The sequence below is a fragment of the Perna viridis genome, chromosome 9, assembly GCF_037379345.1.
Source record: "Perna viridis isolate PV_CMFRI_1.1 ecotype Kerala chromosome 9, ASM3737934v1, whole genome shotgun sequence".
Classification (NCBI taxonomy): domain Eukaryota; kingdom Metazoa; phylum Mollusca; class Bivalvia; order Mytilida; family Mytilidae; genus Perna; species Perna viridis.
In genome coordinates this window covers 41460692-41601372 of record NC_142453.1, presented here as the reverse complement: position 1 = coordinate 41601372, position 140681 = coordinate 41460692, and the positions used below count along the sequence as shown (strand labels likewise).

At 33.6% G+C, this 140681-nt stretch overlaps 5 protein-coding genes and 1 pseudogene across 14 annotated transcripts; 4 read left to right on the top strand and 2 right to left on the bottom strand.

Moving 5' to 3' along the window:
- Positions 1–2628: 2628 nt before the first annotated feature.
- LOC148608567 (uncharacterized) lies at positions 2629–8027 on the bottom strand. Its single transcript, XM_088543891.1, has 2 exons — positions 7765–8027; positions 2629–7468 (listed from the first exon to the last, which is right to left on the bottom strand). Exon 2 carries the CDS (start codon positions 7461–7463, stop codon positions 4863–4865), a length of 2601 nt encoding a protein of 866 aa, XP_088400017.1. The 5' UTR covers positions 7464–7468; positions 7765–8027; the 3' UTR covers positions 2629–4862.
- A 2638-nt stretch (positions 8028–10665) lies between these two features.
- LOC148608566 (proline-serine-threonine phosphatase-interacting protein 1-like) lies at positions 10666–35694 on the top strand. 2 transcript variants are annotated; one of them, XM_088547231.1, is made up of 11 exons: positions 10666–10819; positions 20655–20755; positions 22866–22937; positions 24791–24947; positions 25549–25611; positions 25807–25914; positions 26668–26713; positions 28876–28955; positions 30506–30604; positions 32874–32970; positions 33754–34237. In XM_088547231.1, the coding sequence occupies exons 1-11, from the start codon at positions 10784–10786 to the stop codon at positions 33879–33881; spliced, it is 987 nt and encodes a 328-aa protein (XP_088403357.1). In that variant the 5' UTR covers positions 10666–10783; the 3' UTR covers positions 33882–34237. The 2 variants fall into 2 exon arrangements, with proteins under 2 accessions (XP_088403357.1, XP_088403358.1); XM_088547232.1 differs by having other exon boundaries at positions 10667–10819; positions 24806–24947; positions 33754–35694.
- Positions 35695–40664: 4970 nt separating this feature from the next.
- LOC148608565 (uncharacterized) lies at positions 40665–50403 on the top strand. Of its 3 annotated transcripts, none has more exons than XM_088545704.1 (9): positions 40665–40760; positions 41206–41310; positions 41741–42289; positions 42672–44684; positions 45270–45428; positions 45829–46181; positions 47039–47129; positions 49417–49499; positions 50222–50403. In XM_088545704.1, the coding sequence occupies exons 2-9, from the start codon at positions 41265–41267 to the stop codon at positions 50273–50275; spliced, it is 3348 nt and encodes a 1115-aa protein (XP_088401830.1). In that variant the 5' UTR covers positions 40665–40760; positions 41206–41264; the 3' UTR covers positions 50276–50403. The 3 variants fall into 3 exon arrangements, with proteins under 3 accessions (XP_088401830.1, XP_088401828.1, XP_088401827.1); XM_088545702.1 differs by having other exon boundaries at positions 40677–40760; positions 41203–41310; XM_088545701.1 differs by lacking the exon at positions 40665–40760 and having other exon boundaries at positions 41203–42289.
- Positions 50404–55275: 4872 nt separating this feature from the next.
- Positions 55276–77123, bottom strand: LOC148608564 (uncharacterized). 5 transcript variants are annotated; one of them, XM_088545706.1, is made up of 14 exons: positions 77001–77123; positions 74826–75036; positions 74167–74346; positions 68076–68183; positions 65442–65501; positions 64537–64623; positions 63219–63320; positions 62251–62313; positions 60833–60895; positions 60458–60598; positions 59676–59877; positions 58686–58778; positions 57614–57709; positions 55276–56536 (listed from the first exon to the last, which is right to left on the bottom strand). In XM_088545706.1, exons 1-14 carry the CDS (start codon positions 77005–77007, stop codon positions 55829–55831), a joined length of 2121 nt encoding a protein of 706 aa, XP_088401832.1. In that variant the 5' UTR covers positions 77008–77123; the 3' UTR covers positions 55276–55828. The 5 variants fall into 5 exon arrangements, with proteins under 5 accessions (XP_088401832.1, XP_088401831.1, XP_088401833.1 ...); XM_088545705.1 differs by lacking the exon at positions 77001–77123 and adding an exon at positions 76305–76471; XM_088545707.1 differs by lacking the exons at positions 64537–64623; positions 77001–77123 and adding an exon at positions 76305–76472.
- A 1428-nt stretch (positions 77124–78551) lies between these two features.
- LOC148608563 (E3 ubiquitin-protein ligase CHFR-like) lies at positions 78552–110448 on the top strand. 2 transcript variants are annotated; one of them, XM_088545710.1, is made up of 21 exons: positions 78552–78717; positions 82186–82282; positions 83161–83209; positions 83866–83929; positions 85210–85323; positions 85659–85723; positions 86674–86933; positions 87809–87884; positions 88340–88418; positions 89178–89242; positions 89596–89702; positions 90738–90839; positions 91360–91439; positions 91981–92118; positions 94479–94634; positions 96225–96308; positions 98795–98865; positions 104340–104427; positions 105893–106009; positions 106796–106871; positions 110222–110448. In XM_088545710.1, exons 1-21 carry the CDS (start codon positions 78615–78617, stop codon positions 110259–110261), a joined length of 2031 nt encoding a protein of 676 aa, XP_088401836.1. In that variant the 5' UTR covers positions 78552–78614; the 3' UTR covers positions 110262–110448. The 2 variants fall into 2 exon arrangements, with proteins under 2 accessions (XP_088401836.1, XP_088401837.1); XM_088545711.1 differs by lacking the exon at positions 78552–78717 and adding an exon at positions 78727–78889 and having other exon boundaries at positions 83849–83929.
- Positions 110449–116992: 6544 nt separating this feature from the next.
- Positions 116993–140138, top strand: LOC148608562 (matrilin-1-like; annotated as a pseudogene). Its single transcript, XR_015914871.1, has 13 exons — positions 116993–117131; positions 117453–117468; positions 117821–118471; positions 119304–119351; positions 120667–120684; positions 121161–121601; positions 121975–122118; positions 129082–129534; positions 135890–135991; positions 137737–137754; positions 138167–138590; positions 139030–139173; positions 140012–140138. The product of XR_015914871.1 is annotated as a matrilin-1-like (transcript).
- The last annotated feature ends 543 nt before the right edge of the window (positions 140139–140681 follow it).

The following is a 140681-nucleotide window of genomic DNA, read 5'->3' as shown; positions in this document are numbered from 1 at the left end:
GTCATTTCTCTTTTGTTACATTTATCATCCTCTGCACGGCGAATATCAGTGGCATCATTTTTTACACGCTCGGGGACTTCAGGAGCGCCACGAAAGCAGCGGGTTGGCATTGCTTTTACAACCTTATCAAAATTTTCGAAATGTAAGAGATGATCCGTGCTTGAACACTCGGTTGATTTTATTTGTCCTTTCTGTGATGACGTTGACTTCTTTTTCAATCTATCAACTGTTTTAGATGTATCAGACTTAGAGGCTTGATTATTTACCACTCGAGTAGATCCAACACTCAAGTTAGCTTTGTTTCGTGCCCACTTATTATAATGGTCATTTTTCACCCCTACTTTAACATCAAGTTTAAATTTCCCAGTATGTTTCACCGGTTCAGAGCCCGAGTCGCATTGTTTATTCATTATGTCTCTGCGAGTGAAAGATTCTTTTCTCTTCAATGAGCTCGAAAATAGCCTTCTTTCTTTATCTCTGTCATAGTATGAAGGAATTCTAAATCCACTCTTTAAAGAAATGTCACTTTTGGATCGTCTGAGAGGAACCCGGTTCTCCTGTGATACAATAAGTTCTTGTACACTGCGGCATGTCCGACTTCCCTCTGTATCCCAAGTCCTACCGACACATGTTCTCTTTGTGTTACGCTTTGTCAATGTTGTAGAATTACATGCATCCTCCCGACACCTTGGCACAAGAAAGCTCATCGTGTGAAGTCTGTATTTCAGCTTCGTTTGATTAAGTGAACCCGACAATGAAGCCCCTTTTACATATAGCAATGAAGCCCTGTCCTCATCAACATTAACATCCATCTCTTTGAGCACCACAACTATCAACACAAATATGAATGATTTCAAACTCCGGACTCCGAAATTCAGTACTACATAATTCGTCTAATCGTGTGAACGGAATCTTTGGTTACAATGTATGTGTGACAAATTAATTATTTTAATTATTCATTATTTTTCACGAGTAACTAGCTCTTGTTCCAAAACTACAGTAAAATCAATAGTACCTACTTATTTCTGATCAGTTTTTACAGCCTTTTAATGTCATTTTGTGATAAGATATGATAAAACTGTCTTAGATCACCAGAGCAAGAAAAACACGCAATTTGTTTAATTAAATGTTCACTTCCACTAAAACGACATACGAAGTAACTAGAGTGTACACTTGGTTTGAGAACAAAGTTAACATAATTACATGTTAACAGAAAGATATGCAACAGTCTCTCTTCATTTCGAGATCCATCTAGATATGCAATTTCTATGGGCTAATCTTTGACCTTCTCGTTTTAAACAGGAAAAAAAACAACAATTAAATCCACCAAAACTAAATACAAACAAAACAAAACGGAGCGAGGAAAAATCAAAGAGTTTTATTTTTTTTATAATCGGTATGGTTCATGCATATTAGTGATAGTTTTTGCTAGAATCAGACAAATGGAAAAAAAATCAGAAACATGTAGGTCAAAAACCCACCTATCTGACAATTTAATTTCACTACAGGATGCTTTCACTATTTGAAAAGGCCATTATATGATCTATGCATCACTGGATTTGCTCACAAACTGTTGTATAGATTGTTAGAAAAAAAAAGGATTTTGACAGAGTCATCTGTACTTGATGTGTTCATTTTCAGTGCATTTCAATTAGATTATAACTCAATGTACCAAAAATGATATGGATAATCTTGTCCTTTTTCTTCGACCTGATTGTGCAAATAGTCCAATGGTGTTTTATACTACATTTCACCCACTGACTGATTCTTGCAGCGACTGACACTTAATATATAAAGGTTTCGATATAATTAACTGTAATAGTGAGTCAACCATTAAAGGTGCGTTTTTTTTTGTTTTTGTTTTTTTGTTGTTACATGTAAGTTAAAAGGAAATGATTATTTCTATCCCATGGAAACATCTATTAAGTGTTTAAATGTCACAAAATTATGACGATAAATTGGCTACATACACCCATGTCAACAATAATGTATTTTGAATAATTAATTGAACAGTTTCGGTGTTTGATCTAACAACATAGTGGCATTGTATAAATTCCTTATGAAACACCTGTCCATGTCTGTATTAACGTAACACACCTACCAACACTGAGAATAGATAAATATATTAACCGTAAACATTAATAAAGAATTAAAACGTTCAGTAAATATGGAACGAAAACAGTGATATTATAGACGATTTCAAACAAGTAAGATATTACACTAATGTACAATTAAATGTATCAGGGAGTACATACTGGCGAAATCTGTTTCACATGCCGTATCATTCTGATACTTCAACATTACCCCAAAGGCCACCGGCCCGCGGGGTGATAATTATCTCTAGGACCACATGTGATAAAGATTTTGACATGCCGTGTTCATCATATTAAATATTTTTACTATACATCAAGTTCGAGTAGGGGTGCGATATAGGTCTATGAATGTGATATAAGTCTATGTACATGTATGCGAAATATGGTAAACGATATAGGCCTTAAACGACCACTTATACAAAATGCGTATATTTTTATCAAAATATTTGATACAACTCTCTGTCACAGGTCAGATCTTCAGTCCGAGTTATATTAAATTAAACCGGGGGAAAAATGATTAATAACATCTTAAAGCTTATAATGAATGTTTATTAAGGAATGAATATCGACTTCAATATGTCAGTTCTATAACATTTATTTTATATATCTATTTTAAACTGTGACTGGTACGATAACACCGATGTATGGCAACAGTATAGCTAGGCAGAACATTACTTCAAATAGCCTAGGTAGAACATACTACATGTACTACGTGTATACTAGGCAGAGCAGTTCTACATGTAGCCTAAGTAGACCAGTACTACTTGTAGCCTAGGTAGAACAGTACTACATGTAGCCTAGGCAGATTAGTACTAAGTGTACCCTGGTTAGAACAGGACTACATGTAGCCTAGGTAGAACAGTACTACATGTAGCATAAGTAGAACAATATTACATGTAGTCTAGGTAGAACAGTTCTACATATAGCCCAGGCAGAACAGACCTACATGTAGCCTAGGTAGAACAGTACTACATATAAAGAGTATTGCATGTAGGCTAGGTAGAACAGTTCTACATATAGCCCAGGCAGAACAGACCTGCACGTAGCATAGGTAGAACAGTACTACATGTACATTGTACATATATATAGCCATGGTAAAAAAGTATTTTGCTAGGCATAGCAGACTTACATCTATCCCTGGTAGAATGGGACTTCGTGAAGTATAGGTAGAATAGTACTACATGTAGCTTTGGTAGAACAGTTCTACATATAGCATGGGTAGAACAGTACTACGCGTACCTTAAGTAAAAAATACTACATGTAGCATAAGTAGAACAGTACTACATATAAAGAGTATTGCATGTAGGCTAGGTAGAATAGTACTACATGTAGCATAGGTAGAACAGGACTACATACAAAGAGTATTGCATGTAGGCTAGGTAGAATAGTACTACATGTAGCATAGGTAGAACAGGACTACATACAAAGAGTATTGCATGTAGGCTAGGTAGAATAGTACTACATGTAGCATAGGTAGAACAGGACTACATGTATCCTAATTGAACAGTTCTATATGTACATGTTGACTAGGTAGATACAGCTACCTGTAGCATAGGTGGAATAGTTTTATCATGTATTATAATTTGTATAAAAAATGTATTTTGACTTTGCACAAAGTACAATCTGTCCAAAAGACGCTTGGACAAATTATAATTTTGCACCAAAATTGGCCGACAATCACTTTCAACTTGTACATAATTTTAGTCTAATATTAAATATATGTAATTAATTAATTGACTTTAGGATACAAGTAATTCACACTTTTCTCATTCCTTTAACTGTTTTTAGTATTTTTCTTGGTGAACATGAATTTCATTCTGAAATTTATTATAATTGAGAATTTTGGTTTTGCTTGGTCTGATATTGAGAATGCCATACAAAGCCCTGTTTGAAGCAAAAACTCGTTCTGACGACAACTAGTCTTATGAAAGAATTGCTTCCAAATCTTGAAACTGAGGAAGATCTGGAAAGAGTATTGACTTATCATTATGAAGCCATTGAAACCGATCATAAAAAACCTAATACTTATGATTATACGACGATGATGTTGTCACTGACGACTCAATTGAAACATCGGATCAGAAAAACGCATAAGATGAGGAACAGAAAAATAATACTACATGCACTATCATTGAAATTGCCCCCCCCCCCAATGAAGATACATGTACTCCTGTTCAGCGTGCAAGAAAACGGGCACTTTCAGGTCAATGTACTCATGCTGAAAAAACTGACAAGAAACACTTAACATAAATTGAATAAACTTTCTGTTGGATTACCACGGAGGGAACGATCAAAAATGTACATCGCAAATTTAACAGTTCTTACATCGTTGGGAATTTTTCAGTCCTTTCTGCACGTTTACATTATCTCCCCTGTATCAATTTGATCCGATGGAACAGTGCAACTAATAGAGTTGTCACATTCTGAGAAGTTTGTCTGAACAAAATACGGATCAAAGGAAAGGCATACCGGATGTACTTGGAAAAATAATTTTGTGTTGAGAATTCGAAACTGTATGGAATCTTTTTTTCATTCACAAATTCTACCACTGAAAAGCTCCATTTCTTCCGGTCTTTAATTTTATTTACACCATCCCTTTCCTGAAATTCTGGATTCGCAGAAACGGAACACATTTTCTGATTGTCCAATGAACTATATTGTATAACCAGCTCTGTGTCTACAATAAGTATATTAATATGTTATGTATAAAATGTCATGTATGTGCACGGTGCAAATGTATATCGTTGATAACTAGTAAATAAATAACCATTATTCAGACAATTTCGAGTCGGTATCGATGAAGTTGTCTCGCCAATCTTGCTGCAATTTGAACATTTTCACCGTATTTTTCTCCACTGGTATCAACGTTACAGCATGCTGAGTAACTAACATGGTATCGCCACTTGCGTTCAAACACACTTTGTGGGGAGATGTTAACGTTTGTTTTACGACTTCCCCTAAGACTTCACCCGCGGTTGACATCAAAAGCACATTATGTGACCTACTTCCTGCTATATACAAACGCGTACCATTGACGGTTAAGCCACGAGGAGCTTTAAGTGCTTGAGGTTTAGCTTCCCATTGTTTTTCTCCACGAACTGTCACGGCAATCACAGACTTTTTGTACCGGTCTGTAACATATAAAGTTTCGCCGATGTTATCGAATGCAACGTATTCCGGGAAAAAGAACAGCTGGTGGCCAAACTGATCGACATTGATAGACTTTATCTCTCTCCCGTCACGTGTCATTAGTTTGACGCTAGGTGGAGCCGTATAACACGAAACAGCAATAGTTCCCTGCGAGGAACTTATACCCCAGCACTTTGCTCCGGTCTGGAAGCTTGTTGAGATACTGATCTCTGGATCTCGGACGTACATCATGATTACACGCTTTTCTTTGGGGATTGTTACCGCTAACTCCGATGGAGCGATTTCCGTAATATCATATGGCCGTGCAGACAGCACTTTTTCCGACACAAAACGTTGTATTTCGTCGTAAAGTTTAATTTTTCGGTGCACCTGATCAACGATGACCAATTTCCCGTCAGATAAGAATGATGCACTAGTCAAACAACAGTTATCACGATCATTTGGAGTTCGTGCTAAGAAAGTAGTGTCCGGAAGTGCTCGCTTTACGGTCACTTTTTGAACACCTGGCAATTTTTTCCCGGGAGACAAAGGCGTGTAGTTAACTCTAGCAGAAATATCACCACTTATTCTCGTATTTCCGCTGATACGATATGCGGAGGGTTGCGGAGAGTATGTACTTTCTGAAGACGTTTCGTTGCTTTCTTCTTCTTTTATTCGCGAAGAGGGAATCGGCAGAAGCTGCGATGAGTAAAGCTTACTTTTCTTTAAGTTTCCTCTTGCAGAAGCCGAATAGATGGAACCTTTTGAGGAATGACCTTGTCCTCTTATATTCAAGTTGAATGAATTTCTACGCCGAGAATTTGATGAATTCTTTCCCGAGTTTTTTCCATTGAAAAGGTCTTTGTTCGTTGCTCGAGAGAACTTCGACCCTTTACTACGAACAGATCCACGATTAACTGATGAATGATTTGTCGATGCATCAACGATCTTCTCGTCGTCGTTTTCACCCTCATCTTCATCTTGTGTGATGAATATCGTGTCAGCACGTACATGGTAGGACGGGGGAATATTAACTTCCTGGTGTGAAATGGAAAAGTGACCAACTTCCTCTCCGAGCTGAGTAAGCATGTCGTTTATAGAGTCGTCCTCGCGGAACTCTAGCTGAACTGTTGTCAGTGATCTACAAAGATCACGTACTTCTTTTTCGTGTTTTCTTGTTGCAGTTTTGATTTTTGCCATACAAGACAGAACATCTGTGTCTGACCCATGCCTTAATGAGTTTTTTAAAAGCGCATTAGCATTTCTCGTAACACTGATGATTTCGTTACAACGATTCTTCTCTTTTTCAAACTTTTCGGCCTCTTCAAGCTCACGTTGTTTGAGTTCAGCAACCATTTTTTTCTCTTGTACATCAAGAATAGAGTTGACTCTATTCCTGATGCTCTTAATTTGGTCCCTAATCCTCTCGGCAGCATCTTGGATTTCTTTAAGACACTGTTTCCGGTTTTCCATCACGCGGACAGACCATTCAGTTATTTTACCAAGGTTGTCTAGCACGCTCTTCCCATCATCCTTCAGACAGGCAGCGGCCTCGTGTACAAACTGAACACGTGTACAGTCTCTATGCGCGTCTGCCACACAAGACGTACACAATACTTCGCCATGATCAGAACAGTAGTAATCCATAAACTTCCCTTCATGTTTTGAGCACTGTACTTTGAGCTGAGTTGTTTTTACTGGAGATTGTTTAACTTCGTTGATATCATTAGTTTCATGACCTGTAGAATATTTCATACTGTCGTGCAGCTCCGTACATGAACTGCACATGGCTTCCCCGCACTGATTACACCATACCGTGGCTGGTACGGTCTTGCTCATTTTCTGACATGGATCGCATTTCCTATCTCCGGTTCGCAACTGAATTGCATCAATCAGACCAAAAATGAAATTATTGACCGGAAGTTGGTTAACCCACGTCTGAACTGGTCTCGCGGGGTTATGGACTTGTACTTCTGCCTGACAGACAGGACAGTGGAATGAGTTAGCAGACTTTGAATCTTTATTGTTCTCAACGATAAAGTCCGAAATACAATGACTGCAGAACGAATGCAAGCAAGGAAGCATGCGCGGTTCTGTGAACTCTTCAGTGCAGATAGGGCATGTCAGAAACTCTTCTGAAATGTCAGAGAGACTAATCCTGCTTTCCCGGGTGCTACCGATGTATGTGGCTGATCCACTTGTCGCAGATATACCGGTTCCTTCTTTGTTGGTTTCTTCCATTTTTTCTAAAAGGTATAAACAATGACATGTAAGATATAAAACGGAATAGTTTGGATGAATGACACTTTAAGATATCTTCAAGTTTGAAAGTGAATATTAAGGAAGTTGTCAGTTCAGGGGTAAAAATAGACTGGCTGTTTTCAGTTTCGAAAAAAAAAAACCATTTTCTCGATTTAGAAGTTATTTGCTTATGGAATTAACAAAAGCTAAAAAAAAAGGAAAAAAAAAACAAACAGACAAACAAAAACAAACAAATTTGTTTAAAACAAAACCAAACAAAAAACTTATTCCATTAACTTACAATGATTCAGCTGACGATAGAAGACCATGAAAACAACGAGAAAACTAATTTTCTCGCATATTCATTTACGCCATATACAAATTATCGAAGTCACTACGGTGACCCAAGGTTTAGGAGGGTCTCAATAATAGTACAATTTAATAATCTGGAAAGCAAAAAAAAAAAGTTTATCAAGGAAAATACATGCATGTGTAGCTACATTAAGAAATGCCTACTTAATAGATGAAATAAAGTTGTACACAATATCTAATCATATTGTGAGGTAATGAAATCAAACGATGTACCTGTATGGGCCCCAAAATGGTAAATAGATTGGACAATTAATATTCAAAAACAAAATGTCATTAAATGTGTATCGCCACAAAGAGTACCAGTGAAACGGAACGAAAACGTAAATCTATTTGAAACGTTTGTATGAATTAAATGAAGGCTACAAATTCCGAAACCCGATATCGCATACTTAATTTCAACTGTTAAGTATGTGAGATAAGTAAGTGACAACAAGATGTCAGAAATGGTCTTCACACTCATTTTTTGTTGGTATTTTTAGTATTTTGTACTAGATTAAGTGACAAGTAGGGGCAGATATATGCCATCATCTAAATGCATTTTTAACATAGCCATCGTGTAAATTAAAGAAACTGTTTCATACGATTAACTTGTAAAGTCATTTCATTTCCGTTAAGTTATATAGTGTTCCAGACGATACACGTATTTGGACCGTAAGATACATGTACATAAGTTCAGTATGAACCGCATGTTAACATGTATGATCTGATCAATCGTCGAAAGCAGTTTTATTTCTTCCAAATTTAACACTGTTATAGTTATATACGTTTTGTTGAAAATAGGTGTCAAAATGCAGGAAATTAGGAGTTCCACTTTATATAGTGTCAGATAGGGGGGGGGTAGCTACTTTAAAGAGTAATCAAGGAAACCAAGGTTATAGCGGTAATCAAAATAATGTAATTCAGGGACAAAGACCAGACATGGAAAACCGACATTCATAACAAAGAACATAAAGTAACTAAAATCATACAAAGTAATAAAAGCAAATGAGCTACTCGGACTCCACTAAACCTGGGAGTATGGCCCAGGTGCACCGGTAGGGTAAGCGTCCCCTGCTTTTCTAGAAACACCAGCCGAGTTGCTCATAAAAAGTCAAGTCTGGGGTAGAGGAAAGGGGAAAGGAAAATCATGGCACGTTGAACAAATCAGTTTTCATGGCGCAGATGGATACACCGTAACGATCCACGAGTTCATGATGACGACCATAAAACTTTTGTAGTGATGCCTTTAAACCTTGTAGCAACATAACCCTGCTCCAGAATCAATTCTCATTGTATATTAACCATATCCATCCTCATTACATATTCACCATATTCATTTTCTGTATAAACTAATCATATTCATTCTAGATATATATATTTATCTTATCCATTCTCATTGTATATTCACCACATTCATTCTCATTATATATTCACCATATCCATCCTCGCTAAATAGTTACCATATCCATTCTCATTTTATATTCACAATATCCATTTTCATTATATATTCACCATATCCATTTTCGTTATATATTCACCTTATCCATTCTCATTGTATATTCACCACATCCATTCTCGTTAAGTATTTACCATATCCATTCTCATTGTATATTTACTATATCCATTCTCATTGCATATTCACCATATTAATTTTCTGCATATACGTACAATTTTCATTCTCGATATATATTCATCATATCGATTTTCATTACATAATCACAATACCCATTTTCGTCATTTATTCACCATATCCATTCTCATTGTATATTCACCATATCCATTCTCGTTATATATTCACCATATCCATTCTAGTTATATATTCACCATATCCATTATCATTGTATATTCACCATATCCATTCTCGTTATATATTCACCATATCCATTCTAGTTATATATTCACCATATCCATTATCATTTTATACTCACCATATAAATGCTCGTTATATATATTCACCATATCCATTCTCGTTATATACTCAACATATCCATAATGATTCGTATTATATATTAACCATATCCATTCTCGTAATATATTCACAATATTTATTTTCGTTACATATGCAACATTTCCATTCTTTTTGTATTTTTTTTTGTCTTCACATGTTATTTAAAAATACAAGAATCAAATTTCTTTTAAAAAGTCATTGAAACATTAGCCTTTTGTTTTAATGTGAAAATGGAATACTAGTAGTATGCGATTTTCGATCAAGTTTAATCTAACTTTAATTCCAATGTGCTAAATAGATATAGTATCATCAAAACTGGGGTTTCTGACCAAATCAGTTGTTACTTTATCATACATTTTATTTGAACTGTAAAGCATGGGAAGATAGCTCTGATAAAATGCAAAATAAATTTAACGGACCTTAATTTCTTCAAAAAGATGGAGACTACACAACAATCTGTACTATTACACTGACCAATATATGTGAACCATAATGGTGGAACATGCATGGTTCATATTTAATGTACACTTTACCTGCTTTTTGTGAGAAGACTAGTAAAACTATTATTTGGAGTCTACCTGTATTATTGCATTTCAGATATTTGTGAACTTTGCAAATTTGAACCTTTGAATGTAACTATTACAATGTACATTCCAATATGTGTGTAAAGGACGGACAGTGGCCATCATAAAACCTGAGCGGGTCTACAAATTTGATATTTTATATTTTTTAATCGTTCCAGTCTCCCTTTTCTATAGTGTAGGTACATGTACATGTACGTATCTTACTCCATCAATACAAATATATCTTCAAAGGCAACTTGCATTGGTATTCCAAGAACATCGATCTAATACATGTACTAGTTTGACATCCGTACTGGGAACTCACAATATTTAGAGCGGTTTTGTGGTTGTCACATTTCCGAAGAAACGTAATGTAAATATGCGTACGTACTTGACAACTGTCGTTTCAGTAGAAGGATCTGAAGCGTTTCACTTCCTTGTTTGAACATTCATTGATAATGGGACGACATAAACGATTCGTTGACAATTTTTGGGTAGGAAATTTTAAATATATTTTTTCATTAGATAATAGAAATATTAATCATGCAATTATTGCAGAATTGCTGTCAGCATATAAAGACATTATACACATGTACATGATGATGTGTCAATTCGTTTTACGTCTGTATTTAAATACCTTTAATACCGATGTGAAGACTATTCTATTTTTTACCTGTATCTGATTAGAGTAGAACAGTATTTGTGGGTATTGTAAAACAAATTAAAACTGTATATTCGACTTTAAATCTGTCCACTTATACATAAATGGGTACATACTTAAATCTGATCTTGTTTTACTTTATGTTCAATATGTCTTTCAAGTTCATAACATTTGATGAAAGTTACACAATTAACGAAAATCGTGACTTACGTACAATTATAAGGATAAGAAAAAAAGGGTGTGTGGGTGTTATTGAAAATGTTATATTTATATAGTATTCTTATAATCTTTTTAGTCATGTAACTTCATGGATAAAGAGATGCTTTATGGTTTAAAATTTCGACAGAGAACGATCTCAAAGAAACTGACCTTGAGTTTTACATCTGAAGTATATACACTTGTATAATAAAACATGATAAAATCTCTTGAGTTAAAATACAACAACATTTAAATCGTGCACCATCGTTTTTAAACGATTCATTGAATAAATTGAGGCTACGTAACGTTCGGAGACATTAATAATTATTAAGTTTCAGATAACTTATCATACGTGTTCGTATCATATAGGTATCAAGGAAATATCTGACATATTGATGTTACCATCTGTATCACTCTCTAACGTACACTTCTCACGTTTATGATGTAAACTGTTGTAAATATTGAACATTGTATTGTACGTGACGTTATGGTTTGCACATGCGGTTTGTTGTTTCTGGATTTGACGAATCGTCTTCACCTTCATAAAAAATGTATTTGTAAAAACACTGTAGTTCATAGTTAGTCACAATATTTATCGTTTGGTTGAAGAAGTCTTACCATAGGGTCTTGTATATAAAGAGATAATTGGGATATCGATGGGGAAAAGCTATAACGATTTACAAGGGGTATTGCCCATTGCCCATCTATCTTCAAATTACATCTCTGCACAGTAGCCTGTGTTGCCTGTGTTTGAACGTCCGAATTATAGATGTTGGTTTTGAAACTGCCAATTTGGCCCTTTTTCGTATTGACAATAAGATACGACTATGATACTCCCCCCTCCGGTCACAGATCAGAACTGTGTAATAGCAGTATGTTATTATAGTTCGTCATTGCAACAAAGCAAAATCTAGAAATCTTTAGAGTATTTTGGTTTCTTTTCTTTACTGTCGCAATCATCCGAAATGGAATTGTTGAAAAATCCTATTAGGTCTGTCTTGCATATTTGCTCATTGTACTGGTAGTATTTTATCAAAACGCAGATATAAGGATACGGACGGAAAGACAAATCAAGATAACAAAGACAATTTGGTTTTCTTGGTAAGAGGAAGACATCAATACTTTTGAAAGTATATTTACAATGTAGTACAAAGCGATATTAGACCAACAGTTTGCTATGCCTAAAGCTAAATATGTAACGTAATTTAATCGTGACAGGACATTGATACCGTGTCTGTAATGGGCACTTTCTTCTCTCTCTCTTTCTGTTTCGTATTTATTGTGTTCGTATTGTTAATACATTGTTAAATAACACTTTAACAATGCAGTTGGAAATGATAGCATTTCCGTATATCTGTTACATCCTTCATTTCGTGAACTATAAAGCTAGAACAACGTTGCTTCAAGAAGATAATTCGACTGCCTTTGTGGATATAAACCACTAAAATCCCAAAATATCTTTCGTAACACAGGGTTAGTCAATCATTTGCACAATATGTGACGCTGACAATCTGCTGACTGTTCCTATACTTGGGTTAATTTTTGTTTTCGTATGTGCTAACATATATATATATTGATAGACCCAGTTTGCACTCATATGTGTTACATGATGGACTGAGGTGTTTCTTGATGTCCTTAGCTATCGTTTGGGGTCTCTCATGTCAAAGCGTGTACAGAGTCCCCGAGCATAGTCAAACCCGTGAATGTGGGTTATTGTGTATTCGGGGAAATTACAATAGTTGTCATGTGACCACGTTCATTCGTTAAAATTAATGCATTATGACGTGATTTAATTAACCTTAATTTTCATACTTGAAGCCTAGAGCACCGTCCCTTGGTGTCCTTTGTCTTGAAGCAACTCAAAAGACTTGCTTCTCTGCACTGGGCACAAGGAAGCTTCTAGTGAGTATTATGTCCACTGCACTTATTTATTTATTTTTTCTTTTCTTTCTTTCTTTTTTTTAATGCATTATTATCACTATTGCAAATAGATATACCCTTAAGTGAATATACATTTACATTCTTTATTCATATAATAATTAGATGATCATAATTATAATCTCCATTATCATAATCCAATTTTGTAAATGAAACTGAGGTGTGCCAGTATGATAACTAAATACTATGTGTTGATTACTATGATGTATTACTCATAATGCAAGTAAAAGCTCAAAAAAACGTGACAATTATTTAGTTTGTAAATTAACTGTTGATATTATATGTTATTATATATGTTCAATCAAAACTGTTGTATGTAAAAAAACAAATTGTATTGTAATCATGCCCTTTATGGGCCCTTAATTGGTGAACAAACAGTTCTTCTTGTAGATCGGTGACCTAGTGATTCAATTTATAATATGCACGCTTTATGCAGCGTTGTGTAGCCTACAGCAGTATTTACTGAACCTTCGACCCAGCAAAATACTTTTTGAGATAAAATCAATACTTTCCAGTGCATGTAAGACAGATATTAATTGGTGCATGCCAGTCAATTGATGATAAATTTCCAAGACCGAAAAAAGTAGTGTTATGTTTCCGTGCACTATTCTAAAATTTTGTAGGGTCGGTAGGTAGGGATTTTTATTTTCATTTGGTAAAAACAAACAAAAAATATCTCAAGTGCCGAATTCAAAAGGGGATAATCCACGACCAAAAGCACACTCATGACGTGTGTTTTCAATTTACTTCTTTTTTTTCTGCAAGACAATCGGCAGAATTTTTACGTAATTTCTTTTTCTTAAAAATTTCAAATAAAAACTTATCAGTAGGGGATCTGAAAGAGGGTCAGAAGGATGACCGGGAACATTGTTTAGGCCTAAAATGGTCCATTTATTACTCCATTTGTGCTAGAGATTGTCTGGAAAACTTTTTTCTGACTTGGCTTGGGGTATGAAAGAACGCAATTCCAATCTCTTACATCAGTTGTCTATAATATATATAGATATCAAGATGGCTGCCGTCAACAGGACATGGTAGGTTGAAATATATCCGTCGGAATTTTCGGGATTTAAGCTGGAAAACATGAATGCTACATAAAGAAACTTTCTGTAACATTAATACTAATGTAGATGTACATTACAATTGATATTCAGCTGATTTAGTGATTGTTTGATACACTAACTTTTTGAAGTGAACTCGATAGTGAGCTCGGACTCACAAACAACAACAACAATAACAAAAACATAAACAAACATGGACGCCCCCATACATGATTCGCCTTTCATTACACAGTCACAGCCCAACCCAACTTCGACTACTGGTTTCGATTCTCTTGATTCTACTGACCCTACAAATAACAAACGGCCTAGTCCAGAAAGTCCCAAAGGTTTGCCTGCAACAGAAAAGCAGACACAGCGACAAATCCGGAGACGCAACTCCTTTGGTGATATGACAGAGCTGAAACCACTTACAAAGAAGCAATTAGCCGCTCAGAAAAACCTCGCTGACAAAGTCCTAGAGATATTATCTAGTCCCGAGGTGCTTGACTCTATCATCCCTGTGTTAGCCAGTAAAATCGGCCAGTCATTATCAACCATGATTGAGCAACAAGTAAATGAACGGGTACAAGCAGAAACAAAATCACTGCGAGAAGAACTAGCGAAACAAAGCGCGGATATTAAACACAATGAGACTAAAATTTGCAAGCAGTTTATAGAAATCTCCCATCTTGAAAGGGTCACAAGGGAGAGTATTACTGCTGTCAAGGAGCGCGAAAGGGACATGGATGCTTTGTATCAGAAAATAGCTGACTTGGAATATAGATTGGAAAACCAAGAACAGTATTCCCGTAGAACAAGCCTCCGATTTCACAATGTACCCGTGCCCATTGGTGATGACGGAAAAATCGCACATCCAGTAAATACCGACCAACTCATATTAGATATATGCAACCAGAAAATGAAGGTGAACATCCAACTTCAGGACATAGGTCGGACACACGTCATCGGTAAAGTGCGCAATGGTAAATCGCAGGTGATTGTCAGATTCATATCCTATAGGACTAGGCATCTGGTGTACTCCAATAAAAAAGCACTGAAAAATGACTCTAACGGTACATTCATTTCTGAAAATTTGACGCAGTTCAGAACAAGTCTAGTCAAGAGGATTGCCAAGCTTAAAAATGACAATCAGATAGAGGCCTACTGGACCTTCGATGGCAGAATATTTGTCAAGCGTACAGAAGATAGTACAAAGCTTATTATAAACTGTCATGACGATATCTCCAACCTAGAGCGAAGGATCCGGGAGCAACCACCGTCATAAAGTGTCTGGAATGATGACCAGAATAGCAATGATGGTGTAGAATAACTTAGTTATTATAAACAAAAAATTTGTAGAAACTTAATAAACTTTTGCCAAATTAACAATTCATAACTGTCAACCAAATACTTTCTTTGTCTGTGTACTCTTTATGTTATAATATTAGAACTGTGTATTGGGTTCAAAAATATCCACGTCAAAGTGAAACATGTGATCTTTCATTGTTATTGTTACCTGGTTATTGATACTCACCTGTTCCACCATAGGGTTTTTCCTGTTGCTAAATTTAGAATAGACCACTTACCTTGACTAGAAAATTTCACATGTGTGATTAAAAGATGTTCATTTTCTCATTGTTTTTCCTCGACAACTTCATAAATTCTCTGGACTTTATGATTAATTATAAAAACGATTTCAAGAGTTAATTCTTTTCCGGCGAATCAAAAAGTAGTTGATTTCGTTTTGGAATAATTTCATTAACCAGGTTTTATAATCTTAATACCAATATCTTGCTTGTAGACACTGTTAAAAAAACAGTAGTTATTTAATATATTGTATATAATAAGTACCAAGTGTATATCATTCATTTCTGCTATTTAAAATCAAAACAAATGCTGCTTGATGTGTATGAATGAAATATAATGTCATTTGAATTCAAAATATCATGGTATTGCATTCAAAATTACTCATGATACCCGAATAATTCATTTTGTTTGTGTTTTGTAGTTACTGTAGTCCGTGTTCAGAATTATTCTAAAATATATTTTTATATTGTAGTTTATGTATTTTCCATCGTAATGTATTTTGTACTTTGTTTTGATTTTGGATTGCTGCTAGGCCTGAAGAACTGTAACACATGTCCTAGACCTCTGCTGTTGCAGTTCTGCGGATCTGTCAATCCTGACAAAACCATCCAATGGGTACGATGCGCATTGTGATGGATATATCTCTGCAATTATTTAGAATGATGTTTTATATCTAAATTTACTAAATACAAGTACATGTAGTTATGCAATTTTTCAGCTTTTATGATTTACCATATTTTAATGCATTTCTGTGTTCGTGAAAATCTCTCAAAATGATCCCTAAATTCCCCAATGAAATGATATTTGTCTTTTACCTGTATATGTCTCCATATCTTGTGTTTTATATTGTTTCTCTTTGTACATTTTTATATCTGTTTATCTTTTCTCTTGGTGATGATGATTTGATACGGGTTACACTTTATAACCATGGCTGTACTGTGGTAACTTACCTTATATCTGTCCCTGTATTAGATGATGGGTAGTGACCTTAGTACTTACAGGGCAGCCATTGGTATATTCAACAACAGAAGATTTGTCAAATCTGGGCCACTAAAACCGTCAAAATCCACGTTCTTTGAATTGTTGTGTATTAATCTAAAATGTACATTTCTCGTCGTCAATCTGTCCATCCTGCAGTCAGTTAATCATAATATTGACATTGTTTTTCTGCTTTTTGTACTCCATTTTATTTTGATCATCGGTAACATAGAGATGAACCCTGGTCCAGGATCATCTACTAGGTCATCGGTCACCGACAACTCACTATCGATATGTAACATCAATATCCGAAGTATCAGAAACAAACTTAATTTCTTAAACTTGTTTTGTGAAGATTTTGATATTATTGCCATCACAGAAACACACTTAGATCCAAACATTAAGGACGAAGAAATCCATTTAGAATCATTTTCTAAATCCATTCATCGAAAAGATAGAAATGCTTTCGGTGGCGGTATCTTGATATTAACCAAGGAAAATATCCATGTAAAACGAATGAATATGTTGGAAAATGATGTTGATGAAACTATCTGGGTCGAAATTAGTGCAAAGGGTAAAAAATTTCTATTATGTAATGTTTATCGTCCACCAGGTACAGATTCGGAATTTTACACGCGCTTGAACCACTCGATAGGTACAAGTTACCTATACAGTCACGGTTTAGTGATCTGTGGAGATTTAAATACGGATTTACTTGTCAGAGAAAATAATAGACTTCTCGACACAATGAATTTGTTTAATCTCACTAATGTGATCAAGAAAGCAACAAGAGTAACTGACCAACGTAGATCTTTATTAGACCCTATACTTATTAGTGATACATTGTCGTACAGCTTTTCTGATGTTTTTGATGTTCCGAGATCAATATCGGACCACGATGCAGCTGTAGTATACCTACTGTGCCCACATAAAGAATCCGTAGCCTTTAAAAGACATATTTGGTTGTATGATAAAACGAATAAAGAAAAGTTTTCAGCTGATTTACAGGCTCTGGATTGGAATGCCCTCCTTCCCGACGGTACAAATGTAGATCAAATGACTGATATATTTACAGAAACATTTCTGGCCGTCGCGGGGAGGTCCATTCCAACTAGGGAAGTTACCATCAGACGAAATGACAAATCGTGGTTTAATAACGAATTAAGAAGGGAAATAAGAAAACGTGACCGTTTACGGAAAAGGGCATTAAAATCAAAAACCAACGATGACATTCTTAAGTACAAGAGGCAGAGAAATAGAGTTAATAATCTTAAAAAATCAGCAAAAGAAAAATTCGAAAGTAATTTGGACAATTTCATTTTAGAAAATGTTAACAACCCCAAAGCGTACTGGAAAGTAATGAAAATGTTGATAAAGTCAAACAAAGGTTCCAACTCTATACCCCCACTTCAGAATATTATAAACGATCAGGATTTAAATGATATAGCATATGCAGATGACGAGAAGTGTGCATTACTAAATAAATATTTCTGTTCAATCACTAAATTGGATGAAGAAAATCATCAAGTCCCGGAATTTCAAAACCGAACAAATCATAAATTATCGGACGTACATATAGAAGAGTCTGAAATTATTGATATTATTAAGGTTCTAAAACCAAATAAAGCATCTGGACCCGATGTTATCAGTCATAAAATGCTTCAGCTGTGTCCTGATAAAATCGCTCTCCCATTGCAGAAAATTTTTAATAAATCTATTCAGCAATGCAAATTTCCTACTAGTTGGAAATTGGCAAATGTGACTGCTCTCTTCAAGAAGGGTGATACATCTTTACCATCCAATTATAGACCCATATCATTAATAAGTTGTGTTGGAAAAGTAATGGAAAGAATAATTTTCAAATATGTGTACAACCATCTTCACAGCAACAATCTCATCTACAAATATCAATCTGGTTTTCTTCCAAAACATTCGACTGTCCACCAACTACTTGAAATTTATTGTAACATCCTAAAGTCACTTGAGAAAAAAGAAATTAACTGTTTTGTTTTTTGCGATTTTTCCAAAGCTTTTGATAAAGTCTGGCATAAAGGTCTTATGTGTAAGCTAGATTCGTATGGTATATCAGGAAATCTTGTTAACTGGTTTAAAAGTTATTTATTAGGTAGAGGTCAAAAGGTGATTCTAAACACATCATTCTCTAACCGCTGCTCTCTGTCGGCTGGAGTTCCTCAAGGCTCGGTCCTCGGTCCTCTCCTTTTTATAATATACATAAACGATATTGCAGGGAATTTGACATCTCTGTGCAGACTGTATGCAGATGACACTTCTTTCAGTTACTCTGACTCTGATAGAGAGCAGATATTTTCTGTTATCAGTCATAATTTGGTGGAACTGGACAAATGGTCAAACAAATGGCTTATGTCATTTAATCCGGACAAAACTGAGATTATGGTATTTTCAAACATCGAAAAGCCTGATTTTAATTTCTCCTTAAACGGTACAAGCGTTCCAATCACATATTGTCACAAACATCTTGGTGTTACATTTAGTAGCAATGCTAAATGGAACGATCACATTGAAAACGTTGTAACTAGTGTTAAAAAACACTTGAATATCTTGCGAAAGTTAAAATACCAACTTAACCGTAATACATTAGAGAAATTATACTTAGTTTACATTAGACCCATACTAGAATATGCTCCTGAAGTCTGGGATAATTGTGGGGTTTGTCTTTCGTCTAAATTAGAAAGACTTCAATTGGAAGCTGCTAGAATAGTGACAGGTTTACCTATCTTCACCAACTCAGAAAAACTCTACGGAGAAACTGGTTGGGAAAAATTAGAAGTGAGACGTAATAGGAGAAAGTTAAACATGATGTATAATATCGAACATAAAAATGCACCTGCATACCTATGCGATCTAATTCCACCTAAAATCCAGTCACTTACAAATTACCCACTTAGAAATGGAAATGACATTATGCAGCCTTTTTGTAGACTATCTGTGACAAGCGAGTCGTTTTTTCCTTCTACAATTAAAGAATAGAATAAACTCGATATCTGCACGAGAGAACTAGATTCAATTTCTAAATTCAAGCCCGCTTTTAAAAGTAATACAAATATCTTGCAAGTTCCAAAGCATTTTTCTTTTGGTCCACGGAAACTAAATATTATTCTGACCCAGCTAAGACATTCTGTATCTTCCTTAAAGCATGACTTGCACAGAATGAATATAGTGGATGCACCTTTTTGTAGATGCGGAAGAATGGAAGATGTTAATCAATTCTTTTTTCATTGTCCGTTATATGATGAAATAAGAGCACGCCTTTTAAACCACATTAACTGGATTCCTGATACTTTAACAATAGATGTTGAACTTCTTACACGTGGTAGTTTGGAATTAACATATGATCAAAACATAAGTTTATTGAAGCACGTTCTAGCCTTTATCAAAGATTCTGAGAGATTTTCTGTTGTCTAATAACTTGTAAGATATTACTTTGTGTACCCACTCTCCTACCACCATCATCACCATCATCATCACCACTACTTTTCTGTCAATTTTTTTTTTTTTTTTTTTTTTTAAATTCTTTTCCATTTCTTTCTCTTTATTTTCTGTCTTTAAATTTAACTGATTATTATAAGTATACACAGTTGATGCATGCTCAATATCATTTTGTTACTGTATATTATATTGTATTTAGGAGAGAACCTCGTAAGTGTGATTCACTTTTGTTCAATCCCTTTTGTTTATATGCAAATAAAATATGTTTAAACTAAACAATTGTCTAAAGATTCTAAAGAAAAGTTAAATGACAGTGTTGTGAAGTGCTGAATGTACATTGTACATGTATGTACACGTTATGTTGGTTCTGAAACCAAATGATTCTGGCAGTGCCTCTTGTTTTTATACAAAAATATAACAAAGTAAACAGGAAACCATTTTATGAAGTAAAAATTTCAGGTTGAAGATATAAATAGTACCTCAGCCTTCGATACCTTGAGTCAGCGGATGAGAGAGGGAAGAAAACTATGTAAAGATATAGAGGAATATCTTCGACAGAGGTATAATGTATTTTATAGCATTGTACATGTATGCCTTTGAGTAATTCTATATGGACCCCGGAGAAAAACAAAACAAAACAAAACAAGACTAATTGTAATTAAAAAAAAAGAAACAACACGAAACAAACTAAGTAAACTGTGAGCAAAGCTTGATACCCCCTCCAAATTTAATAACTTGCAATTTTCAACCTCCATATTGATTTGGATGAAACATATCTAAAATAGTAGGTGCACTATGGGAATGTGTTATAAATTCTGTGAAAGTAGGAGATGCACAATGGGAATGTGTTGTAGATTCTGTGAAAGTAGGAGGTGCACAATGAGAATGTGTTATATAGATTCTGTGAAAGTAGGATGTGCACCATGGGAATGTGTTATAGATTCTGTCAAAGTAGGAGGTGCACAATGAGAATGTGTTATATACATGTAGATTCTGTGAAAGTAGGAGGTGCACAATGAGAATGTGGTATAGATTCTGTGAAAGTAGGAGGTGCACAATGAGAATGTGTTATTTAGATTCTGTTAAAGTAGGAGGTGCACTATGGGAATGTGTTACAGATTCTGTCAAGGTAGGAGGTGCACAATGAGAATGTGGTATAGATTCTGTTAAAGTAGGAGGTGCACAGTGAGAATGTGGTATAGATTTTTTGAAAGTAGGAGGTGCACAATGAGAATGTGTTATATAGATTCTGTGAAAGTAGGTGGTGCACTATGGGATGTGTTATATACATGTAGATTCTGTGAAAGTATGAGGTGCACAATGAGAATTTGTTATATAGATTCTGTGAAAGTAAGAGGTGCACAATGAGAATGTGTTATGTAGATTCTGTGAAAGTAGGAGTTGCACTATGGGAATGTGTTATAGATTCTGTGAAAGTAGGAGGTTTATTATGAGAATGTGTTATATAGATTCTGTGAAAGTAGGTGGTGCACTATGGGAATGTGTTATATACATGTAGATTCTGTGAAAGTATGAGGTGCGCAATGAGAATTTGTTATATAGATTCTGTGAACGTAGGAGGTGCACAATGAGAATGTGTTATATAGATTATGTGAGAGATTTACTCAGTTCCATTCAGTGGTATAGTAGGAGTAAGGAATATGACATACCCCAATGTCCCTATATTCTCAAAATCTAAAACAGGAGGTGCACAATGGGAACATGTTTACAATAAAGATTCTGAAAAGTTTCATTCAATTCCATTCAGTGGTATAGGTTATTCAGTTCAATTCAATGGTATAGTAGGAATAAGGGAAAGACATACACCCATGTTCCTACATTCTCAAATGACAAAGTCCATTTTCAAAATCTAAAATATCAGTGCAAAATAGGAATATGCTTATAATAAAGATTCTGAAGTTTCATTCATTCCCATTCAGTGGTATAGGAGGAGTATAAGAGATGGGCAACGTGTCCCTATATTCTCAAATGACTAAGTCCATGATTATCTATCATGTCTATGTGAAACCTCCAAATTTATTTTGATAAAAATATGAAATAGGAGGTGCACAATGGGAATATATAATAAAACTTCTGTGAAAGTTTCATTCAGTTCCATTCAGTGGTGTAGGAGGAGTAAGAGATAAGAAATGGCTCCCCATTCAGCGGAAGGAGGAATGAACGAACACCCCTATCACTATATACCCCGGTATAATAAAAGCAAACCAAATTAAAAAAAAAATGAAATAAAATATAAAAAAGTAACAGCGTATATACACGTATATTGTGTTTTATTATAGGAAAATTCTATTTAATCTTAGCATCTCAATATGGTCGTAATTTTCGCTATACATGTACTCTCTATTTGAAATGTAAACCCCCTTGCATGTAAGCTGGAAAACGTTTGGTTAATTATATAGACAAAACAAAAAACAAAAACAAAACAAACAAGGTGTAAATTGTCCACCCCTTTGTTCAGTTAACTACTACCCTCGTTTTATATTGTTAAAAATCATAATTATTAGTATTATTTTTCGTAAATTTTTGTCCATGGCGAAAACAGCGAAAATAAGAACACAACAATAAATGAATACATTTTATAAACAGTATTGTTGTCCTTCAGTAAAGCTCTGAATCTGCAACATTTATATCACATTCTTTTACTTTAAGATCCAAAATAGAATCAACTTACGTGAAAGAATTACAGAAACTCAACAAACCAGACCACAAAGAAGAATTGGGGTAAGTAGATACAACATAAAAGATACGTTGAGAATAGTCAGAAATACTGAAAGTACAAAGACGAATTGGGGTAAGTAGATACAACATGAAAGATACGTTGAGAATAGTCAGCAATACTGAAGGAGGGGGTCTGCAGACAAAACAAAGCCTCGAATACTGGTACATAAATGATAGCAGAAGATGATAAACTATACATATGTTATATAATATATGTACAAAGGACTTAAATTACACACAGGAAAACTGAAAAGAATGAACTCTAATACAGAGTGAGCAGATTTTGTATCTAACATGATACCCACCATGTTGCTCATTGAAAGGAAAATACAATGGAAAAGGAGAAATTTTTATGCGTAAACTATTTATACATTTCGTACCGATCACTAAATGAATTAACCGGATATATGATAATGCAAACACATTCAACTTGTAAATAATTTCATATAAATGACGGCCAATTTCACCAAAAATGGCTTATATGACCTTGAGCTATTTCTGTAAGTATCATGTTACAAAAGCAGGTTTAAAAACCTACCCAATTTTACGACCGCCTAAAACATAACGGTCGTATAATGATATCTTGCTAAACAATTGCTTCAGTTTATTTAGTGTATAGATCTCCATGAAATTGAAACACAAGATGTCAGACTTAAGTTGATTTTTGGGGTTGTAGCTGGAGATTTTAAGGAATTACAAGTACGACCCCATAAGGGTAAAAATTGTAATTTTCCGGATGTCCGGATAGTAAATGATGAATGTCTTTGAAATTGTATCACAATGTGCCATACCAGCAAATGACGGGTGAATTGATAACCTTGAGTCTTTTATGAATTAAGTACCACAAAGGGACCACTTTGATTATATTGTATTCTTATCATGTGTCAAACAAAGTTCAGAGCTGTATCAAGCTTGAATGGTGTACGTATCCATACTTGGCTAAACGGTTCTTGGTTCGATCTTTACGGTCGTATCGTGCTGCGCCCTCAGATGTCGTTCATAGCCCTCAGGGAAATAACCCTAGTTTGGGTGGAAAATTTTGGATATTCACCGTAATTGTTTTATTATATCGAACAAACAAAGGACTAACAAAAAATGCATGGTTTTAAATGTGCTAGGCTATCCTTAAAAATATTAATGGGTTATTCACCTGCTCTTGTATTTTTGATGTGTTATTCACCGGTGAATAATAAGGTTATTCAATGATGGCATGAATTTTGGGGGTTACTCAACCTTTCTCGCGATTAAAACATAAAGATATCCAAATTAATCTATGTCACGTGATTATATTTCATTCAATAGGATTAATACTTCATTATGTAAGGTATATACATAACATACCATTTTCTAAATGTTGCGTCTTGAGTATATTACCTGGGGATTTTTATCCCTTGACAAACATGGCCGTTGGTACCTAACATAGACAATATGAAATAAACAGCAGTAAATTGCGTGGCTCCGTCGTCGTTTTCTGTCACACTTGGTTTTCGTGCAATAACTTGGGTGTTAGATAGTTGATCCTTATAAAACTTTACAATATGGTTCTTAACCACGAAAAGAATAGAGAGTTGGTATTTATTTTGGTAAGTATCACCGTTGTGGAATTAGAGACCAAACTTTGCAAAACCAAAACAAATCAAAACAAAACAAAAAATAAAACAAGCGACATAAGTGGTTGAGGCTACCGGGGCCTCTAGATTAAAGTTATGTGGTGTTAGGTTAATTAAGGCCCCGTTAAAAAAAACCCTCATTTTTAATCAATTGCAAAGTACTATCACCCATTTTTTTATATAACCAAATGTTTCACAGTTTTATAAATATTCAGTTACATGTAAATTAAGAATTACTGTCTGTAGGTTTGAATGTTGTAGCGTTCTTGAACATTCATGGCGAGAATTGAAACAGCAGACGGAAAATATAGCTCATATGCACGACATAGCAGCTAAACAGTTTCAGACTCTGTCAAACGAAATTTCATCCTTCAACACAGAACAGAAGAAAATTACAAAAGAGGTAAACATCTGTACTTCTGTGTTTCTGTTAACCAGATTTTAAAACATTGATATATAGAACAAATGTAGTTGTTTGGTTATTGCACCAGTACATGTAGGTACTCATGGACACTAGCCGGAAACTAGGGAGCTCTGCCCACAAAGCCAATGGGTTGTGTGCCCCAGTTGGTTGAATGGGGTACCCCCGGCCCATACATCCTGGGGTCGTCAGGCCATAATACAGAAAACCTGACCACAAACCATAGTGGTGCATCGTGTTAGGAAAAATGCCGTGTTCTCCGCACGTTAAAGAACCCTGCTGTGGTATTCGACAAGAGAAGGCGCGTTTGCTTCGCCGAAGGAGGCTACATTGCCCAACCCTACCCACCTGTTCCTATTTCCAATGACAATGAAAACTCGTCTATCTTATAATCCTTATGCCCCATCCCATTTTTCATTTCATTATCATTCATGTTCATTTTATCATTCATTCCATATTCCTTGCCCGGATAAACCTGAAATATTGCTGCTTGGGTGTTTAACACTAACATATATTTATTCATACACAATTTTTAAGTGATGGAAGATGCTTCTGCTATTTACAGAATATGTATTGTTTTCAGTGGGAGGATAGAGTATCGAAACTACACAGTGCTGCTAAAAGTACCTATAGCAAAGTTAATAACGTGAGTGTACTTATTTATAACAAAAATAATACAACAAAAACAAACAAAACACAGGTAAACAGGAGAAGAAGATCTAAACTGACTTACGATTTAAAGTATGCGAAATTTTAAGAAAACAATGAAGTACGACTTTTACATGAAAATAATTAAAACTCATTATATAATTTTACCTTTTTCAATGATGTAACATTTTAGCAACAGAAGATGTACAAAAATAAATATGAAGAGAGTACGAACGCAGACAGCACACTGAAATACAACGAGAAACACCATAATGCAATTACACCGAAAGAAATGGAGAAGGTATCGTACCCGATAGTAACGTCGTCGTCTGTCGTCTCATTAACAATGCCTAGAAATAACGTAAAATTTCTGAAAAGCCTTTTTCATAGGAATGATCTATGTTAGTTTTTTTAAATTGATACATTGGAGTAAACTATAACTAGCATGCTTTTTTATTAATTTCATTTTATTCTGCATTGTTTTTTTTTACCTTTTCGTATTTCATTTAATAGACTTAGTGCTTAACGTCTTACCAATAAGATATAGAAACAAAGTTATTTTGTCAAGAAGCTAGAGTCAACTTCAAAAAGTTTTACGGTCGACATAGATTGTTATAGCATTGTCACCTTCCTATCTTCGTTGTAACCCGGTCTTGTCATAATTTGAACAACGAGGATGTTTCTAGAAAACATGATTTGGTCACTGATCGGTATACCTAGTTCATCATCATAGTTTGATTGTAGTTTGGGCTGCTCATTTATTCTATAGTTTCTGTGCTTTTTTAAAAATTTTAGTCAGTTATGGTGTTTGGAATGTTTTATGGGTTTAGTTTTTGTTCCGGATTATCGATATCTTGTTTATCAGACGTTAACTGTCACCTATTAGATACTACGCAGTCTATTTAGTGTGAACCACATGATTGAGGTTATTTCTTCATAGACAAAAAAAAAAATTAAGAGTCATTCCTTAATAATTCGAATACTTATCATCCTGTTATGCATGTATTTTTTAAATAAAAGAAATAACTCTGTTTGAATGTATGTGCTTTTTTAGTTAAGAACAAAGGCAGATAAATCGAGAGAAGACCTGTTGAAAGCAGGTAAAACAATTATTTTTCATTTAAATTTACTTCACCTTAAACAGCACTTGTATCCACACTGGTACAACAACTACTACTGACACTCGTCCAAGTACAACAACTACTACTGACACTCGTCCAATACAACAACTACTACTGACACTCGTATAACGACAACAGCTACTACTGACACTCGTCCAAGCACAACAACTTCTACTGACAATTGTCCAGGTACAACAACTATTACTGCACTGCTTGTAAACACAACTATTACTGGCACTCGTCAAAGTACAACAGTTACTACTGACACTTGTTTGTACACCTAACTACTACTGACACTCCTCCAAGTACAACTATTACTGACACTTGCTTGTAAACACAACTACTACTGACACTCGTCGAAGTACAACAACTACTACTGACACTTGTTTGTAAACATTACTACTACTGACACTCATCCAAGCACAAGTACTACTACTGACAATCGTCCAGGTACAACAATTATTACTGACACCTGCTTGTAAGCACAACTACTACTGACACTCGTCCAAGTACAACAACTTCTACTGACACTTGTTCGTAAACATAACTACTACTGACACTCGTCCAAGTACAACAACTATTACTGACACTTGCTTGTAAACATTACTACTTCTGACACTCGTCCAAGTACAACAACTACTACTGACACTCGTCCAAGTACAAAAACTACTACTGACACTTGTTTGTAAACATCACTACTACTGACATTCTTCCAAGTACAACAACTATTACTGACACTTGCTTGTAAACACAACTACTACTGACACTCGTCCAAGTACAACAAGTACTACTGACACTCGTCTATGTACAACAACTACTACTGACAATGTTTGTAAACATAGCTACTACTGACACTCGTTCACGTACAACTATAAATGACACATGTTTGAGTACATTACAACTACTGGCACTCATCCATAACTACTACCGACATTTGTTTGCATACATAAGCTAATACTGACACTCGAATTGTCAACTTCTACCGACAATCGTCCGCATACAACTACTTCTGGCACTTGTTCTCATGCATATCTACTTCTGACACTCGTTCACGTACATTTTTTGTATACATAACTATTACTGTCACTTATCCACGTATAACTACTTCTAATACTTGTACGCGTACATAATTAGTACTGGCATTCGTTAACGCACAACTACTTCTTACACTTGTTTGCGTATATACTTACAACTTGCGCTCGTCATTGGACAACTACTACTGTCACTCATCCACAACAACTACTGACACATGTTTGTATACACAAACTACTACTGACAATCGTCCACGTACAACTACTACTGACATTTGTTTGCATACAAAACTACTTCTTACACTGCATTGTCAACATATATTTTTGTAAACATAAGTACTACTGTCACCTATCCACGTACAACTACTTCTGACACTTGTACGCGTACATAACTAGAAATGGCACTCGTCCACGTACAACTACTGACACTTGTTCGCGTACATAACTAGTACTGGCACTCATCCACGTACAACTACTTCTGACATTAGTTCGCGTACATAACTAGTACTGGCACTCGTCCTCGTACAACTACTTCTGATATTTGTTTGCTTAAATGACTACAGCTGAAATTCGACTACATACATCTAATACTGATACTGGTTTGCGTGCAAAAATACTTCTGACACTGGTCCTCGTACACGTTTTGTATACATAACTACAACCGACACTCATGTACGTGTATTTTTGTATTTTTGACAACTACTGCTGTCACTTTCCCAAGTTCAACTATATTTCAAACTCCTGTTCGCTTAGATAACTTTTATTGGCACCCGTCAACGCACAACTACTACTGACACTTGTTTGTGTACTAAACTACTACTGACATTCGTCCAAGTACAAGAACTACTACTGACACTTGTTTACGTTACTCGTTCACGTACACCTAATACCTTCAATGGACATGTACACCTGTTACCGTCACTTAATTGTTCACGTGCCCCTGTCACGATGTATTTTCATTATAGCGTTTCAGGTATACAATTTTGAATGGTCGAACATCAAATTTATTTCACAAGGCTTCATACACGAAATTTGCATGCTCATAGCATGTGTAACAGTTACAAGATTATATACATATAATGTACTAGATATTTCGATTCATATTTTCAGATGATTTGTATAAAAGTTTAGTTGAACAAGTCCAGCAAGAAATGTGGAACTGGGAAAGAGATATGACTAGCCTTTGTAACGTAAGTACTGTTGATTTAGAAGAAATCCTTGGATTTCACAAGTAGGTGTTGTTAACTTTTCCTGTTTTGAAGACGCAACAATAAACAACATATGACATATTGTAGAGGAAACTTAATTTTCCGGGTAAGATATGACAACGCAAAAATATATTTTTAACTGACATTGTCAACAATCAATTGTTATTTACGTAACTTTAAATTTAAGGCTGAGTTCAATTAGGAGTGAAAGAGTAATCAAGGGAACCAAGGTTATAGCGGTAATCAAAGAGTAGTCAAGGGAACCAAGGTTATAGCGGTAATCAAAGAGTAATCAAGGGAACCAAGGTTATAGCGGTAATCAAAGAGTAATCAAGGGAACCAAGGTTATAGCGGCAATCAAACAAATGTAATCCAGGGACAAAGACCAGACATGGAAAACAGACATACATAACAAAGAACATAGAGTAACTAAAATCATACAAAGTAACAAAAGTAAATGAGCAACTCGGACTCCACTAAAAACTGGGAGCATGGACCAGGTGCACCGGTAGGGTAAGCGTCCTCTGCTTTTCTAGAAACACCCGCCGAGTTGCTCATAAAAAGTCAAGTCCGGGGTAGACAAACGAGGAAAGGCAAACTATGACCCGTTGAATAAATCAGTTTTCATGGTGCTGATGGATACACCATAACGATCCACGAGTTCATGATGACGACCATAAAACTTCTGTAGTGATGACTTCAATCTTGTAGCAACATAACCCTGTTCCAGAAGCTATTTGTTAGACTTCTAGCGCGATACAAAAGTCTGCGTAGTTTCGGCAAGCTCTGGCATAACGTATGAGTTGTGATATGAACACTCCATACGCATGAGCCGAAGGGATGTTGCCACAGATGAAAGAAAAGTTGACAATTTTGAATGAAAAGTCATCACGTTTGTCGTAAAGTTTGGTCAATAGTTTTCCTTTACCATCGATTTCCAAGTGTAGGTCAAGATAAAACTAGTAGTAGTGTGTCAAAATGTATCGAAACATAAATATATAGATAAAATATCATAAAAATAAAAATAGTTAGAAATAGGTTCGTTGACTGCTTCAGTTGATACTGGAAAGATTGTTGGTTGTCCGTTTGGCACTTTGCATCATTCCACTTTCTTCTTTATAAACGATAAACCGTTCTTTGTATTTGTTTATAATTTGCAAACACGTGGATGTCGATCTATAGACGACTTTCACGCATACGCCCACCCTTTACGCCGAGTTTGGAGGAGACAAGCTAGTAGACGAAAGAAGGATTTTTAATTTGGAAACTTTTTATTTGACAATAAACCTCCGAATACAAAACAAAATGCTTCTATGATGAATACATAGTAATCAGTTAAAGTTTCCGTCCTCTTGTCTCTCGTTGCGAAGTTGACCACTAAATGTGGAAGCCCTTAATTATACGTAAATACTTACAGCTTTTTACGTTTCGGACAAGTAATTGTTTAGTATAGTAGGAAGGCTGATTGGTAATAGTTGGGCCATGACGTTGATTTATTTACCTGTATTTAATATGTGCAGATAACATTTCAGAACTTCCAAGATTTAGAAGAGAAAAGAATCGACCATTTAAGGGACTACCTATGGAAATGTACTAATATAGATTCCCAATGCAATGTCGATTGTGACCAGGTAATTTTTTATTCACCGAATAAACGTAAAAACCGAAGAAAGCTACAAATCATACATATAAAAAGGTATATACACTTGATACGGTACACTGAAAATTTTAGCCTTTTACATCGATTATTGTATGAAATAATAAACAATTGGATGAATAAGACTTACTTTCGGAACACACTGATACTAAAAAGCGCCCAAAAGCGCCTTTGTAGTTTATAATGCCCCTGGGAATACATATATTGAAAAAAAAAGACATGTTATAGTTGGAAATGTAACATCCTGGCTTCAATTTAGGAAGAATATATTACATGGTTAATGCATGAAACAATATAATCATGTACTGCCTGTCATGTAAAGTCATAGTTAACAGGTTGGTAAAAGGGTGTCATGTCACCTTATGAAGAAATAGAAAAAAATATAATGAAACAGAGAAGTTCCAGCTCAACGGAGGTTACAGGGGGTGGACCACCTTCTTTTGGTCGAAAAAATTGTCATTACAAATATGATGCCCCAGTATACACTGTACTCCATGACAATGTAATATATTTTCAATTCTTACCCTAGTAGTGACCTGTCCTATTACTTTTATTGCATAGTTTAAATACGCTTCCGATTTCGAGTTCCAGAAATATCTGGATGCGTGCTCCATTGCCAGTGATGGGAAGGAATTGTAACCCTAACAGGACACAGGGTTACGTTATCGTAAATACAACATTACTTCAGCTCAAGTATCAATGTTAGTCCTGTGAATAATGTAGTGTTCTAAAGTTTTCCACTTTTTAGAAGAAGAAATGTGTTGCAAGAATGAACTATTTGAACTTTATTGGTACATGTATGTAGGGTTAAAGGTAACTACATATGTGGCAGATATTTCCACAGATCTATTAATATTGATAGTATTTATTAATGTTAGTCAATCACCATACCCTTTCTAAATATAGCTGACAAAATGAGGGGAAGGAAACGAAAATCAAATTTGACATCTTTTCCTAATTATAAGTTATGCTTAGCTAAGATGATATTCTATTGTAACAACTTTTGTAAAAGCTATGTGGTGCCACCCAGGAAATCATATATAGTGCCACCCAGGAGGTCATATATAGTGCCATCCAGGAACAGGAGATAATATGTGGTGCTACCCAGGAGATCATAAGTGGAGTCACCCAGGAGATTATGTTGTGCCACCCAGGATATCATATGTAGTGCTATCCAAGAGATCATATGTAGTGCCACCCAGGATATCATAAGTGGTGCCACCCAGAAGATCGTATGTTGTACCGTCCAGAAGATCATACGTTGTGCCGTCCAGGAGATCATATGTAGTACCACCCAGGAAATCATATTACATGCAAGTCAACCAGGAGATCATATTCGGTGCCTCCCAGGAGATCATAAGTGGTGTTACCCAGGAGATCATATCTGGTGCCACTCAGGAAAGCATATGTGGTGTCACCCAGGAGTTCATATGTAGTGCCATCAGGGAGATCATATGTAGTGCCATCATGGAGATAATATGTTGTGCCACCCAGGAGATCATACATGTATGTAGTGCCACCCAGGAAATCATTTGTGGTGCAACCTAGGTGATCATATGTGGTGCCACTCAGTGAAGCATGTGTGGTGTCACTAATGGGAGCATAGGCGCACTAGAAAATCATTTGTGGTGTCACCTAGTTGAGCATATGTGGTGCCACTCAGTTATGCATATGTGGTGCAACTCAGTAGAACATATGTGATACCACTCAGTAAAACATATGTGGTACCACCAAGGAGATAATATGAGATCATATGTGGTGTCACCTAAGGGAACATATGTGGTGCCACCTAGGAGATCATACTAGATCATATTTGGTGTCACCCAGGGGACCACGTGTCAGTGGTGTCACCCACGGTGTAATAATATCATGTGGTGCCAAATGGGAGATCATGACAAAAATTCGTGGTCTACTTTAATATTTGCATAATAATAAAATCAGACATACATCATATTTATATAAGATGTAAATTTTCATATAGTGTACTACACATGTATATATCTTTCTAAGATATCATACTAAGTAACGTAACATGCAATACCCATATAGTTGATTGTCGTCACCATGAATTATATTATATAATTGTTTGTATGAAAGATGACCTCCATAGTGTTGCTGCACTTTGATACCTATCCCCTTGCTCGCGCTTTTGGGCAAATGAAAACATTTAAACTAAAAACAAGTATTCCAAGTATAAATATGATAGGAAGGTAATTTAAGTTGACATTCCGTTTTATTTTAAGTGTTGTGAACGTGTTCGTGGTGTGCTGGAGAAGTGTGATATTGATGACGATATTGACGTCTTCATAACAAAATGTGGGACGGGGAACAGACATCCGGGTAAGATCTTACATACTTAGCATTACACTAAGATAAAAAAAAAACACCCGGTTAGCATGACGTGGAAAGTATGACAATAAGAAAAAAAAAACATCCGGGAAAGGTCATACTTAGCATGACACTATGACTGGACATCAGGGTAGAGTCATTCCTCGCATGACATTGTAAGTAAACATCCGGGTGAGGTAGTACATAGAAAGAAACCAAGAATATACATTTAGGTAAAGTCATAGTTAGTTTGACACTATAAAAAGACATCCTGGTAAAGTCCTAACTAGCATGACACTTTGAACATACATCCGGGTAGGCTGATAAATAGCATGATATTTTGAACAGACATCGTGGTAAGGTCATTACAAGCACGACACTTTGAACAGACGTTCTGGTACTGTTATAACTACATGTAGCATGACACTATGAACAAACTTCCTGGTAATGTCATTATAGCTAGCATGACACTTTGAACAGACATCTGGGTAGGATCATAAATTACACAACACTATGAACAGACATCCGAGTAAGGTCATACCTATGGCATGGCAGTACGGACAGGTCTACGTCAGTGTAAAATAAAACCATTTATTTTTCAACAACTTATAAGAAATATGTTAGTGTTGTCTTTTGTAGTCATAAGGTAACATCACAAAAGAAAAAAAAACAGTCATCAAAGTAATTGGAATGCCATGGAAAACAAATCCAGCTCTTGAAATATAACTGAAAAGGACATTTGATTTTAAAATGGTCTTGATTTTATATGAACATGATACACATTATACTTTATAGCAAGAGTTGAATACAGGGGTTACGGTAAAGGATCACCGAAGACAAAAGACAGAGGACGACTCCCATCCCTCCCACCAGGGCAAAAAGCACCTACAGGAGGATATCATATATATACAGACATTAACTAAAGTAGCCCAGTTCTGCATTTGGTGTATTCTTTGATTTGTTTAAAATTTATTATGAATAAAGCAACAGTTAGGAATTAGATATATTGAATGAAAAGGAAAGTATTTTACCCTTTTTAATATTAAGAAATGACACAATTTAAAGAATAATAATACATCACTTGGTTTATAGAAAGTCTGGCTTAATATGATAGAAACAATTAACATTTTGACTGTGAAGAAGTGTATTGAAGCAAGTGGACATATATTCACTATATCTACAGCATGAAATGACATGGAATATTAGTATTATTTTGCTAAGCTATGCAAGACGACAAGTAGTTGGTAGTCGTACAAAAATAAAACGTCAGCGAGTTGTATATGCCATATTTAGCATAATATAACCCCCCCCCCCCCCGCCAAAAAAAATAAAAAAATACCATCTTGTAGCCCTAAACTTAGACGAAGGAGTTTCGGAAAGGCATTAATTAAAGATACGCTATCGTTGATATTATATTTGTGACATAAATCAAATTTACTGTCTTTTTGATTGGTTATTGATTGACACGTTTTGCATTGTTCCATTTTAGAATGTAATATGAACTATATATTAATGTATTCAGTACTAATTCAATTTAGTACTTATTCATCACCTGTCAAAAAATATTTAAAATTAATTTGACCTACATATTAACAATAGCACATGTTTACTAATTGCATTCATAAAAATTGATACAATTCATTTTGATATTAATTTCATTTCGGATAGAATAGTGCTACGTGTAACTGAAACTCTCTGTTGATTCCTTAGTTGAAAATAAAAAAAGAAAGTTGTATTGTTTGAATTAAAACATTTAAAGATATTAAGACATCAACCAAATTCCATAGATAATCACAAAGTTATACTTAGTTGCATAAATAATCGAGCATTTCTATTATATAGTATTTTAGAATGTAAGTCATGCTGTTCTATAATTTGTTGTAATAGATATAATAAATATTAAGTACTTACGGTATGTTTTGATGTACAAATCTCCGAAATCACCACTGGTTTAAATAGCAATGAATGATCTTTGAATATTTGTAATCAAAGAAAATTATTCCTCAGAGGCATGCGGGTAATTGGTTAATGAATGAATTTTTAAAAAAATATCCCTATGTGTGCTTTATGTGTATCGTGGCATTCTATTTTTTCTCTCAGAAAAATCACAAGGCAGATTTGCTTTGAATTGGGCAAACACAATCATTAATGTTACTTTAACAAACATCTATATTCATAGAAAACAGGGGTTAAACCACTTATTTCAAGTTACATATCTAACACTATATATAGACTTAGAGAAAAATAACGACACTTTGAAAAAGGAGGGGAGGGGTGCCAACCGGGTTCCACTGAGAAAAAGGAGGGTGCCAACCGGGTTCCACTGAGAAAAAGGAGTGCTTGGACATTATTTATCATTTTTTGTCGATTTGACAATTTTTTCAACAAAAAGAAGAGGTTACAACCCCCTGCACCGTTGCCATGTAATCATATGGGCTTATTTTGACACACTCAATTACTTGCATGTGTACATGTAATTTGTTATGACGGTTGTCTGTGTACATTTATTTTCTGAAATAATAAATTATGCTTATTTAATGACAAATAGCCATTTTTGTGCATTTCCTTATTATGTAGATTGACACAGTATTACATTAGAGGTTTCACAGTTTTTGTATTATACATCACGAAATTACGTCAGTGCTCTATTTATGTTTAGTTGCAATGTTTATTTTTTTAAAATAAAATACAATGTAGTTGTTAAACAGTTTGAAATAAACGTATTCTCCCAGTCAATCGCATAGTTGACTTGTCATGACATTTAGCTGATGATAATCAACATGGAAACTTGGTTACATGTACAAATACCGCTTTCACTTTCACGCAATAGACGTAGTTTTGTTGTTGGTACACGTGAATAAATGTTCATTATTGTGTCCTCTTGTGTACATATTCGAAATGCTTATTGTGTACAAATGTCTTGTCCACATGTTTGAATATATTTTTGTTCGATGGTTATTTTAGTTAAAAGCTGTTTTTTAATGTGTGTAGTTTCCAATTTATTTGTTGGTAACACATGTAAGTCTCTATTTTTTCGAATCCTGATTCCCGTAGTTTCCTCTTCATTGTAGGTTTCTGCTTATATGCGTTGTAAAAAGAAATTCCCTTCTATGAAATTTTTGTAAATTTACACTTTTTTGCTAGTTTGTAGGCACCCCACTTTTTATGTGAAAATTTGTTAGTTTCATTGGTAAGATTGCTGAAAATGGCAATAATAATGTCCTATTACCCCTTTTTCTGAGGAACCCCGGCAACCCTCCTTTTCAAACTGTCTGAATCCGCCGCTGTAATCAGTGATGCTTACGTAGACAATTTCATAAGACCGGTAACATATTGTTAGAAAGGAAAATAGATATGGCGACTATATGTATACGGGACAACAACCCAATCATACAGTTAAAAACAAAACAGATATATAGGCAACCTTTTGGCCTTCAACGGACGGTGAGAAATTTCCAACACCTGGAGTCTAGCTGGTCTTTAAATCAACATATGTAGTAATAACGGTGAGATAGGTAAGTATACTACACCCAAAACATACATAATACAAACATTAAAAATCAGTTTATGTCGGAGCTTTCCGAAACTACGCAGACTTTTTGTATAGCAATAGAACTCTAACAAATAGGCTTCTGGAACAGGGTTATGTTGCTACAAAATTGAAGTCATCACTTTATGGTCGATGGTGTATCCATCTACACCATGAAAACTGATTTATTCAACGGGTCAGTTTTCCTTTCCTCGTTTGTCTACCCTGGAATTGACTTTTTATGAGCAACTCGGCGCGTGTTTCTAGAAAAGCAGAGGACGCTTAACCTACCGGTGCACCTGGTCCATGCTCCCACCTATTAGTGGAGTCCGAGTTGCTCATTTTCTTTTTTTACTTTGTATGTATGATTTTAGTTACTTCATGTTCTTTGTTGTGTATGTCTATTTTCCATGTCTGGTCTTTGTCCCTGGATTACATTCTTCTGATTACCGCTATATATAACCTTGGTTCCCTTGATTACTCTTCAACAATAGCTACAGATTGAACTTGTCTTATGGGCCTCCTCACATGCCTCTAACGCATGAAATCACTATTTGTCAACGTAAATATTACAACATACTGTATAAAGACACTTGTGAACAATGCATAGCAAAACTTTCCATTTCTGCCCATAAGTATGCAGGACCCAATTGATAACACAGCCATTTACACTCCCTCTAGAGGGTATAAGTTGACACGAATAAAATATTAGATATTGATTTATATGTAGTCAAGACATTCCACAGCCCATGTCTAATATTTACCCATGGTAATCTTCCTCCTTTATGTATGGAGATTTATTACTGGTACTTAAGTCAGTTTTATAGAATATAAATATGTTACATGGTCATTACTTTATTACTTTATTATTTACAAATACAACTCAGTAGGCGTTGAGAGATATTTAGTGAAGACCTAAAGGCGTTTTTTTCTTTGGTGTTTGTTTTGGCTTTCTGTATGTTGTTTTTAACTTTCCTTGTCAATATTCTTGAGTCTATTTTCTTTCGAATTTAGATTTATTCTCAATATTAATTTATTTCGCTTAGTTTTAGCTTTTTTATTATTAAACGTTCATTGATATGAACACTTTAAAAGAGGGAGATTCAGATGTGCCAATCCACGATTTCTTTAAAAAATCTGTGATAGAGAAAGTCCATTGGAAATATTGCAAACTTTTGATGAAAACATCTACACCAGATTTCATGGTTAACGGTGAAGATATCCACTTGATATATGTATAAAATTTAGGGTCATCAAATACTGGGCAAAATTGGTTACTGGTAAAGAGGGACAATTACATTATACAGCCTGTCACATAAGAAATATAAAAATACCACTTGGCCTAGATGTGTAAAGTAGATTTAGGATAATGTGGTAAATCCTTTGTGTGAACTATCAAGAATTTCCAACTATATCCTGGTTATGTAGTTCAGTTAAGATAATATTTATAGACCATTTAACAATGGTTGTCAAAGCTATATTATTCAACAAAAGCTTTTATTTATAGACTTTTAAGGAAAATTTAGAGTTACAAAATTATTGTGGAATTTTGGATGATAAGAACTATATATTTTCATGCGGATTAAGAAGCCTTAATCATGAGTTGTCTATAGAATCTGGTATATGGCATAAAACTCCCCTAGAAAATAGGAAATATATTCTATGACAGTCCGAAGATACATGTATTAACAATATTAACAATATAACGGCGAAAGCCAATAAAACCTTAGGCTTTTTGCGTAGAAATATGAAACACTGTACACGTAAGGTTTAATGCCTTACGTATACACTACTTGTGCTTCCGATCGTAGAGTACTCCTCGCCGGTTTGGGATCCGCATAAACAAAACCTAATTGCCAAACTTGAGCAGATTCAGAGAAAAGCCGCAAGGTATGTCTGCAATGATTGATTGATTGATTGTGGAGTTTAACGTCCGAGCAGCAATATTTCAGCTATATTCAGACGATGAACATGGAATGGATGATAAAATGAAGATGAAATGATGATGAAATGAAAAAAAGGGATGGGACAGAAGGATAATAGGGTCGACAAATTTTGATTGCACTAGAAAAAGGGAGGGATGGGTAAGGTCGGGCAATTTAGCCTCCTGTGGCGGAAAGCAAAGGCTCCTACTCCTATCGAATACCACAGCAGGATTCTTCAACGTACAAGGAACGTGGCATCTTTCCCAACACTATGGTTTGCGGTCTTTTTTTTCCGTATTATAGCCTGACAACCGCAGCATGTAACACACCAGGGGTATCCCATTCCACCACCTGGGTCACACATCCCAGTTGCTCTAAGGGCAGAGCGCCTAGCCCCCGGCTAGGTTTCTGAGCACTATTTAGTCGCCTTTTACGACAAGCTTAGTGCTGCTGCAGGTCTATTCTTTTAACATCCGGACCTGCACGGGGCTGTCTTCAATGACTACACAAATAAAACACCAGGTGCAGTGACTGGCATGATCAACACCCTTAATTGGCAGAGTCTTCAATCTCGCAGAATAAAAGCAAGGCTTGTTTTACTTTATAAGATAGATAGGGGGTTAGTGGAAGTTACAAATGATATGCTCACACAATCAGATAGGCGCACTAGAGGCCAACATAAATGTAGGCAAGTTTATACAAACAAAGAATTCTATAAGTATTCCTTCTACCCAAACACTCTAACAGACTGTAACAATCCCCAAGAATCTATCTGTATGTTACCTTCCCTAGACTCCTTCAAAAGTGGTATCTTCACGTTAACATTGGAAGGACGTTATCTAGCAAAATAATAAAATGAAAAAAAAACCCAACCACTTGTGCATAATGTAAATATGTTTAACTTTTATGTCATAATTTTAACATAAATTGTAGTGAATTGCGAACTTATCTTTTAACGTTAAATTTCCGACCCCATTTTCATGTATATAGGCTAAAAACCACTAATTCCACTTTCCATAGGCTTCTATGCTAATTTCACAATATTCAATGGCTTCTCTGGACTTTACCTTAACTTTAACCTGCAGAGGACTATATATCAGCATGATTCTACATATGTCAGCTCACAATCCTCAGAATGGCATGTGGGGTTAGCAGACTTGCAGTGCAGTACTGGTCACCGGAAGTGAAGGGTCTATAAATAGCATGGGAAATCCCAGTGTTTTCACAAGATGGGGTATATTTAAAAATCATTATGGAGATTAGGCTTCACATCACAAGAAGCAAAATGCACCTATAAAATGTACAGAAATGTTTTTCCTTTCAGAAACTGTTTAAATTTTTTAAATAAGATGAGAACTTTTTTCACAGCACTATGAGGAACAGGGGTAATTTCTGCGTAGGACTATTTTTGCGTACGTTCCAAATGCTCATTGGTTGAATTGGTGGTCTGTAACCTATATAGCACGGCAAGTTCCGCGACGTTCCACGCTCCTTGCGGAGTCTACTTTCGTATCGGAAGATGATGATGTATTGGCGATGAATATCACTATTAAGACCGACCGTATACCATAAAATGTAATAAACCAATGAACAGCCAATGTCTACCTGATCTTACATTGTAACAGCGTATGCAAATTACATTGTAATACGTTGCGTCTACACAAAATTAAAATCCCTAGGGTAGTCAACCTTAACATTTGTACATTACATACATTTTCATGCTTAATTATTTTGTCCATGTATGTTTCTCTGTATCTAATGTGGTTTTTGGTGAATAAAGATATATACAAGTATATCTATTGTTTGTACATTGTTTTATATACAAGTATACCCATTAATGAATAAAATTTCGTTCAGATGAATGTTTATCTCACAATGTCCTCTATTTAATTTCCGTAATTAATATAATCATTTGCCAAATGGAAGTACTATTTTTGTAATAATTTTCTTCAACTGTCTTATTTTTATTATTGATGCAGTCTTTCGTTATGTTTTTATATTAATTGTAGTTTTATGCATCTTTTGAAAATGTTATCTTTGAACTTATCTTTCTATATTGTTTAACAAAGACTTTGATGGTAATAACGCGGACAATTCATTGTGTTAACAATATATTGACTATAGCGAGTTATGTGAAGTGTCAACTGAAACAATGTACACCTGACATCTACACACGAATAATTAACATGTTTATTATTGTCGTTGAAATAATTAAAAACTACATGAAAATTAAAATTATGCTAATTAGGACACGATCTGTTTTGCTCATGTACTTTGTATTGATATGGTAGTAAGTTAGGAAAGAAGTTGTGTTGGTTGGGAAAGTCATAATGCGTTCTTTTTCTGTTGTAAGTATTTTCTTTTGTTAAGTTTATAAATATATTTAAAATGTTTGCATATGAACGATTAGATCATAAGTACAAAGTGAAATGAGCATGAGATTCTGCTGATTGAGAGAGAGAGAGAGAAATAAAAAGAAAAAAAAAAGAAAAAAAAACAGTGTCCCAGTACAAAAGCAAATAAGAACTTAATTTCTAATTTCTTCCACAGATGAAAATTGTAAAAAAAACCAGATCAAATTAAACAAACAAAAAAGGAACAAAACAAAACAAACACAAAACTGAACAAATAAAAATGAAAGGGAAAAGAAATAAAACATACATATCATTTTATACAAATAAGATCTCAATTTTTAACAAAGTTATGATTTATGCTAGTAAATGAAAATCTTAGTTACAGTTTAGTGTTGAAAGGAAAATCTTGTATTATATAGATATTTATAAATTTTAGCAGTGTATTTTAATCGAAAAGTCTGATAACTTCTGGATTGATCAAAGATGAGCTGACCAAATATGATTGGACTCTTTATATTTTGTTTGATGTGGTTAGGAGGTGACAGTAAGTAGAAGATGTTTTCTGTGCATTAAAAAACACAACGTATAAACATCATATTACCAAGGAACGTTTATTTTTGTGATATTATAGGGTTATTGCATCTATATTAGGGATAATTGTTCCTAGCATATATTACATTGCGCAAGGTCGTTGTTGACCACTATCCATAACAGCACCGCAAGGAAAAAAACAAAACAAAACAAAACAAAAAAAAAAAAAAAAAACAAAAAAAAAAAAACAAAAAAAAAACCCCATTTCATTGCTGTAAGAAAGCTTGACTGATCATTTATTATTGTTATTAGTTCCGCGAACCAATCAGTCATTAACACAGTACTTCCCAGCTTTAAGTATTGTAATATACGATGTACTGCGTCTTTAATGGCTCTTATCTTGAATTTTAAAGTAAAATATGTGTTAATATCTTCCATGACAGCTTGTAAAGAACCTCTTGATCTTCTATTCTTAATTGATGGCTCATCTGGAGTGCCATCCTCAGATTTTATGCAGCAAAAATCCTTCATCTCGTCCCAGCCTATGGAATACTTAGTATCTCCCAATGGTGTTAGAATTGGTGCAATTGTTTACTCTGATATTGCTTGGGAGAAAGTAGATTTTAAAGTTTCAGAAAACGAAATAGAATTCATCAGTCATATTTCACGGGTTACTCAACCAAATGGAGAACGTGTAATAAACAGTGCTCTCAGAGCAGCTCATGAGCTGTTTTTGAATGATGCAAGACCTGATTCTAAACGTATTGTAGTGCTTATAACAGCAGGACGTTCTAGGACGTTATGGGAATCATTTCGACAAGCTAGAGAAATGAGAAAGGACCATATATCTGTTTATGCCATTGGTGTTGGTAATAAGATATCACACAGTGAATTAATGGGAATTACAAGTGACAGAGAGAGCGTGTTATCTGCTGACACATTTCAGGATCTGTTTTCATTGTCAGCCAAGCTACATGAATTAATTTGTCCAGGTAATGTAAAATAATTATTCATAACATTCAAAGTTTACAGGTCAGCGTAACATAAAAATAGATCACACATTTTAGCTATGTTTTGTTGCTTGTAACTTCACTTCGTTCGTTAAAAGTTACCTATCTTCAAATGCCTGACGCAGTTATTACAACACCTGCATATTAAGTAAATGAATGATACGATTAAGGCCTTTATGGCTTTAACAACGTTAGATCTAACAGTTTAACTATTCTTTCCGTAGGTTTTCTTTTTGAACCATCTAGTGAAACCAGAGCAGGTAATTTTCTGTTTAAGCTCAGGGTAAATGTACATGTAATGAAAGACATTTTTGAACGATTTTTTTTCATTTGTAAAAAATGTGTATATAATTCCATATTTCAGCATATAATACACATCATCAAATTATACCACAAGACTCATCATTGTTTAAAGCAGAAGTAGAACTCTCGATCATAACAAACTCTAAGAATAAAGGGGAATCCCCTCTTCTACCTCAAAGAATTCATCTTATTGACAATTATTCTGTGGAAACCTACACAACAACACCAGTGAGTATAACTATGACAACACGAAGTTCTACAAAGAAGCCAAATGTATTATCTCGGCGTTATAAATCTAAAGGAGAATCTAAAGATGTTCAGGAAAATAAAAAAACTCGTACAAAACTGCCGTTTCACAGCGCATTGAACGATCAACGTCAAACGTTTACTTCTGAAAAACTAAATATAAAACAATATAGGCCTTCATCACAGAGCAATCACAGGACAATTCCATTTGGGTTCGTAGATGAAACAATTACAGACCTGAAGCAAATATCAGCTTTTATTGACAACGCTATTTCAAAACCAGCAAGAAAAAATCATTTAGCAAATGATAAATCGAAATTCAATGACAGGAAAGAGAATATTGATAGATTCAAACGTAAGAAAAAGGAAGACAATAAAAGAACAAATCGAAGAGATTTCAAGTCACAAAGTTCTGTCGATGTATCAAACACAAAGAAACGAATACTCTATGATGGTAAGACTAATAATCCAAGAGGACCACCTTCAATTCAGAATACAGTCAAATCAATGATAAAACATTCTGCAGAAAAAAACCTACCATCAGCAAAACCGTCTCCGATATCTATTCCGGCTTTCGAACAACCATTGATCCTAATCAATGAGAAATCTATTTGGGATACACTAATTGGTGACATTCAACCAATTATCAAATACAAGTATCAGAAACCTTCGAAATCTGAACACAACAAAACTAAGGCAATTTCCAAAAATGGAAATGCGAAGGACAGAAGAGATGGAAAAGAGAATTTTCCTAAAATTCAACAAATGCCTCCTCATATAAAGTCTACTGACAATGTCGAAGATGTTCAAAGAAAAACACACAAAGTAAGTGATGATACACCAGGTATATTATTCAAAGCACATCCAGTAAAATTTAAGCAAACAAGTGTAGCAAATAACATTGAGTCAAAGGGGGAAATGGATAAAAAAGGTGTTTTATTCAAAGCAAACACGGTTCACGGGGTTCGATTTTCAGATCCTACGCCAACAAAAACCAGTGGAAACGACCGTTATACAAGTACTATCAGTATTCAAAAGAAATCAGCCCAGAACGCAAGTTTAAACAAAAAAATGACTATAAGTAAAAAGCAGTTAAACTTACATAAATCGTTAAAGGTCAAACATTACAACGAAAATAAGGATTCATCTCCAGCAACGACGACTTCGTTTGCTGCACTAGCTCCTAAACCAAACCCTACTGTCCCTGTATTCTTGCAACAAAAGAAGAAAGTGGCAGCCAATTTAAAAAATGCAAGACGGAATGTTCTTAATCTTCGCGATCAGTCATTTCAGAAAGAAATATCTAAACCCATACCAAATAAAACTTCTGTACAGAATACAAATAAGATAACGAGAAAAGATAGAACAAAGCAAACATCAAAACCTTCAAGAAAATTACCTGATTCAGCGCTGTCTAGGAAAGGACGTCCCATTAATACAGGATCGTTATCCTTAACAAAGGACCTTAAACAAGAAGTCGCAATGTTGTTGGAGATTTTAATGTTAGAACATGATAGAATGATCAAAGGAAAAAAGAAAAAGAAACAGAAGAAAACTAAAAAGAAATTGAAGACGGATACGAAAATTCCATCGACAACACCTACCACTTTATGGAAATCAGTCAAACGCGAGAACAAAATAAAACTTCCTTCAAAAGATAAATTGCTTAGTCCTCAAAGAATAAGGAATAGTCTTAAACCGAGAAATGGCGAGGAACAAAATAGCTGGAACTTCCGGCGACCAGCAAGTTTCCGCCCAGGAAGTGAAATTAAGAGACAATATCTTTCACAAAAAGATAAGCAAACAACAGATGAAGAAAGCAAGCCAGGTAATGTGTGTATATATGCTTTAGTCGACCTAACAATGAACAAAGATAGACTTCATTTTAAAAATACAAACCATTAAAAAAACTAGATACGTGTGCTAAATGATCCAAAATGGATTGCAATGTAGGTAAGAAAATCAAAGATTAACTTAAGCACGTATGTAACTTTAAAGGAACACCTTTTTCTTTAATTTTGATAAGGTACCATTATCATACTTTGCTAGTTGAACAAATCCCTCATAGGTATATTGTTACTAGACAAAAATTGAAATTTCTCTATGACTTGACGAGCAAGATGCAATAATGCATAGAAGTACATTTACCAGTATATTTATGACTACGTTATCAGTTATAATTTAGTTTTCCTATTGAGACTGTATAATGAAATTACAGTAATAAGAATATACCAGAAAGTAATTTAGCGTATAGAATTAAAACCAATGTTACAAGAAACAACAAAAAGGCCATTTTTTTATAAAGTCATGTAGTAACTCTGTAAATGTAAACTATGTTTTATTTCTCGTCCGATTAAAATTTTATACATGACTTTTTTCTGTACAAATTTCTAACATATACATTTACATGTAGATAATGATAACTGCCAACTTAAACCATACGACAAAGACTCTAGCTTCTACATTGAGAAAACGGAAAATAGAACCGTATTGCGACCTTGTCCAGGTGGAACGGCGTTTGATATACGATCATGTGCTTGTACCATCATGACAGTAACACGTAGCATTTCAGGTATTACTTGGTGTATTGCTGGCAATGCATGAAACCACTTAGACACGCTTCAATTTAAACATTTTGTTAAAAGAGAAACATTGTGAAGCTACGGTTTTCACCGAATCAAAATCTCAAACTTTCGAATGATAAGAAAGTTTTGCAAAAAAAAAAAAAAAAAAATACAATGCATGCCCATAGACATACACATATAACTTTTATTTATAATCGGACACAAGTTCTATGTCTATGGCCATTTAAACGTATACAATGTTACATTATTACATATTAAGCCATTCATTTCAAAGGTAAAGAAAAAGTACCGCTTTCTAATATCACTTATTTGTAGTTTATTAAAACAAGAATACACGTGCTATTGTAATACAAGAAAAACCTAAATGAATTCAGCTGCGATTTTTAGATTGCGAACCAGAAATATTACTAGATTTTAATAACAACATGAAGGATAAATCCGGAAAGAACATACACGTTGGTGCAGATCACATAGAAATCCACAATGGCTCCGCCCTTTTCCTGGAGAATGGAGACATTACAATATGGCGATTTACTGGTTCCCATATCGGACGACAATTGATGATCCAAGCTAGATTCAAAGCAACAAAGGATCCCGAGACAAGGCAATACGTCATTAGCAACTGTAACTATGGAACAGATATATCGTATGGAATTGAAATCGACAGAGTTGATGAGGTCGTTATATTCACGCTCGATACAGAACCACGTGATCAGAAAGAAATTAAAATTCCATTTGAGGTAAATCAACAAAATATTTCACAATAAATTCACCAAAAAGGGACGAATGACCCAGTTCCATATTTATTCTTTCCTCCCCGCATATGCTATTTATTCGTATACATATATCAAATATTATTACCTAATTATAAGTTTTTATCTTGTTTATTAAATATACACATATTTTTTCTCTATTTTCAAAATTTATTCAGGACAGGGCGATCTATTGCACTGTCGATGTACTATTGCACGGTGCCATAGTCTCCTTGAGGAGTCTATTGCACTGACTCCATAATGACCTTTATCTAAGCCTTTTGATTGGTTGAACTTTTTTTAAGCGCTTCATTGAATTGGAATTTACACACAAAAAACTCGTGTGTAAAAACGTAGTTGTGACTCTCGTCTGCCAATTCGTAAACATGGAGCGGTCAATTTCCTATTCCTGGTTGTCTCTTTGACGCATTCCCCATTTCCATTCTTTATTATATCTCTATTATATAGACAAATTAGGTAATAAAACAGTTATTAAATGGGTTGGATGCAATAGACCAGAACATTTGTCCTTTGGTACTGAGAATGATCAAGTGTTCTATTGCACTCGGCCAATAGAACACTTGATCATTCTCAGTACCTCAGGACAAATATTCTGGTCTATTGCATCCAACCCATTTAATAACTGTATATTATTAATTGTGAACCAAATGGAGTCTACGGTGGTCAGAGTAGTTGATTAATGCAAAATTCACATTGTTACAATTTAATAAGAACATTCGGTTTAAATATAACATGATTTGTTCATGGGGCATATGTTTCGCTGGCTCATATGAACACACTATATTTTCGCATGTACTCAGGACAGAGGTTTACGTTTCTTTCAGCTTGACAAATGGACAAGTGTATCCCTTATCTATGACGGTCTTCGTTTCTCCTGTGAAGTAAATGGAAAGAAGAAATCCATGCCATTGGCAGGTAATGCAACACAATTTGTTTTTAAGGGTCGGGATAGTCCTATTATAGCCATGCATATTCTATATAATAATAAACAAAGGAACCAAGGTTATAACGGTAATCAAAAACATAATCTAGGGACAAAGACCAGACATCGAAATCAGACATACACAACAAAGAACATAAAGTAACTAAAATCATACATACAAAGTACACTGTAACAAAAGCAACTCAGACTCCACTAAAAACTGGGAGTATGGACCAGGTGCACCGGTAGGATTAGCGTCTTGTGCCTTTCTAGAAACACCCGCCGAAATCTCACAAAAAGTCAAGTCCGGGGTAGACAAACGAGAAAAGGAAAACTATGAGACGTTGAATAAATCTGTTTTCATGGCGCAGATGGATACACCATAACGATCCACGAGTTCATGTTGACGACCATAAAACTTCTGTAGTGGTGACTTCAATCTTGTAGCAATATAACCAAGTTCTATAAGCCTATTTGTTAGAATTCTAGCGCGATACAAAACGTCTGCGTATTTTCGGCAAGCTCTAGCATAACGTATAAGTTGTGATATAAACATTCCATACGCAGGTGTTGAAGGGATATTACCACAGATGAAAGGAAAACAGGCATTTATGAAAGACTCGAACACAAGATGCAGCGCTTTAAAATAAAAAGAAAAGGATGTAAAATTGGCACATGACCTTTTTACTTTCCATTTATTACAAACAGACTCCCCTTTAAGAATTGATTTAAACCAATAACAATTTAAAAGTTACTACATAAATGCATTCAACAGTTAAGTTGTATCAGTAAAATAGTAACCAAGTTTGGTTCTCAAATAAACATCAAACAACAATGCTAAAATTAAAAGTACACTATAACAAAGAAGCAAATGTTCTCACTAAAATATAGTACACATTTTAGAAAATGTTGATTTATGGTAGTAGACCTTGGATAAGGGAGGTAATCCAAATTGACAGGATTTAAGTCACTAGAGCATTTGAATGTCTCCTAATATACAAGTTTCAAAGTGATACTGATGTCAGAGGGAAATAAGTCCAAGAAAGGGTTCAAATTCTAGAACAAATATGTCAGCCTCAGTAACTCAGCTCTTTTAAAGTATTGATTAAATATTTCAAATGGGTAGGTTGAGCAATATATTTTTTAAAAGTGGGAAACATTGAAATGATGCTTTCTACTGCAAACCCTTAGATGAAATATTCAAACTAAAGTATGAAAATAATCTCTGTCATGAGACAGTACGGCTAAAGAATAACCGTGTCTGTTTTATAACTCCTTTACCTTTTACAGATAAAACAAATATACTTTTTTTTATAATTTCGTATAAGACTTCATGTTATCATTTTGTTGCTTTGTCCAGCATATGACTCTGTCCAGCATTGATCTATGTTACCATAGAAGTGCGTCCCTTCGTGCAGAAGTATGAATATTTGTGTGACATTAATTTGCAACAGTAGTTGACCCAAACTGTGCCCGGCAATGCTCTTTCATCAATATAAGTCTCCATAATTTGATATTTGGTAAACTTATTGTATATTAACATGATTATAGCCATAATGATTAATTATTTAAAAACAAAAATATTTCAATGCCTTAACCTACAATCATTAAAACAATAAAAAAACTACACAATGAGCTTTTTTGAAAATTTGTTTATTGATTTGCAAAGATATATTGATCATATAATATAAGTTTTGTACGAAAATTAAATTATTGATTTTGTTTTGCAAAATAGAGGTTTCTATATAAGCAAATAGCTGAGAATGATCCCCCTTTTTGTTATTTTGGAAAATTAAAAGCCTTTTATCTCTTCTACAAAATGGATAGTGAAAAAATCTGAAATATTAATCTCTTTGAAGTGAATTTGACTTAATATTCAGTTATTTATTTAAATATATTGTCAGAATGACCCTAAAATATCAGATATGGTTCAGTTTGGCCAATGATTCAGATTTCTAAAATAGAAATATTTTAGTCTTCATTGTTAAAAAAATCTGCATGGTAAATTTTGTTAAAACATTGACAAATGATGCGCCGCATTTAGTGTAATATCATGTACAAATTTAAAGAAAATTGATTTAAGGGAAAATTTTGGGGTACCCCAGGTTTACTATCGTAATTTATCGCGTACTGGTGTGAAACAGCTTGATTGTAGTATCGTATAACATTTGAAGAAAAATAAATGCTCTTTAACATTGGTTTAAAGCCGGGTTCTGGTATCCATTTTCACCATTTTGTGTTTTAGTTTAAGCAAATTACATATACATATCGTCCTTGCAGGTAATGTCGAAACAAGATCTAGTCCTTTAAGAATTGGCGGATGTGGAGTAAAACAGAACAGGTTTTCTGGCTATATTGATGAGGTATCATAAACAATATATTGCATATTTGTTTGTAGTTTTCACATTTCTTTACAAACATAAAGTGGTTCCCTTGATTACTCTTCCATAAGTTTTTGAATTAATGAATAATGAAGTATTCAGTAACCAAATTAAGAAAAAAAGTAAGAAAGGATATGAAAGTTTATTTCCTATTCTTTAAATTAAGGACATATTGATTGATTGGTTTTTGGTTTTACGTTCTATGGCAGATGCTCGTGCAATTTGGGACAAGAATATTTGATCAATAAAATACACTTTTCATTTCTCCGATACTTTGAGCCGAATATTTTTTGCTTGTTCACAGAAGCTATAGACAAAGGTATGTGTTGGATATATTGATCTGACTCCAAGCCAACCATTCATCATCATATCTGTCATGTGTGTTGTGCCGGACGGAGAAGTAGTAAATACAAATTCATAAGACTTGTGCCTCGAACTCACGACCTCTTGCACCCGAGTTAAACATGCTAATGAGATCACAGATGTAATGAATTCAGAACTTAAAAAAATAAAGTTAGGTTTGTACACGGAAAAAATACGATACGTTAATTTTTGACCATATGTTGACCAAACATACATGTATATAGACAAGACATAAATCATATAGTTGTTTCGTTTTATTTCATTTAACTTTACAGTACAATTTTGAAATAATTCATTAAGGCTAAAATATCTATAATCGTACATAGATGTTTTTATTTCAGGTTTCGATGTCGTTTTGTATCCCAAAAAAGAGAAAAGGCTTACTGTCTGGCTGATTGTCTAAGATATATGTTGTCATTTATATGTAAATATTTGTACTCTTATATTGTTTCTAAGGTTTTTGAAAACCTATTTCATTTGTACAGAATTGAATAAACTTACATATTTCCTAAGTTACAATCTATAGATGCTATTGTTTCTTATCATTGTATAAATATTTTGTTTTACACATATAAGTTGATTCAAACGCAAATGATATATTAATAAACTTTTATACTTAGTCATTATCCATCTGGTCTGTTGAAATAAACGTTCCTCAATTGTTGTTATAGATCAAACAATATTCCTCAACATTATCAAAATATGAAATATGAACTTGGGAATTTGTACCTATAAATTTCATATTTGTTCGGTCATAATATCAGCGACTGTTTTTATTAATTACAAGTAGTTATAATGCGATCGTATTTAACATCTAAAGGTCAATTGCCATTGAAAGCAATATAAAAAAAAACGTTTTGAAATGGAGCCGTATAACGAAAGTATAAGACAAATACATGTAGTTACACATTAAACAACCTATGTTTTTGTTAAGTTATATTCAGAATTTCATGGTCGAAAAATCTGAAATAATTAAAGTAACATTTACACGTAATAAACTGTAGTTTGGTTCAGCGTCAATCTCAAAAAAAAAAAAAACGAACACTACAACTTGGTTTTAGCGTTTAGCTCGTGTTTTAATTATTCTTGTAATTTTCTTTTTTTAGATTCTTTTTTTTTGCGAGTCAATAGATTCATTATAAGTGTTGGCTTCATCGTCATCATGTCCCGTTGACGTGCTTGATTAGTTTCTCTTGATCCTGTCATAACCTTTCTTTTGTTCTTCCTATCAGAAGTTTGCTGTGTATTATTGTCCTCCTTTGTTCCCTTTCGTTCAAGGTTTATTTGTAGAAATTCATGATTATTTTTATTGACGTCCTTCATGTCAATGATCTCATATAGCCTTTGTATTTTGTTCTACGTCATTTTGTGTTATTCCTTTTTCTGCTTCAGACCCCCCTTTTGTCCCACTTGATTTCTTCTTTCCATGTGCAATGCTCTCACTCATTATAGGACCACCTTAGCATTAGTATATAATAGGCCATTCAAGATAGCCTTTGTTAAAAGGGTCATCATTTTTGAAAGAGAAATCCAAGACAATATTTGCTCATTTAGCAACAAACACTTTTGCAGATGGACTTATGTTTGCAATAAGTTTGGTAGTTTTTCCTTGATTCTTTACAACCTGAAAACGAAGAAATGAAATCGACGTTGAGGTCAGATTGCAAAGAAAGGTGTGATAAAACCACACAAAAATACTTGACCTAAATATTAGTTTCATTTATGCAAGATTATGACATAAAAATGTTTGAAAAAAAGTTTTATCCATGATCAACTTTCTTTCAAAACATAGTTTTTAAGTCGCTTCCTAGCTAAGAATCTTGCAAAATGTTATACATGGCTGGAAAGAGTAATCAAGGGAACCAAGGTTATAGCGGTAATCAAAAGAATGTAATCCAGGGATGAAGACCAGACATGGAAAACAGACATTCACAACAAGGAACATAAAGTAACTAAAATCATACATACAAAATAACAAAAGTAAATGAGCATTCGGACTCCACTAAAACTGGGAGCATGGACCAGGTACACCTCTGCTTTTCTAGAAACATCCTCCGAGTTGCTCAAAAAAGTCAAGTCCGGGATAGACAAACGAGGAAAGGAAAAATGTGACCCGTTGAATACATCAGTTTTCATGGTGCTGATGGATACACCATAACGATCCACGAATTCATATTGACGACCATTAAACTTCTGTAGTGATGACTTCAATCTTGTAGCAACATAACCCTGTTCCAGAAGCCTATTTGTTAGAGTTCTAGCGCGATACAAAAAGTCTGCTTAATTTCGGCAAGCTCTGGCATAACGTATGAGTTGTGATATGAACACTTCATACGCAGGATCCGAAGGGATGTTGCCACAGATGAAAGGAAAGTTAACAATTCTGAATGAAACGTCATCACGTTTGTCGTAAGGTTTAGTCAGTAGTTTTCCTTTACCATCGATTTCTAAGTGTAGGTCAAGATATGAGGCTGACTTCACAGTGTCTGTAGTATCCTTTATCTCAAGTTCTTTTGGGTAGATGCGATGTATCAAATCCCCGAAATTAGGATTGTTTAAAGATAATACGTCATCTATATAGCGGAAACTGAAATTGAAGGATCTAGCCAAACGATATTCTTTCTTTCTGATCAGATCAGCTATAAAGTCAGCCTCATAAGAGTGAAGGAATATGTCAGCAAGTAAAGGAGCACAATTTGTTCCCATTGGAATGCCGACCGTTTGTTGAAAATGTTGAAAAACACGTCCACCACACTGGACAAATATGTTGTCTATTAAAAATTCCAGCATTTTGTAAACATCTTCCTCTGTATATTTGCAAGATGATTTGGAATTATTTCTTACAAAGTATGAGTAATCTGTACCGAGAACTATATATTTGTATCTATGTGTACCATCTTTTTTGGAAAAAAACAACGATGTATAATGTTTTTAAGTCGGGATTTTAACTGAGTATGGGGAATAGAAGTATACAGTGTTGAAAAATCATAGGTTTTAATGCTATTATATTCAGGTAATAGTCTTGAACTGATTGTCTCCACAAGATCTTTCGAATTTTGCAGGATCCACATTTAATTAATACCACTACGGGAGTAACAAGTGTTGTGGTAGGACTGTAGACCCTCTTCGACAGTTGTGAGTATAGAAGTTAAAAGTTTTGAAAGAGGTTTGGTGGTACATTTTGCAGATCTAGCTATGAAACTTGTTTGTATGGATTCTTGTGAAGTTTAGGAATCCAGTACATAGACGGCAAATCTCAATCATCGTCCTTGGTAGAGAGACCAAAAGATGATAGCACAGATTTATGGTTTTCCACAGTCTCTTCTTTGGAGAGAGTGGTATTAGTGGAGGTCCTATCACTGCTATTATTTTCTACGTCTACCTCTGATAATAAACATTGGATATAAAACGTTTTGCAGACAAAAGCCTATATATTTTTTTCTTTGATATTTTGTTTAAAACGTTATGGTAAACAGAAATTAACACGTGGCTTTTCAAATAGTTCCTGTTCTTAGTAGAAATAAATTACCAGGCGCGTAGCTGACGTTAGGCAGAAAATCTTTTGCCTGCACTTAATTTTGCCATTTGTTTTAGATGAAATACATCCAGGAGAGGCATAAATGATGCTCTAAAACGCTATCTCTGCGGAGCTTCGGGGGGGGGGGGCTTCGTTCCCTGGACCCCTTACCAGGGCTCCGCCAGACCCCTGCCGTAATTCTGCCTACACTTCAATTTGGCCTCAGCTACGCGCCTGATTACAAAGAGTGTACTATAAAATTCAAAATTAAGGAAGATAACTCTGTAAATGATACTGAAATACAATAGAAACTCATAAATATTCGATGTGATTTATCTAAAAATAGGTAGCTTTTCCAGACAGCCTGTCCTGTTTCTGAACTGTTGGTACAACAGAAAAGCATGAATATTATCAAAAGTAACTTATTCCTTTACATGATCAATATTTCAAATTCCTTTTAGCAGTTATGTAATAGTTTGACCCATGTTTGACTGTTATTTATTCATTGAGCGCCCAATAATGTTCATTTTGAGGAAAAGGCAGGGAGATGATTGGGACGAAGAACAAGATATCCATAGTCAAGACAAGGCACCATAAATACAAAAAAATAATAATCATAAGAATATAACATATAAATGTAAATAATTAATTAGCAACCAAGGCTTCACAAGAAACTGGGGGTGTGGACCAGCTGGTTCATTGGTAGGTTATATATTTTAATGCATTTTCCTCTGTTTTTCAGCCTCAAGCGCCTGTCGATCTGTTTTTATATAAATGTCAATCCGCATTAAAACGATGGAGGGAATCTCCGGCATTGCTTAAAAGTCATCTAGTATGTGACGGTGAAAATAATGTTGCAATTTTTTTTTTAAATGGATTATTTCAAATAAAATCGCCCGTCAATATCATATCGTCAGGTCGGAAGTTTTCAAGTTATGAGTGACTTATTTCCGATTCCTAGCTTTTACAGCATCTTCGCTAGGCAAGGGTTACTTGCGTAAAGAAAGGTGGTGGGACGGTACCCCTTGGCTGGCAAAGATGTTTTAACAGCTGTAAGATTCTGTTTTATTTGCGTTGGTATTTAGATTATATTTAATCATAGTCCGAGGAGTGAACAATAAAGCGGCTAACTTTTTCATTCCTTACGTTAAGCAGACATACGTGATTGGAAGCCCAAAAATTAAAATTATGACATTGTAAATGTTTAAAACAACTTTATAACTTGCCAATAGATGATAACAGACGTAACGAATTTTTTACACAAATCAATTTAATGCAGAAACCAATTACCACAACTGCTCTGTGCATGCATGTGAACGCCACAAAAAGGTTAGTTTTTTACTTGTAGACAGTAAAAAGAAAATGATAGATTGTACCTACTGTTTATAAACGCTTTGATCAGATCCCTCTCTTTTTCTAGAATTCCTGATCTGCTCCTGCCACGGACAATGGTGTTTCCTTTGAACAAATATTCTCTATTGTACCATTGTGTCCTATTCATACGGATACTAAAGATGGAGTCTTTTTGAGAGACGTTCCATAGTGTACGAACGTTCTTAACAACAGTTTTATACGTTGTAATTTTTAGAAGGAATCAGGAACTCGTATTATAAAATCCATCCAGAGGATATTTCATTACAACCATAAGCCTGACACACAGTAAAAATAACAAACAAAATTATAAAACATAAATATTGTGACAACATTCATGTACATGTATGCACATGCCTTAAAATTCAGTTTATGCACTATCAAGGGGCGTTTTAATTTTATATATTAGGTGTAGTGAATTTAAATGTACCAAAAATTAAGTAATATATTTTTGTGTAACGCTTCCTTTAATAAAATGGATAGAAATAATTTAAATAAAACACATCATTGTAATAATCAACAGAACTTTATTTTAGTTGTTTTGATATATAAATAAAATTTGATAATATGACTGTTCACAATATTTCAGATTTCGATGTCGTTTTGTATTTCAAACGAAGAAGAGGCTAATTGTCTTGCTGGTTTATATACCCACAATGTATCATTTTCTGAATGCATGGAGTTTCTTTGTGTAACATTTTTTGGAAAAAAACAAAACATAAAAAGCTCATTTTCCGAACTTTGTCAAAAATAACACATTCCATTCCTTATTTTATCATTAAAATCATTTAATCAAACACTCAATAAACTAACAATTCAATCTCTATATTTAAATTATTATTTTTTTTTCTTAAAGAACCAATGTTCATTTGATATAAAATCATTGAACAGTAAACGTTCGAGATTAAAATTACAACATGGATTGTTTAGTAGCACAAAACCCACACAGATCTGTACAGAAACTACAAAACTAAAAAAGGCTTCTCAGAAACACAAAAATGTTTTCAAAATCACGTCACATAGCCTCTAATAGTCTCTAATGGTTAAGTGTATATGACGACTACAAATTTGTATAAGCATCATCTTCGTTTTTGTATTCACTTGCTTCATTTTGTTCGGATCCGTCATCTGTTCCCGTTTCGTTTTGTCTTGAATTGTCTTCAATTTTGTCTTGTTTATTCTTACCGTCGTTTCCTTGTGACTTCTCTGGTTTAGATTCTTCTGTTCCTGTCTTCCTTTCTTTCTTTGAATGTTTGCTATCTTTAGGTTGCTGTTTGACATTGTCACCTACCACTTCGTGGACTGATTTGTTTTCTTTTTTGCTGCCAGTAACAACATCATTATCGTCATCTGAGCCATTTTCATCATTTTCTATATTTGGCATCTTCATGGCATCCTTTTCGTCAGTTTGAGAAGTAAGTGAATTTCCCTTTTTTGAAGATGATGTTACTTTCTCAGATTCTAGTCCTTCTTTTTCCCTGCTAGATTTCGTCATACCTTGTGCTATTCCCTTACTCATCATTGTCCCGTTTTGATAAAGAAACATTGCAGGCCATACAACATAATCAATGACATCTCCACTTTTCGTAAATGGATTGAGACGATCTACGTCGAAAGGTTTACCACTAGTGAATGAAAAATCTAAGACAACGGGTGGGTCTTGAACGCACATGTAAATGCAAATTCCGGTGCATTTTGATACAAAAGTTTTGGCACTTTTCCCTCCATTTTTAAGAATATTCTTGACATTTTCGTTTTCCTCAACATGCTTTAAGTTAGACATGAAAATAAAATAAAATGCATTAAGGCGACAATTTAAAAAGTTAAAATTAAAACGCGAGACAAAACCAAATGATACTGTGGTCTACAATTAATGATATATATTTTTTTGCACGAATAATCGCTTTTTTCATATAATAATAAAGTTTGAAAGGAATTCAAAAATGTCGCTTATGTAGAATAAAACAAAAAATCAACAAAGTAAACATGTCATATCGTCGCATCAAGCTTAAATCAGTATGACCTCAAGACATTTAACTATGACCATGATAAGAAATTGAATAAATTGTTGTTTCCAGTAGTTAATTTTCCACAATAAACTCCACAGATATTTTCTTACGGTGTATCCATCTGCAACATGAAAACTGATATGCTCAATGCGTTTCCTTTCCTTCTTTTATCTACTCTGGACTTGGCTTCTATAAGCAACTCGGTGGGTGTTTCTAGGAAAGCAGAGGAACCTTACCCTACCGGTGCATTTGGTTAATGCTTATAGTTTTTAGTGGAGCCCGGGTTGCTCAAACTTCTACGACTTTAAATGTATTATTTTAGTAATTATATTTTCTTGGTGTGTCTGTTGTCCATGCCTGCTTTTGTCCCTGGATAACATTTTTTGATTTCCGCTAGAACAGTGGTTCCCTTGATTACTTATTCATACTAATAAATTGTCATAGTACAAGTCAACACAAAATAATAAGTCAGGACTTTTTATGCTAAAATTAAATTTGTTTAACTAATTTTACACACGCTTTATAAGAACCGGACTATATAAAAAAATTGGACATCAAATTTACAAATATGTTAGAAGATTAAATTTAGATAATATAATGGTTTAATATAAGCCAGATTTTTGCCCAAAATTTAATCATGAGACTTCCCTGTTTAATACAACGTCGTAATTGAATCAATATGTGATTCTCGTCATGACCTTAGTCTTTTATAATTATTAGTTGTTTTGGTAGATTTTCAGTAACTTTCTAAAGAACAAAATTCTAAGTATAATAATGGTTAGTTTTTATTTTTCTTATCTTATTGTAGTTATGAAGTCCCATGAACACTACGTTACCTCTGCAATAGATTCCATTATTCTGTCGACCGATTGTTTAATCAAATCTTTAACAATTTTAACACCCGGATCATGACCTTGTTTTCCACCCGAATACTGCAAAATAAAACAATGTAAGTTCTTTAAACATACCTTTATCACACATTTAAAACTATGGAAATTATCATAAGTTATATGACAAAACCGAAGTTCGTGCAAATTAAACTGTTGTGTTTACAATTGCTTAACAGCTGGTGAAAATTGAACCCGAAGACAGCATTTTAAAGTATATGTACATAGAAAACTCATTCGGTACATGATTTTCGTAAAAAATGTTGTAACTTTACGACCTTTGTGTAATTATGTTACTTACGCGAAAATTTAAGAGTTAAAATGTGCGTATAGTGCTAACGTTGAAGTATTTTTTGAGTTAGGGTCGCACGCATTCAAAACTCTACACAATACGATATATTCATTACGAGACAGCCTAGATGTCATGAATCATCACAGTTCGTAACGACAGAAATACACTTTAATTACACAGACATCGAAGTATAGTCCTTTTGAGTTTGATTAATCTTTGGAAAATATTTTTGTTATAAATTCATTTTTTAAAATATTTTATTATCCACTGCATACATACGAGTTGAAAATTTAACAAAGAAAGAAGTGCATAACAACATATCCTAAAAGAGATATTAAAGTATTGAATTGATTGGATTTGAATTGATATTATAGTTAGAGAGAGATGACATGTAAAACATTGCAGCATCGATTATTTTGTTATAGATAAAAAAAAGGAAGAATAAAAAAGATATACAGAAAATATCGTCATTTGAATGTCTGGTACCTCTAAATCGGGCTTCTTATGGCTACCATTTCCCGTTTTAGTTTCGTACTTTATTGCGTAGTAGATTGGCATATACAACAACATATTTTTATTAAGTTCGTGTATCGTTTGGAGGGTTACTCGGTCAGGTATCAAAATGAATGATTTCCATCAGGATATTCATTTGCAAACTCCTGTCGATAATATTGTTTTCGATTGCTTTGACTGATAATGAAGTTATTACTATAAAATGTATAATTATACCAGATTTGTGAATTCGCCCTCTTTGTATCCCATATATTTTAACATGCCTTTCTTCCGTTGACGAATTTGCTCCACACACACTGTATAAATTTCCTTAGAAAAGTCATAATATGATTCTATTATATTCACTCCATATTACAATAATTCTATTATAATAGGTCTTCATTTTTCTTGCAATATCGGCAATCCTATTACTAGTGTGCTTTATGTCAATTAGTGGATAAAAAAATTGTAACTAAATTACCGAACTTAGAATCATAATTCAGGAATGTAGATTGTAAATGATACAAACTGGCAAAATCAAGAATAAACCGGAAAATTGAAATTACTTACTAAATTCCTGAACAAGTGCAGGAATTTCAAAATTAAACAGTAGGTTCAAACAGATTTATTTCGCTAGCCAAACCTCCCTTTCCATATGACCTATCATGGTTTCGGTGAAAGTTTGTGTCAAATAGTGTAAAAGATTAGTTAACTCAGCGTTAGTCTAGACGACTGGTGAAATAAAAAACGCATTTGTAATTACCTGATAACCTGCAATAAGATTTTGATATCAGCAGCAGAACTTTTTAAGAGAACAGATAAGTTGCAGCTTCTTGTGTATTTGGTAAAACGCTAGTATATTGTTCACAGGAAGAATGTTAATAATTAAAAAATCAAAGTTCATTCTCTATCATAAATTTTAATATTTAGATATCCTCTAGTGTTTAATTCCAGCAGTTTGTCTATAAATAAGGCGGATGGAATCTGTTTCTGTTGTGTCATTAAATTCCAGTTCTGATGGAATCTCACCGGTATCCATGTAACAAACATGTCTTGATTTTATTTGTAACGCAGCTAAGCCATGTTTGCTTCAACTTATGAATAGATACATTTCAACATTTAAGCATCAACTCTCATTTTGGTAAAACACCGACCATTCAAAATTCACAAATGATTTTGACGGTTCTGCAAATTAAAATAGTAAATTAACCAAAACGAAAGACCTACTTTTAATGTTTCGAGTATTTGTTTTACACAAACTTCATCTGATTCTCCCGTTACTTCATTCAATTTGTCTAACAAATCTGTCCATGAATTGTCATAAATCTCTCTAAACTGCTCTGATAGACGCTCTGGGCGATTAGGATCACTCAGGTCGGCTATGGTAGGATTATTGTCTTTCATCTTTGTTCCAGCGATTTTGCTTAGCCTTTAAATAAAATATTTACATATTTTGTTTTGCTTAAATCAAGGTATATTTATGGTTTTTGCAGATGATTTTACACATTCATGTGGTTTTCATTTCATTTAATATGTACATATGTATACATCTAATACAATTAAGGCAGATCATGCCTAATATTTCCAGTAGAAAACTTTTCCAAACTTTTTTTCAAAGATGACCTGAACTAACATACGTTAGACTTTTAATGTAAATCACAGATCACCAAACCTGATTTTGAGACAATGGAGCCTTACTTAAGTGAATATTTTACTACATTTTATATGGATACTGTAGGGAATATTTAATATCTCGAAAACTACTGAAACACTGGTAGATAAAATTGATATAAAGACCACTTAACTGACATTTTGTCATTTTTCAGAACGAAAATTGAGGATCACTGAACTCTTTTTCTTGCAATATTAACCCCCACCCCCCCAAAAAAAGTTTAACTATCATAGCTATTATAGGAAATTTGTCTCAGACATGTCTCCGTATCTCGTTTTAATCGTAATTCAATGCAACAGCAGGATATCGTACAACACGTTTCTTCATTTGTAAATACCTTTGCATTAGAGAATCTTTTTCGCCTCGTAAAGCCTTACTCTGGTTCATGTAATACGTCTTTTCTGCCAACAGTTTTTCCATTTCGTCCTGCATGTCTCTAATACTACGTACAGGTGCTGTCTGTGGACGCTTTTGCTGTCTAAATAATCACGAAATTGAATTTGAAGATTGAAAAGATACACGTCATATAGTACTTTGTGTACAGTTTGGTTACAGTTCCCATTTATAAAAAATATACTTAACTGCACTTTTGTCATATTTCTATGTTTCAAATGACTGTTCCTTAACTATGTATTAAATGATATGTAAAACAACACAGGTTTACAAAATTTCATTCTTGTTTATTAAAATGGAAATCTGATAATTGTCTTACTCTTTCAAAGGGTTTTTATTTTTCAGCTTAGCTTTTTCGAGCTCTTCCTTAGTAGTTTTCAGCCTGCAAAATTAATTACAAAAGCAATGATTTGGATATATCATGTTAAATGTTTTTAATAATTTTCAAATTTCTATAAGGTTTCTGGGTATAAAATTTTTCAGGATAAAATGTTGATTATCTTCGACAAAATATGATGGAAAAAAATAATAAATATGTATGTAAGATTCCAGATGGAATTATATACACCATGAGATCCGATTTTCACAGTTTCATAGTTTGCCTTTCCTCTCCCGTTTAAACACGACGTGAAACTTCATTAGCAACTTGTTGGGTGTTTGTAGAAAAAACAGAAATATATGCCCTACCAGTGTACGCTCCAGTCTTTGTTACAGTTCATCCAGATTGCTCATTTACTTCTATTTATTTGGGTGTGTCATTTTTTTTGTTTTTTTTTGTTATATTATTTGTGCGTTTTCCTTTTTCCAGTTTAGTCCTTCTTCCTGAAATACACTCATTTTATTACCACTCGGATCCAGGTCCCCTTGATTACGTTGTCAAAAATGTTATTTGAATTTCTTATTAAGAATTAATAATAGACCTCTCTCATTATCAATCTTAATTTTTCATTCGGTTGTCGCAGAGGGGGTAATCAAGGGAACAAAGGTTATAGCTGTAATCACATAATCAAAAGAATGTAATCCAGAGACAAAGACCAAACATGGAAAACAGACATACACAACAAAGAACATAAAGTAACTAAACTCAAACATACAAAGTAACTAAAAACTGGGAGCATGGACCAGGTGCACCGATAGGGTAAGCATCCTCTGTCTTTCATCTGCCGAGTTGCTCATAAAACGTCAAGTCTAGGGTAGACGAAAGAGGAAAAGAAAACTATGACACGTTGAAGAAATCAGTTTTCAAGGCGCTGATGGATACACCGTAACAATCCACGAATTCATGAGGACGACCATAAAACTTCTGTAGTAATGACTTCAATCTTATAGCAACATAACCCTGTTCCAGAAGCCTATTTGTTAGAAATCTAGAGTGATACAAACCGTCTGCGTAGTTTCGGCAAACTCTGGCATAACGAATGAGTTGTGAGTTGCACTTATGAGATGAAAGTTATTTAGATTATGTATTGAATAGGAACTATGCAAGAGCTATTGTTCGTGATTTGATTGATTTAGGCGAGTACGCATACAAAATTCAAATCTGATTACCGAAAGGACTTTCGGTACAAGAAGAATATAGCATATGTAGACCAAAAAAAATGATTGGGTGTTTTCTTCATTAATATGTACCAGGAAAAGAATCACATTTACCATCGGAAGTGTCTGTATTTTATAAAGATTCATCCAAACTTTATCAAGTTACGCATTTCTTCGTGTCATTTTGTAATGAATACTTACATTTGTTCAAGTTTTTTAATATTTGTATCCGCTTTCTTGCATTTGTTCTTGTATTCATCAAGTCTGTAAAGGAACAATTTAAATTAATAATCGAGCACATTAATTATATAGAACAACTTTGCTTACTGTGTTCTATAAAGTAAAAGAGCAATCAAGGAAACCAATATTGGAGCGTAAATCTATAGAAGATATTCAAAGTCAAAGGATAAATACATGACAGGGAAAAGGGACACGCATATCAAAGAACATAAAATAACTAAAATAATACCTTGTTTTAAAATAAAACGTAACAAAAGTGAATGAGCAACTCGGACTCCACTAAAACCTGGGTGCATGGACCAGGTGCACCGGTAGGTTAACCGGCCTCTGCTTTTCAAGAAAAACCTCGCAGTGTTGCTCATAAAAATTCAAGTCAATGGTAGCCCAAAGAGGAAAGAAAAACTATGACACGTTAAACAAGTCGGTTTTCATGGTGCAGATGGAAATACCGTCACGATCCACAAGTGCATGATGACGACCTTAATACTTCAGAAGTGATGACTTCAATCTTGTTCACAAGTTGAATCAGTAAAAGGTAGTCTATCCGGTCTGTTCGACAGTTCTAAATGACTCCTTTTCTGATTCTATGTCCTTTCATTTGTAAACCTTAAAACCTGAAGGTAACATAAATTAACAATATAAAATATATTATGAAGTTAGAAAAAACTTCCATTGATTTAGATTTATACATATCTTCACAGCAGGAAATCATTGCATACTTAGGAATAAAATTTGTGAAACTAGCCATGGGCTGAGCGAAAAAAAAATCATTTAACTTATTTATCGCAAAATAGGATTCGTCATATCAAATTAAAATTTTACATGTTCAGATTCAGAAATGAGTTCAAAAAATAGTTTTGCTTGCGTAGCTGCATCAGTCATGTGTTTTATGTCTTTTTTTATTTATAAAAATTGTAAAGGGCACATACTCAGATTGACATTCACGAAATTTACGTTCATTTGCTTCTTTTTCTAAGGAAGAGCTTTTTGGTTTCTTTTTGGGCTTAAGTTGTTCTGCCTGTTCTTCGTACCTTTAAAAGAAATGAAAGTCAATGATCAAATTATGAAACAAGTGTATTATATGCTTTAACAGTTGAAAACTGTTGAAACCATATTGAAACTAAAATATATCCGAACTGTTGTAAAAGTTACTGACAAGGCAAAAAAAGTATATATCCTCATCCCACGGTTCCAAGTTCAAAGGTGTATAACTTGAAACATTTCTGGTAATATGCACAACTATACATCATGTCCTTACTAACGACAGTTTCATGAAATTCAGTTTAGAAGGAGTTGAGCTTGCAAAAGTGTTACAGACGGATGAACAGGACAAACACAGTACGTCTCCGTGATGACGTTATAGCTATTAACGTTGTTTACCCGTGTTGTCGTCGCTTGAAAGAATAGTATATTCATATATATATATATATATATATATATCTGTGTATGAGTGAAAAGAATGGCTGAAATAATGTGAAGTATCGTTGTGCAGTCTGGTGTATTGTAATTCACTTGATCCACGTCCTTGTGATAGTCATATGAGAAGCGTCGTATTGGGTCCCGTCCCTCAACTTATACACATACAGGCTGTATTTCCCGAAAACATCATAATACTGTTCTCATCCTTTTATCAAAACCCGTTTTAATGTTGTTTCATATAGGTAGAATTTGATTAATTATAATTTATCACTATTTTGCTTTGCCTAATCGATGTTATACTAAACAACCACGGCTTTCGTAATCTCCGGTGTCATTGATAATAATGAGCATGATCTAAATAATTACGAGCGTGGCCCAAGTTTGAAGGTACAAAATGTACAGTGTAGTCAACACCTTGTATTTGTACCTAGGTTTTATTTCATACTACAATTATTGCACAATTTATTCCCATTTAAATGCCGACCGTCTGTTAAAAAACGCGTCCATCACTACGGTCAAATATGCTGTCGATAAAAAAATCCAGCAATTTCACAACATCTTCAGTATTTTTAAGATATGATTTGGAACATTTTATTTAAAAGTATGGATAATCCATACCAGGTACTACGTACTGTTACGTGGTCAATCTTTCCATGGTAACTTTTTGATCTGCATGTCATCATAGATATATTTGAATTGGTTTGTGATCGTGAATGCCATAGAGGTAATTTGAGTTTTTTTTTAGTTTGGAATCTTTAAGAATTACTATTTGAAATGTGTGTGTTGTCTTGAATGCATTTTTGCTAAAACAGGTATATATTATAGTACCGTTTGATTGTAACTTGGTATTGGTTTTCACGTTGTTTAAGTGACATCAATTCTGCTGTCATTTCTTCCAAAGTTTTCTGCATTTCCCTGCATTTGTAATTTTTTTTTTTATTAATAAGACCACAGAAATATCATTTAAATGCCATTTATAAGCAAACCCCACCAAAAAAAAAAAGAATAAAAAATTATGAAATTTAGTATAAACTAATGAGGCATAAGTAGATTAATTATATAGAACAACTTTGCTTACTGTGTTCTATAAAGTAAAAGAGCAATCAAGGAAACCAATATTGGAGCGTAAATCTATAGAAGATATTCAAAGTCAAAGGATAAATACATGACAGGGAAAAGGGACACGCATATCAAAGAACATAAAATAACTAAAATAATACCTTGTTTTAAAATAAAACGTAACAAAAGTGAATGAGCAACTCGGACTCCACTAAAACCTGGGTGCATGGACCAGGTGCACCGGTAGGTTAACCGGCCTCTGCTTTTCAAGAAAAACCTCGCAGTGTTGCTCATAAGACTTCAAGTCAATGGTAGCCCAAAGAGGAAAGAAAAACTATGACACGTTAAACAAGTCGGTTTTCATGGTGCAGATGGAAATACCGTCACGATCCACAAGTGCATGATGACGACCTTAATACTTCAGAAGTGATGAATTCAATCTTGTTCACCAGTTGAATCAGTAAAAGGTAGTCTATCCGGTCTGTTCGACAGTTCTAAATGACTCCTTTTCTGATTCTATGTCCTTTCATTTGTAAATCTGTCAGTATTCTCAACTTTTGGTTAACGTATGTGATACACACAAATTACATTAACAAAAACCCTGATATGACTGGATTTTAATTATACGTTTTTTTTTTTATTTCATACTAGAAGTCTATGGAAATAATGCTTACTTGGATTTCAGTTTTTCAACATCCTCTTCTTTCTCTGTGTCCTTTACTTTTTCTAAAGGTCTTTAATGAAGATGATATAATATGAATTAATCGTTATAAGTCTCTAGAAAAGTACATTGACTCTCAGTGATCTGAGCGTCAATTTGTTAAACAAAACATCTAGATACAAGTGTGGGCACAAGCACGTGTTGTCTGAAAGGCTAAGGATCATTTATTTGTATCATCTGAGTCAAATGATACGTAATTGTGTATTAGTAGAATAAACACAGCTCAATATATATAATTAATATCCAGTTACGTAAAAACATGTTACAGTCAGGATTTTCTCCAGTAGAATCAGAAATACAAAATGTCCCATTATTTCTCAGTGAAAAACTAATATAAAAAATAAACCTCAAATTGATTTTAATATATCAAAGATGCAAACAGCCTGCATACAAAAGTAGTGGGATTCAAAATAAAAAAAAGACTAAATTATAGGTGATACTAAAACCTTTCATCTAAAGGTATTTAATCTATTTTGTCTTCTCATGGTTCTGACCATCCTGGCCATCCACTTTATTCCCTTTGCTTGCAATGGAGTTTGTGGATTTTTTTCCTCTTCTCTACATTTGGGGTGAAAGAAATATTTGAAAACGAATATTCTATGTCTCATATGTGCCAATGAAATATTTTTATAAGAGGCGTAATAAGAAACACAGGTTTTAAACATATACAGAAGAATTTATACAAGTCAGAAGGGACACTCAGACGTTCGTGGTCGTGTTTATTTTAAACCCCGTCAGATGTGTCCGCTTTGAAAAGGATTTTATTGAAGATGACATATTCATTGACCCTGAAGAAATTCTTGACCAGATTATAAAAATGTACACTGAGTTTAAGGCGTAAAATTTGGATTCGGCTTGTTAATATGTAATTTTCCAAAACATTTAAGAAAGTATCAAAATGTCGACTGCAAGTCTGACGCTTGTTAGTAATTATGTAGTGCATGTTGCAACTTGTTTAACAGACACGACATCATCATTGTCAAGGCAAACCAAGGAAACCACATATAAGACTTTATGCTGACATGGATATTCGTCACTGAAAACATGTTAAGTAAATATTGTGAACATGTAAAGAAACAAAACAACGAATAAACAAACATGTGGGATTCAACAAAAATATCGAAACATAATCTGTAAGGGGAAAGCGTTTCTACTAATAGAGCGGATCGACAAAAATGCATAAAAAACAAATTTCAGGCTTACAAGATAATACGAAGAATACTCCTGGAAGGATAATTTTGTTCATCATGTAGGCATAGTAACATGTTATTATGCATACTTTCAGAAGTAAAGAAATGAACTTCATTATTTGGATCGAAAATAGATCTGTATAACTTCTGACAATATATAAATTGTAGAATATATATCGACAAAATTTGTAAAATGATTGAGATAAATGTCATCGAATTAAAATATGTGTGATGTGTCGAATTGATTTCGTTATAATATAATGTAATCCAGGGACGAAGACCAGATATGGAAAACAGACATTCACAACAAAGAACATAAAGTAACTAAAATCATACATACAAAGTAACAAAAGTAAATGAGCAACTCGGACTCCACTAAAAACTGGGAGCATGGACCAGGTGCACCGGTAGGGTAAGCGTCCTCTGCTTTTCTAGAAACACGCGCCGAGTTGCTCATAAAAAGTCAAGTCCGGGGTAGACAAACGAGGAAAGGAAAACTATGACCCGTTGAATACATCAGTTTTCATGGTGCTGATGGATACACCATAACGATCCACGAGTTCATGATGACGACCATAAAACTTCTAAGCGCGATACAAAAAGTCTGCGTAGTTTCGGCAAGCTCTGGCATAACGTATGAGTTGTGATATGAACACTCAATACGCAGGAGCCGAAGGGATGTTGCCACAGATGAAAAGAAAGTTATTATTCTGAATGAAAAGTCATCATGTTTGTCGTAAAGTTTGGTCAATAGTTTTCCTTTACCATCGATTTTCTAAGTGTAGGTCAAGATATGAGGCTGACTTCACAGTGTCTGTAGTATCCTTTATCTCAAGTTCTTTTGGGTAGATGCGATGTATCAAATACCCGAAATTAGGATTGTTTAAAGAACCTGAAACAAAACAAGTCATTAAGTAATAAATTAATATGAAATGTAGCTTACGTTTTGTGGTGTGTTTTCTTTTTCATTGCAACAAGATCCACGTCAAAATAACAACAACAGTAATAACACAACAATGAAGACTGTATTTGGGACAATGACATGCAACACACCAAAATGGAACGAAATGTTGTTTTCATACCGGTATTTAATTCCAGCAAAGAATATACTTCAACGTAAATGGTCAGTGGTATTGTTCTGGCTTGTAATGACTAATTGATCTTCTTGAGATCTCGTAACAGAATTCGTTCTTTTAGTTTGACAATGTACCATGATCTGCCAGCGAAAAGAAAGGAAAACTAAAATTTGTTTTATATCAAAGATGATCGGCTATGACCAAATCATGTCGTAATGAGTGCTGCTTTTAGACAAAGACAAACAAACAACAAACTCGGAATTAAAAAAAGCAAGAGGCTCATAAAAAAAAACTAGCTTATAATTTTAATACATCAACAACCTTTCTTCCACAGAAGCTGTTTGGGCAGCCCCTTCACTCTGATCGTCCTGGATACCAATTCGAGCCACTCTGTTTTCACTGGATTTGGTACTTTTTTCCCCCTTTTCTCTACATTTGCATGTAAGAAAAATAATAGTGATTTGTTTTCTAATGAACGGCCTTCGTTAGTTCTAAATAGTGTTAATAAGCGTTACAAAACGTTGGTGTTTTATATTATGCATGATGATTCTTACTGCAAATTGTAATAAATGAACTTAATCTTTCTATAATATATCTATGTAAGGATGATGTTAGTAGAGATTAAGGAGACCGTAATCCATTTCTTGACAGTTTTTGATGATTTAAGTCCATATATAATATTCCACAAAACCGAAGGAATTCGACTCCATGCTGCTTGTCACCCTGATTGTCCTACATTTTAAAAAGTAATCAATGGAACAGAGACGATCGGAAATCAAAAGAATGTAATTCAGGGACAAAGACCAGACATGGAAAACAGACACACACGACGAAGACCATGAAATAACCAAATGAATACTTATAAATAACAAATATAAATGAGCATCTCGGACTCCACTTCCCCGTGTAGGTTCGGATGTCAAAAGAATAGGCCTGCAGCAGCGATAAGCTTGTCGTAAAAGGCGACTAAATAGTTACCTACAGAGCAACTGTGTTGTGTGCACCAGTTCGTGGAATGGGGTACCCCTGGCGTGTTACATGCTGGGGTTGTCAGGCTATAATACGGAAAACCTGACCGCAAACCATAGTGGTGCACCGTGTTGAGAATGATGCCACGTTTCTCGCATGTTAAAGAACCCTGCTCTGGTATTCGATAGTAGGAACCTTTGCGCTCCGCCACAGGAGGCTAAATTGCCCGACCCCACCCATCCTTCCCTTTTTCTAGTGGCAATCAAAATTTGTCGACCCTATTATCCTTGTGTCCCATCCTTTTTTTCATGTCATCATCATCATCATTCCATGTTCATTTTATCATCCATTTCAACTGAAATATTGCTGCTCGGGCGTTAATCCCCAATAATCAATCAATCAATCAATCAATCGGACTCCACTAAAACATTACAGGTGAAAAATGATATAAAGGTTATTTTTGTGCGACAAAGAGGAATATCAATTCCAAATGACGGACAATAAATAATTGTTTAGATTATAATTTTGCTGTGTAAACAAAGAGCAAATGAATTCAATAACTCTTGTTTCAGCATAGGTATGAAAGGATTTAATATAACAATCTAAGCATTCGCAGAATACATGCAACATAACAATTCGCAGAAAACATCAACAACGCAATGAAAATTTAGTTTAAAATTTAGCAACTAATATGAAGCCATGTTATCAAAATGGATCATCTGATTTTCATCATTCTGTGGTTTGGTTTTAAGTTGGAGATTATTGTCTATCCACGTGTAAGTCTGGCTAGTCTGACATCCGAACTGGTAAAAGATAATGTTGGATTCATTGCTCCTATATGTTAAACGTTCGGTGCAAGCTGTCTTGAGTAGTCGAAAAATATCTGTTTTCAGTGTATTCCAAAAAGTGTTGTTTTTTTTTATATACATAGGACATGTACAGGGATTGAATTTAATATGCGTGGAAGCTACACAGGAAGAGAAAAGACAATTAAAATAGTAAATAGATAAAACAATTCAAAATTCAAAAGAAATTCCGAGGCCTAATTTCTTGATCTGTACATGGCAAAGGGTTTGGTTTCTTAGTCTGAAATGCTTTGTTAAGGGTAAGTTCAATACTGAATTCGAATCATAATTTGAACGAAGCACAGAATGAACATGAAGGCAGTACAAACTTCTGATTGAATGGTTAGAAGTGCGGGCATATTTACCCTTCGATCAATGCACATCGCACGAAGATCTTTTTACAAATATTGACGGTTAGGTGTCAAAGATTCCAGAAAGATATATGTTTATAATTAAGAGTGATATATGAAGCATACATGTATTCAAAACTTTGAGCTATAAGAGAAAAAAAAAACATAATTGTATTACTCAGATTAACAATTATATTAATTAGAGAAAAAATAAAATTTACTCTGTTACACTGACAATACTTATTGTTTTAGCTATTTTCTATCCTGAAATACATGTAAGACCATCAGAATATTCTGTGCGGCACAATGTAGAATAATTCAATGGTATAAGACGAAGAGTTATATTCATCTTTCAAATTTAGTAATAAAACCTTTTGTGTATCTACATATATACTAAAACTAAACATTCAATGTTTCATTTAAACAGTTACAACCAGGATTAAATATACTGTCATCTAATCTAAGATGGATTGTAACAGGTCGTACAGATCAAGTGTGTGAGCAGGGAGACGTATCGGGAATGCTCGTTTTAAGCTTTTGAAATGAGACTTCAGATACTTATCAGTTCACAAATGAGGATTCTGTTATTCCTGTTCATGAAACTCATGAATGGTAGATACTGTGTAAACTTACCAAGTGGAAGAATGATAGTCCAGAAATCCCATTCAATAGAGGTCTGCATTAGAAAGACTAAAGTCATGTCTGAGTAAAATGAGAAACAGATATGAAAGACTCAACCAGTACAGTACAACACTGTTATACAAGGCATAAAAATTACATTCCCCACAATGCAGTAGTTACGCCTTCAAATCAACAACGAAACTCTGAAAAGTATATGATGCTTCAGTGAAATCTAACAAGAAAAATCACAGTTTAAACGAATATTTATACAGAGGACAAGTTTTGCTGAGAGATGTTCATTTATGTTGCTACACTTTATACTTTACAGTATTTGCTTTGACGTCTGATATTGGAAAGACATTCCTTTAGATAGGATTGCAAATTAGTGAGAGAGAATTGTCACTAAATTTTTATGGTTTAAGATACTGAAAACCCAACTGTAAATAGGAGTAACATTCATGAGTATAGATTTTACCGTGTACCATTTGGTGTTATTTGAAGTTCATTCTTACTAGGAGTAACTATTGAACATCACATAGAAACATATGATACATCTCTCCCACAAAAATAAAGGGTGAGATTTATGTAGATAGTGTGATTACTGGTACTAATTCGATAGACAGTTATTTCGATCAGCAGTGAGTTGGAAGAAATATTCAATTATGCTTAAATAACATCAGAGGGTGGATTTCGAACAATGATTTCGCAAATGGATTGTGTCAAAAAAGGATCTGTCAGTGTTTCTACAAAAAATATAATTGCCGAAATTAAAGAGGACAAGAATGTGAATTTTCACTACTTGTCTTCAAAGCAAAATCCAGTGAATGTAGGTACTCAGTTAACTAAGGGTTGAAAAGCTAAGCGAAGACAAATTATGGTGACACGGACCTGAATGGTTAAAATTGTAAATACATGAATTTGGAAATTTGAAATCAGTAAGGATGATAATTCAAAGTTTCAATCAAAATTGAAACATATAAACAAGGTAGAAATAAGTCATACAAATGAAAAATGCTAATTCAAAAGTGAACCCCCTTATGGTATTGACCATACCAAATATTCATCATATTCAAACTTGATTCGTGTTACAGCTCGGGTCAGTCTATTCATTGTCGAAAAAAAAAATGAAAAATGAATTCAATGTTGTAGTTTTTGGCGTGTGATGAAATTGAAAATGTTGAGAAGCAATGGATCCTTCATATTCTGCACAAACGTGTTTCAGTAGTTTATGATGCTTTGTTATCACAGAAGAGATTTGATATGTCAATCAGGAGAGATACCGATAAGTGCAAGTATGACGAGTATGGGTATCTCCGATGCAATGGGGGGGGGGGGTTAGAAAATGCCGAGCTAGTTGATGGAGCTTGCAATCCAAATTCTCTTCCAAGTCAGGAGGATATTACAATTCTGATAGTTTATAATTTTCACAGGGATTTGAAACATAGTAGTGTCTCACAAACACTTACTTCGATTCGCCAAAAAATGTGGATTCCCAGAGGCCGTTCAATGTTATGTGTTCTTCACAAGTGTTATGTATGTAGAAGATTTGAAGGAGGGGCTTATAAAATGCCACAGTTTACACCGTTTCCTTTATTTCGTATAACACAATCAGCTTTTGTCAGTGCAACTGTACTAGATTATTTAGGCACCGTCTATGTGAAAAATGCAGGTGATACATGTACATTGTACATCTGAGAGTGGGCGTGTTTATCTTATTTACTTGCGTAGCCACTCGCTATGTTCACTTGAAAATTGTGCATGATATGTCTGCAAATGAAATTACCCCCACCCAATTTATCATAAGTGATAATGCAAGTCACTTCAAAATCTCTTGATGCTACCAGTAATGTGTGGAAATCAGTGCTCAATGACCCAGATGGCTGACAGAGACGGTAAAATTGTGTTAAACAACTGTGACCATAGCCAAAGTCATAACCAGATGCAGAGCAGTTTATTAATCATCTACATATCATAGAGTACGGACATACTGTTAGTATTTAGTGTATTTAATATATTTAGCAAAAATAATGATAATGTTATATAATTATGAAAAATGAAGTAATTTGATAATCTGAATTAGATCACGAATTCAATTGTTGGTATACATTAATGTCTTCTGAGGACATAAGCCAAATGAATAATTCTTCACCATTCAATTTTGCTAAGTTTGGGAACTTATCAAAAAATATTTTTAAACGTGAAATGTTTTAAGTGACTGATCTTAGAGCATTTAAGTAAGAAATGCCTCCTCGACATCATTTTGGGATATACATGTATTACATATTTTTGACCAGGTGGTATATCTTTAAATCTTCCTCTCTCTATTTAGTGATAAATTTTCTTTCAATATATGTCAGTTCCAACACTGCTCCGCCAGCTACGTTACACGGCAAAATTAAAACAAAGAACGGCTTGAATCATATACAACGGAATAAATTACACAGACAGATATAATAATGATTTCGACAGTCCCCGCAGAAAAGTTAATCAAAATGGTAAAAAAAAATCTAACTTAGAGCTAACTTCATTTCCATTTGATAAGGTATTAGTAACTGAGATGTCTACTGCAAACGTTTTGTCATATGATACGTAGTTTGAATCGCAATCATTTTGCATCACGCGTTTGTTAACGAATAAAATGTGCACCATCTTCCATAACTATATTGATTGATGAACTGCAAATTTCAATTTCTATTCTGAAAATATGACTGGTACCTTTCTGTTTTGTCCCTGTGTTCGTCTCATTCAACATTTGTAAATTGCAAATCTTTGTAAAAAAGGAAATAAACGTTAATATACATGTATTGACTGTGTCCATAAATAGAGGTAAATGTGATTGCATTACAAAAGGATATATCCAATTCAACTTATCAATTTGTTATTGGAAAATACACAACAAATCGAAGTCAGTTGTTACATATTTACATTATGAAAAACTGAAAACTCCAACAATATTTTAGTCACAAGTATCATAGTACGTGGGCTGAGATAACACCCGTGCGTCCCCTCCCTCATAAACCAAAAGTACCATTATACATCTCAATACGAATCTTTTTGCTGCCAAAAAATAAACTGAAGCATTTTTTGTATTTTTTGGCTACTTTTTATACCTCGTTGAGGCAAAAATCAATTTTTTACGTCTTTGATTCTTCGAACTTCTTCTACAAAGAGGAGTTAACTGACACACACACAAACACATATATATGTGTGTACATGTATCATCATGTAGCTCAAATGCCTCAGCTTTACAGTGGTACCAACAATGTTGCGGTGCTTAGGGTTTTGGGGTAAAATGAATAAAATGTACCCCTACAGCAACTTTATTGGTACCATTGTAAAGCTGATAAACCTATATTTGTCTAGTTTGTTTACACCATACTGTCCCAGGAAGGCTTAGACGCTCAAACAATTGAGTCATAAAAATCTTGGCTTTTTGACCCAGTGGGGTATGAATATAGGCTTATACTGAAAAGAATGCGAAAAAATTATTTGGCGACAAATTGGTTCGGTAATTGGAGGTATAAAAATATCTAAAAATCACCATGAAGTTGATAAGTGGGAGGGGGGGGGGGTACACGAAGGACTTTTCATACTTAAAATTTGTCGTTTTAGGAATCTCTTTCTTACTCTGTGTCTTTTGAGAGGAAGTCGTCAATTGCCTTTAAAACCTGCAAATGTTTTGAGTATTCATGTTTCTCTGCGCATTCAGAATCCCGAAGCTGTTTTGAAAAGGGCGGTAGTTTTTTCCTCAACTTCCATAGACTTTTTAGCACCATACTGCATGACTCTGCTTTCTTAAGAGCTTTTCTGTAATAACACGTAATTAAAAATGATTGGACATACATGAAACAAACAAAAATAGAACTTCAGAAGTTCAACCTTATCAGAAGTAGACTTACTAATTGTTTCATGTAATCATTGTCAATGAATGTTAAATCTAGAAATATACTTAATTCTTCTATGTGTTTAAAAGATCTTTCTGATTTTCCAATTGGAGTGCAGATACGAGAATGGAAATACATGGTGATAAAGCATTATTCAAAAGTAAAACGTAAAGAATTTCACACAAAAATAAATAATGGTAGGTCCTTTCTTATTACAGAAACAAAGGTTACAAAAACGTGACCAGCAAAACGTATTGACAACACGTATTTTTAACTGATAAAGTACTTAATTCCAAGCTATTGAATGCCAAAAAACTCAAGTTTATTTCACTGCAGGACTATGATAAAACACACAAAGAATGAATATTATACATGTATTTTCCTATTTGCACATCAACTTACAGGTATTCGTTAAAATTTTCTTGAAGATATAGTCGATGCTCTTGAAAAGTCTTAAAGAATGGATCGTTAAGTTTATCGTCAGGTACATAAGGGAATTCTGGAATTTTCTCGGGTAGCTGAGTCTTCGGATTTCTCCAAGATGCTGTGTTTTGCGTTAGAAACCCAAGTAGATCCTCATAAAGATCTAATAGAATGTTTCTATTTTCGTCATCTGAAGTAAACAGAAATAAGGTAAGGTAAAACAAAAATGTTTTTCACTAAATTTTACTGTAAATATCTTTAAATTAGTCGAATGAAAGTTGGTATGAAAATTTCCTACAAATGCTGATTATTTTGTACAATGTATCACCTGTACAGATTTAATATAAGTAATTGCAAGTACATTGTAAAGTGTCTTTTTAGAAGTTGTAGCCTGTAACATCTTATAAGTACATGTAATTATTTGTACATATTTTGTTTGGCCAATAATAATAATAATAATAATAATAATAATAATAATAATAATAATGTGTATATATACTAGGGTAGATATTAAAATTCTTACCAAGAAATAAATCACGGTAAATCCGTTTTATCATTGTTTTTTTTTTAATTCGGCTTTCAATTCGACGAACACACTCCATGCACGTAACAGAATTAATGCAGCTAGTGTTCCTACATACTGAATCATTGTGTTCGCGGCATGCACGTGATAATACATATTTTGTGTTTTTTTTATTTACTGTAAGTTTTTTTTTCAAAAAGGTCATCGAGGTCTTTTAATTATGTTTTACTTGAATATTGATTTATTTACCGGAATGAATGAAAATGTATTGATAGCTAATCCACATCCGAATGATACCCATATTTGCTTGCACGATTAAAGAAGTCATGGGGTAGTTTACGCACACACAAACCACGCTCATTTTAGCGCGTGCTACTCATGTTCTCAAATTTAAACTTTTTCAGGACGTCATATTAGAATGCGATGTATAACCCTATAGATGTTGATAGGATGTGAAGTCATTATGCCAGTATTTTATAGTAATTGTTTTATTCGGCGAAGGAAGGGTATGTTATTTCATAGTTCACCTAAGGTCGCAAGTAAGAAAAGAAGAAAATTGTATTCTGATTTGCCTCCAATGTCTACCCTTTTCAACAGGTATCTCAATTGTACTAGGAAATTTAAAAATTCTACTTTAATAAAACCAAAATACTCAAGCAGAGAAGAAAAAAAATCATACTTTAAAAGTCAAATAAGTTTACAAAAACTGAAATTAACCACAATAACTTCTTCTAAAGCAACGGTTAAGGATAATCAATATTATATAACTGTATGACAAAAACGGGTGATATCTAGAATAACACAACAACGTTCAATTAAAAAAATAAAAAATAAAAAAAAAAATAAAAAAAATGTAATCCAGGGACAAAGACCATACATGGGAAACAGACACACACATTAAAAAAGAACAGTGAAATAACCAAAATAATACATACAAATAAACAAAATTAAATGAGCAACTCGGACTCCACTAAAAACTGGGAGCATGGATCAGGTGCCCCGGTAGGGTAAGCGTCCTCTGCTTTTCTATACAAATGCCCGCCGAGTTGCTCATAAAAAGTCAAGTCCAGGGTAGATGAACTTGGGAACACTGACGGGTCTTAGAGGGTTCATTCCCAGACAGCATCTTCTAAAACATGAGTGTGTGAAATTCAAGAAAAATAGCGTTGTTTTGTTAAGTATTTGAAGACACAACCGTATAATATAGTTATAGTAATTCAGGATATTCAAAAGGGATATGGTCTCATTTAACCTGTCATCGAATATAATATATACTTTACACATTCGGTTCAGGAAAAAATACGATGCCAGCAAGGGAAAATGAGCCCCGGCCATCCTAGTTGAATGTATGACCCTTGAAACTCTGAAGAGTACCTACCTTTCACACCAGACATTTGAATCAAATGCCATATATTATTGTTATGTCATATAGAAATCAAATTATTTTAGTGTATTCAATAAATGTTTTAAAAAACTCAGATGATTGAATTAGAAAAGGTGTTCTTTCAGTTTCCGTAAGAGGTTAAATGTTTGTATCACCAAATTTTTCGTCTCGTTAATGTTTTAAGCTATTAAATCTAGAAAAAAAACCTAAAGACTGATGCTTACACGTATAATTCTGTGGAACTTACCTGCCATTTTATCTAACTAATAATCTGGCATAAATTACTTCCTTGTCGATCAGATCAATAACCACATTTGTATATAGATACATACACATGGTATTAAATTAAATACATTGCCTCGTCTTTTAAAATTTAAATAGTGCATTTTGTAGATACCTGTTATATTACTGATAGTTATATGGAGTATTATTAAAGAAATAGGTCAGCATATAAAAATCCTCTACAGATATTTGAAAATATGTGGATAAAACAAGATCCATATCTTGATTAACAACGAAAAATAATATGTATATTGGGTTAATTTTGTAACCATTTCAGATATATGTAATCATATATAAATATACAGTATTTCCTGTCAGCACGGTCACCTAAATGTTATTTCGAAAATTTCCATTTCTACTGTCGACAATAACTGTAGTTCGTGACGATGCTTATTGTTTAATCTTATGAAACTAGAGTACATGTAGTTATCTCGAGGAGTTAAATATATGCTACATATAAATCCTTGGTTATCTTAACAAATTACTGAAAAAGAAAAAAAAACAATGCTATGCGAAGTAGGAAAGGGATATTTCCCCCTATATCGTAAACTGTCAAAAGGCATGCTCAAAGAGTATGTAATATAACAGCTCTTAATTTTCAAATTTTCGATTGAAATAAAGTAATTAAGGGCTTTTCTTTGACATTGAGGAACTCCGGCGGAATTATGGCTGGAACGATTCATTGCATTGCCAATATTAATATAATCGCGATACTTTTGGTCACGATACGATACGAAACATTTGACTGAGGTTTCGATACGACACAATACAAGTCAAAATGTAATTTTTTTCAAAACAATTGGTGAAATTATACTATGCAAATAGTTAAGTAGGACATGCCTAGTGAGGAAAAATCCATTTATCCTTGTTAAGATCTATGTTATAGACTTTAATAATGAAGCGTGGCTCCAAATAAATTCATAATTTTTAAATCTGTTGAATAGTTTTATTCCAAATTGTATTAGAAAATATATATTACTTCACCTCCTTTTAAAAGTGTCTTGATCCGCCCCCTGATTTAGCATTTATGTAAGACCATTCATATACAAATAACATGACTTATCTAAGAGAACATTCTTACCAAATCAGTCAAAATACATCTTCAGCGAAATCAAAATAAAATGGTACTGTAACTTTGACATGCCAAGAAATTCATGGAAAAGGGTTCCTGGCAGTTATAGTTTAATCATGTGAATGTGTATCTTAGTGCGATTCAGGCAGGTCTATTTGAAACAAAATATATTTTAAAGGGCTGCAAGAATATTAAAATAATGCTTGGTTATGATATATCAATCTTATCAGTTCTTGTACATTGCAATTGATTTCCACAGAAAATAGGTACAGAGAGGGAATCTATAATATTATTAATGAAAATGACATCATTCAATCACAAATTAAGATTAAACACACATATATTAGATTCTTTTAATATCTTGATCCCCCCTTCACATTTATGGAGTAAATTCGGAGAGAACTGATATCCGTCATCGTTTTGTGTTTACTTATGATTGTTTTGCTTCCGGTTAAATTATTGCCTACTCGACACAAATGTCATAGTTAAATCCTTTTTTAAGTAGCAATGACAGACACAGAAGCATGGGGCCAGCTTGTCAGCCTAACTGACTTTGAAAGCGACCCATTACCTTTGATAAGGGACTCTTTTGTTATTGGCAGGGCGAAAGGTACATCATGATTTTGACAGGAAAACCACACAGTTCACTTCAGCACTCTGGAACATGATTTGACTCACAAAATCATATCGTCACCACTAAGGACCAAACAAGAGACTACCCACTGATAAGCTGATTCAGTTTAAATATTACTCCTATAACTAAGGCTAGAGAATAATATGGGGTAGGCATTGCCTAAATCAGCGAGCATTGTGAGCTTTACCATACATGTACCGTCTGTGCGAGACTCGTAAAAATAATAAAGGACATTACAAAGAGGGGGGGTCAACCCAGATGAAAATATTTGCTTCGCAAGTGCTATAGTTTTATTTATATACAAGCAGCAATCTAAATCAATATTTCTATTTGAAAATCTGTCATGTTAATTAATGGAGGATTTTTTATTAAATAAATGAATTACTTGAACAATTTTTTCCCCAAAAAATTTCAACCCCATATCCCCCTTTGCCCTTGCTCTCAAAATGGTCAATAACTTTATAGCACTTCGCAATACTTTACATTTTTCGTCCCTTAAGGGCATCTCTAGCAACATCCATTTCTTCAGTTTTGGCCTGTCAGATCAAACTGTACAGATACCAGAAATATAACAGTCCTCCACGGATGGTGGGAATATTTTACACATACCATGTGACGTAAACAAAATTCAGACGACAACTGCAAATTCCAAACAAGAAAATGTTTGCCTTTCCTATCTTAGAAAAGCTATGCATCAATTTTGATAGTATAATCAGAGTTGTATTTTTTTCCAAGGCGGGTTAGGTTCTTGACAACAGCCACAGTGGAACAGTGGAGATACACGTACGTACATCCACGTTTTTCCCAAAGTTTTTATAAACATAACATTGACTTCTTTAAATAAGTGAAACAAATTAGAAACAGACTTGAAAACTATCAGAAAAGATGAATTTATTTTTACTGAAATGTGATCTTAACCTTTATTTTTTTTATTTGTTTGATTGAATGAAATGATAAATTTTCTCCTTAAGGACAGTCACTTTTTGTTACTTCGGGGACATGACTTTTTTTTTTGTTAGTATATGGGGAACCTTAAGGGAAATTTAGAAAGTACATGTAATAACGGTAGAGCTCACACCGCTTCGCTGCGCTCACTATTAAATTATTTAATTTATAAATATACACTCCCTAGAATTGCAAAAATATTTAAAAATCTGTCAATGCTGATTTGCTGAAGCAGTGATTTAGCTAGCGCTTGTCATTTTTGCCATTTACAAAATGATTTCATAAAGGACGAAAGTGTTTTAGATCATTTTTCGTCACTTAAAATTTGAAAAGTGTATTTAAAAAATTCCATTGAATTCAAAAAGTATCTCAGAGAAATTTTCGTCACCTTAAATATAAATGTTGTTAAAAACTGTCAATCGAAAGTTACATAATTTCACCTGGTCTTACACTCTGACAAGTTTATGACCCCACGCTTGGTAATTACCTGGTCAACCAGGTGTGAAATACATTCTGTTGTTGTTAACCGGACGTCCCCAACATGTGCATCATTAATAATCCTTTAAAATAACAACAATTTATCAATCTCTGGATCATTAGGTACACCAAAGATTATCCCAGGATTTTCACTCTGCTTCAGCCTGTCATTTTCAATCTTCAATCAAGCTATGAGTTTACTTTAGACATTTCTGATTTTAAGTACGTTTAAAATATAACTTATAGATATCCTTATTTTAATGATTAGTCGTGTTAAACGATAGCGATAGTTAATGGATGCCAACCAATATTTAGACCCGAATAAAAACAAACCCTTCATGAACCTTACACATATATAGCTATCTATTTTAAGAAATTTAAATGCATACATTATAAATACAATGTCTCTCAATGTGTGTCTGGTCATCTAATGGATTTCAGTAAATTTTAACGCAATACTGGACAGTTGGGAAGTATTAATAAACGATGAATATTTATTTTATGATTCTGTTTTCTTCTTCCTTTATACCATAATAGTAGCAGCTTTTAGACTGAATGCATCAAAGCTTTGTCATGATGTGAAAATCTATTTTTCTAATAGTAACTATTTATCTTATATAATGTGTCGTTCCTGCTTTACGCAAAACTGACTAAAGCCCTCAAAATCCTAGCTAAAACCCTGTTGAAGTGATGCTGCTCTGCTAAAGTGTAAGGTATTATTTTCACTTTTCCTAACCTAAATATGTAAGTTTTATAAGCACTGCAAAGTGTCCTTTTGTTAAAAATCCATTCGTTCTTGCTACATTTGTATACAGTATTTTTCAATAACTTTGAAAGAGTAATCAAGAGAACCAAGATTCTAGCGGAAAACAAAAGAATGTGTTCTAGTGACAAAGACCAGACATGGAAAACAGACAAACACAACAAAGAACATAAAATAACCAGAATAATACATACAATGTAACAAAAATGAGACACTTGAACTCCACTAAACTTGTAAAAAGCTGGAAGAAGTAAGTTGAGTGGAATAGAACAAATGTCCACAGAGGACACAACTGGTCAAACGTCAAGACAAGTATTGACTTGTTTTTCAGGAAAAGTAAACATTAAATTGTTTAACCAATGACTTAACCCATCATCCTTGTATAAATAGATGATTTTTTGGTATTATAATATGCTTTTATTGATATTTTAACTTTGATCCTTCCAACGGCCATAATTCATAAATAACCGTAAAGCTTAATTTGTATTTCTCATTTCTGATTGTAAGTGACATTGAAAAACACCTGTCTAAACAGAACAAAACCTACAGTCCATTTGTTGTTTAGTTTAGACAGGTTTCAATGTATTACATCACAGGTAGATTGTCCTGCTACACTTTCCCCACCTGATCAATTGATGTACTACATCACAGGTAGATCATCCTGCCACACTTTCCCCACCCAATGAGTCAATGTACTACATCACAGGTAGATCGCCCTGCCACACTTTCCCCACCCAATGAGTCAATGTATTACATCACAGGTAGATTGTCCTGCCACACTTTCCCCACCCAATGATGCAATGTACATTTTAAAGAGTAATCAAGGGAACCAAGGTTATAGCAGTAATCAAAAGAATATAATCCAGGGACAAAGACCAGACATGGAAAACAAACATACACAACAAAGAACACAAAGTAACTAAAATCATACATACAAAGTAAGAAAAGTAAATGAGCAACTCGGACTCCACTACAACAGGTTTCAATGTATTACATCACGGGTAGATCGTCCTGCCACACTTTCCCCACCCAGTGAGTCAATGTACTACATCACAGGTAGATCATCCTGCCACACTTTCCCCACCCAATGAGTCAATGTACTACATCACAAGTAGATTGTCCTGCCACACTTTCCCCACCCAATGAGTCAATGTACTACATCACAGGTAGATTGTCCTGCCACACTTTCCCCACCCAATGTAAGTACAGTTGTCCTGTAGAAGTATTGTGTTCATATCCATTTGAATGTTATCTTCTAGATTGTGACCTACCTTTTCCTGAGAATAAGCTTGTATCTAGTCGACATTGCTGTGTTCAGAGAGATGAAGAGGGAAAAGTCTGGCTGTGTGATTCCAGGTACAATATAAGATAAAGCTACAATGTACAGATGTAACTATAATACAAAAAGTGAGGGTTGTTGATATTAGATAAACAAACAATAATTTGTACAGTATACATGTACATATGAATTTACTTATCTACTGGTATTATATATCAGTTTAGTTAGATGTTCTAACCTTGTATCTCATGCTGTGTGTGTGTTAATTATTAGTCATTCATCTACATGTACTTTCTGTTGCTCAAATACAGTGACAACTGCCATAAAAATATTGGTTAAAAGGAGTATTTTAAAATAACATTTCAGAATTTGTAAGTGAGCAAGTAGCAGATACAATTGCAGATAAACAAAATGTGTTTTAGTGACAAAGACCAGATATGAAAAACAGCCAAACACAACAAAGAACATAAAATAACCAGAATAATACATACAATGTAACAAAAGTAAATGAGCCACTTGAACTCCACTAAACTTGTGAAAAACTGCTCTTGCGAAAGATGATAGTAACTTGAGTGGAATAGAACAAATGATTTTGTTGACAGAGGACACAACTGGTCAAAGCACTTTTGTTTGTATATTTATGCTAATAAAGGAAGTAATTATCACAAATATACTTCCACTCAAGGAGTGGTTTGTATTTTGGAATCACCTTGTCTATCCATCATTGCGTCCACATTTTGTTGCAATTATCTCATTTCCCCAAATGAATGAATGAATTTCAAATTTTGTGTGTGACTTTATATACATTGTACATGTGTCATACATTGTAGGTGTGTCATACATTTTAGATGTGTCATACGTTGTAAGCTATTTTGGTTGCTGTCCCACATCAACTTCCTGTTTGGGTGGGGATTTGTCTATTAACAATGAGTGCAACTTTATGTTTTTTTTCTAGTACTAATGGAACACTGCTGAATTTGAAATTAAAGATAACAAAAGGCAATGTAAGTCTTATTTATGTTTGATTGTTTATCTAGTACAAGGTACATTTTGTAATTACATTGTATCTTAAACATACATGTATTAATACATGTACATACATGGTATAAGTTCTGGAATTTAATTACAGGTTTATAAACTCAGTGAAAAGTTTAATCAGAGGTGAACCTTGGATTTTTATTTATACATGTGGTAACTACTACATGTACATGTATATAATTGTTAATTTTTCCCGACTTTAAGCCAGCCAGGCCTTGAACTTAGCAGTCTCAGTCTTGTGGTTAGGCTAATAATTCCAACTCATTATTGAATCCTCCTGTATGACCATATATGCATTAAGGTTACACAAAAAAATATTATAAAGTGAATGGTACCACTTTTTCATCTGTCTTTTAATCGTTGTTTCAGTATGGTTAAACTTTGCCTGCCCTTTTGTGTATCCACATTTAATGCAATAACTTGAAAATACTGTTTATATATACTGATATTTTGATGTTTGTGCTGTCTTCAAAAGAAGCTTCTTATTTTTACTTAATTAATTACAGAGTTATGGGACTTGATACAAAGAAACTTTTGTAGAAAATGAGGCATAAAAGTGGTTTATTTTGTTTAGATGAATATACATTGTATATTTTCTGATACAGATTTCATGATTTTACAGAAAAAGGAACTGAAACATGGTGATGAATTCCATGTTGTATATAAAAAGGGAGAGGAAGAAAAAAGTGAGTTTATTTTCTATGATTAAATACAATCTACTATAGTTTGCATAATTATTTAAAAACAGTACTACTGATTGAAGTTTCCCACCAATTGACATCAAATTTTATGCCAAATAATATTGCATCTTCTTGTAGTATTGACAATTATCCAAAATTTTACAGGGCATTATAATGAATAAAACAAACTCAGATAGATGAACATTTATTTTCTGAGATATTGTTAAATATGCATAATAGCAAGCACAATGTGAGCACAACAGCATTTTGAGATGGTCCCCAATTATAGCTATCATCCTTACCAGAATACATACGGTAGTCAGCAGAAACAACCTTAAAATGAAAGTCCTGCAGCAAGTAAATCAGAAATTTGCATTCATAGGCATCAATAAACAAAAATGGATAGGAATTAATTTTTATCATTGAAAATATACAGTCATTTTCCATGCATACCTTTAATTTTTCCTGCTTTATGAAATAGAATGACACTTACAAACCCTGTTGCACAGGTTCTGTGTAAAATGTTCCCACCATCTGTTGAGAACTGTTATAATTCCGGGCTTTATACATATTCTGAAATGGACCCACTTTATCTTAAAATGATATAGCTGGAGCTGCCACTGCTTGTAAAGTAAAAATTGAGGGTTCACAAATATTGAATCTCTTGGTGCTTGCTTCTTTAGGCAATGTATATGCCTACCCTATATCATTGCTGTACTGCAATCCCCTTATGATTTATCTTATATCTGTCTAATTGCCTGACTGTCTAGACCACATTGATGGTTCTGTGGGAGTGTTCTGGCCTCAAGTGTGTGGGATTCCATGTTTGATTCCCAACACAGCTATACCAGTGATTTTAAAACTGGAAGTCACTGCTTCTTTGCCAAGCACTTAGTATATAGGAGATAGATTTTGTCTGATTAGTTCTGATAATAATATGTCATGATTATGTTGACATGCCTTTATATTGATTGTCACTTGAATGTGGTACATCAAAAACGTAGTTCAATGTGTTTGACTATTTGAATGGATGTTCTTATCCTGAAGAGAAGGAATATGCTATAGGATGGTTAAATCACAATCAGTCTCATTTGCCCAGTATCAGTTGTAATGCTGGTACGTTTTCTTAGATTTCTTACCCAGTCTGTTAACACAATGTGTTATACATTGTCTGTTAGTTTCAGTAATGCTGGACACCAAAATACTGTTTGATTATATTTTAAAACCAGTAGACTCCTTACAAGACATGGTAGGAATTCTTATCATCCATTATAATTGTTCTATAGATATTGGATTTGTATACCAGAGTATGGAGGAATTGGCTAAGGAAGATTCCTCAGAGATGGAACAGACTCAGGAGTATGACACAGGGGCTAATATAATGGATGCCACTTTAATAGGTAGGTTTACCTGAAATGTACAGGTACTGCTAAGGAAATGCATTGGTAAGTGGCTGACTTATGCCTTAGTTATCCACTGACCAGTGTAATCTGCTAAGATGGAATGTACATTTACATAAATTGAAATTTTGTATTGAGGTACGATGATTAACTAAGCACTTGCATACATCATTATAAAAGTAGAAACTAAAGTCAATAATTATGACAATAATGCTTACATATAAAAACAAAATATGTATGGGATAAATGTATTTATTCACTTAAGGTTGATCTATGCTATAATGAAGGAGTTCAAATATCTTATTAAATATTTCGTACTGTGATTGTCTATACAGATAGTGATAACAATGTCGTAGATGAAACTGATGAAGGTGAAGATCTTGGACGGAAAAGATCAAAGGTAAGTGAAACTAAAATACATCAGACCAATAAACAATGATTACTTCAACACTTAGGAATACTTATGATTACTGCCAGTAAATGCTGTGTAAAATTATAATTTCTATTTATAGATTTTACATTTATGTCTGTGTCATGTGAACTAATTTACTAGTATTACTTAAGAAGGCGTAATTCTTGTGTTTAACATAGATTGTTACATGTAGAAAACAGATCTTATGAATTGGTGGTACAGAGTAAATTTTATTCCAACAACATGTTTGGTTTAATGTAAAGTTAAACTCATTTTTATGTTGAAGAGAACCAGATTTTTTTTGGTATCAAAAATGGATGACCGAGAATATTTGTATAAACTTCCTTAATTAATTTGCTAAAACATGAACAGATCATAGAGTTATTGTTTCCACCACTTGTCGCTTGGACATGGAAACGCCAGGCATCCGGCTGTCCATCTGTCTGTGTTTTCCACACTTTTTTTGTAATGCTCATACCAAATAAGTTTGTTTTTACGTGAATTTACACTTTTCCACACTTTTTGTGTAGTGCTTTTACCAATTGATGTTATATTTTGTATGTAGTCTAACTATAAGAAATAACATTAAGTTTGGCTATTGTTATGGTTGAATGATTTTTGCAGAAGTAATGCCCCTGGGACTTTAGTGAATTTAAAGTTTACACACTTTTTTCATGCAGGGAACATTGGAATGATGTTCTTTTATTTATTTTGAAATTGTTAGTGTTTCCTGTGTAAGTTTGTTCAGTAACTTCCAAACTCACATTCAGAGAACATTAGATAAGATGAGTTTGAGGTCTCTAAAGGATGAAAGTTTTTGGAAACAAATTTTTGTATGTGCCAATCATTGCCATGGTCTTCCATGGAAAAACTCTTATTACTATATCAGGATCATAACTGCCATTAGAGTATTCTTAGTATATACTTTTCCACTCTAGGAGAATGACAATACTGAGCCCAAGGCCAAGATAGCAAAATTATCAGATGACTCAAAATCAGCCAATGAAGAGTCTAAAGACAAGACAGAAGAGCCATCTGGTGACAACAGTGAAAAAAGCAAAGAGGAGATAAGTCAGGAGGAACTGTCAAAATTAAAGAGTGAGGGAGGGACCAAGCCTGTAGCTACAACTGCTGTTGATGAAATAGAAGAAACATTATTGTGTAGTATTTGTCAGGAGCTCTTGTATAACTGTATAAGGTAAGTATACTTGTTTTAAATTGTGTTTACAATTCTTTACTTTCTCTTTGCTAAATAATTAGCTCTGTACATTTCATTGCGCTACATGTGTATTTATGTAATAGATGAAAAGGGGCAAAAGACAAAGAAAAAATAAATTATCTTACGAATGATGTCAGCTGTTGAAGGTTAGCTGTAAAGAGGCTATGAATTATGTTACAATGATAAAGTAATTCGAGATGACAAACCACTTTACTCGTTATTTACATTTTCACCCCTGCATGCATTCCTACTGTAATATTTATCAAATATGGACTTTTAACAAAGTCAATATAATCTATAAAGTCCATATATAATGTATTGACTGAGTAAAAGTCCTCAATTCATATATTACATATGTAGATGATGTATTTCATGTTCTAGGATTCCTATTTCCCGTTACCTGGGGCAAGTGAAGTTTGGGTCAGGGAAAGTTAGGTACTTAGTTACACTTTCCCGTGGCAAGTTGAAAACTTCATATGCTGTAAGGATTGTTTAGGAAAGCAGTCATTGACTGTGGGAAAGTTGATTTTATACAGATTTTTCCAGAGGAAACCTCAATTTCTGAAAAATTGTAGAACACTGTGTATTTTCTTTTTGGCTGCTTTGTCTGCAGCGCCACTGCAGTGATTGGCTGAGAGTAATTACGGAATAGAACATTTTGTATTCAGATCATGCAGATTTTGATATAGAAGTAGCAATCATATGTATATAAATAAAACATAGGGTCAATATATTTGAAAATAGAAACAAGGCTTCATGTACGTGGAATATCCTTTTTGCATCACATGATCATCAAAACCAATGAACAAAGAAAACTGTTACACCATATATAGTATATGTATATATCATTACAGCTTACAGCCCTGTATGCATTCCTATTGTGCTGGATGTTACTCTGACTGGATGAAGAAGTCTAATGAATGTCCTACTGTGAGTCTTACTAGAAAATAATGGTGACATGAGTCATGTTTTATCAACATGTCTTTAAAAAAAAAACAAGACTTTCTTCTGCTCTTCACTAGTGAAAAGAAAGAATTGCTGTCACTCATGGAAGAAATTGTTATCTATAGAAATTCATTTAAAAGTCTGTAAGCCTTTAATGCATTGCAACACACAATTGCTGTAAACTCTTGCACTTCAGGATACCAATTTAATTTAACTACTACATATTTTCGTAATTAACACTTTGTTTATAGACATGTATTTCATAACAAAAGAAAATATCTGTAATGATTTTTTCTTCTAGATTTTGTCTTGCTTACAAAAGAAACAAAAGTGAATCTTCACCAAAAACAAGTTAAACTGTTTATGTCATGTTTATGATACAGTCAGTATTTATTACTTTAAATTTTTAAAGCTGATATTAGTTTTAAATTCCATTTTAGTGTAGAATGAAGGTAAAGAGAATCAATAAGAACCACATTGTAAACAACCTGATAGAAGCTTATCTCAAGGAACATCCAGGTTTGGTTATGTTAGATATAGTATTATATTTCACAGTTGCTAATTTACGCCAATTTTATCAACTGAACATAGTCACTGGTATGAATTTTCAAGGTTACGAAAATGATTACTGTTATTTAGTGATACAAATCAGTTTCATAGGTACTATATTTTGCATTTTTTTTATCACCGTGAAAATAGCCAAAATTGGTACATTGCGAAAATTTGTAAGTTTACAGTATATGCTTTGTGACTAAAGATGGACATGTATGATTAAAGATGAAAGTTACCATAGACACATAGAAATCATATGGATAATATTTGATATGAGTTATTTGTATATGATTTGAACTCAGTAATGACTGTGTGTCTTGCAATTTCTTTGAAAGTAAAAGCAAAGATAATTTGATCCAAGGACAAAGAAAAAACAAGACAAAAAAAAAGCAAGCACTGAATTGCAGTGTAGCTGAATATCATCTAATTTAAGGGAATGACTTATCAGTTTTATTAAAGATTGTTTTTAATTTTTGACCATGTGAACATAAAATGGTCAAAAATTAAAAACAATCCTTAAAATCTAATTTCTAGTCCATAAAAGTCAAAATTAGGATTTATCCCTTCATCAAAACCTTATTTAGTTCAGAAGCATTTGAATTGCTGACTGTGAACCAACCAGTGCTAATGTCACAGTACCAAGTTAGTTTATGGAAAATAAATAATCTTGCTAAACAATCAAACTGAATGATTTGTTTGTATTCTTTACTTTATTTATAAACGCAGAAAAGAAAAGACCAGAAGAGGATTTAAAAGAACTTGATGCCAAGAATAAGATAACTAAAGAAATGGTATATCATTTTCTCTTATTGTAGTCTGATGCTGTTTGTGATATGATCTGCAGTCTGATTGTGTTTTTTTTTCTCTCATTGATAGGTTGTACATGTACTAGTATGTTAATACATTATTATAGCTTTATTGCATGGTTAGAATATTGAGACAAACTGAAAACAATAGTGTTTGAATAGAAATATGTAATGGAACCAAGAAGTTTTGAAAGATGATAGTTGTTACATGTATGTATATAAATTGTCATATAAAATCCACAGGTTTTTCACTGATATTAATGATACATGTATTATTAGTATTAAAAACATTATTGCTACAGTACTGTTGTGTTGGAATATGTGTATATACTTAATAGATGACTCCTCTTGCAAAAGATGGTTATGATAATGATGAAGATGTAACTGACGATGAAGAAGATTACAATGATTCAGATGACCCAGAAGATTTAGGCAACAATAATGTGTATGTTAATTTGATTTTAAGCTGTGTATTTGGGGAAGAGAGCTATTTGTACTCAAATAACATTTGACTTTGTTGATAATGCAGCATGCTGCAGTTTTATCGCTCATGTCTTGGAACAATGTGAATATGTGAGACACACACCCTGTGTCTGCATTAAATTTCATGCAATTACTCCCTAACATGATGACCAAGTTCTGTATTGGTCTAGATTATTAGAACCTTGTATTGTTGGAAATGTAATCTTGATTCCATGTGTATCCCAATTTAGGAAAAAACAATTTTTCTTCGTAATGAATGCTTTATTAGTATTTAATTTGTACTGGTACTGAAAGATACAGTAAAAAAAAAAACCCACATTTTTTGCATTCGGAAAATTTATTTGATTTTTCTATCTAATATATATATAGTAGGTCACTGTATTCAAGTTTAATTCAGGTGGTATGAAGTATGAGATGAAATTATTACTATTACAATGATATTTTTATGGAAAGAAGAATGATGAACTTAACATAAAATTCATAGTTCATGAGATTGGCTGGAAAAAATATTCTCATGTGTAAAATTTTGTGGCTGCTCAGTAGTTTAATTCACAGAACAAGATCAAGGACCACATGATAAAGATAAATCAAAGCATATACAACTATATCGGTGATCTGTACCTTCTTTCCTTTGATCTTGTTGACAGATATATTTCTATCTCTTGTATATGACAAGATATTTAAAAAAAATATCCGTCAAAACATTGTGAGTGATTATGGCATACATTCTTTAGAGTTTGTAATGAAAACAACACCACATACCAACAGTTTGTAGTCACATATTCAGTTATAAGATTATATTGTAAATCTAGCTATAATCAGCACTAAATATTATTTTACCACAGCCAAAACAGAAATGTACAAAATAACTCAATATCTTGTTTCAAATATAAACTTAAATTGATCATGCTGGGTTGATGCTTTACAACCATTAATTACAATTGGCTGGGTTGATGCTTTACAAATATTTATGACAGTTTATCATACTCTGTTTCAGTGACCCTCCTCAACTGGTCCATTTCCCACCAGCTGTATTACCTCCTGCCCCACCCAGACCTGTGCTGTTTGGTTTTGGTACACCATTCTTTGGAGCCACTCAGTAAGATATATACTGTGCATTATGTATAAAATAAGCTTTTTTATAACCATAATCAGAAAAAAAAAGTTATCAAAAACTTAAAGAATGGTTTTATGTAAAGATTTTGAATTTCAAATACCAATTGCAAATAAAAGGTTCACACATTGAAATGAATAAGCAATTATGACATACATGTACATGCACAGAAAATGTATGGTATACTGTGAAAGTACTTTAATTCATGGATACCAATTTTGTGGATTAGGGAAGAAACACAAGTTCATGGATTCTTGAATTCGTGGTTTTCAGATGTTCAGTAAACACATCAATGGAAATCTCTTTTCGTAGGGAACCAAATTTCTTGGATTGGCCTTCCCATAAAAACCACAAAAATTGGTACCTCACAATTGAAAAAATAGTACTTTTACAGTATTGAGAATCAAGACTTCAACAAGGTACAGTAACCAGTATTCCTGCTTACAGTTTGTGGAGTTTTAGTCATTACTGAGTACTTTCATTTCCATCCTGTTTTTATCTGTAGGCAAGCACAGACAAAGTGTCGCCAGTGTCCAGGATATGTCCCCCCTGATGCCCCTCCACAGCCAGGTATTTTACAAACAGGTATGGCTACTCATTTTATAACTTCACTAAACTTTTTGTATTATCATGGTTGTGTTGCTGTCTTTATTTGTAGACATTGTGGATTCTAGACGTAAGTGTATGTGAATGGGTCTGTATGAAATTGTACCTTATAACTAGTGGAAAGTTAGAATAAATTTTAGGGGTTGTGGCACCTAATCATTTAGAAATGAGGGGTTAAAAAGGCCCAAGGCATAAACACTCTTGACATGGTCTAAAAATGTTTATTTTATTCCCTATTTCAGTGGGATATTATTAAACATGTTGGGTTTTCAGGTTTTTTTTTATTTGCTGAAACTTTTTTTGGTTCTGTTTCCAAATTGATGTTCATAAATGAAACTTTCTTAATTTCATAAAAAGAAATTGACTTCCAATTTGTTCTTCAAATTTCTGAATCAAATAATAATCTTAGAATGTCGTTACTGTACCTTATTTTCATATTTCTTTAGTGTCTTTAATGATTTCCAAAGGTGATAATAGTTATAAAGAGTCTGGTAGTGGTGACTTTTCTGATTAATTACAGCAATAAATGCAGTAGGTACAGCATTAGGGTTAAAACCGGGAGATGAGGCTGCAAAAGGAGAAGAAGAAACCAAGGCAGAAACTAGTGATTCCCAAGCCACTGAGAGTTTAGGGGAGACTCCTGGACCTTCAACTTCAGGTAAAACTAGCCTTAATAAACTAAGCTGGTATTATGGTGATGGGCATACATAATTTCATGAACATTTTTATGTCGCACTAATATATCCTTGTTTCCTTATGTTAATACTTTTTAGGCTGATTTAGACGAACTGTCATTGTTTTGTTACCATGGATTTTATTTCTTTTGTTAGAGTTTTTCAGAGCTTACTTGTATAACTAAATCTTGAACACACCCATATTTATTGTTCACTTTGAGTTGATATTAATGGTATTTCTGTAGGCTTATGATTCTATAAAAATTTTTTTATAAAGAAAGAAATGTTAAAGATTTACTACAATTTTATGTGTCATGTTGCTGATGTAACCGTGTACTATTTTGATTTTAAGCATATGCATGGAGGACACATAAAACTAATGAAATGGAAGCTGATACATACATTTTTAAATGCTCATCTTAACAGGGCTTTTTATTATATACATATGTCTGTCTGTCTGTCCATTACTCTGACATCACAATAACTTAGATTTGCTGACACCAATTTTTGTGAAACTTTGGAACATAGTTGATTTCTGTTGATGTAATCTCCCTTTTCAAATGTTTTCTGATTTATTTGTTGTAAAATTATGGGACTTTGTTCATAAGAATGAGGGGATTTCCCATATTTACACAATAATTAAAAACAATGCATGCACTATTGTCTTTCTTCTGTTTATTTTGATTGATGAATCAAGCTCCCTTTTGTGATGTTTTTATATTTTGGATGATACATTTTCATCCACCCCACTGTCTAGACAAGATACATTATAGAATATCAGTTCCTGTTCGTTTGTTATTGATGTAAGCTCTCTGTCAAGTTTTATAGATTTCTATATGCTTTTTGTTTTTTTTAGGATTATTATACTTTGTTCATACAAAAATGGGATGATTTTATGTTTTGCAATATAACTTTATAACCCTTGCATCAGTGTCAATGAAACTGATGAATGGTTTATTTATATTGATGTAAGCTCCCTTTTAATTTTATATTTTAGAATTATGGGACTTTATTCATAAAAAAAGTTAGGGTGTTTCACAGTTTTCACTCTGTAAATCAGTAGCATCTATATTTATGAAACTTTGATAAATTGATTATTACTATTGATGTTAGCTTTAACTGTTACGAATTTCTGATTTTTATTTTTTTGGTTCATAAAAAAGGGGGGAATTCCCATACAATTATTCTTTATCATACCTTTCAGAAACATTTTCCCTCTGTCAGTTTATCTGTCCATGTAATTTTGCAAGTATTTCAGTTTTTTACCACTATTCTTGTCCTTCTTATCCTGTGGCAAACATTTAATCACAATCAAATCTAAGGATTTGTATTATACTTGAATTTTGTGCCCCATCTGTTCAGGGTTTGACATCTATGTATATCACCCCATGAAACATTTTTTCACTTGTTTTTTATTTTGATTACTTGATTTTTGCCACTTGACACTGAGCATCTTTCATGGCAGAAATTAAGGCAGTTGTCTGTCTATGACCACGATAATGTCAAAAGAACAACCGTAGAAAAAGTCACAACCTTACTTTTGACCAATCAGGTTTCATATTAAATGATACACAATCAGACAACAACCAATCGCATGTGAAATTTTCTTATCACAAGTTCATATAACATTGTCCGTGGTGTCATATCGCAAATATCTAGTCATACAGGAAGTAGGTAAAACAATCAATTCATATAGAATAATGAATAAACAATCATTGCATTTTTGACTTCTCAAATAAAAAACAAAATAGATATATTAAATTGTAACAATTGTAACCAAGTATTTCAGTGACATTGCATTTAGCAAAAACAATAGCATTTAGAGGCTCTCTATGTACAAATCAGGTCAGGTCCTATGATATGTGGCACGGTAAATTTAAACCCACTTAGTTTTTTGTTCCAATGTAATGTATATTTGTATGCCAAATAGTATAAAGTTTGTTTTGAATCGACAGTGGATGGCTCTGAAAATAATTTTGAAATTTTCAAACAAAGCAATCAAACTTTGCTCAAATTAAAGTTATCTCCCTATTTCTATTGAATTTCAATGCTTTCTATGTAATTTTTTTCTCTTTTCTCGTTCAAGTTAATCCAAAACTAACATTCAACTTTGAGGAAGAATGAATTTGTAATATGGAAAGGATGAATTTCTTTTTAATTTGTCATGTGCCACCAATTCCCTGGGTTTTGGCTGGACACCCTTTTAATTTTTTTTAAATCTTTAGGCAGGTCATTACTTATTGACACAAATGTATTAATTTTATTACTTTCAAAGATAAGACATGCTACACAAGCATTTGGTGGTTTGAATACGTGAATATACTTTTCTCTCCTGTAATTACAGATGGTAAGACAATAGACCCAGAGTTGAAGGATGAGAAGAATATGCCTACCCCTCCCAATCATGTGTGTACTGCTTTCCAGAACCATGTATTATGTCAGTGTTGTCTACAACCTATGCCAGACTTTAGAGCAAATCCTAGGGGTACACCACAGCAATGTGAGTAGTTATACTGTTAAAGTATTCATTTTTTGTGGTGTACTGATTTTTGCTTTTTTTGTGGTGGACAGAAAAGCACTAAAATAGTACCTGCTATATTGATTTTTAACACTATGGAATGCTTATCATTTTTTGAAACCACAGAAACATTTACTTTACAGAATCCCTAAAAATAAGCAACCGTGAAAATTGCTATGTTACTGTATTAATAAAGTCTTATATATAATCTAGGCATGTAACAAATTCAATTTATCATGAACCAAACATATACACCATTCTTGGCTGACTATTTGATTGGTCTCAATGTATTTAAAGATAGGTCACAACTGTGTTATCATACCCCAAGTGACTGTTGCGGAGGGTATAATGTTTTTGACTGTTCCATCCATCAGTCTGTCTGTCAGTTCATCTTCATGTTTCCAGATGATTTTTGGTATGAAAGTTCACCATGATAAGTTACAATTCAAATACGTTTTGTTCAGTGCCGATGATTTTTAGCAAAATTACGGGCTTTGAACTTAGCCAAATTCACAAAAATTACCGTTTTCCAGATTTTGTTTCCTTTTGAAAAACACTCTAATTTCTTATTTATCAGGGTCCTTCTACATGTATTTTTCTTACCAACACATTTACTTGAGTATCCAACATAGGAATTTATTGGGTATGTGAGCACGCTCACTAAGGTTCTTTAATCTTAATTAAATTATTTTAAAAATGACACACTATCATGTATGTAGGTAATTACTAGCCTTTGTTCCTGAGCACACTTCGTAATGTAAAGTGGAATCAAGTTGTAAGTGAATGCCACACTGTGTATTGTACAATGGGATCATATTGTAAGTAAATGCCATACTGTATTGTACAATGAGATAATATTGTAAGTGAATGCTACACTGTGTATTGTACAATGAGATCATATTGTAAGTGAATGCCACACTGTGTATTGTACAATGGGATCATATTGTAAGTGAATGCCATACTGTATTGTACAATGAGATCATATTGTAAGTGAATGCTACACTGTGTATTGTACAATGGGATCATATTGTAAGTGAATGCCACACTGTGTATTGTACAATGGGATCATATTGTAAGTGAATGCCACACTGTGTATTGTACAATGGGATCATATTGTAAGTGAATGCCACACTGTATTGTACAATGAGATCATATTGTAAGTGAATGCCACACTGTGTATTGTACAATGGGATCATATTGTAAGTGAATGCCACACTGTGTATTGTACAATGAGATCATATTGTAAGTGAATGCCACACTGTGTATTGTACATGTTCTTGCTTTTTAAGACCTTTCAAAAAACCATATGGCATTTTTACCTAATAAGGATTAAGAAATATATAAACCTTTCTGATACAGTCTGTTAATGATACTGTTATATATAAACCTATCAATGTATTTATACTTACACATGTTACACTTGGTTAAGAATTTTATTTAGGAGGAAAATGAAGAAACAATCACTCCAAAAAGGGAACTTTTTTCTCACTGTAAGTATGTCATTATTACCAATTTGAATATATGTAAGAATAAATGCTTTGTTGACTTTTATGTATTTCATATTTATTTCAGGTGCTATATGTTACAGAAATTATTGTCATGCTTACTGGGGATGTAAGAAAGCTGAATGTCAAGGCTGTATTGGAAAGTTCAAAGGTCAGGTTACTGACATTGCATTATTTTTAGAAGATAGCAAATTAAAGTTTATTTATAATTTTCTTAATATGCCCCTGCTTTTAATGTGGGAGGTATATACATGATATACCATATTTTCCAGACTATAAGTCATTGTTGAGTATAAGTTGAATTGCCTAATTTTGACCAAAATTGACAAAAAAAAACATAGGTACTGGTAAGTTGAATTTGTCAGACTAGTCGTGGGTCAGACTTGTGTATTTATATTGTAGGTGTCATTGGTGATCCGAGTTGAGGGGTTTGTTTTTAACAGCATATTATTCCAGCATTGTTACTTTGTGTAGTATTCCTGAATTAAATTAATATTTATATTTTTGTTGAAGTATACTTTGTCCATGAGTTCAATTATTTTTATTGAATTGCATCAATTACTCGGAAGCCTTAGATCATCAGGTGTACAAAATCGTAAACATGTCAAGCATGGGCACCCAAGTGTGAAATTAGCAGGAAATTAGTTTGATGAATAGTTCATAATTACGAGTGATAATTAATAACAATATTACATGGTATTTCAAAATACAATAGAAAAAAATGTTACCTGTAAATTTGGTTGCAATTAGCAATTTGGATAACACCTCAACTGATTATAATTTGAGCTGCAATTTAGTGACGGCTTTTGTTGATTGCAGTTTTTGAATGAAAGCAATCAAAATTTAACGAAAGAAATGTAATGAAATGCATTTTAGATGAACATTTTTTTTTTTTAAATTCTGATTTAAGTCAAAGGGACAATAAGTCGAGGCTGACACTTTGCTGAAAAAAAGTATCAACTTATAGTCTGGAAAATATGGTGGTGATTTTAATGTTTGTCTATTGATTCATCTGTTTTCACTTATTTTTAAAATTAAAAACAAAATATTATTTTGTAAGTTTTTATGCCCAATATTTTGGTTATTGCCAAATTAATTTACACACAACTGTCGAAGAGGGTCTACAGTCCTACCACAACACTTGTTACTCCCGTAGTGGTATTAATTCAATGTGGCTCCTGAAAAATTCAAAAGATCTTTTGGAGACAATCAGTTCAAGACTATTATCTGAATATAATAGCATTAAAACCTATGATTTTTCAACACTGTGTACTTCTATTCTCCATACTCAGTTAAAATCCTGACTTAAAAACATTATACATCGTTGTTTTTCCCAAAAAGATGGTACACCTAGATACAAATATATAGTTCTTGGTAGAGATTCCTCATACTTTGTAAGAAATAATTCCAAATCATCTTCCAAATATACAGAGGAAGATGTTTACAAAATGCTGGAATTTTTAATCGACAACATATTTATCCAGTGTGGTGGACGTGTTTTTCAACAACGGTCGGCATTCCAATGGGAACAAATTGTGCTCCTTTACTAGATGACCTATTCCTTCACTCTTATGAGGCTGACTTTATAGCTGATCTGATCAGAAAGAAAGAATATTGTTTGGCTAGATCCTTCAATCTCAGTTTCCGCTACATAGATGACGTGTTATCTTTAAACAATCCTAATTTCGGGGATTTGATACATCGCATCTATCCAAAAGAACTTGAGATAAAAGATACTACAGACACTGTGAAGTCAGCCTCATATCTTGACCTACACTTAGAAATCGATGGTAAAGGAAAACTATTGACCAAACTTTACGACAAACGTGATGACTTTTCATTCAGAATTGTCAACTTTCCTTTCATCTGTGGCAACATCCCTTCGGCTCCTGCGTATGGAGTGTTCATATCACAACTCATACGTTATGCCAGAGCTTGCCGATTATGTAGACTTTTTGTATCGCGCTAGAACTCTAACAAATAGGCTTCTGGAACAGGGTTATGTTGCTACAAGATTGAAGTCATCACTACAGAAGTTTTATGGTCGTCATCATGAACTTGTGGATCGTTATGGTATATCCATCAACACAATGAAAACTGATTTATTCAACGGGTCATAGTTTTCTTTTCCTCGTTTGTCTACCCCAGACTTGACTTTTTATGAGCAACTCGGCGAGTGTTTCTAGAAAAAGCCTACTGGTGCACCTGGTCCATGCTTCCAGTTTTTAGTGGAGTCTGAGTTGCTCATTTACTTTTGTTACTTTGTATGTATGATTTTAGTTACTTTATGTTCTTTGTTGTGTATGTCTGTTTTCCATGTCTGGTCTTTGTCCCTGGATTACATTCTTTTGATTACCGCTATAACCTTGGTTCCCTTGATTACTCATTTACCACTATGAATCCATCAGGTAGTTTTCACCTGTACCATTTTGAGTTCTGACTTGGCAATGTGTCAGCCATGTTTTAACAAGCAGGTCAAACCCAAATTTTACATATTTTAAACTAGTTTGAAATCTTGTTAATGGGAAAAATTGTTTCCTGATGCAATGATTTCACTTCAACTTATTATTATCAAGTTTTATTTATGTTAGAGGTTGGAATAATTTAAATGATAAATCCTTAATTTTTATATTTCAGATTTAAATTTTGGAAAGAAGTCCCTGAATAATCTTATTTTAGAGAATATTTATGAGTCTGAAATATTTAAGGTAAGTATTTTTTACTTGCTAATATATGTATCTACTTCATACTTGTTTATTGCATTTATATCATACAATAATACCATTTACTTGACACTAAGTAAACAAACATTAAACCAAAATGAAATCCCCCTGTAATACACTGTAAGTGTGTTACTTTGTGGATTCTGTCATGTGAGCATATCAAGGATAACAAATTTTTCTGCTTCAAGTAATGATCTGCATTATATAGTGTTAAAAGTCAAATTCCTTTGTACTGTATTTTTCACTTTTCTGTCCACCATGAAAATAGGGAAAATTATTACACTGCAAAAATTGATACTTTTACAATAACCCCTTTTAATCAATAAAAAACAATTTTGTAAGATATTTTGTGTAAAAGAATAATGTTTTTTGGACAAATTGAATTTGCAACAGTCATATTTAAGTAGCAGTCTTTATAAAATTCAGACAGGAGGTGATTCATGCATGTCAAAAACTCACCTAAAATCAGACAGGAGGTGATTCATGCATGTCAAAATCCCACCTAAAATCAGACAGGAGGTGATTCATACATGTCAAAAACCCACCTAAAATCAGACAGGAGGTGATTCATACATGTCAAAATCCCACCTAAAATCAGACAGGAGGTGATTCATACATGTCAAAAACCTACCTGAAATCAGATGGGAGGTGATTCATGCATGTCAAATCCCACCTAAAATCAGATGGGAGGTGATTAATGCATGTCAAAATCCCACCTAAATCAGACGGGAGGTGATTTGTGCATGTCAAAATCCCACCTAAAATCAGACCGGACACGATTCATGCATGTCAAAAAACCCACCTGAAATTAGACGGAAGGTGATTCATGCATGTCAAAATCCCACCTAAAATCAGATGGGAGGTGATTCATGCATGTCAAAAACCCACCTAAAATCAGACGGGAGGTGATTTAAGCATGTCAAAAACCCACTAAATTTATTTATATTTCTTATTCAGAATCAGATACAGACCACATGACCTGGTTTTTCATTTGGGTGTTGCGTTTTGGAGATTAGAGTTTATATAGATTGTACATGAAATTAGTACTTTGTAAGAGTTATTGTTCTTGATTTGGTTTGATTTGGTTGATTTTAGTGGGAAGTTTAAATGTGATTTCCTCAAAAGTACAGATCTAAATACAAAAAAAGGACTATTGTTATATAAAAATGTAGTATATAGACCAAAAAAGGACTATTGTCACATAAAAATGTAGCATATATAGACCAAAAAAGGACTATTGTCACATAAAAATGGAGCATATATAGACCAAAAAAGGACTATTGTCACATAAAAATGGAGCATGTATAGACTGAAAAATCATTATTTGTTTGGTGGTTTTTTTTACACCATGAATCACCTTACCATAGGCACTGTCTGAATTTTTTTTATGACTGGTTCTTAAATGATCACAAAGATAAGAAATATGCAGTTTTAATCGTTTGTATGGTGTAATGGTACACATCATTGTTGATTTTTTCCTCTCATAAAAACAGAAGGCATATAGTGATCATGCTGTCTTCCATCTGTTCATTTATATGCCCCTAGTTTTTTATCTGAAAAATCTTCCAAAATCGATGAATGGAATTTGATAAACTTGCAAGAAGGACTGTTGTGGTTAATATGATTCTAGGCTTTGCCTATGAGAGACCGAGTATTTGTACTCACATTACATGTATTTAAGACATGATTTGCATCTGCATTTCAAGTTCAAACAATCACATCCTAATTGCATACATCAATTCTGACAGAAATACTTATGTAGGATGTTGCTGATGCTCTGCCCCCCCATTATTCCTCTGCTCTTTAGCAGAATATACTGTTTTATGTTTGTCATTCCCTCATTCTATCAGACTGGTGGCAGTTTGTGTTTAAATATACTGGAAATAAGGAACTGTAATGGAAACCAGATGTTTAGCATGCTGTAAAACCTGGTTTAACCACCTTACATTTTGAAATGCCTGTACCAAGTCGGGATCATTGCAGTGGTTTTCAAACTCTGGTTTTGCCCTGATGTTTGTTGTACAGACTTTTCTTTTCACTACTGCCTAGATTTTATCACTTTGGTAATTTTGTTATTATCCTTCATTCCATAACGCATTTCTTTTGTAACAACATTTTCAGCTTCTGTTTTTCTGTTGATACTTATACAAAACTTCATGTGGGTATACTGTATTGTGGAATGTCTTTATGTGGGTATACTGTATCGTGGAACGTCTTCATGTGGGTATACTGTATTGTGGAATGTCTTTATGTGGGTATACTGTATTGTGGAATGTCTTTATGTGGGTATACTGTATTGTGGAATGTCTTTATGTGGGTATACTGTATTGTGGAATGTGTTTTCCTGCTTGTATGACATCTACTTCCTATTTGACAAAAAACCTTAATTTGCCTTATATCGTGATGGAAAACAAGGTCATTACTGGTAAGCTGTTTCTCACAAATTTCTTTTTGCCCATGCCATTTAGAAACTAGGGACCAAAAAGGGTGAAAAACAGCATATGATTAATCATAGTATTATTTCTTCTTGACCAGTTTCAGTTGGGTTTAATTTGATATCTTAACCTTTTGGGTTCTTTGATATGCTGAATGTAACAGTGTATAAAGATTTTTATGCCCCCGTGACAAACTGTTGGGGGGCATATTCATTTACCCCTGTCCGTCCGTCTAGCTGTTCCTCAGTCCGTCCGGATTACACATGATCATGGCTTGTCTGGCAATATCTTTGTTCAGTTCTTGAACTACAACTAAAATATTTTACAGGATATTTCTACACATAATAAATAAATTGTTTTATAATTTCATTTTGGATGGAAAGACTGAGAAAATTAAAAGAAACACATTAATTGGAAATTTCTGTTACGGTGGTCTGAAAATGATACACCTTGAGTCTTTTAGTACATATCTAAAAATGAGTTGGATTAAAAGACTTTTTACAGATGAGCTTGGTATTTGGCAAAAAATTGCTGACAACTAACTTCAAAAGGTTGGGGGTGTTCGACTTTTTAATTTGCAGAAGGAAAAACTTCGAGAAGTTGGTAATAAAATTACCAACCCTTTTTGGCGAGATGTGGTTAAGGGTTTACATGATATCAAATCATCAAACTGTACAAACGTGCAGGATATTTTAAGTTTAGATATTTTGAATTTTGCATCTCTTGATGATTTCCCTTATTTTATCAAATGGAAATCAAAAGGGGTGACAAATTTAAAAGATTTGATAGACAAGCATACAAAAACATTTTATACTTTTGATAGGATAGGTCAGCTTTGTAATACTAAAAATTTTATTAAATATTATAGTCTTCTCTCTTGCATTCCACCTAATTTAAAAAATCAGTTGAAAGAAGGGTTGCAGGGAATGACTATGTATGATTTTGAAAATTTTACTGTGTATAACAAATTTATTTCAAATTTACAGACATGTAAAAGTATTAAATTTGTTTATAAGGATTTGGTTAAAAGTATTTTTGTTTTGCCTAATCCTAAAATTGAGGCATGGCAAGAAAAGGTAAATATGGAAAGATTTGAATGGAGGAATTTTTTTCTAACTTTACAAAAATGTTGTAAGAATTCCTACCTTAAAACTTTCCAATACAAATTATTACACAGAATACTTCTTACGAATACTTTTTTGTTTAAAATAGGTTTTGTCAACTCTAAGGTTTGCACTTTTTGTAAAAATCATGATGAAACTATTTAGCATGTTTTCTATGAGTGTTGCCATATTCAGGCTTTTTTACACGAATTTTTCGTTCGACTGAAAAGAGTTTTTCACGACATTAATATAGATAAGAAAAACATACTGCTTGGTTATCCAGAATATTCATCATTGTTAAACTTGCTTGTTATTATTGTTAAGAATTATATTTATAAGTGTAAATTGGATGAAAAACTTCCAAATATAAGTGGTGTAAAGCAAAAAATTTTACTTTATAAAAGTCTAGATATGTATAATGGAACACAAAATAATGTTATACATAAAACACAGCTATTCTTGGCCCCATGTGATCAGATTTTTCAATAATTTTCAAATAATATAAAAAAATAATAGAAAAAGGAGCAGACTTTTTTATATATACTATCTGGGTGCAACTGTGCGAAGTGAGAGTTTCAAAGAGAGTAGAAAGGAGTAATAAATGAATATTAAAATAAAAGGATTAATGATATTGTATATAGTTGAAGCAAGGAAAAGAGAGTGAATGGACATTTTTTTTTAATTGATATATATAAGGATTTATTTCAAAAACATTATATACTTAGTATTTTGAATTGAATGATCTAACTTATATTTCTTGTAAAAAATAGTCAGTGTTTTTTCTTTATATATTTCAATTTAATACCCCTGTACACCCTAGTCAGGTGGTGCTGTAAGGGTCTCTGTAAAAGCCTGACTATTAAAAAACAAATAAATAAAAAAAAAAAAAAAAAAAAAAAAAAAAAAAAATATTTCTACACATGATAAAGGTGTGCAGGGCCAAAGGATTTTGATTCTCGTGAAATATTACAGAAATTGGTGATAGTTACACTTAGTCATTTTACTCAGAAATATGTGGATCATGACTTGTCCGACTATCTCCTCGTACAGTTTTTGAGCTAAATCTAAAATATTTTACAGGATATTTCTACACACAAAGAAGGTGTGCAGGGCCAAAGAACTTTGATTTTCGTGAAATATTACGGAAATTGCTGATAGTTTCACTTAGTCATTTTACTCAGAAATAGGGCTATATGGCTTGTATGCTATCTCCTTATCTAAAATATTTTTTGCAGGATGTTTCTACACATAATGATGGTGTGCAAGGTCATAGGATCTTGATTTTCATGAAATATTATGGAAATGGGTGATAGTTGGACTAAAGAATATTACGGAAATGGTTGATAGTTAGACTTTTTAACTTTTGTCAGAAATATATCCCAAGCAACAAAGTTAGGGATTTGTTATGGGGGGTATTAACATTTTTCATGTGTCCGTCACTCCGTCTATCAGTCCTTTTTTTCTCATTGCAACTGGTCTGACACTACCAAACAGAATTTCATGACACTATGTGGCCAGGATACAATATGTAGATATGCATATATTTAGGAATTTCTGATCCCCAAATTGATCCCCAAACCATGAGTATCACAAGCTTTGGAAGGATTTCTGAATCTGCAAACCATGTCTTCATACAAAAATAAACATGTTCCTAATTCTAGCGAGCGGGGGCATCATTAGTGTCTTACAGACACATATGATTTACTAATTGAATCACCACTAACAAATGAGGCAGGGGTTCCTGTTATAAACAGGGCTTCTAGTTTTATTGTGGTCCCATTGTTTCATTTTAATGCATTGAGGTGAAAAGGTCTTTAAACAACAGGAAACTTTAAGCTGGAATTTACTGTCAATAACTTAAATCATTCTCTAATGTGTTCTATATAAACATGTCACATAAAGATTCCTCATCTATTTTTAGAATTATTTAGAAGACAAAGGTATAACAGTAAAACAAGTGTTGAGAGATTCCTTACAGAAACTAGAAGCAGGAACATACACATGTCCTGGTATTTATATTAATCTTGTAATCATTGGTTAATAGTAGACAAGTGTTGAGGGATTCCCTTTAGAAACAGAAATATGTCTAGGTTCTATTATACCCTCAATTAAATATACCCTCACTCAAATTTTGAGTGTGGCTATTGCAATCACTTTGTCCTTCCATTACACATTTCTGTGCTAGATTTCTCAGCTTCCTTTGAATGGAATACCAAGCTATTTGGTGTATTGCTTTTCCATGATGATTTGCACAATGCCTCCTATTTTCAGGATTATTGTTTATCTACTTCCTGTTTACTATACAGCTTAGTAGTTATTTAAATGGTGGATAATGGTAATTTTTGTAAGATTCTTTTGTAGGGAATTCTTAGATAATTTGTATATTTCTTTTACTTGGGCTCTTTTTCCAGTTTGTTGCTTATCTATTTCATGTTTAGTGCACAAGTTAGCAATTATTTAGGTGATACATAATGGAAATATTGTCCTTACAGAATTATCAGCTTCTCTTGGAGGGAATGCTTAAATATTTTGTATTGTTTTTGCATGGTGTTTTGTACCTTATTAACCCTTTCCAGGTTTGTGGCTTTTTTATTTCTTGTTTACGGTAGATGGTTGAATAGTGGGTTCTTTGCACGATATGACTTTGAACATGTTGTTTATCCTGAATTCATTGGTTAATATACAATAACAATGTGTTAAGTACAGCTGTGAAGTAGTAATGTTAATGTCATTTATCTAAAAATAAACACATGCCAGAATCGCTACTGAAATTCTGTTAGGATGAGTGAGGCAGTAAAATGAACTCTCCAACGTGGTTGGACCTATTTCATTGGACTAAATTTCTCTTCAATTTTGACATCGTTTTACTTTATCAAGCGATATTGATGATTTGTGCCATTACTTTTCCCTAAGACTTAAAATACATATAAAGAAATACAGAATGCTATTTGATAATAAAAAATGATATTAAAATTCTCTCTGAAGTATCTATCCTACATTGTTATTGACTGTGCATCTTGGATATTCAGTATTAATCCCAAACTCAAGAAGTTCACAGTATATAAGAATCACCATGTCCCTCCATTCACCTGAACTTTGTAGCAATTACTTTTAACTTGCAATGTATTGACTAGTTTCAAATTTGATAAGTGGTTTTGTATAGATATGATAGATGGAGCATATTTTAGCAATATTGGTTGCTGTTTGATATGGTCCTTTTGTTAGTGACATTTTCCAATTTTCACTATATGGAATCAATGCAGGTATACCTAGTACAACAATGCATACAACACCATGCTGTTGTTACATGTTACATGATATCAGAGGTCAATGACAGCTTTAGGTGAAACTGTACATTTTAGGGCACATTTCATAGTAACAAGTAAAATGTATTGAACAATTGTAAATTTGTAATTATTCTCACTGACCTAATAACACTGTATATTGCTCCTTATGCAACCATTATAATTTTAGACCAGTACAGAACAACCATCAATTCTAATACTGCTTTGTGTTATACCTGTGGATTGAGGAACTTTAAGGAGCTTGCTTATCAATATAGAAAGGATATTCCTAAACAAGATTTTCCAGGTATTTGTTGAAGTATTACAATAAATTAACTGAGCTATGTACGTAAACAAACATGATTCATCAGTCTGTCTGTGTTTGCATCTGTTCATTTAAGGAACTATTTTTGATGAGGTTATACAAAATGACATGGTTACCTGCAGTTGATTCTCATAAACTGCAGAGTGGTTTGGTTTATAATAAGCAGTTCATAAAAAGTGTAAACTGACCAAAACCATGTAATTTCAAAAACCTGTTGAAAAATTAGAATTATTCCTTATAATTTGATTTCTAATGAATTTAATTTCAATTATTTTTTTGTCATTATGAAAAGGTTATTTTTAATCATGGAGTTGGGACCTATTGATATTAATAATTAGTAAACCTATTAACGTGATTAATGAAATAACCCTGAAGTGTACTATTTTTATATCTTGGCCCAGTTTCAGAAAGAATCTTAAACTGTGATTTTCTTCAAATCCTTCTTCAGCTTAAATTTTGACTACTTGAAATTGAAGACTCGAGGAAAGACACAAGAATTTGAGAAAAAAACATCAATTTGAGAAAGATAATGATAACCAGGCCTGGACATTAGATCTTTAATTTAGTCAAGCATGCGGATTTGTTTTAAAATTTTGGAAAAAAAAATTAAATTCTTATATTGATTTTATCACTGAAAATTCTCATGGCAATTTAAAGTGTAAACAAAAGCTTGTCTTTTTTTTTCTGATTCTGACACCTGGAAATTTTTGTTAGGTATGGATATACATGTATTTGTCTCTTTATAATTACATCTATTGTTTATTGTAGAAGATGTACAGAAGCGTGAAGACTGTTACTGGGGAAAAAATTGTCGTACACAAAGAACAAGGCCTCATCATGCTAAGTATGTATTACTGTAAAAGTATCTTAATTTGTGGATGCCAATTTTCGTGGATTAGGGAAGAAACACAAGTCTGTGGATTGTTGAATTTGTGGTTTGAAGGTATTCAGTACACACATCACACACACATCAATGGAAATCTCCTTTTCGTTGGCAACCAAAATTTCTGGATTGGCCTACCCATGAAAAATTGGTACCTTATGAACAATAGTACTTTCACAGTAATAAAAGTATAATAATTTGTACTGAAAAGCTCACAATAGGGGGTAAATGCACAGTAAACTGCATGCTCTCATTGGTCCTCACCTAAGAAATGTCACAAAACCAATACTCAAAAGATGGTCAGATAAATTGAAATTGGACATTTTTTTTAAATATGTTAATTGAAAGAGATGGAAACAAATTGTCCAGTTTCTGACCAGATGTATATTTGATGTAACATGCATTTGAGGTGGCAGATTAATTACCTGGTCCAGTCATGCCAGAGACATCCAAGTTTATAGTCAAGCATATGGTATATCATAGCTAGATTTATCACTGGTTGACTCAGAAACAAAAAAAATGTGTCCTTGATAGGTGACCTACATGTACCAACCTGTCCATGTTTAGGTGACATATTTCCCTGTGGGTTGTTACTTCTTTAAACCATATCTACCTGCGGCTTGTTGCTTCTGTAAACCATGTTAGGTGACATATCTACCTGTGGTCTGTTACTTCTGTAAACCATGTTTGGTGACATACCTACCTGTGGGTTGTTACTTCTGTAAACCACGTTAGGTGACTTATCTACCTGTGGGTTGTTACTTCTGTAAACCACGTTAGGTGACGTACCTACCTGTGAATTGTTACTTCTGTAAACCACGTTAGGTGACATATCTACCTGTGAACTGTTACTTCTGTAAACCACGTTAGGTGACATACCTACCTGTGGGTTGTTACTTCTGTAAACCATGTTAGGTGACGTATCTACCTGTGAATTGTTACTTCTGTAAACCACGTTAGGTGACATATCTACCTGTGAACTGTTACTTCTGTAAACCATGTTAGGTGACATACCTACCTGTGGGTTGTTACTTCTGTAAACCACGTTAGGTGACATATCTACCTGTGAACTGTTACTTCTGTAAACCATGTTAGGTGACATACCTACCTGTGAACTGTTGCTTCTGGAAACCATGTTAGGTGACATACCTACCTGTGAACTGCTACTTCTGTAAACCATGTTAGGTGACGTATCTACCTGTGAACTGTTACTTCTGTAAACCACGTTAGGTGACATACCTACCTGTGGTCTGTTACTTCTGTAAACCACGTTAGGTGACATATCTACCTGTGAACTGTTACTTCTGTAAACCACGTTAGGTGACATATTTACCTGTGGGTTGTTACTTCTGTAAACCACGTTAGGTGACATACCTACCTGTGAACTGTTGCTTCTGTAAACCACGTTAGGTGACATATCTACCTGTGGTCTGTTACTTCTTTAAACCACGTTAGGTGACATACCTACCTGTGGGTTGTTACTTCTTTAAACCACGTTAGGTGACATACCTACCTGTGAACTGTTACTTCTGTGAACCACGTTAGGTGACATACCTACCTGTGAACTGTTACTTCTGTAAACCACGTTAGGTGACATACCTACCTGTTGTCTGTTGCTTCTGTAAACCATGTTAGGTGACATACCTACCTGTGGGTTGTTACTTCTGTAAACCATGTTAGGTGACATACCTACCTGTGAACTGTTACTTCTGTAAACCACGTTAGGTGACATACCTATCTGTGAACTGTTACTTCTGTAAACCATGTTAGGTGACATACTTACCTGTGAACTGTTACTTCTGTAAACCATGTTAGGTGACATACCTACCTGTGGGTTGTTACTTCTGTAAACCACGTTTAGGTCTCCTTGAGACCATCATGTTTCCCATTTTAGCATTTGTGCATCATATATCGTGCATTTACACATCATTTTGCATTCATTTAACCACATGAGAGTAGTGTTTTTTTAAAATGCATGCTGGGAGCGTATGTTTAAACGCACAACAGAAGCGTTCGTTTAAACACATGATACCAGCTTTTGTTTAAATGCACGATAGAACCATTCGTTTATTTTTGTCCTTTGATTATTTCCTTGATTTAACTGTTATTTTAAAATTTTTTGCTTTTATTAATTTATATAATTTCATTAATTTTATTTTATTTTTTTTCTGTCTTCATTATATGTCAAAATTGTTATTTTTTGTCATTCATCTATAATGCGTTTAAACACACACAAGGAGCGTTTGTTTATGGTGCGTTTGGTGAGCGTTTAGCCTGTGTTTGGGTGTCATGTGTGCAGGAAACCTAAACATCTCAAGGAGTGTACCTGTGGTCTGATACTTCTGTACCCCGTGTTAGGTGACATATCTGCCTGTGGTCTGTTACTTCTGTAAACCACGTTAGGTGACATACCTACCTGTTGGTTGTTACTTCTGTAAACCACGTTAGGTGACACATCTACCTGTCGGTTGTTACTTCTGTAAACCATGTTAGGTGACATATCTACCTGTGGGCTGTTACTTTTGAAAACCATGTTAGATTACATACCTACCTGTCCATGTAAGGTGATATGCCTATCTTTGGGCTGATGGTTCTATAAACCATGTTATGTAACATACCTACCTGTCCATGTTAGGTGACATACCAACATTTGGTCTGTCGCTTCTGTAAACCAACACAAGAAAAAAAGTTCATTGTGTCAGACTAATGCAAAGTTAAATCTTTTTGATTTTTTTTACTATTCTCATTTTGAAATGCAGGAAAAATCAATTATCACAATAGGAAGTCAAGTACTACTATCGATCACAGTCATTGGTGGTTAATCTGGTGGTGTGACAAATCAAGCAGTCATTCAGAATCCATGTAGTCCGATGTTGTGACATATCAGTCAATCAATCAGAATCCCTCATGGTTAGTCTGTTGGTTTGGTAATCAATCAATCAATTAATCAGAATCCTTCATGGTTAGTCTGGTGATATGACAATCAATCAATCAATCAATCAGAATCCCTTGTGGTTAGTCTGGTGGTGTGACAATCATTCAATCAATCAATCAGAAGCTCTTGTGATTAGTCTGGTAGTGTGACAAATCAATCAATCAATCAATCAGAATCCCTCCTGATAAGTCTGGTGGTGTGACAAATACATAAAATAAAACATAGTAAAAAATTAGAGTGTATTAGATGAGCATAACTTACATGTATTAAAATAAAGACATGTTAGCTCCAGTTCTGTTACTGTTACCAGGAAGTGAAATATTTCTAATTGAATGTTAAATTTGAATCTATGTTGAGATGTTTATTTATTTTACAGAAATTTCAGCCATGTCTGTGATCAGATCAGAACAACATAGTACTACAGGAGTCAATTTTACCAAATTTCTGTGATATTCAAGTGCTTGAACAACACTTAATGGCAACTAACCATCAAACATTAGATACAGGTAGTTGTGTGAAATGTTTGTACTAGGAAGATACATGTTGAGTATATTATGAGAGAAGCGTGTGTGAGAGAGACAGATTGTGTATGTGTTTTTATATCTATAGTCGGCGTCACATAAATAACATACTGTTAAAATTTGAATAAAAATATTTTCTACGACTTTATTGACACCTACCGTCGTTTAAATTGTCTTAAATGACTTGCTCATTCGTTTAGCCAAACGGCTTCTCCCTAAACATTGAATCGTTAAATTCCGGTCAGATTTTAATTCTAGGTGGCAATATTTACATTGTAAAAAGTCGGCCATGTTTACAGTGATCGGGTTGCTAGGAGATGTTGTTTACGTTTAAATGGTTTGTCCAAAAACCGAAGAACCCAGAATGCAATTCGGCGTTATTTCGGATATCTCGGATTTATTTTACGCGAACAACGTATAATACCGAGAAGTTGATCAAGCAGACGATTGTCACCGGAGTTCGACGGGAACTTACGCACTTCGTTTGTAAACAAATCGTCCCGTAAAAACCAACATGGCGGATATTAGTATGGGATTTTCCCGTAAGGATTTGTTACGCATGATTTAAGCTAATAAGCGACTTGTTTTTGAGAAGCTGTTTGGCTAAACGAATGAGCAAGTCATTTAAGACAATTTAAACGACGGTTGGTGTCAATAAAGTCGAAGAAAATATTTTTATTCAAATTTTAACAGTATGTTATTTATGTGACGCCGAGTATACATCTTTAGCATTTTCAGGTTGTAACAGATCAAGTATTTATTTTTCTAAATGATTGATTTTTTCATAGTACCATTTTCCTACAATTTATTTACCAAAAAGTAAGTGAAATTTAATAATGCACTTGTCATGACAATCCGTGTTATAACTTTAGGAATGCATTGAATCCAGCTTCAGTTTCTAATTATTATGGAAATTCTTTTGCTGTGGAAGTCAGATAATGTAATTTTGTCTGTTTAACTTTATTGTTTTATACGACAGAAAAAATTGTTGTTGGTATATATTGGTATGGCACTGTCATTGGCTTCTGTAGAAACTTAGATTTTGTGCGATAACTTGAATATTGGTTGGTTGATCTTTATAAAATTTTATGGCAGGATTACAAACCTCAAAAGGAAGGTTGGTATTGATGTAAGGAATTATAGCCAGAGCTGTTTTAGAATGAGGGGCCAAAAAGGGGCATAAATAAGCATTTCATAGAAATCAACTATTTAGCTCCAGTGAAAGCATAGAAATGTCTCTGATATTGTTCCACAATATTTTATACCACTATGGTCAGACTTGGATTGTTTTCAGGCTTTATCTTGAAAACTATGATAGATAGAATGAAACTTTCAATTGCTGAAATGCTTCTTATTACAAGGCCTACAAAAGTCTCGAGGGATCAAAGTTGTCAGACGACTTAATATAAGAGTTATTGCCCTTGAAAGGCAAAAAAATAGGTTTATGCAGTTTTCAGTCAATATCTTGAAAACTATAATACAAAAATGTAGATAAAATGGAACTTTCGATTGATGAAATGATCCTCGTGATAGGTCCTACCAAAGTCTTCATGGAGTCAAAATTGTCGGACATCTTCTTGTTAGAGTTATTGCCCTCGAAAGGCAAAATTTTAACCAGGTGAGCGGTTCTGGCTCCTGGAAGCCTCTTGTTGCAAATTTTACCTTTTTGGCAGTATTTGCTTATTATTGAGAAAACGAAAGCAGATTTATGATTAATGGAAATTGATCAAATCTAAATTTTTTCAACATCTATTTTTGTGCAAAATTTAGAAAATCTGTTGATCCATCTTTGAGTTAAGGTTCTTGAAAGTGTCATGTTTGGTGGTTTTTTTTATCAGTTTTTGTTTTTTATTTGGAAACACTGTAGAAGATTGGTGATAATTGTAAATTGATAAAATGTTCTGTATAACAACATCATTTTTTCGGTGCAAATATCAGAAAATTATGTTGATACATCTTGGAGTTATGGCCCCAGAAAGTGTCATTTTTGACCATTTTTCCTTTGTTTGTCTGATGTAAACAAAACAATAGCAAATTGATTAATGTAAATTTAAATATATATATATATATATATATATATATATATATATATTAAAGTATGTAAAGATCTATGATTGGTGCGAATTTGGAAAAAAATCTGTTGATTGCTTTTTTTAATGATTTTTTGCACTTTGAGCATGTTATTCAGTGAACATTATTAGAATGATTGATTAATGTTCAATGTTCAGTATCATGACAAATATAATCTGTGCATTTAGGTTTTGCATGTATTCAATTTTTTGAAAACGCCAACATCACAAGGCGTTAATTACATCTGGACTACTTAAGATAGATATCAGATATTTGAGGGATCACATTCTGAGCAATTTTTAGGTGACACCATACTCAAGGTTTAAATTGAATGTAAATACTTGTCCATATAAAATTAAGACAATGCCTTTGGTAGAAGTTGTTTATAATATAGACAAAAAAAACACCTAGTAAACAGTGTTTTTTTGGTCCACATAAGCTATATTTTTGCACAATAGTAGTCTTTTCTCTTTATAGGTCTGTATTATTGAGAAAACCAATTTGTCTCCAAATAAAATCTCCAAATCAAACCAATTTAGGAACGATAACGCTTCCAAACTGCCATACGCAATCTCTATATAACAAACTCAGACTGGTTATGTAGTCTCTAAATGTTTCTGAATAGGAAATAAAAGTGAATTTGTGCAGTTTTTGGCATGCATGACTCATCTTTTGTCTGATTTTTATGAAGACTGCTACTTATGACTCACCTCTTGTCTGTTTTTTGTAAAGACTGCTACTAAATTAGTTCATTTAGAACCTTTAATTAGTGCAAATTTATGACAATAATATTTTGATTATTTACAATAATAGTTGTGACATTATTAGATAAGAGGAAAAATGTATTCTTCATTAGTGTCAATCATTGCATATTTGGTTAATAGATGGAATTATCTAATATATGGTAATTCTCGTTTATTAAGATTTATTTCATTAAAGAGATACTTTATCTAATTGTATTAAGTGTTACCTTAGGTTACAGCAATTGAAGAATTGGTGTCTAATTATTCTCCCACACAATTAGTGGGAGGAATATTGGAATCCTTTGTCAGTCCATCTGTACATTCTTTATCTGTCATTCTTTTCATCTGAATTTCTTATAATGAATTGGGCATTAGTTGTAAGCCATTTTGGTTGGTGTCCTCAAAGTAACATTATACATAAGCACAGTGAAATAACTGCTCCTACAGATTGAAACAAAAACAAAAACAAAAAATGTGAACTGAAAGGGCGTACATAACAACACATACAGTGGACTGAAATTCCTGATTTGGGACAGGCGCAAAATATACGACGAGGATATCAAAAACATTTTGGCATGACCACAAACCCTCCCTTTTATATCTGGCCACTGTGGAAAGAAATTACAATGGCTCAGCAAGCGGCCACTGACAATTGTATTCAGAAAACGTACGATGGTTTAAACGAAACTTCTGAAAGTGACATTCGTTTATTAAGGAAAATGGTGAAAGAGTAATCAAGGGAACCAAGATTTTAGCGAAAATCAAAAGAATGTAATCCAGGGACAAAGACCAGACATGGAAAACGGATAAACACAACAAAGAACATAAAATAAACAAAATAATACATACAAAATAACAACAGTAAATGAGTAACTCGGACTCCACTTAAAACTAGGAACATGGACAGGTGCACCGAAAGGGTAAGCGTCCTCTGCTTTTCTAGAAACATATGCCGAGTGTCTCATAAAAAGTCAAGTTTCGGTAGACGAAAGAGGGAAGGGAAACTGACACATTCAACAAATCAGTTTCCACGGTACAGATGGATACAATGTAATGATCCACGAGTTCATGATAACCACAAAATTTCTGAAGAGATGATTTCAATCTTGTAGCAACATACAATGTAACCCGGTTCCAGAAGTCTAGCACGATACAAAAAGTCTGCGTAGTTACGGTAAACCATGACGACATATGAGTTATGATATATACACAAGTGCTGAATGGATGTTGCCACAGATATAAGAATTAAAACATTAAGTCTAGCGGATATATCCAGAAATTGTATATAGCAATATGAAATATAATACACCGTGCGTTTGCAGGGTACTTTTGTAACATGTATAAAAATGGCAAGCCGTTGCGGAATTTATTCCCTATTTATTGATATCAATAAATATTTATATTAATACGTGCATAAATGATTTATTGATATCAATAAATAGATGAATTAATAACATGTTGGTAAATATGTATTAACATGTTGATAAATCATTTATTGATCTCAATAAATTGAACGAATTATTAACATGTTAATAAATGTTATTTTACGTGTTATTTTATATTATTCCGGATTATGCATGCCGCGCAATATCCAATAAAATAATTGCAAATACTTTTCTGACCACGATTAAACCACCTATAGTGGCACCCTCTTTAAAACGCGTTAATAATTAATCTATTTATTGATATCAATAAATAATTTGATAACATGTTAATAAATATTTGATTGAATGTTACACAAAAGCGCAAACTTTGCAAGAATAATGAACAGACATCACTAAAACTTCAGTTCAATCAGGATTAAAAGATATTTCCATCGCTTCGACCATTCATCACACTCTTTCAAATCCCTTTCAATTGCAGATTTGATCAGAACTTGATATTGACCCGAAGAATTAAACGAAGTGTCGTCAGCAAATAACTTACGAGATATATTTTTCTTTATTTTGTAACGAGATGTTGATATACAATATCAATAATAAATACAAAAATGTAACAAAGGCTGTAATACAGATCCCTGAAGTACACCACCAAGTACACCGCATAGAATACATTTTATTCAGTGGAATTAACAATAACTCTATACTTCCTGGATTTGAGATAACTTTTAGACCAGCTAAGTATTTTTTTAAATCCTTGAGCACCTTTTAGATATTCGAAGTCCAAACAGCTGTTTCTGTTTTTCCAAACACAGAGTTGTTCCCCGGAAAATAATTTGAGTTTAGGCAGTGGCGGATTCGGAGGGGTCAGGGGGTTGACACTCCTCCTGTTTATATGAAAATATGTCATTTTCATTTGTAAAATGAAAAAAAAAATGTAAATAATGTTCTAGCACCCCATTTTTTATGACCACCGGCTGCCCCTCCTTTTCAAAGTATCCGGATCCGCCTCTGATAGGTGTAAAGATCTCTATGCAAACATTGTCGAGTCCATAGGCATTTCATGCTCGGACGATAACTTGAGTAGAAGTGTATGGATACCTTTTGAATTAAAATACAAGGTGCTATACCACCAGAGAATGCTGAGACGTATATTTGGGATTGTTTTGACTGGAAATAGGGGCCACTATGTACCAAAAACAAGCATTCTCCTGACGGTCGTTGTCGCATTGTATTGGTTCTGTGCAAATTTATAGTTACCCAGAACCTATATTCTATGAAATATGCTCTGCTTTATAATAGCTTCCCCCAATAAGTTTTTCAACCAGTATTTCTAATTCACATATTAGGAAGTTTACATCTGGACAATAACGAGTTTACCTTGTTTAATATAGTTACCAAATGATTTTCTTATCCCCTCTATCCGCTATGTTTGGATCGAAAGAATAATCAAGGGAACCAAGTTTCTAGTGGAAATCAAAAGAATGCAACCCAGGGATAAATACCAGACATGGAAGACAGATAAATACAACAAAGAACATACAATAACCAACTCAATACATACAAAGTAACAAAAGTAAATAAGGAAAACTGTGAGCATCGAGCAGGTAAGAGTCATAAACAAATGTAATTAATTCGATGACATGGCCTCTTAGGACATATATTTATCATTCATTTATTTTTAATAATATCCCTCACTATCATAAAGTTAGGGTGTAAAACACTTTATCTGTCCGTCTGTTTGTCCATTAAATCTTGTACAAGTGTAATTGCTAGTTCATAAATTCTTGGACCACTTTGATCCGGATCAAACTCATTTTGTGTAAAACATTTAACAATCAATCGTTATGTTCAAAGTGGTAAAAAGTGTCAAACTGTATTGAAATATCGAATTTTAAACCATTTATTAGCTTTTATTTGAAAAAGTTTCATTCAATTTTAATATCAAAACATTTTCAGCTAATATCTTGTGGCATTGAAAGGGTTTTATTCATTACTGTAAGATTGGGTGCACTGAACAAAGCGATGCGGTTTCCATTCATCATTATATCAAATTCTACGTAAATCACAATTTAATGTTTAATATTTCAAAGAGATCGTGTTCGTTTTTTTTTAAATATTTTTTGTTCGTTTTTTTTTCTTGTAAAACGTATGTTTTATGTCTTGTTTAAATGTTTAACGATTACATGAAGTGGAAATTAAACATTATTAACGTATCTGAAAGAGTGTGATTATATGTATGGCATTTAAGCATTATTTAGGAAATATCGCCTTTCGAAATTAATTATACTAACATCTATTATTTTCGTGGTGGAAGTATAATTTGCCAATGAAATGAAAAATCAACATATTATTTGTAAAAATGCACTTTTGGACCAAGTTTGATATTTACAACGATTGAACTTTTGTAAAGTTTATTTATCATGTTTATCTCATCATATCATTAGTGCGCTATTTTGACCATATAATTTAACTGTTCAAAAGTATAAAAGCACTCTTGATCATAGCAATTAGCGCTTTTGTTAGCAGTAGTTTCCGCTATGATGCTCCAACACATATACTATACTCTATATGTAAGTACCACCAGAAACTGAATTTTTCTTATTGAAATTTTTTTTTAATGTGAACTGTAATATTTTAAGATATCGGATAGGAAAAGGTTAGATTTGTGCTACAGGTTTATTTCACCCTTAACTATTAAATATTTTAATCATTTTTTTAATACTAGTACACAGGTTGGTTTATCTACTATAATTCACCAGAGCTAGTTAAGTAAGAGAACAATCGATATAATTATACTCCTGCTTCTCTGTTTTGTATAATATAAGAAACGTACGTCTTTAAAAAAAAATGAAATACAATACTAATTGTTTTCTATACATTTTTTTTTTCAGATTGTCTTGTTGACAGGTAAGTCAAATACAGACTAAACTTTTAAATTTAATTTTGTAATTGAAGCAGAATAGCCAAACTTTCTAATTGATCAAAAATATGTTTGTGTATTTGATTTCTGCTACTTTCTTAGGGGGTTGGGACAGCAAATGAACAAAAGAATGAACAAAAGCTGTGGCTTGCTTAAATCCAGACCTACGTTTTTCGATACTTGAATATCTTGTCAGCTATGTTCGCGTTATTATTTTTTTTTTTGATATATCATTAAATTGTGCATATTTATCACGTTTTAACACATATATATGTTATCTTGATTTATGAAAAAAAATTAATGAATAATAAACAATATTAACATTTGTTTTTGCTGTAGTATCAGATGGACTGTCAAGATCACCCACTATGCCACCGGCTCCAAAAGCAATTTGCAAGATTGACCTGGCGTTTGTTGTTGATACCTCGGTCAGTATAGGCACTGATGACTACAAAAAACAAATCAATTTCGTCCGAGATATCGTGGATTTCTTGGAAGTTGGCCCAGACTCAACATCAGTAGGCGCAGTTTCGTATTCAGCATTTGTCAAAAGCGAATTCGGATTTGACCCTTTCAAATCTAAAATGGATGTTCTCAGCGACATCAGCAACATCGAACACTCACAAGGTGACGCAACAAGAACTTATCTCGCACTTGAAGAGGTTCATAAAAATTTATATGCTCCTGGAAATGGTGAAAGACCGGATGTGATAGATGTTGTTGTAGTTCTTACAGATGGTGGTACAAATCCCGGAAGCTATGATCGATTTACTGAAGATATGGGTAAAAGGCAAACACAAATTGAAGCAGCAAAAATCAAGTCGAGGCCAGCTTTCGTATTTGCCATAGGGGTTGGAAGTCAAGTCGATATCGCTGAACTGAATGGAATTTCAAGTGACCCAGATTCTAAATTTACTATTCTTGTAGATAGCTTTAGCAAGTTGGACAGTCAAGAAATTAAAGAAATGTTGTATAAGAGAGCTTGTAAAGGTAATTTGTATTTAATCATTTTATGTGCTTAAACAAAAATGACGCGAAAATATCAACACTATTAAGGAATATAATGTTTTTATTGAAATAAAATGGTTTAGTCCGCATACAGAGTAATATACGAAGTTGAAATGAAAATAGCTAATCTTATTTTTCATGTTGGTGTCTTGCAAGATACATGCATAACATGTAAAACGCTGTATAATTAATAAAAATGAAACAAATGTTCAAAAACAATCAATTATATATTTCTTTAATCAAATATTTATTCATAAAACTAAATAAATGTTTATAAACCAAATATTTATTGACATATTGGAATATATGTTTATGAAAATAACTACAAATTTATGTTAAAACATCTCTGTGATACCTCCATAGTACATATAGAATGCGGATCGAAATCAAAACGAAACAAACAAAATAAAATTGGTTTTAGTGAAAAGCGTTTTTCCAGAATTTAACATTTCATATGCTATATTTCAAAACGAGGCTTTGAAGACACTTAGCATAATTTTCAACCATTTAACCATTTAAGTCAGCATCTTTTCTTGAAAATGTCAATACTGTCTGTTAAATAGTCAGAAGTCTTTATTGTCTTGATAGCTTTCATTGTGGCATTATCCGCTTTTATTGTGAAGGAGTTAGATAAAATGAGATGACATTTGAGTAGTAACATCTCCGACCCTAACCGGCAATGGCTAATCCTGTCATTTTTTTTTTTTTTTTTTTTTTGGGGGGGGTCATATTCGAAGACTAATGCCAATACACCTTTAGCAACTATACTCTATATAACCTATAATATCTTAATAGAATTCATTTTCTTTTGAAGTACCAGCACCAAAGCCGGTTCCTACAACAACCCCAGTTATCACCACAAGTAAGTATGGCACTTTTTATACGTCACCTTCTTCCTTCATTCTGTTTCGCAGGGGGCATCTGTTTTCCGCTACTCCTCCTATACCAGTGAAAGGAATTGAATGAAACCTTCACAGAAACTTTATTACATAATTCCACCATGTACCTTGATAGGATGTGGGTATGTGGGAACCCATCTATTATACGTTACTCTTCCTACACATCTGAACAGAATTAAGTTAAAACTTTCACAGAATCTTAATCTCATTGTGCACCTCCTATTTTAGATTTTGATCTGAATAAATCTGCGGGTTTCACATACATATAGTAAACTTGAAATTTGTCATTTATGAATATGAAGGACCTATCCCTTATCCAGTGCTCCTCCTACACTGCAGAATAAAATTGAATGAAAATTTCACAGAATTTTAATACATGTTTTCATTGTGCAATCTACTACCCCGGACATGACTTTTTATGAGCAACTCGGTAGGTGTTTCTATAAAAGAAGAGGACGCTTACCCTACCGGTGCACCTGGTCCATTCTCGCAGTTTTTAGTGGAGTCATTTCCTCATTTGATTTCCTTACTTTGTTTTTATGATTTTAGTTCCTTTATGTTCTTTGTTATGTCTGTTTCCCATGTCTGGTCTTTGTCCCTGGATTACATTCTTTTGATTACCGCTATAAGATAAGTTTCCTTGATTAGTCTTTGATTACCGCTATAACCTTGGTTCCCTGCATTACTCTTTGATTACCGCTATAATCTTGGTTCCCTGCATTACTCTTTGATTACCGCTATAACATTGGTTTCCTTGATTACTCTTTGATTACCGCTATAATATTGGTTTCCTTGATTACTCTTTGACTACCGCTATAAAATTGGTTTCCTGGATTACTCTTTGATTACCGGCAGAACATTGGTTTCCTTGATTAGTCATTGATTACAGCTATAACCTTGGTTCCCTGCATTACACTTTGATTACCGCTATAACATTGGTTTCCTGGATTACTCTTTGATTACCGCTATAACATTGGTTTCCTGGATTACTCTTATATTAAATCTGAATCAATAAGAGGGTTTCACATGAAGCAAAGCATGAACTTTGTCATTTATGAATCTTGGGACATGGGGAGGGGATCCCTTATCGGTTACTCCTTCTACGCCATTGATTTGTGCACCCCTTATGTAAGATATTGATCCAAATTAATGTAGATGTCAAATGTGTATGTTATCGAATAGTGGAGGGGGTATAAAGTATCAAGTTAGTGATTTATTTTTATTTGTTTGCTTCCGGTTTATTATAAATAAAGTGGTTATTTGTTCTTTTTATTGTAGCGATGCAAAAGGAAGAAGGTAAGTTTAGACTAGTCAATTTGCGGAGTTATCATGTACAAAGACAAAACAATGGGAACATTTAAAATCGACATTAAAGCTGTATATCTCAATGTGAGACTAGCACGGTACTAATTGGACTGACTATATGTACCATTTTCTATATTTGTTTGAAATAAAACGCATTGGTAAATAATATTATTCCGGTTAGTTTAACGCATAGGCATAGAAAAAAAACACAACAAAAACCAACCAACAAACAAACAAACAAAAACAAAAAAAAAAAACAAAAAAACATCAATTTACTTACTTATTTGATTGCCAAAAGATTGCTTTCAACACCTAGCATTTTATTCATTTAAGGTTACACTGTTGCTGGTATCCTAAATTACCATACTCTATGATGCTGTCACACCAAAGTTTAGTATTCAGCAAGTTGACAGGAATATGATTTTATAATTTCTATATTCAGAACTTTTTATTCAATTATTTTGTAGAATGCAAAGAAACAGTAGCCGATATTTTCTTCGTGTTGGATCAGTCATCAAGTATAAAAAGCTACACAAACTTTAAAAAGGAGTTACAATTTGTTACTAACGTTATTGATTATCTTGAAATTGGTGAACAAAAAACTCGAGTTGGAGCATTGAAATTCAGTACCGATGCCCACATGGAGTTTTACCTTAGCGGGAGTCAGACAAGGCTTGAACTTGCAAAAAGGGTCAACAAAATTACGTGGGAAGGAGGGGACACTTACATGGACAAAGCCCTTAGGATGGTCCGACTGCAGGGGTTAACTCGTGGACATGGATCAAGGGCGTTGGAAGGAGTTCCACAAATTGTGGTTATTATAACGGACGGAGAAGCAACAGATACGAAAGCCCTTGATGCGGAACTCCAACGTTTTCATGACAAGAAATATATTGTTTTCGCAATAGGTAAGAAAATCAGAAATTCTTAAATTTGGTGACTTTTATATTTATCACGTATTAGCTGGCTTGTTCGATTGTTCAGCATAGTTCAATTAAAAAAAAAGAATTAATTATTGTAATGATTTGGAAAATGTTGAGGCCAAACGAACATTTTTAATGCTCCTAGCTTATCTATATATAAAGAGTTTAAAAAAAATTGGTCTGGTGGAAAATTCTGTAAAAAGGCGATCAAACCGAAGCATCGATATCGATCTGTAATATACATCCCACAAATTGTTTATAGAACATCAATAAAGTGGATTCGATTTTAAACAGTTTTGCGATCTATCTTACTAGCATCCATACATGTTTATGACATAAAGTTATTTTTTTACACCAGGAGTTGGACCAGATATCAACATAGATGAACTTAAACAGATTGCTGGTAATGCAAACAATGTCTACACGGTACAAGACGTGTACGGTCTATTGGCCATCAGACAAATGTTACTGACCAGACTGTGTACTCAGAGTAATATTGCTTGTAAGTTGAATTTTGTTGCAATATCGTGAGTAGCACATTTAATTCATTTTGTCCATACAAAAACCAGGCAGTGGATTCCACATAATATATTTTTTTTCAAAACATTTTCATCCATTTCATTTAACAGTTGCATCCTTTCTCAAAGTTGAATGTTAATTTTTGTTTAACTGCAAAGGGGAAAGAATTAAACAATACACAGAAAGCATTGAAATTATTGAAAGAGGGAGATGTCTCTTTATTCATGTGCAAAATTTGGTTGCTTTGTTAATGAATTTTAAAATCGTTTTCTGGTCCATCCAGTACGCTTTAAAAATCGATTTACTATTTGATATACATATGAACATTACATTGCAACAAAAAGTGCAGTGGGATAAAATTTTCACCATGCCAGCCATATCTTAGGATCTGCCTGATTTTTACATGGACAGCCTCTTAATAGTTAACGAACCGTTAAAATTGGTTCATTTGTTTTTTTATCGGTCTTGTTATGTTTTCCTTTATCTTTTATTGGTATTCTCCTCTAATATTTTTTCTCCAATATCTAATGTTAAGAACAATGTGATTGAAAGTGGTTGCTTCTTTTTCATCATAGTTAAAACCACTGCTTCATGATACCCCAATAATGACTCAAAACTTACGGGTGCTACGAAATGTGTAATAAACAGGGAATCGCATTGAACAATGATTTTTTAAAACCCGATTTAAGGAGGTAGACCCAGGGTAAGGGAAATAACTCTTGAAATGAGTGATATGTTTGTATCATATTCAATTACACCAAAGCCTATCAAGCTTTCATATGAAACAGAATGAAATCAGTCTAAATCACTGTGATGCTTAAATGAGATTGATGTAAAATGCTGAAATACAAACGTTCCAATGATTTCTAAGAGTTGTGTCCCTTACCCTAGGTCTACCTCCTTAAACCATCTTCTCCACCAAGTAAGTACAATTATATTTGTTTCCCACCTTGCCTTGATATTGCCATGTATTATACAGACTATCCTTTTGGATTATTGTTTAGAACTTATCAGTTCCGTAATTTTGTAATTACCCTTTATTCAAATATTGTCCGGAAATTTTTGTTGTTGTAAAACATGACACGATGTTTACTTTTCAACAACAACCCAATTCTGTGATTTTATATTGGAAGATATTTATAATCTGTTTGTTTTTATTATTGTAGATGATAGTATTAAGAAACCTTGATAATATGAGAATTTCAAACGGCCTTAAGACGACAACAACAATGAACAGTGGACGATTCTTTATTTTTTTGTCATTTAAATAAATATGCATGCATTGACAGAAAAACGTATTTGTGTTTCCTGATGAAGCTTTTCATATTTTGTAAATGCTGTCTCCGTAAGCCCAATTGTCAAACTCTTATCAAAAAAGGAGTTAAAGCACAGAACAGACGGATGATGAGCATACAAAATATATGGTATGAAAATTACAATAAATAAATTCAGATCAATACATGATATACAAAACACAAAATATTACGATCTCTGGACAGATCGTGGTAACCTACTCGAAATGGAATGTCTACTGTCAGTAACTGTTATTTGTATACTAGGTGTCAGTAACTGTTACATGTATACTACGTGTCAGTTACTGTTACATGTATACTACATGTAAGTATCTGTTGCATATACTACGTGTCAGTGTGAAAACATCATTACTCTTTCTAACAGTAGATTCAATTGAAGAGTTAACTATTTGTTGTTGTCACATTTCTATACATGTTGCTGGTTCAAAGTCTTCGAAATACCAGCATCATCCGACGGTTTTACAACAAAGACGTTTTCAGTCAAACATACAAAAGACACTATAGTCGGCGTCACATAAATAACATACTGTTAAAATTTGAATAGAAATATTTTCTACGACTTTATTGACACCTACCGTCGTTTAAATTGTCTTAAATGACTTGCTCATTCGTTTAGCCAAACGGCTTCTCCCTAAACATTGAATCGTTAAATTCCGGTCAGATTTTAATTCTAGGTGGCAATATTTACATTGTAAAAAGTCGTCCATGTTTACAGTGATCGGGTTGCTAGGAGATGTTGTTTACGTTTAAATGGTTTGTCCAAAAACCGAAGAACCCAGAATGCAATTCGGCGTTATTTCGGATATCTCGGATTTATTTTACGCGAACAACGTATAATACCGAGAAGTTGATCAAGCAGACGATTGTCACCGGAGTTCGACGGGAACTTACGCACTTCGTTTGTAAACAAATCGTCCCGTAAAAACCAACATGGCGGATATTAGTATGGGATTTTCCCGTAAGGATTTGTTACGCATGATTTAAGCTAATAAGCGACTTGTTTTTGAGAAGCTGTTTGGCTAAACGAATGAGCAAGTCATTTAAGACAATTTAAACGACGGTTGGTGTCAATAAAGTCGTAGAAAATATTTTTATTCAAATTTTAACAGTATGTTATTTATGTGACGCCGAGTATAAATGGAGTTCCATGTGTCTTGAATTTGATTGCGACCTAGAGTACCATGATTCCTTATATAAACAAGATCATGCTCAGTAGGATTCATATACTTGTTTCCTGCAATAGGCACGTTCCTTTGTGTGCTCTCCAGCTTTTCTATAAGCAAACCTAATTTTGTTTTTTTTTTATGTTCGACAGTCCATCGAAAAAGGAACAAATTTGGTGAAACGCAAGAAATGTACCATCTTAAAAATATAAAAAAAGGTAAATACTTACATAGATCACCAAAATGTCTTCAATAAGTGTAAACACACTTTCAAGTAAGGCCCAACAACTAAAGTAACAATATCCATGGTAACATAACGATGGAATTTCTTCAAAAAAATTTCAAACGTCAAAAAACGACATGAAAACACATTAATGACAAAATTATCGAACACTATTGACATAAGGGCAAAATCATTTATCATGCTGCAAGCGCAGGAGACAACTTAGAAATGGTGGACAAACATACGATATTGACACAATTAAATTCAGGCAACGAAAAATCACCATACAAAATGTGCCATTTAACAATATTTTTTTTTATTTTTGAATTTCATTTGATACATGATATCGACAAACCAACGCAGGGCCAAACATTTTCCGTAGAAATGTGATTTAAACATATTTTATTCTATTAAATAATTAGATGAAAAGAATTTGATATCAGGCCACAGGCCTATAAATATCCTCTCCCGTATACAAGGCATGATGTGAAGCAGTTACATAAATCGTATGGTATACAGCAAATACACATGAATCCCTATATTATTAATGATTAATACATACAATCCTAATTGTTGGCGATGATAATGGGATTTAATTACTTATAAAGCTGAATAACTAATATTTTTTTCTTTTTTAAAAAAAATTTCACAATCACTTTTATAAGAAGTTATGTCATTGATATTTAGCCTCGCAAGATGAATTGGAAAACGGTTATGATATATAAGTATATCTAGGTTATGTGAAACGGAATTATCAGAAAAAAAATTCTTAAGAGAATTTTCTAGATCTATCAGAGCAGAATTGGGTAAATATTTGTATAGGAATTAAAGTATGAGAAAAATATAAAATTAAAATCAACAATATGTATAAATACACATTAACGGATCAAATACCAGTCCATAATAATTTCACCATCTAAACATCATATTATATGATTCTAAATAAATCTTCTACAGTCCCTGATACATGAATGAAGTGCTGAAGTTAGTTTGACATTGTTTTCAAAATCTAAAGAATCGCTACCATACAATAGATTATGAACAACACCTAGCTCTCTACATATGATCAGCATAACGTGGACAAGACATAATGAGATGCTCTCCGTCTTCATTTACATCCCACAGTGTGCGCATCGAGGATTGTCAGTTAAGTGATGACACCAGAGAGACCGTAATTTAGATCACTTGACATGTAATTATGTTTTCCTTTCTATTTCCAATGTTGAAATAATCAGATGTCCGTCTATTGTCCATGTTTAATTTTCCCTTAAAACTATCAACATATACTCTAGACTCTGTTGTGGCTGGTAAGCTATTCTATATACTTAAAGTGTTGTGTAAGAAGCTCTTATTTAGGAAAAAGTAATACGACAGTAATTAACAGATATAGGTTGTAACAAAGCATGTTCATGAGTATTAACCGAGTATGGCTGCGCCAAATTTAGCAAATAATCCGGTGCATATCCGTTGATAATCTTATACATAAGCACAAGCCCCTCTGATAGAGAGGTTCCCTTTCTAGTAGATTTGATTCATACAATGTACAGTTGTCCCTGACAACATCAGCATATTATAATATTGTACGTATAAATGAAAAATATAAGTTAATAAGAACATTTCTGGACACCTGATACTTCAACAATATATCAAGTCTATTACAGGCTTGTTCATATATTTTTTCAATGTGACTCTTCCACTTACAGTCGCTCTGGAGATCAAGTCCGAAGTGAATGCGCATATTTACATTTTTCACTTGATTATCCCGACCCCTAAAGTACACTAGGTGTAATTCCATATTTCTTCGTGTAAACTTAAGTTATTCAGTATTGGATGGATTAAATTTGATAGCCCATTGCTTTGACCAATCATTGATATGGTTTAAATCAGATGTCAATAACTCTGTAGCCTGGTCATAATCTTGATTTTCTATAATAACAAATAATGAGGTGCAATCCTGCAAAAAGGCGAATGGGACAATTTAGCCCTTCAACGATGCTGTTGATATATATATCAAAAACAAGAAAGGACCAAGGACCGATCCTTGGAAGACCCCTGCATCTATATATTCCTAATTAGATGAATATCCTTCCGAGACAACTTTCTGTTTACGATTATCTTAGTAGTCAGTGATCCAGTCAAATAATTGTTGAATAATTTCAATCATCTTGCACGCTTACCCTTCAGGTGTCCACGGTCCATCCTCCCAGATTTTAGTGGAGTCCGAGTTGCTCATTTGCTTTTGTTACTTTGTATGTATGATTTTAGTTACTTTATGTTCTTTGTTGTGTATGTCTGTTTTCCATGTCTAGTCTTTGTCCCTGAAATCGACCTATATTTGGATCAGATGCTGACCCCTTGTTCTTGTAAACAGGAGTAACATGAGATTGTTTCCATAAATACGAAAGACGCCCACACCGTAGGGACTGGATAAATAAGTATGTAAGCGGTTTGATAAGACAGTCAGAAATGTTACATAATATCATTGGTATAATGCCATCTGGTCCACTTGGTTTGGTGTTTCACCTCTCGCTCAGTAATATTAAAATCAAGAAAAGTCCTACCCGAATTATTTATTGGATCATCAGGTAGATCTGGTTCCTGATCAAGATGGGATATATTTGCAAAATATTTATTGAATTCATCGCATTCTAAGAGACGCCAATAAGAAACATCGGCACTATGAGGCCTGTATGCCACCCCAAGAATGGCCTTTGTGGTAGATATGTTTATCTCTATCCATAAGATTTCAATATCATTCCCGCTAAATTCCGGTCTTAGAGTGAAAAAAATATATGTTTGACTTCACATAAATGACAATTCCACCTCCACGTCGATTTCGGTCAGATGTGTTGGTTTCTGAAACTCATTAATTAAAATTTCACCGGAACTAATATTTTCATCAGAGTGGGTTTCAGATAATAAAATAACATCATGTTTAGCTAATTCTAATTCTATAAAGTCATGTTTTGGTGTACAATATCAAGAGGCCCGCAGTGACCAGTATTCTTTTTGTGTACATGGTATCGATCAGGGTCTCTCTCAGTGTTCCCAATTTAAAGTAGATACTTCAGCACAAGAATATGGTATTGATAGTTATCAATACATGTTAATATACAATAAACATTATATTGTAAATGATGTAATCTCTTTGGACTGTATACAACAACCTCCCTTTTGTTAACATAATTAGAAATGTTGATCCTCATTATAAGCATAAAAAAACCAAAACATTTCAACATATTCCCTACTTGCGAAGCTCGGGATGCATCCATATTTTATCCGTTTCGTGCAGAGTTACCTCCCGTAAGAGCAGGGGTAATTTCGAAGTCTCTCTAATTGATGTTCGGATTCGGGAGCAGAAAAAAAGAAGTAACTCGAATGAAAATGGAATCCCCAGCAGACAAACACAACGGTGTTTCTGAAATTTACAGGATGTTTCATTTTGTTGGTAGGTTACATAAGGATGATTTTCATTTGTATCCTGGGTAAAGAAAATTTATGGTAGGGTCAGTAGAACGAGAAATTCCCTTTTGACTTTCGAGATTTTCTAAAGTATCGTCGATATTGGATGGAAAACCTTACGTGTTCCGAATGGACACTTGTTCCTAAGGGAGATAAATGTTGACAAAATGTTGGTCCGGAAGTCGGGAATATAAAAACATAAAGACATGGTACCAAATCATAGTACATGCAAGTACTGCAAACTAGTTCTGTAAAAAAATTGTATGTCTCAGTGAACATACTAACATGATAGCACGACTTTTCCAAATTATACGACAAATGAGTTCAATCGAAAATATTAACATTTATTAAAGCCAGGCCTGCGTGAGGATATTTGTGAACCTGGAGTTTAGGACATATTTTGAAAGCATTTATTAAATTTGTTATATACGACAATTAGGAAATTGATAATCAGCAGTTTACTGATAAAACTGTATACACCCATGAAGTGATGATAAACATTTCCAAGTGATATTCTATTGTTCTATTGTTTAAAAATACCTACCGCCGTATCAGAGATTTCTTGTTACATACCATGTAGATTGATAATGTAATTCAGTGTAGAATAAAATGCTAATCTAAATAGATGCCTTCAATACTCAATCCTGTTATGATATAAATTGTAAGGAATACATAACAGAAATTGGCGACGAGTAACGGCTGGATATATTGGCAAAATCGAAAATTTCGACGATAGTATTGAACATTGGACTTCATATGTTGAACGTCTTGAACAATATTCGCAGTGAACAAAATAGGAAATGATAAACGTGTACCGGCATTATTGAGTTTAATTGGAGGTAAAACATATGCTTTGTTGAGGAACCTCACAACACCTGAAAAACCAATGGACATAGTCAAAATCTTGAAAGAATATCTATCTCCCGCACCACTGGAGATAGCCGAAAGATTTCGATTCCATAAGAGAGATCAAAAAGACAGTGAATCAATCCATGAGTACGTTGCTCAGATCCGTAGATTATCAGAACATTGTAACTACCCTGATTTAAACAACACTTTAAGGGACAAATTAGTTTGTGGATTGAAGTCAGAACAAATCCAAAAGAAACTTTTGTCAGTGCAAGCACTAATATTAGATAAAGCTATTCAAATATCTGTCGCGATGGAGACAACAACAAAAGACGCTTTGGAGTTACAAGGGAAACAAACCGAATCAGTAGTGCATAAAGTGAAGAAAAGTAAAACGAAGTCGAACTTTCAAAAACATCAAACTATGGAAAGCATACGTGCTACAGATGTAACAAACCGGGACATAAAGCAAATGACTGTCGTTTCAAGGATCAAACCTGCCATAAATGCAACAAGAAAAGACATATTGCACGAGCATGCCGATCGAAGAAGAAAAAGGTGTTCTCTATGAACGCCGAAACCGATGATGATCAAAGTGATGAAGCTGAGATCTATACTGTGTATATCGATCGACAAGAAAATCGAAATTCAAATGATGATGGGAATTATTCCGCTAAATCATGCGATCGCAGTAACAAACAAACTGATACTGGAATGTATACAGTGAAATTCAATTCAAAAGAAATTACAGTGGTTGTTACAATCGATAACAAATGTTTTGAAATGGAAGTAGATACAGGATCCGCTTTAAGTATCATGCCAAAAATTGAGTTCGATCAATTGTTTCCAAAACGAAAATTAGAAGGCACTGACATAGTGCTTCGTACATTCTCAGGAGAGAAGTTAAAGCCGTTCGAATCGACTAATGGATAAGCACAAATCGGTATTTAGAGACGAAATCGGTTGTGTGAAAGGAATTAAAGGAAATCTTATCTTGCAAGAGAATGCCAATGTCGTGTTTATGAAAGCGCGACCAGTACCTTATGCGATAAAGTCGAAAGTTGAGAAAGAGCTTGACCGTCTAGAAAAAGAAGGAATTATTTCGAAAGTAGCAACGAGTGAATGGGCTACACCGATAGTGCCCGTTGTGAAGAAATCAGGAGGGGTCCAAATATGCGGTGACTTTAAAGTTACTATAAATCAACAATTGAAGGTTGATCAGTACCCATTGCCGAGAACTGAAGATATATTCGCTACATTATCAGGAGGAGAACGTTTTTCGAAAATTGACTTGACGCAAGCCTACCTGCAACTCGAGATGAACGAGGAATCAAGAAAGTATTTGACACTAAATACTCATAGAGGACTTTACCAATACAATAGGTTATTATTTGGAGTCGCTTCAGCTCCTGCCATCTGGCAGAGGACCATCGATCAAATCCTACAAGGACTACCAAGAGTACAGTGCATATTAGATGACATGGTCATCACCGGTCGAGATGACCAAGAACATTTAGAGAATCGAAACTTGACAAAGTTCTCCAAAGACTAGAGGAATTCAACGTGTCCGTCAACAAAGACACATGCAGATTCTTTGAGAACGAATTTCCAGTGACCCGGATTCTAAATTTACCGTTCTTGTAGACAACTTTGTCCATCAAACAGGTATATCATACAGTAAGGAGGATAAATAATTCGATATAAAACTCAGGATATCTATTCATAACGACAACATACCATTTTAAGTCGAATATTCATGTTGCAAAGAAGGCATGTATTTCAGATACAATTTGTATGAGATATGAAATTCTCCCTTTAAGTTATTCTGTTCTTAATTTACGAAATGAGCGTACATCTTAGGATGTAATCAGATAAATGACTGAAAGTTTTAAATTTTATATGTTTTAGTCGAAAATTAGAAATATCTTCTTTTGTAACGCCATACATGTAAGTTAAACATATGTTGTTTAATACTAATGAATTGGAGTTTATCCTTGCATAAAGTTTTTGTTTTTAAAAAAAAAAAAACAATAAAACTAAATTGACGATTGAAAAAACTTTATAAACGCTTTTTTTTTAATGTGTAACAATTAGGGCAGTTCGTAGATTGTTTCAGTACAGTTTTATCATCGACTAATTATTAATTTGATTTCCTACAGCAATTTTATTTAAACATTTTTTCCCCATTACTGTATACATGTAAGCAAATGAATATGGTTACATTATACATGCATCATAAACTTTCTATATAATTGTGTATAGCAATGGTATATAAGCATAATGGCATGATGCTTATCCGACCAGTGCACCTGGTCCATGCTCCAAGTTTTTAGAGTCCGAGTTGCTCATTTACCTTTGTTGTTCTTTCTGTGTGTCTGTTATTCATGTTTGGTCTTTGTTCATGGAATACATTCTTTTGATTACCGCTGAAATCTTTGTTCCCTTCATTACTTTTGGAAAATGGATTAAAAAAAGTGAAAACTGATATGACCCTCGGATACTTTTAAGTATATTATTGGCAAACATTTTGAACAATACTTTATTTGATTTTTATGCAATGAGGTTGTTTTAACCTTTAAAGGAGGACTTAAATGCAGAACATGACGTGATATGTGTAGCACATTTGCTGTTTTGGCAATGAAAGGTTAGCTGACTTTGTCTGCAAAAAGGAGAGTAACACATATCTTTGAGAACTTTGAGTGCTTTCGCTTCAAATCAGTTTCATTTTGACGTTTTTTACCCATTATTGCAAAGACGTAAGAAAATGGAAATAGTGACATTATAAAGGCAACTTTCTATTTTTATTATTTCCATACATCTTATAAATGTTCTATTATTTTTTAAGAATTTTTTAATTGTACAGAATTGCATTTTTGTTTGACAAGTATAACCTACCATTTTTAATGACGGTTATATCAATTAGCAACCTTTGTTTTTTTTTGGTAAAAATACTTCGTCCTTCTTTTTATTGCTTTATTGAATTCACGTCATTCATATCTAAAAATATCTTCTGCTAAGAAAAAAGAGAAACCGAATGCTTATGAGTATTGTTATTTTCAGAATATAATATTAAAACTATCTGTATACAATTGATTCATTTTTTGCCATGTATTTCATTAAATATGGTTGTTTTAATAAGCATTCAAACATAAACCTATCAATTCTGGCGTTTATTTACTTTCTATATAAAGTGTTTAATTTACTGCTAACATTTAACTTTGATAATGTTTCATATCATTTATACCCATATTTGGATACTTGTACTTATCATGTTTTGTTTACTTTGAATCTTTGTTAGAATGAACTTAATCGATCATGAATATTCATGAGTCTATCGTTTTTTCGCATATATTTTCCTTCGAAATTTCAGCCCCAGGGCCGATCACTCCGACACGTCCTATAAGGACTCCACATAAACAGCTGAATACTGTTTTGATGTTTGGTGTTTTTTTTTTGGCGAACTCGTGTAATAGAATTTTGGTATAAGTACCTATTCATATACAGACAATTACTACTGTAGAGGTGATTCATGCTAAGAAAAACACCAAACAAACGCTGATTTTCTTTCTACATATGGTACTTGTTTATGTAAAGATAGTTGTTTACGTTTTCATATTTGTGGTGTTGGAGACAACTGTACTCCTCTGTTACCCTCATCAATAAAATCAAGACCCACATCTCCTGCAAAGTGTCAATTTTATACACAGTCTACATATTTCTATCTCAAAGTTACATCAACCTAATGACAAGCTGAGCATAGTTATGTGATATTAAATATTCTTGAATAAGAAGAAATAGAGAAATCGGTTGGTTTTCGAGATGCATGAATCATTTGTTTTTGTCTCAGATGTATACATACTGTTACATCATTTTTACAATTGACTTAGTTGATGTTTTTGCACCATTTTTTAATTTTATCTTTCTATACTTCGAATATTTGTTAAGATTAATTCAAAATATGATTCTCAACCTTAGTCACGGCCATCGCCACTACACATCACCTAAGTTACATGATGTCTCCATAGATGGTCTTCTTCCTTTCATACAAAAACCTCTTGGACTTCTTCACATTAGAACAAAACTTCATTCTATACCTCTCACTCTACTACACTCCCTTTACAAAACAAGTCTTGACACTTCTGTTTCTGACCACACCTCTTCATTATACAGACTTGTTGCCATCATTTTGGATATTGGTTTCCACAGACTCTTTGTGTGAATAGTCTAGATGAAGAAAAACGATCATTTCTTCCACTACCGTTTGTCAACAAATGTATAGATGCAATTAATTTGGCTAACATCTTCCATCACAAAACGTCACCAACAAAATTCCCCCATATTTCAAACACAAATCCATACCAATTATTTCATATTCCTATACTTCATCCATTACATCCAAAATTTGCAATTATAAAAGACTATTGAAGAACCTCGAGATTGAGGAGTTCAAGGCTTAACCACCTGACTGTTCTTGCAAAAACTCTCCATTCAAGTATGGCCCTTCTTGTCACGTCTTTAAGGGATATTTAACCATAATCAAAAACGAATCTCTGGGTAATATCCTTTCTAAAGGTTCCAAGTACCGTGAACCAAGCTCCATAAATTGGAATTATAACTTTAAAGTTCTTATGGATGCCGTCGAGGACTATGAAAGGAAATGGATAAAACGAGAACAAGAAGACATTGATTTTCTGTCAGAGTGGTTAAAGGCCGTGAGGTCTTTAATTTTGAAACGACTGAAAGTTTTAATAGGTCGATGAGTGCCAAAGCTACATCAGTTTTCATAGACCCCAATGTAGTATGTCTGTTTTCCATGTCTGGTCTTTGTCCCTGAAATTCATTCTTTTGATTACATTATAACCTGGGTTCCCTTGATTACTCTTAGACACAGCCACTTAATTTCCTTTCATTTTTGTCTCATAATATTCAGTGCCGAGTCCGAATACTCCAAAACCCATGTGATAACTTAAAACTTTTCTGGAGTTACTTGTTTTTGTTCTATGGTATAGATTTTAATTTATTACATTTGATCAATGTATAAATAATAAAGTATAACATGTACAATATCAGAACTCTATAAACAAATATTCAGTAAGTCTTGTAATCAAGATATACCTCTGATAAAAAAACACAGGATGTAAAACGTTTTGCAGACAAAAGGAATGTTGTTTTGGGCTTTGTGTGCTGGCACGACAACATATTTGTCTCGTATAGTAGACAATGTTTTTGCTACATTGGGGTCTTTGAAAACTAATGTACCATTGACACTCATTGACCTCAAAATTAAAGACTTCACGACCTACTCTGACAGAGAATCAATGTCTTCTTGTTCCCGTTTTATTATATTTCTTGCGTGGTCCTCCATGGCATCCATAAGAACTTTAAAGTTATAATTCCAATTTATGGAGCGTGGTTCACGTTACTTGAGACCATTGAAATGGACCTTAAACAGTGATTCGTTTTCGATGTTACCTAAATCTCGAATAAACGACGAATAAATATTTAATTTTATATGTATTAATTTTTTTGTATAAATATTTGATTTTCTGAATTGATATTTTGATTCACCTGTAATGAGCAAGTATTTAGCTTTACAGATAAATATTTGATTTTCTGAATTAATATTTTTATTTTGTGAACATTGTTTTAGTATTATAATAAAAATTTGATTTTCTGATTAATATTTTGATTGTATGATTATATATATTTAGGTTTATGAATAAATATTTCTTTTACGATCAAATATTTTACTTTTACGAACAAATATTTTATTTTTACGAACAAATATTTAATTTTACGAACAAATATTTTATTTTTACGAACAAATATTTTATTTTATCAACATTTGTTTGTTTTTTGCGAACATTTGTTTTATTTTTATTTATTTTGCAATACATTACATGCTTTACCTTCCTTGACACAAATATGAAAAATAAGATTATCTACTTTCATACACATTTCTTAAATTACTCTACTGTATGCCAACTTAACCGATTGTTTAATTAAAAACATTACATTCTTTATTATATGTGCTAATTGCAAATTTTAGAAGATATTTAAGCAAACAAGTGAAATGTTTAGAAAAGTAAATACAAAATCGGTGACGGGGAGTTAGTTAATAACGAATACAGATTCTTTTTTCTAACCTGGAATTTACTTTTATGAGCAACTCGATGGACGGTTCTAGAAAAGCAGAGGACGATTACCATCCACGCGCATCCGGTCCGAATTTCTCATTTCCTTTTGTTTCTATGTATGTATTATTCTGTTTATTTTGTGTTCTTTGTTGTGGTTCTCTGTTTTCCATGTCTGATCTTTGTTTCTTGTTATATTTTTTATTCCGCTAGAATCCAAACGAAACGAAATAAACTGAAAATGATAACATTCGGATTTAGCGAAAAGCGTGAAGTATTTCCAGAATTTAACATTTCAAATATTTTTTCGGTCCTTTGACGACAGACTGTCTAATTCGTCGCCCATTGAAGTCAACAGTTTTCTTGAAATGTGCCAATAGGGTCTGTTTAATAGTCAGACTCTTTATCCAATTATGTTAATTGTCTTGATTGCTTACAATTTAGGACTGTCCGCTTGTATGGTAAAACAGTTAGATGTAATTTGAATACATATATATCCGACCCTCATAGGCAATGGCTAAAATAATATCATTTTGGTGTATTTATTTAAAGACCACTGCCCATGATACACCTTTATAAACTACATTATATTTATAAACATCATTTTTAATCGATGTTTTTTCTAATGAAGTACCAGTACCAAAGCCGGTTCCTACAACAACTCCAATTACACCAAAGCCGGTTCCTACAACAACTCCAATTATCACCACATGTAAGTATGGCACTATCTATATTCACTTCATTCCTTACTTCTGGTTCGCTATATATAATCCGTAACCCCTTCTACACTACTGAATGAAAATGATTGAAACGTTTACAGGATCTTTATTACATATTACCACTATATACCTTGATCTACATCAATTTAGGGGGTTCATATATGTCTTTCATGAAAAAATCATAAAGGGAACCAGGATTCTAAAGGAAATCAAAAGAATGTAATCCGGTGACAAAGACCAGATATGGAAAACGAACTAAAGCAACACAAACATAAAAAAACAAAATAATACATACAAAGTAACAAAATTAAATTAACAACTCAAACTCCACTAAAAACTGTAAAACTGTGGATATGTGGGGACCCATCTCTTATTCGTCACTCCTATTACAACACTGAATAAATAAATAATCACATAATCTGTATTGCATGTTTTAATCGTGCTCCTTTTAGTTAGATTTTAGTCTGAATGAATTTGCAAGTTTCAAATACATTTGAATTTTCATTTATGAATATGGGATAATTACCCCTCCTACACCACTGAAGGAAATTTAACTAAATGAAACCTTCACAAAAACTTTGTGCCATGTTCTCATTGTGCTCCTCCTATTTTAGATTTTGATCTGAATAAATCTGCGGGTTTCACATACATATAGTAAACTTGACATTTGTCATTTATGAATATGAAGGACCTATACCTTATCCAGTGCTCCTCCTACACTGCAGAATAAAATTGAATGAAACTTTCACAGAATTTTAATACATGTTCTCATTGTGCAATCTACTACCCCGGACATGACTTTTTATGAGAAACTCGGTAGGTGTTTCTATAAAAGAAGAGGACGCTTACCCTACCGATGCACCTGGTCCATTCTCGCAGTTTTTAGTGGAGTCATTTGCTCATTTGATTTTCTTACTTTGTTTTTATGATTTTAGTTCCTTTTATGTTCTTTGTTATGTCTGTTTCCCATGTCTGGTCTTTGTCCCTGGATTACATTCTTTTGATTACTGCTATAAGATAAGTTCCCTTGATTAGTCTTTGATTACCGCTATAACTTTGGTTCCCTGCATTACTCTTTGATTACCGTTATAACATTGGTTTCCTTGATTACTCTTTGATTACCGTTATAACATTGATTTCCTTGATTACTCTTTGATTACCGCTATAACCTTGGTTCCCTGCATTACTCTTTGATTACCGCTATAACATTGGTTTCCTTGATTACTCTTTGATTACCGTTATAACATTGGTTTCCTTGACTACCCTTTGATTACCGCTATAACCTTTGTTCCCTGCATTACTCTTTGATTACCGCTATAACCTTGGTTCCCAGCATTACTCTTTGATTACCGCTATAACATTGGTTTCCTTGATTACTCTTAGACTACCGCTATAAAATTGGTTTCCTGGATTACTCTTTGATTACCGCTATAACATTGGTTTCCAGGATTACTCTTATATTAAATCTGAATCAATAAGAGGGTTTCACATGAAGCAAAGTATGAACTTTGTCATTTATGAATCTTGGGACATGGGGAGGGGATCCCTTATCGGTTACTCCTTCTTTGCCACTGATTTGTGCACCCCCTATGTAAGATATTGATCCAAATTAATGTAGATGTCAAATGTGCATGCTATCGAGTAGTGGAGGGGGTATAAAGTATCAAGTTAGTGATTTATTTTTATTTGTTTGCTTCCGGTTTATTATAAATAAAGTGTGTGTTTTTTTTTATTGTAGCGATGCAAATGGAAGAGGGTAAGTTTAGATTAATTAATTTGCGGTAGCACGGTACTAATTGAACTGACTATATGTACCATTTTCTATATTTGTTTGAAATAAAACGCATTGGTAAATAATATTATTCCGGTTAGTTTAACGCATAGGCATAGAAAAAAAAACAACCAAAAAAGAACAACAAAAAAAAACCAAACAAACAAACAAACAAAAAAAAAAACAAAAACAAAAAAACATCAATTTACTTACTTATTTGATTGCCAAAAGATTGCTTTCAACACCTAGCATTTTATTCATTAAAGGTTACACTGCTGGTATCCTAAATTACCGTACTGTATGATGTTGTCACACCAAAGTTTAGTATTGAGCAAGTTGACAGGAATATGATTTTATAATTTCTATATTCAGAATTTTTTATTCAATTATTTTGTAGAATGCAAAGAAACAGTAGCGGATATTTTCTTCGTGTTGGATCAGTCATCAAGTATAAAAACCTACACAAACTTTAAAAAGGAGTTACAATTTGTTAATAACGTTATTGATTATCTTGAAATTGGTGAACACAAAATTCGAGTTGGAGCATTGAAATTCAGTACCAATGCCCACATGGAGTCAGACAAAGCTTGAACTTGCAAAGAGGGTCAACGAAATTACGTGGAAAGGAGGGGACACTTACATGGACAAAGCCCTTAGGATGGTCCGACTGCAGGGGTTAACTCGTGGACATGGATCAAGGGCGTTGGAAGGAGTTCCCCAGATTGTGGTCATTATAACGGACGGAGAAGCATCAGATAAGAAAGCCCTTGATGCGGAACTCCAACGTTTTCATGACAAGAAATATATTGTTTTCGCAATAGGTAAGAAAATCAGAAATTCTTAAATTTGGTGACTTTTATATTTATCACGTATTAGCTGGCTTGTTCGATTGTTCAGCATAGTTCAATTAAAAAAAAAAGAATTAATTATTGTAATGATTTAGAAACTGTTGAGGCCAAACGAAAATTTTAATGCGCCTAACTTATCTTATATAAAGAGTTTAAAAAATTTGGTCTGGTGGACAATTCTGTAAAAAAGCGATCAAACCGGAGCATCTATCTGTAATATACATCCCATAAATTGTTTATAGAACATCAATAAAGTGGATCGTCTGAATATAGCTGAAATATTGCTGCTCGGACGTTAAACCCCAACAACAATCAATCAATCAATAAAGTGGATTCGATTTTAAACAGTTTTGCGATCTATCTTACTAGCATCCATACATATTTATGACATAAAGTTATTTTTTTACACCAGGAGTTGGACCAGATATCAATAAAGATGAACTTAAACAGATTGCTGGTAAAGCAAACAATGTCTACGAGGTAGACGACGTGTACAGTCTATTGGCCATCAGACAAATGTTACTGACCAGACTGTGTACTCAGAGTTATATTGCTTGTAAGTTGAATGTTGTTGCGATATCGTGAGTAGCACATTTAATTCATTTTGTCCATACAAAAACCAGGCATTGGATTCCACATCATATATTTTTTTTCAAAACATTTTCATCCATTTCATTTAACAGTTGCATCCTTTCTCATGTTGAATGTTAATTTTTGTTTTATTGGTATTCTCCTCTAATATTTTTTCTCCAATATCTAATTTTAAGAACAATGATGATTGAAAGTGGTTGCTTCTTTTTCATCATAGTTAAAACCACTGCTTCATGATACCCCAATAATGACTCAAAACTTACGGGTGCTACGAAATGTGTAATAAACAGGGAATCGCATTGAACAATGATTTTTTAAAATCTGATTTAAGGAGGTATACCCAGGGTAAGGAAAATAACTCTTGAAATCAGTGATATGTTTGTATCATATTCAATTACAACAAAGCCTATCAAGCCTTCATTTGAACAGAATGAAATCAGTCTAAATCACTCTGATGCTTTACATTGATGTAAAATGCTGAAATACAAACGTTCCAATGATTTATAAGAGTTGTGTCCCTTACCCTAGGTCTACCTCCTTAAACCATCTTCTCCACCAAGTAAGTACAATTATATTTGTTTCCTACCTTGCCTTGATATTGCCATGTATTATACAGACTATTCTTTTGGATTATTGCTTAGAACTTATTAGTTCCGTAATTTTGTAATTACCCTTTATTCAAATATTGTCCGGACATTTTTGTTGTCGTAAAACATGACACGATGTTTACTTTTCAACAACAACCGAATTGTGTGATTTTATATTGGAAGATATTTATATTCTGTTTGTTTTTATTATTGTAGATGATGTTATTAAGAAACCTTGATAATATGAGAATTTCAAACGGCCTTAAGACGACAACAACAATGAACAGTGTACGATTCTTTGTTTTTTGTCATTTAAATAAATATGCATGCATTGACAGAAAAACGTATTTTTGTTTCCTGATGAAGCTTTTCATATTTTGTAAATGCTGTCTCCGTAAGCCCAATTGTCAAACTCTTGTCAAAAAAGGAGTTAAAGCACAGAACAGACGGATGATGAGCATACAAAAATATATGGTATGAAAATTACAATAAATAAATTCAGATCAATACATGATATACAAAACACAAAATATTACGATCTCTGGACAGATCGTGGTAACCTACTCGAAATGGAATGTCTACTGTCAGTAACTGTTATTTGTATACTACGTGTCAGTAACAGTTACATGTATACTACGTGTCAGTAACTGTTACATGTATACTACATGTAAGTATCTGTTGCATATACTACGTGTCAGTGTGAAAACATCATTACTCTTTCTATCAGTAGATTCAATTGAAGAGTTAACTATTTGTTGTTGTCACATTTCTATACATGTTGCTGGTTCAAAGTCTTCGAAATACCAGCATCATCCGACGGTTTTACAACAAAGACGTTTTCAGTCAAACATACAAAAGACACTAAATGGAGTTCCATGTGTCTTGA

Coding starts and splice junctions, on each gene's coding strand:
- LOC148608566 (XM_088547231.1), top strand. CDS start 10,784: ATGGGACGACATAAACGATTCGTTGACAATTTTTGG. Junction 20,756..22,865: donor GAGGAATATCTTCGACAGAG/GTATAATGTATT, acceptor TTTTACTTTAAG/ATCCAAAATAGAATCAACTT. Junction 30,605..32,873: donor GCAATGTCGATTGTGACCAG/GTAATTTTTTAT, acceptor TTTTATTTTAAG/TGTTGTGAACGTGTTCGTGG.
- LOC148608567 (XM_088543891.1), bottom strand. CDS start 7,463: ATGGAAGAAACCAACAAAGAAGGAACCGGTATATCTGCGACAAGTGGA.
- LOC148608565 (XM_088545701.1), top strand. CDS start 41,686: ATGGCTCTTATCTTGAATTTTAAAGTAAAATATGTGTTAATATCTTCC. Junction 44,685..45,269: donor AGATGAAGAAAGCAAGCCAG/GTAATGTGTGTA, acceptor ATTTACATGTAG/ATAATGATAACTGCCAACTT. Junction 49,500..50,221: donor TTTCTGGCTATATTGATGAG/GTATCATAAACA, acceptor TTTTTATTTCAG/GTTTCGATGTCGTTTTGTAT.
- LOC148608564 (XM_088545705.1), bottom strand. CDS start 76,356: ATGCTCCCAGTTTTTAGTGGAGTCCGAGTTGCTCATTTAATTTTGTTT. Junction 75,037..76,304: donor TCATTTAATTTTGTTTATTT/GTATGTATTATT, acceptor TGTTTACTTCAG/ATGACGAAAATAGAAACATT. Junction 68,184..74,166: donor TTCCTCTCAAAAGACACAGA/GTAAGAAAGAGA, acceptor ATGCAAATGTAG/AGAAAAGGGGGAAAAAAGTA.
- LOC148608563 (XM_088545710.1), top strand. CDS start 78,615: ATGACAGACACAGAAGCATGGGGCCAGCTTGTCAGCCTAACTGACTTT. Junction 82,283..83,160: donor GTCTGGCTGTGTGATTCCAG/GTACAATATAAG, acceptor TTTTTTTTCTAG/TACTAATGGAACACTGCTGA. Junction 96,309..98,794: donor CTGTATTGGAAAGTTCAAAG/GTCAGGTTACTG, acceptor TTTATATTTCAG/ATTTAAATTTTGGAAAGAAG.